Raw genomic sequence first — 125,131 nt, 5'->3', positions numbered from 1 at the left:
GGCTTTGATTTAACCCCAGCACTTAGAGGGGGAAATCTGGCACCCAGGGGTCTGGGGGGTCCCTGTTCTTCCACTAACCCATAAACATAATGAGATAACATTGGTCTCAACTGCTTCCTTTAGAGCTGCACCAGCTTAAAATGCAGCTAGATTGTTTATTTCCCACATTTTAGATTGGAGGTGGCTTGGATAAAGCACATCAAAATGCAGTACTTCATAAGAAACAACAGTCTTGTGCACACTGCTTCCTAAATCAGTGGCGGGAGAGCACTGGATACAGATTGAATGGGAATGTGGGAAGGGGGAATAAATGTGTAATTCATTCCCCCTTCCCACATCTTCTTGAATCTGTTAGAAAAAACTGCTCCTTTTCCCCTTATGAGGTATCCAAGATCCCATATAGAGTCCTTATGTAGGTTCTCTATCGGTAGGAGAAAAATAACAGAGGCCAACCAGAGAATATTGAGAAGCAAAACAGCTAGTAAGCCTGATCTTTATTAAACTGTTGCAACAGGATGCTCACCGCCCCCCCATGCAGGAGGGAGGAGGAACCCAGAACACTGGTGTTCAAGTCCTTATATAAACTTTTGAATCCCCCCCCCCCATAGCTCAAGGCCACCCTCAATACATCTTACATACATCACTCAAGGGACAGTCTGCCAGGATACCTAATAACGGTCACTGATTGCATTTACCTGGGCATCCTGGCCATTCTTTTGTGATGGTAAATACTCAGTTCCTGAATCCTGGTCACAGGCTCACCCTATTCATACACAAATACACACTTAAGACAGGTAAGCAAAAGACAATGGGGAGGTTTTCCCATTTCCTTCCTCATTTGAGGTCAATTTGGGAGAGTCAAAATGGTTTCAGGACTGTTTTCCTATACTGTTTCAGACATGTGATGTATGTATGTATGTGTTTGCCTGGTACATTTATGAACATTTACAGTAATACCTCGGGACAAATGTGCTTCAAGTTAAGTATTTTTGAGTTGTGCTCCGCGGCGACCTGGAAGTAACAGAGCGTGTTACTTCCAGGTTTCGCTGTGTGCGCATGTGCGCGCATGCACAGTCAAAATGACGTCACGCGCATGTGCGGAAGCAGCGAAACGTGACCCGCACATGCGCGGATGTGGGTTGTGTTCGCTTCAGGATGCAAACGGGGCTCCGGAACAGATCCACTGTATTTTATATCTTAGACCTTATAACAATGTGGTTGTGTACACATTACCATTCACTCTCGCTTCAGTGGGCTACCACCACTGGTGTTGGAAGCTGTGTGCACATGACCTTAGCCATAATACATATCTGTCTTGTATTTTCTTGAGAAATACTCCTGTTTGGTTCATTTATTCTCAAACTAGCTTCCATCTGATTTGAAAACGTAAGCTACATTCACTTTGCAGTTAAGCTGAGGTGTGTACATTGAAAAAAACATTGTGCATGCACAAATGATAGCTTCATGAACAGGAGCTGGGGAGATTGCAGGTGTTGGGAAGCCAAACAGGCAATGTGCATCAGGTGAAGACATGCCTGCCCCCTTTCTGGTGTGTACAGCAATGTTCAAATGCAATTTGAAAATGACCTCACTTTGTTTTAACAGCCTGTGTTTCTTCTTATATGTCAGGAGTGCTCTGATGGTGTTTCCTGCTTGGCAGGGGCTTGGACTCATAGAATCATAGAATCATAGAGTTGGAAGAGACCACAAGGGCCATCGTGTCCAACCCCCTGCCAAGCAGGAAACACCATCAGAGCACTCCTGACATACGGTTGTCAAGCCTCTGCTTAAAGACCTCCAAAGAAGGAGACTCCACCACACTCCTTGGCAGCAAATTCCACTGTCGAACAGCTCTTACTGTCAGGAAGTTCTTCCTAATGTTTAGGTGGAATCTTCTTTCTTGTAGTTTGGAACCATTGCTCCGTGTCTGCTTCTCTGGAGCAGCAGAAAACAACCTTCCTCCCTCCTCTATGTGACATCCTTTTATATATTTGAACATGGCTATCATATCACCCCTTAACCTCCTCTTCTCCAGGCTAAACATGCCCAGCTCCCTTAGCCGTTCCTCATAAGGCTTCGTTTCCAGGCCTTTGACCATTTTGGTTGCCCTCCTCTGGACACGTTCCAGTTTGTCAGTGTCCTTCTTGAACTGTGGTGCCCAGAACTGGACACAGTACTCCAGGTGAGGTCTGACCAGAGCAGAATACCGTGGCACTATTACTTCCCTTGATCTAGATGCTATACTCCTATTGATGCAGCCCAGAATTGCATTGGCTTTTTTAGCTGCCGCGTCACACTGTTGGCTCATGTCAAGTTTGTGGTCAACCAAGACTCCTAGATCCTTTTCACATGTAGTGCTCTCAAGCCAGGTGTCACCCATCTTGTATTTGTGCCTCTCATTTTTTTTGCCCAAGTGCAATACTTTACATTTCTTCCTGTTAAAATTCATCTTGTTTGTTTTGGCCCAGTTCTCTAATCTGTCAAGGTCGTTTTGAAGTGTGATCCTGTCCTCTGGGGTTTTAGCCACCCCTCCCAGTTTGGTGTCATCTGCAAATTTGATCAGGATGCCCTTGAGTCCATCATCCAAGTCGTTGATAAAGATGTTGAATAAGACCGGGCCCAAGACAGAACCCTGTGGCACCCCACTAGTCACTCTTCTCCAGGATGAAGAGGAACCATTGATGAGCACCCTTTGGGTTCGGTCAGTCAGCCAGTTACAAATCCACTGAGTGGTAGCATAGTCAAGACCGCATTTTACCAGCTTCTTTACAAGAATATCATGGGGCACCTTGTCAAATGCCTTGCTGAAATCAAGGTAGGCTACATCCACTGCATTCCCTTCATCTACCAGGCTTGTAATTCTGTCAAAAAACAAGATCAGGTTAGTCTGACATGACTTATTTTTCAGAAATCCATGCTGACTATTGGTGATCACAGCATTCCTTTCTAGGTGCTCATAGACTGTTTGCTTAATGATCTGCTCCAGAATCTTCCCTGGTATTGATGTCAGACTGACTGGGCGGTAATTATTTGGGTCCTCTCTTTTCCCCTTTTTGAAAATAGGGACAACATTTGCCCTCCTCCAGTCTGCTGGGACTTCGCCTGTTCTCCAGGAATTCTCAAAGATGACTGCCAGTGGTTCTGAGATCACATCTGCCAGTTCTTTTAATACTCTTGGATGCAGTTGATCTGGCCCTGGAGACTTGAATACATCTAGACTAGCCAAGTATTCTTGTACTATCTCCTTAGTTATTCTGGGCTGTGTTTCCTCTGCTGAATCATTTGCTCCAAATTCTTCAGGTCGGGCATTGTTTTCTTTATCGGAGAAGACTGAGGCAAAGAAGGCATTGAGGAGTTCAGCCCTTTCTGTGTCCCCTGTTTGCATTTCACCATCTTCTCCTCTGAGTGACCCCACTGTTTCTTTGTTCTTCCTTTTGCTACGAACATACCCATAAAAGCCTTTTTTGTTGCTTTTAACCTCTCTAGCAAGCCTGAGTTCATTCTGTGCTTTAGCTTTTCTGACTTTGTGTCTACACGTGCTGGCTATTTGTTTGAATTCCTCTTTGGTGGTTTCCCCCCTTTTCCATTTTTTGTACACATCCTTTTTTAATCTTAACTCAGTTAAAAGTTCTTTAGATAGCCACCCTGGCTTCTTTAGGAACCTTCCATGTTTCCGTCTCATTGGTATTGCCTGAAGTTGTGCTTTTACTATCTCCCTCTTAACAAACTCCCAGCCATCATGAACTCCCTTTCCTTTTAGTATTACTGTCCATGGGATCTCACCCAGCACTTCCCTAAGTTTTATGAAGTTGGCTTTCTTAAAGTCAAGAAATTGAGTCCTAGTATGCTTGGCTGCTCCTTTCCGCTGTATAGTAAACTTCAGAAAAGCATGATCACTCATGCCTAATGATCCTTCCACTTCTACCCCACTAACCAGATCATCAACATTAGTTAGGACCAGATCTAAAATGGCTGTTCCTCTTGTTGCTTCTCCCACTTTCTGGGCAATGAAGTTGTCTGCAAGGCTAGTGAGGAATCTGTTTGACCTTATGCTCTTGGCTGAGTTTGACATCCAACAAATATCCGGGTAATTGAAGTCCCCCATTACTACTATCTCCCTTCCTTTTGCATGCTTGGCCATCTGTTCCAGGAAGGCATCATCTATGTCCTCCGTTTGGCTTGGGGAGCTATAGTAAACTCCCACAGTGAGGTCACTGTTATTCTTCTCTCCCTTAATTTTGACCCAAATGCTCTCACTTTGGCTTTGAGGTTATAAATCTTGGATCTCTTCACAGGTATACACATCCCTGACATATAACGCCACTCCTCCTCCTTTCTTGTCTGGTCTGTTTCTCTGAAATAGATTGTATCCCTCCATTATTACATTCCAATCGTGGGACTTATCCCACCAGGTTTCAGTGATTCCTATTATGTCATATTTAGTTTGCTGTACCAAGAGCTCAAGCTCATCTTGTTTATTTCCCATGCTTTGCGCATTAGTGTACAGACATTGAAGTCCATTAATCATTCCCCCGTGTCTCTTGATGGCCCTTGTGGTCTCTTCCAACTCGATGATTCTATGATTCTATGATTCTCCATTCTTTCACAAAACCAAGATTCTAACTGCCCTGAGCGAAAGGAACCACCCAAGCTATATTGCTCTGATCTCTCATTGGATGTTTGTTGCCAACACATCAACAGACTCAAAGACTTACAGTATTTGGTTTAAAGAGACTGAAACCTAGTTCTCAGTGCTGATGAGCACCCACAAAATAAATTTCTTGCATAAAGGAAGCTTGCATGTCAGGTAGAGGGGCTCTATCTAGCATGGCATTCTCTCTGGCATGCTAATTTTCTAAGAGGAGGGATTTATTTATATATCTACACTCCATCATCTGAGCCACTTGGAATTGGAAGTGGTATTTCCAGATACAGGTTTACTACCTCAGTGTGAACTTGTGTTTATATCAGTGCCTAAGAATCCAGACCATAAAGTACGTATATTGTATTAGGCTGTTCAGTGGAATATTGTTTTTGTCTGAGATGTGGCTCTTTTGAACTCTCGGTCCCCATAATGTGATCATCAGAGTCCACTAAAAAGTCAAGAATATACAGTATGTACCTTCTGGCTTCTGGCTCTCCAACAGGAAGGACCACTCACACTTTTTGGACTCCACATCCCACACAGCTAGAGGACTCTGCTGCAGAGATGGGGAACCTGTGGCCCTCCAGATGCTCTGGGATTCCAACTCCCAGCAATCCCAGCCAGCAGGGCCAGTGGTCAGAGATGATCGGAGCTGTGGCCCAGCAACACCAGGAGGGTCGAAAGCTCCTGCATCCCTGATCTATTATATAGTTTGATGGGAAATAGAATATTTCCATGGTATCATTGTGATTTATCGCCCAGAACTTGTTTTTGTTTTTGTGATACAGGAAGAACTAGATTTCTGGATTTTTGAATGGAAGATGCTGTCTCTGGCTTCCATATTTAACACCCACCACAGGTAACCCTTACTATGACTCAAGATGTGGTAACTGCTTCAGGATGTGAACTCTGAGCAGCGGATTAAGAAACATTATTTTCAGCGACTGGGCACCATCTCCATTGAAAGCCCCATTTAAATTAACAGGAACTATAAAAGAGCTTTTCTATTCATTTCAGTGAGAACTGCATCTGGTGTGTGCGCCATTTTGATGCTCCATACAGGCATCCAAATGCCTCGCTCTGTCCTGATCCCCATTTTAACCATGTGACCCCGCTGGCTCCCCTTCTCTACTTGCCAGTTGGCTCACACCTGCCCTAATTCTCCTCCCCCTTAAACTGCAGTGAGCTTTGCTCAGTCCAAGCTGCTCAGCTGATGGGAGGTGACACCCACCCCCTTGGCCCCAACTAATCCAGGGGATTTTTGGGTCACTCCGGGGGAGTCCGATTAAGGGAAACTGGAAACTTTAATCTCCCGGCCACGGAAAAGGGGGCAGAGCCCTAGGAAGCTGAGGTGGAAAGAGCCACGCAGCAAAGGTCCAGGAGGCAGCGCCAGGGGCACACCGCGGGGACCGGATCCTGACAGGTACCTTGGGTTGTTGGTATGGATGTCAGAGTCAGTCACATTTAAGGAGAGGACCATTGAAGCTTCCGCTTTGGGGTAATGCTTTTGGGTGGAAGGGGGTTTCAGTTATATTTGCAGGATGTACATTTGTGTGCAGTACAGTGCATGGAGTATATTTAAATGACTTGCACAACTGTGCACACTGGAGTGGAAGGACCTTGGTTACTTTCTAATATGCAACATGGTGGATGCAATGAAAATGCTTTGCTTGTGTGTGCAATTGCACTTTACTTCAATGATGACATTTCATGTATATATTTTAGTGTGGAGGGGAAGATTCAAAAATGTCTGTCCTTGGATATATTTGTGATTAAATTATGAAAAAACAAAGCATTTACTGTGGCTATCTGTTGTGCCTTTAGCTATAGGTTCTCCTGATGATTAATCACATGTGCTTTGAAAGAGAGAGGGAGGGGCTCACCCAGGGCTATTTTTCTAGAAAAAGAGGTGCCGGAACTCACCATGAACACCTCCCTTGTTCTCTTATAATGGCAATGGTGCCCACCTGAGAGGTGTCAAAACTGAGTTCCAGTGAGTTCCAGCTGAAAAAAGCACTGGGCTCACCCCTCCCTGCATGACACATGCAGTTGGTTCTAGGGAGAGCACACACCCAACACCTTTGATCAAGCAGCTCAAGATATAATTGTGCTGCTTATGGGATGTTGTACTCTCTTTTTTTTGTGAGCCACCAAGGGATAGAGACCACAAGTGCCTGGCAGACTCTGCTGGTATGCATGTATATGTGTAATCAATCAATCAATCAATCAATCAATCTTATTGTTTGTAGCCAATGGCCATTACAATACAATATGCACACAAATCATACAGCTGCAAAACAGAAAAAATACATTGCATGCTCAGGTTTCTCTTCGGATCGTATATGTGCAACACCCTCCAGCTTTTGCATATTGTGGAGGTCTCTGCAGCTCATCACATAATGTTACTGCACATCCAGACCTCTTGATTATCTTGTTTTCCCAGCCAAAGGTTTTGACTGCTCCATATACCTTCTCTGGCTTTGTCAGTTTCTGACATCTAATGGTGGGGTATAACTACGGGCATGTACCTCTGTCAGCTGTGGAAACCTGGCAGAACCTACAGTTTGAAAGCTAAGTATACTTTCTATAGTTTGGGGCCCATGTCCTTCTGAGCTAGATAAAGTGTGGGGGACTGCAAGTTCGCAAATATGGAGACACATGATACTATTTCTGTGGTTTCGGTTATCAGAAGTATCTGTGGATCCAGCATGGTGGATTTTAAGTGGAATCTGAATGGGGAGGTAGAGTATCTGTTTGAGGACTGTTAGGTGGTGGATTACTTTAACAGTCCTTCAGTAAGAGATCTGGGATCCTGACTTGTAGAACGAGTTGCCAAGAGTATTGCTGTGATGAATCTCGTCTTTTAGTTGGGTCTTGCCCCCAGCTTTCTGGGCTCTCGTCAGGAATTCCGCTAGTTCTGAACTATTTACAGTTAGAAAAAGTTCACTACTAGCAGAACTCGGCCGCGCGCCTGACACTCTTCAGGGGGCAAGGCACCAGGGCAAGGCTTGAGCAGAAGGGGCTGGGCAAGGGAGACTCCTTTCCCAGATTCACGTTAGCAACTTGTCCATGTACAGGCTCCTTGTGTTTTGAATTCAAGGCCCTTCCTGGACGGGTTGCTGTTTTTTCCACACAGCCCAGCCCCCATCACTCAGAGAAGGGAAGAAATAGGGACTTTATCATCACATACTTTTACCAGAAAATAGGGGGTGCCTTTTGATGGCCCAACTCCCCGATTTCATTACCAGTCAGAGATGAATGAGCTGAGGCAGAAAATCCAGTGAAAGCAAAGCTGATCTTTTATTATCTGTTGCAACAGAGACCCAGCCTGCCCCCCCCCTTGTCAGGTGAAGGACCCAGAAGAGAGCAAAAGCATCTCTTCTTAAAGGTTTGCATCTCCTTTCCGAATAGTCAGAAATAAATCACAATAAGGTGGGGTTACAGTGACTCAGGCAGGCCAAGGTGTGACATTCCTGAGGATTAGACAGTTTTACATGGTTCCAGACACAGTTTACACAAAGCATTTGCGTTTGATAAGACAATCTGGATGCTGCGCAGGCATCCTCTGTGCAGAGCATCTGGGCAAACACTGGCAGATTCAGGAACTTCCCCTGATGGCTATCTGCCTATGTGATCTCAGGCAAGGGGATTATGGAGGATTTGCCAAAATGCAAGAGGCAAGAGTTATAAACAATTTTATAGATTGTTCCATAGGGAAATTCAGATTTTCCTTCCTTGCTTTAACAGGCTAGAGTGAAAGTATCTGTCATAAGGATGCACTTATTTCATGTGCATCCTGGGGACGTGGCAGGGCACAGGGTGGCACACAACAGATGCATAGAGAAAGGAAAAGGTGGGGCATGCAATGGGCATTTCTCTAGCAACAATATGCGATTGCAAATAACCAGCCATCACTGTGGATTCCAAAGCTGCATCTCCATTGTATTTATTCATGTAACTGGGAGAGACTGGGGAGAGGTATTCCATTTACTAGGGGATAATCATGAAGATAGAAGGGAATTACAGAGATGTGGGTGGATTTTGAGGGGTTATTGGATATTTACAAAATACACCCACCATTGCCCTGCAATGACTGTCTGCTTCTTGGGTATGCTAAAAGGGGGCTGCACAGCAGAGGCAAAGTTTGAAGCTTATCAGCCTGGTTTATCTAGTGCAGAAGGTTGTTGCTCAATGCTCAAATGATAGGGAAGGCAGGTAGCCCTTGACCCCTTTACCTTTCATGACAGCCCTCTTCAGCTACTGCTATCAGCAGGCTATGGGGGGCATGCCTGGCCCCTCAAGCTCTATAGACTGCCTTCACTTTTATTCCCTAATGAGTCCTGTTTCTCTTTCTCTCTCTCTCTCTCTCTTTTCTACCCTGGCAATGGCATGAGGGGATGACAGGTAAAGAGCAGAGGGGAAAGTAACTTAGCCATCCCCAGAAACTCAAAGTATTGGAGGTCACATGAAGTCATGAGGCATTCTAAAAGAGTAAGTTATGAGGGGGTTTTTTACCTTGTTTTATTCCTGGCCCTTCCTATTTGTTTAGAACATACACTATATGTCAGGATGTTCCCAGTTTTCAAATCTTGATTTAGCTATGAACTTACCAGGTATCCTTAGGCAAAACCATGTTGATCAGCTCTCCTTCAGTAATATAGCTCATAATGCCAGGCTGCCTTATGGGGCTGGTGTTACGATTATTGAGACAACGTATGTAACGTGCTTTGAATATGTTAACACGTTCAAAGCACTTTTGGCTCTTACTTTTGTGGCCTAAGGTGCAGTCAATTGCTTTTCTGAGAACTATTAGGAATAGCTATATCTGATAATGACATGACAGCCCTGTGAAATAACTCCTCAGTATTCACATATCCTGCTATGAGGGGATGTTAAATCCCCATCCTTTTTAATGGAAGGTTTTAAAATATATTTTAGACAGGAACTTCTCAAGAGGTACTGGTTAACTGGTTTTGTGTCTTCTGACATGCTGATTCTGAAGACCCCAATGAGTCATTGTGTTAATGGAAGGAATTCAGGAGGAATGGTCCACAGAGCCCAGTAACCTATCTCTGGCATTTGCTCCAATGGAAGTCATCAGGCAATTTTAGTGATCCATGCCTTGCAGCTGCCATGCAAAAGTGTTTGCATTCAGAGGTTTAGGGTTACCTGGAACACAAAGCTCATCCGTGGTGTTGTGTTCTGCTTTGAGGGTTATCAGACCTACTATCTGTAAGCATTGACATATATTTTTGCTGCCTCCTGCTGGAGGTAATGAAATATGGAGGAGGAAGAGAAAGGGAAGGTTGACTTGCAATTTTACTATCTAAGAGGATAAAATTTTCCCTCCTCCAAATCAGGCACCTGTGGCCAGATATGCCAGATCTGATGCTGGTGAGAAGGGACTGTTCTCTCATGGAGGTGGAAGTAAATGAGTACATGCACTGCAGTTTGTCAAGCTAACCGTTCATAGCACACCCAATTCCTAATGCACATAAACCAGAGCTCAGAAAGACATTCACATATAACCCAGACGCTCTTCTTTTTACAGATTTGCCTGCAGTGGCAGAGACAGGAAGGCTGGACCAGCCAGATGTCACTTCCACAAGGCGAGGGTCTTGACTGTTCTGCAGCAGCTGGTAGTGACTCTCCTGATTGCCATCCATAGCTTTTCAGTGTGTCCGATAACCTTGCTCACCTCAGTGGGACAGGAAGAGCAGTCCATGAGCACAACAACTGTTTGTAGTGCAACATTAATTGTACAGACGGGTGGAGCAATGCCGGCTGGGGTATGTAATGTGAGAGCCCTGTACAGAAACCAAATGCCAGATGCAACGAATGGAACTGCAATGGGACCCTTGCAGGAGTAATGCACACATTGGGCGCATCCTGCTGTGCAGGGCAAAGGGTGTTGCTGCATACAGTAGAAGTGTTCCCTGGAGGTAGAGTGGGTGGTGTGGGCATTGCTCATGGTTACGCTGGTGACACCTGGCTGGAAGACACCGACGAGACCTGGGTGGCTTGGGAGGAACCCGAAACATCCTCCTCCTCACCAAAGGGGCTTTTGCCACAGAAGACAAGTTTCAGCATGCAGGAACGAAACTGAAAGGGAGAGAGGGTTAATTAGCAGGGATGTCACAGCCCTAGGGAAGAAGGACACAACAGTTTTCTGAGCCCTAGTCCCTCCGAGAGAGGTGCAGTGCTGAATGCCAGGGTTCCAGCTCTGATTTTCAAACTTAAGGGAAGCCTGTTCACATCTGTTCATCTGCCAAGGAACCCCTGCACATTGCAGAAGATTGTGACACATTTGCCAGACCTGTTCCATCACAACAGTGCCCCTCTCAGAGCGCAACCCTGAACATGCCTAACATTATTCTGTGGCTACACATTGCAGGCGAAGACAGACAGTGGTGCAGAAGCCGTCTTTCAGAGAAACTTCTCAACAATTACTGACCTTCTCATTGTCCACTGTTACTGACACTTTAGGGACAACCTAGCAGGGAACCATAGGGTTCCAAGTTCAGTGTGAAAATCACAAAGCTCTCTTCAAAACGGAAATGTCTCCAAATACATGTACTGCTATGCATACTCTGTAGGGCAGGTAATTTGACAGAGGGGCACTGAGTGCATATCCTGAGACGATACTAGAGTCCTTGATAAGCTCAGGGAGAAATGTTGACATGTAAGCCAAGTGAGGGATTTTATATTCTTTGCGTGAAGTTCTGGTCATAGGGGGCACAAGTGAACATTCAGGGCAGTGAGAAGAGATTGCCAGAGCCCTAAATGATTCCAGGGAAATCCAACAGAGCATACAAGAGGTATGGGATAATAATAATAATAATAATAATAATAATAATAATAATAATAATAATAACAATAATAATAATAATATACCCTGCCCATCTGGCTAGGTTTCCCCAGCCACTCTGGGTGGCTCCCAACAGAATATTAAAAAAAAACACGCTAAAATATCAAACATTAAAAACTTCCCTAAAGAGGGCTGCCTTCAGATGTCTTCTAACATTCAGATAGTTGTTCATTTCCTTGACATCTGATGGGAGGGCGTTCCACAGGGTGGGCGCTATTGCTGAGAAGGCCCTCTGCCTGGTTCCCTGTAAGCTAACTTCTCTCAGGGGGGGAACCGCCAGAAGGCCCTTGGAGGTGGACCTCAGTGTCCGGGCTGAACGATGGGGGTAGAGACGCTCCTTCATGTATACTGGGCCAAGACCCTTTATGGTTTTAAAGGTCAGCACCAACACTTTGAATTGTGCCCGGAAATGTACTGGGAGCCAATGTAGGTCCCTCAGGACCGATGTTATGTGGTCTTGGCGGCCACTCCCAGTCCCCAGCCTAGCTGCTGCATTCTGGATTAGTTGCAGTTTCCGGGTCACCTTCAAAGGTAGCCTCACGTAGAGCAAATTGCAGTAGTCCAAGCGGGAGATAACCAGAGGTTGCACTACTCTGGCAAGATAGTCTGTGGGCAGGTAGGGTCTCATCCTGCGTCCCAGATGGAGCTGGTAGACAGCTGCCCTGGACACAGAATTGACCTGTGCCTTCATGGACAGTTGTGAGTCCAAAATGACTCCCAGGCTGCGCACCTGGTTCTTCAGGGGCACAGTTACCCCATTCAGGACCAGGGATAAATGTGCCACTCTCTCTTTCTACCCAAACCAGCCTGGTTATAGATGTTTCCCGTGCTAACCTGCTTGTTCATGAAGACGTAGATGACAGGGTTATAAACAGAGGAGGCCTTGGAGAAGACAGAGGGGATGGAGGCCAGACGAACGTCAAAAGGTTCTCCACGGTGGGTCACTACCCACAATGCAAAGGAAGCGTATGGCAACCAGCACACCAGGAAGCCCATCACCATCACCACTACCATCTTGGTCACCTCTCTCTCAGCCTTCTGTGTGGTGGCTGACTGTTCCTGCTGCTTGGCAACCTGATGAGGTGGGGAGATGATTAACCATGAGTGAGAATAACTGAAGTCCAGGCGGCAGACTGCGCACAGTACAGGGTTGCCATATCGATGGAGAAAGAAAATGGAAAACTGCAGCCCTGGTGTATTGATTAGGTCTGGAGTGAGCAAAGGCACTACCTGAGTGGGTGAAGGGGGTTGAATCTGCTGTAATAAAACACTGGCTATGCTTCTCACCACAACCTCTGTCTCTCATGGTGGAGCCTAGTACCCATGGAGTAGATTTCTGAATGCAAGGTCCTAGCTAAGAATCACTACATTGGGAGGGACCTTGTGGTTTATCTGATTGAAACCTGGTTTTTCCTCCATAGAGCATTGCCAAGTGACGTCATTCTACCTTTTATTTAAACCTTTCATGATCAGAGGTTCCACAACTATCACTGCTTGTGCTCTTACGAGTTCGCTAACATTCGGCCTAAAAATCTTCCCTTCAGTGCAAGTCCATTATTTTCTTACCCCACCTCCTAGTTGATATGGAACATAATCCACTGAGCAGCTTTCCTCTACAAACCCCACTGAAATGAATGGGGCTCCTCCCATATTTTTATTCCCAAAACAAATATTAATTCCTCTTCCTACGCCTTCCAGTTCCTTCCTATTTTCTTCATTGCACTTTCTGCATTAGCTGATACAGGAGGAAGCAATTCCTTAAAGCAGTGTTTCCCAAAGCACGATACATGTACCCCTAGAAGTACGCAAACAGAAATTTTAATGTTACTTTAACATTGATTTTTAGCTGCAGCAGACAATTCAAAGATTAAATATTATTATTAAAACTAACCCCAAATTATCTTCACCCGAAAGGCAGCTGCTGGTAAGTCTAAGCTCCCATAAGGGGTATGCGATCATTGTAAGTTTGGGAAGTGCTGGTTTAGAAGATTGATGGCAGGAACTGTGCATCTGTACACAGATTTGTACACACTGGTGTGCCTTCATATGTGTGTAGTGCATGAAAGTATGCAGATGTAACTCAACACACATATACAGCTGTCATTGCAACCAAATCTGTTGATGCCTTGCTTGAAAAGTATTGATCAGGCCCCTCAGTGTGCACAGCACTTGGCACAACAGTTGGCAGGAGCCGGGGCCTCTTCCCCTGGCAACCACAGGAAGGGGAGGAGAAGCTGACCTTTGGGACGCTCGGTGCTCGCCACTTGAAACACTTGACGAGCGCAGGCATGTGACATCACACACGCAATCTGTGTGCATGACACCAGTCCCCTCAATCGGCTTTGTAAGTTGGTGTGTATGAGCAGAAGTAGTTGCACCACCCTCAGAAGTTCAGGGCATTCACTGTGGTGGCCCCTAAGGTGTCGGATTTCCAGCCCACAAAGGGGCATCCGGCACCTTCCTTGTGTAGGTTCTGTTGCATACTGAAGATGCATATTGCTGTGGCCTTTGACACTGGGGATATATATATTTTAGGCCCCATACCATTCTTGTGACTGTAATTTGTTTAAAACTACTGTTAATAATATATATTTAAATTGCTGAGACCTGCCCTGGGATATGTTTTTAATAGTGTATATCTAAATTGCTGTAGCCCACTCTGGTGAAGCATGGGTAACAAATCCAAACAATCCATCCATCAATCAATAAAAACAGAGTTTGCATATAACCACACCAATATAATCCTGTGTGCTATGCATCATGAATGCACAATGAAAAGAATGTCTCCCCCCACAACAGTCCCGATGACTTCTTTTCTCCACCCGAGGGGGAGTATCAGCTAGGGACATTTTAATTAGGATTGCAGAAGCAGGGTAGATAGTTTACGTTGCCTATTTGTATGATGTAGTACCAATCCTTATTTGGCTCCCTGGTGACAGTTATTTAGAGATATTCAGTTGCATCCAACATAGCACAAAGTAAGTGTACTGCCAGTTCAAGTATTTGTGTTTGTGCAACGGAGTTTTCTCCCCCTCCCCTCCTCTCATGTGCATCTTAAATCTGTTCTAGGGGTTCCCCCAATCCTCTGGAGCAGATTTTGGGAAGCTGCGGACTGCATGCGGGAAGGAGAGGGGGAGAAAGTTCCACTGTGCAAGCATAAACCCTTACACTAATGGGATGTATTTGTTGGATACTGCCCATTAACTAGACACCTTACATGCATTCACACATTTAATATCACATCTCATTTGACCCTTAGGCATGTGGTACCTACAGAATTTTACATTAACCCATGTCTGTGTAGTATGGAAGTCAAGAACATGTCACTTCAGGAAACAACAGACATAAGTTCAAATCCCCGTCCAGGCAGCGGCTGTAGTCCACCAGAGCCTCCCTGTGGGGAAGCAGGCCAAAGAGGGGCCACACTTGCTTTTAATATACAACAGGGGTCAGCAAAATTTTTCAGCAGGGGGCCAGTCCACTGTCCCTCAGACCTTGTGAGGGGCCGGACTATATTTTGAAGAAGGGGGGGGAGAACGAATTCCTATGCCCCACAAATAACCCAGAGATGCATTTTAAATAAAAGGACACATTCTACTCATGTAAAAACACACTGCAATAATAATAATAATAATAATAATAATAATAATAATAATAATAATTTATTTATTTATTTATTTATTTATTTATACCCCACCCATCTGGCTACGCTGATTCCTGGACCGTCCGTGGGCCAGATTTAGAAGGCAATTGGGCTGGATCCGGCCCCTGGGTCTTAGTTTGCCTACGCATGATATAGAAATTCCCATGTTGGATCTTTAGCTTCTCGCACAAAAAGGATACTTGGCAACAAGACTAGAAAGAGCTAATGCTGGTTGGTGGACTGAGGCATTCCACAGCTGCTTCACCTGTTCTTACCCATCCCTGTCTAGACACTCCTCTTTAGTTTGGACAGTTACACACCTGAGCAGATTTTCACACTGGTGGTGGTGCTGTCTGCTACCTTTCCTTACTGCTGTGTCTCATCAGAGGGGAGCAGAAGGGAGGGAAGAGGTAGTACTCACTGCCCGCAGGGTTAGAAGAAGACGACCGTAAGAAAAGATGATAACCGACAGGGGCACTCCAAAGCAGAAGGAGAAGAGGAATAGGACATAAGATTCATTGTTCCACTTGTTGTTCGTTGTATACCAATCAGGACCACACGAGCACTGCAGCCCCTCAGGAATATACCTAAGGAAGTTAAACACTTTTCAGCAATAGGTTTCCACTAATAGCAGAGGGTGGCATTAATTGTACCGTAAATACATTAAGCATGGCAAAGAACTGGTAAAGTACTTCAGGCAGAAGTGGGGGGAACTGTACATAACTCAATTCCATGTAAGGTATAAATTTCCGCCTTAGTGCCTTAACCCAGACGGCCTCTCCTCCCATAATCTCAGCTCAGCCTTCCCCTCCCTGACGTAACCTTCTTTCCAGCACATACCTGCTCCAGCCAAACAGGGGTGGTACTGAAGCCACCAAGCCAAAGACCCATGTTATGATGCAACCAACAATGGCATGGGTGCCTCTGAAGGTGAAGTTTCCCAGAGGCTTGCAAATGACCAAGTATCGTTCGAAGGCCACAACTGCCAGGGACCATAGGCTCACCATGCCTGGTTGGGAGTAAAGAAACAGAGGACAGGATTGTCTATGCATATGGAAATGCAGGTGTAGAAAACAGCCACATACCAATTCCTTGCTTTCCCCTGAGTCTCTGCTGTCTTATTCACAATGTGCAATTGCCCTTATTCCAGCTGTCTCTGGCTTGCTAACTGACAATGTCACTTCACAGTACCCTGAAATCCTCACATAGCCCCACATACTCATGTCTTACAATCCTTCAGCTTTCCCAGTCTTGTGTCTTCTTGCTCTCTCGTCCACCCACTCATCCTCCTCATTCTTCCCAATGCTACTAAGTTTCAAAAATTTTACTTACCCCCCAATGTGGCAGCAAAGCCCTCTATCTTGCAAGCAAGAGGGCCCATGATGAAGTACATGTGGGAGAAGCTGTAGAAGGCAGTGGTAGATCCAATGCAGACCACCACCAGGTTTGACACAGCAAGGTTGACCAAGATGTAGTTGAGGTGGGAGCGGAGCTTCTTGTACTTGAAAGTGCAGAAGATGGTGAGGATGTTGATGGGTACCCCAAGTACAACCAATAGGAACATGAAGGCAGCCATGCTCATAAAGAGGCCTGGACTACCAAGGTGAGTCTGAGGTACCAGAAAAGGGCTGAGAGTTGTGATGTTGGCAACATCCAAGGGCACTGGGATGAAGAAATTTTCCGGGAGGTCATCCTGGGAGTCAGAGCGGGCTTTGTGCATGGTGGGGATTGCAGTGGGGACAATGAGATGGAAATGATGGGGCTGGGGAGTTGAGAGGGTAGTGGAGTGTGTGCAAAGTAAGATGGATTGAGCGGAGAAAACTGAAAGAGAGGGCCTGCTTGGGAATGGGTGGGAAAGGCAGGTTGAGAGGCAGCTATTGAGATGGGGCAGAGTCTGGCTTCAGTTCACATCCCTTTGCGAGGACGGAGTCACAAGCAGCCGGACGGCCCGGGGTACCATGGCGAGCGGGTAATGAGTCACTGTGTGGTTGTACAGGTTGCCTTTATACCTGAGGGGTCCCGAGGTCTCTTCTTCTATGGCTACAAATTATCTGTGCCCCCCCCTGGCATTCCTGTCTTCCTTAATCGTCCTTAAGGCTGGAAAGCCTCAGCTAAGCCAAGCTTATCCTCAAGGACTGCAGAGCAGTTGTAGCCAAAGGGGCAAGGAAAGACAGGTTTAGCTGCCTGACAAGCCGCTTTGGAGGTACTTAATCGGACGGTGGAGCCCGATTAAGGACTCAAAGGGGGAGGAAGGCAGGTCAGATAACAAGACCAGCTAAGAAGCTGAGATGCAGAGTTTGAGGAGAAAATTATTTCCTCATTGGGCACCTCCAGCAGAGGCTCTGCTGGCACTTCCCAAGCCCAGGCTGCAGTCCCTTGCCATCCTAGATCCAAACTTCCTTCCGTTTGGACTGAGGCACTTCAGTGAGGCCAAACCTCCCCTTTGCTACCCCAGCCTGACACTTGGGATGTGTGATCCATTTCTAACTCACCTTATGAGCTTTTCCCAGAACTGAGACTAGCACTCCATCTGCTCTCAACAGCCCTGCTAAAGTCACACCTATGTGTCTAATTTCTGGAATGCAATGTGAATGACTTCTCCGTTGACACCACTATTTACCTTTGTGCTACTACTCACCAGCCCTGATTCAGCAGAAGGGAAAAACTGAATTAATTCCTATCCTAATTCCATTCCTCTGGTCCTATACAAATCAATGGAGTGGTGAAAGTATCTGATTTTGGCAATTAAATGAACCTATCCCTAGCACATGTACCTCCAATTTGGAACTTCTTCCACTGTCCATTCTTTTCCTGGTCATTGTTTGCCACAATCCTGCCTTGAGAGCCACAGCAAAATGTACATACATTTATTGCAGCAGTGCTAATTGTGCTTCAGGGAGATAACTTGTTTTCACCAAGTATTGTTTGAAATACTACATATATGTATAAAACCAATAAGGTGCTCTACCAGGTGGACAGTCTACAGTATATATGACAGGTGTGGTTTTTTTTAAATAAAAATGTTCAGTATAAACCAATGTCCTCTAGTCCTTCAGTTTTTATATAAATGTCAATCTGTCTTATTCCTTGCTATTTGTTGCTTTCTCTTTTCCCACCTGCTTGTTTTCCTTCAATCCTAATAAAAATGTAATAAATGCAATAAGTAAATAAAATGTAATAAATCAATTAATGGTGGTTATTGATACAACACTCATTAGGTCAGTTGAAAATCATCAGCAATTATTTCCATATTGGTCCCACTTTTATTAAAAAGAGGTACAAAAGAGGTGATCTTCTGGAGGCTTCTTTCCTAGTGCAAATAACAAGGGGAGCATCTTTGTCAGAATCAGGGGGGTGGGGGTTAAAATCCATGTGCTCTTTTTCCTTTTATACCATCCATGTTAATTACATCCATACAAGCTTGGTCCTTAGTATGCTTATATATCCACCCCCAGAACTTGTTCCAGTGACATTGTTGTTGTTTAGTCGTTCAGTCGTGTCCGACTCTTCGTGACCCCCTGGACCAGAGCACACCAGGCACTCCTGTCTTCCACTGCCTCCCGCAGTTTGGTCAAACTCATGCTGGTAGCCTCGAGAACACTATCCAACTATCTCGTCCTCTGTCGTCCCCTTCTCCTTGTGCCGTCCATCTTTCCCAACATCAGGGTCTTTTCCAGGGAGTCTTCTCTTCTCATGAGGTGGCCAAAGTATTGGAGCGTCAGCTTCACAATCTGTCCTTAGTCTCCACTAAATTATAATTAAAAGTAATTCAGACCTTGTACCTATTTCCTTACGTAAAACAGCAGTTGGTTAAAAACAAAACCATCCACTACTCCCGCCAGCTGTGCATTTGTTTATTTTAAATAGTGATCTGATTGGGTCTCTCCCCCCCCCCCCCGGATATTGGAAACCTGCAAAATATCTCTAAATAAAGGAATGGTTAGGAAAAGTTGAGTATGTGTTAATTATGACAAAATGAACTACACACAGGCCTGGTTTGCAGATCACAAACAGTAGACAAAATAAACTATAGTTTAATTTGAATGAGCAGGATGTTGGTGCAGGCTGTGGCCAATAACATATTATACCAGTTCTGATGGAACCACCCTAGCTGCTGATTTGCTGTTTGTTCTGACATACAAAGCTGTAACACAGCTTAGGATTTAGATACCCGATGGGTTGCTTGTCCCCATATACACCTCCCTGTTGGTTACAGAATCATAGATCTGTAGAGTTGGACGGGACCCTGAGGGTCATATGGTCCAACCCTCTGCAACGCAGGAATCTCAGCTAAAGCATCCATAACAGATGGCCACCCAACGTCAGCTTCAAAACCTCCAATAATACGTCTGGAAACACCCTCTTATCTATGCCATGTTTACCAAGTATTTTCTGTGGGGCATGAGAGGGACTTCTCAGGAGTGGGTCCCCAATGATGGAGTACCCTGGCATGTCAGGTTTGACTGGCACCAGTTAAAAGCAAATTTATTTGTCCTGGCTTCTGTTGATGTGGTTAATTTGTTTATGGTGGATATGGGCATGCTTGCCCTGCTGGATCAGTATGACTTGGGTTGAAGGTTCTATGTTTTATTTGATTATATACTTTTGATTTTTCATATTGCACCAAGTTCTGGGATTATTTTAATGATGAGCAGGCTATAAATTTTTGATAGTAATTATTATTATACACTTATATCCTGCCATTCTCTAAAATGCTTAAAATGGATAGTACCCTCAATATTGTGCATATTAGTTTTTTATTTGAAAAATTTACAGCTGTTTCAGACTGAAGTCACTGAAGGAGTGTACCACTACAAATGTATTAGAACAGGGTGGTCAAATTTCAGGTTTTCAAGATGAGCTTTGTTTTCTCATTTCAACCTGTAGATCCACCAGTTGGAGCCAGGTATTTAAAAAGTACTCAGTGGAGAGGAAATTTAGGAAAAGAGTGCCTCTGATTGCTTGCGGCTCAGGAATTTATTTTCCGTACCAGAACTGAGCTCATATTCCTTTCACACAAAAGTCTGCTCTTCTTTTCTCCCTCAAGCTTTCTTAATTTTAGTGGCCTAATTTGGCAGGGTGGGGTGGCTGTCATTGGAAACCCATGCTGATTAATTGTAAATCACCCAGAGACAACAATCTTCCTTTGCTGCACCCCCTGGATTAGAGCCCAGCCGAGGTTTGTTCTATTTAGAAAAGCTGCTTTGGGATTGCGCGTGTGTGTGTGTGTTGAAAAGGAGGGGGAGGCAATTTGTAGTGCAGAAACTGAAAGGCAAAGGAAGTGTTGAGCTACTTCGCTACTACTTGGCTCTAAATTCCTCACTCCAAAACTGTAATTAATTTTAAAAGAAAATAAAAGTACTCGATTTGCATGTTACATGTAGCTAGCCCCTGCAAATTCTCTATTATTATTTCAATTAATTAGTTATTTGACACTTTTTTAAAAAACTGCATAGTGCATGGCATAAGAGTATTGCAGTACAATAAAAACCATACAATAACCCATAAAACAAACCAGGTAAAACAGCAGCAAAAAAAATTACAATCAATATTAAAATAATCCTAATCTGTCAAGCGCATGGGATAAATTTTTACCTGGCACTCAGAGGATGTTAATGGTGGCACCAGGCAGACCTCACTGGGAAGAGAATTCTACAAGTAGGGGGCCACAATGGAAAAGGCCCTCTTCCTTCCTGTAACCCTCTGAACCAACCTTGGAGGAAGTACCCAGAGGAGGCCTCAGAGACTTGAAGGAACCAGGTTGGTTCCAGCTGTTGGGACCTGCTCTGTATCCCTTGTGTTTGTTAAGTAAGGTCTCTGAGGCACAGTAGAATGGAGACTTTTCAATGGTGGTGCCTACACTGTTATTTGTTTATTTAACGTAATTAGCATAATTTGTATACTGCTTAATTCTTAATGAAACATCTTAAGTGGTTACAGAATGGGGAAGCCCACTAAACTACTTCATTATCTGCCTCCACTCCACTCCCCAGTTTTAAATTGCCATTTTAATTATTTTATGTAAGTTACATGTTTTTATTTATTTGTTCATTTATTCTACACTGTTTAATTGTATCTGCTCTTTTTATCACATCATACGTTGAGAAATTTCTCACTGGAACAGAATTTCATAAATGCTGCAAATAAATAAGTCTAAGCAGTGATCCAGGGACAATGTGCAAGGTTAAACTTAAAATTAAGAATAAACTTTAAATAGAGTGTAGAATAGGATAGGGAACTTTGGTAGAATGGCATTGGCTGGTGCAGAGATGCTCTTGGCAGGTCTAATAACTGGTTTTCTCCCATTTTCTCTCTACTGTACTGGGATAGCATAGTGATTAGGCTATAATTAGACCTGGTTTTGTTGTTAGCGTAAGTTATGTTAAGGTGCACTGACAGGATGTGTGCGCATTTTTTGTAAGACACTGATAAAACCTCTCCCCTTGTGTCAGGTGTTTCATTAGCTACAGACTACATACTCTGTACTCGAGAGCTTATCTCATGTTCAATGTTTTTTCTGGAATGTCCAATGTTTGTTTCCCTGCTCCCCCTTACAACACTGCTTGCTTTGTGAAATATTAATCAATCTTTTAAAATGTAAGTTGCTAAAATGAGACCCTCCCTATCCAGTTCCAGTAAAATATATCCCCAATTTGGGGGTGGTTTTGCAATTGTTTTTGTGGATGCCTCCAAACACAAAACAGTTAGATAAAATGGATCAATTGCTTCATTTATTTAAAACTAATGCTGCAAGCACAAGAACAACCAGATTCAGTTTACCAAGTATGCCATTGTACAGATCTCCCTTATCTACTTGCCAGAAATAATTTTATGATATTACTCAATAAAATGCCTCTCATTATTATGAGTAGTCTGCATGTATGCTGGAGAGCTTATATATTTCAAGGATTGTGTGCGATACCAAGGTGTTTGCACACAGAAATACACTGTAATCTCTCCTATGACTTGGAGTGGGAGGCTTAACCTGCCCTTTCTATTGAGAATCAAACCTGCTTGTATTTGTATCTTCACAGCTCCCTCACTTCATCTGGATACTGCTGCCCATTTCCTCACTTCGTTAAAAGGGTATTGGAACTTGGGAAAGTAGCATGAAGGCATTTCATCACAGGAGGGGCAGCAAAGTTCTATCTTCCTGCATTTCTTACAGGGCTGCTTATACTACCTTTGCCCCAGCTGGGCCATCCCAGAGACGGGATGAGCTCATGAGCCCAAAAATATAAGACATTAGCTGCTATATTGGAATATTTCCAGCCTTGGATTATAGAGGTCAAAGTTTGTGGCTAGAAGCAGTAGCAGCAGCAGAATGCAGGATTTCTCTTGCCGCAGAAAAGGGGAAACAACCACCAAATCCACACCACACACTCTTCATTACAAAAGAGCCTTCACACTCAACCCGTTTCCATAGGGTGTATAGTACAAGCTTGCTGTACATAGTGCAAACATATTCCTTTTTTAAAAAATAATTTTATTGTTCATTTAACATAATTGTTACAAAATATAAGCAAAATATTACATACATATATATTTCTAATAATAATAATAAATAAGCACATATATATGAAAAAAGGAACAAAGGGGGAAAAAGAAGAAAAGAAAAAAAAGAAAAAATAAAGAGAAAAAAAGAAGAAGAAAAGTTGGAAGAATTTTTCAAATTTATTCTACAAATATCTCAATATGAAAATAATAATAAAATTTCATTGATTGACTTCCATTGCTTACACGGCACTTCCTATATACATTTTAAGCAAGATTGTATTTGTTATTCCGTATTTTTTCCATACAATCTCACACAAATATTCTAATCAATAAGTTTTCTAAATCTCTCATAAATCTATTCTAAACATAACCAATACCTTACATTTAATCCTTGTCTACATAGATAATCATTTAAGCATTTCCATTGTTTCTGGATTATATTTTTTGGCTTTTGTCTTATCAAATCAGCTAATTCCAAGTCTTCGCATAATTTATTCAACCATTCTTCTTTGGTTGGAATATAATTTCACAGTACTGACAGGCCGGTGGTTGAGTACAACAGTGAAGACAGTCTAGTTCCATGCTGGAACTGAGGTCAGACCACTGCAGTGGAGGAAGACACTTCTATCCTTCTTTATCAACACCAATTTATGTGAGCATCTCTCATCTCAACCTGCCCTTCTCTACTACCCTTCCTGTACCCGCCCTCCATTATTCCATGGCCTACTTGACTGTCCCATTGGCTCTGAGCCAGAGGGATCAGGTATTAGGCTTAGCCTCTTTCCTGAGACCCACAGCATGATCCAGTCCACACCCCCCTTTCCAGACTAGGTGAGGAACAGGAAGGGCGCCAACCACAAAATGTAGAGCAAGAGGATCTCAGGATTGAGGTCATGGAATTGCCCCCTCTCACTCATGCACACACCCCAAGAAAGAAAAGGATGTAGGGATTTAAAATGTGCAAGGGATAGAGAGGCATTATAGAAAAAGCTATAATAAGAGAGATCTGGTCCGGGGCTGTGTGGCAGGTTGGTAGACTAGGGCTGGAAACACTGATCATGAGGTAAATGGCAGTGCACTGCAAGCCAAAAAATGATGTTAAAATTTGTTTTTATTTTTTCAAAAATTGTTTTATTTTTTTTATTTTTTTAAAGATATTTATTGAGTTTTTCCACCTTTATACATTAAAAAATCAAAAAGAAAAAACAAAAAAGTTAAAAACACATAAAGTTTACAATTCTTATTTTCAATAACATATTTCCCTGACTTCCCCACACCTCCCCTTCTTATATTCCAATTCAAATTGTTTTTTTTATTAAATATTTATTAGCATTTTCAAATAACACACAACAAACATAAACAAAAAATAAACAAAACAAAAAACACAAAAATACATAACATTCAAAACTAAACAAAAAAAAAAATAGAAAAAACACATAAAATTTCTAATACTTATTATTCTTAACCTTATTTCTCAGACTTCCTCACACCTCCCCTTCTTGTATTCCAATTTAAATTGTCAGTTCAGCAAGTCCTTAACTTATTTCTTTACCTTAGCTTAAACATTTGTTCTAACATACTATTGCTTTACTTTACTTCTTTTTTCCATTTCTTCAATTTATTTTTAACAGCCTTATTTTCAATTAATTTAAAAAGAAAAGAAACCAATTTTACCTTATTGAAATTACACATCAATACTTATACCTCATTAATTATTCTTAAACCTTTTTCCTAAAGTCGACCAAAATTTCCCTTCCACGATTTACCCAATTTCCTTACCACTAACAAAAAATATAAAAAGCAAATTATCCTTATGTACCCTTTGGATTCCCAACCTCCACCCACCCTTTTCCCGGTTCCAGTCCCCAACCAATATCCATCAGTCTTTATATTATTTATTTAGCCTGGAGATCTCACATCCGAGGCCCTTATATATCTCTCAGTTCCTTTCTGCCGGTCTCTTTGATAGTCCTTGATGTTAAACCCCAAGTCTCGGAGGGGCTCCGGCCCAACAGAGTCCATGTCGCTTCCAGCCAGTCCTCCATACTTAAAGGCAAAGCCTATGGGGTGCTCCAACTCTTGTTTCAAGTTTCTTTCAAATCCAGATGTCCCCAAAGCTCCAGCTTTCACCAACAAATTTGTAATCCTCAGGTCTTCAGATCTCCTCCAAAAGGGATCTCTCCATTTTCCAGACTCCCATTCAGACCAGGCTTTCCACATCCAATTTTTATTATCCTTTTTTATCATCATGTCAGGCCTCATATTGTAACTCTCCTTTGACTCCTGCAAATCTCCTGCTCCTCCTTCATTTTCTTCAAAAACAACATATTGCTCCATCGTATCTACACTTTCAGTTTCATTTATTTGTTCAGTTAAATGGGCTTCCTGTTTCAAGTCCTTATCAGGCTCAAAACTGTTGTTTACTGTCCAGTGTAGTAGCGATACCTTTGTAGACAAAGCATTGTACTCATCTTGCAAGTTTCCCAAGAGAACGAGTGCTCTGTCCAATTCTGCTTGGATTTTACATACTCCAGCCATTTTTGTGATGTAATGTCCCTATTACCCCTCTAGGGGGATTTTAGTTCCTTGATGTTCCTTTCAGCTCAAAACCAAAAGTCCAGTTATTTTGTATCAGCCCTCCTTATTTTCAACAAGTTATACCAAGTAAACCAGCAAAAACAGCAGAAACAATGTTCTCTTTTTCCAGCTGACAACTAGCTGACTAGCAGCTCACTTGACAGCTGTCAAAATCTTCAATGCAACAGGCTTTCTCATAGGACGTTCCCGGGTCTCGGGGGGGGGGGTGAAATTTCAGCTCCCAAAATTCTTTTTATCCTCCAGTAAGTCTTCTTATAGTGTCAAAACCGTGAAGTCAGGATCTTTCATTAAAAAACAAAAGACAGATTCTCTCGACCTTAGCTGCCCAGTCCTTTGCTTTAGATTGTTTACAAAGAGGGGGGGGTGAACTTCCTTTTTAGCCCCTTCCCGCTCGTTCCAAATCCAAAATTAAAAATTTTTAAAGTTCCAATCTCCGTATTACTCACGGGTTTATATTTTAGAGTCCAATCGGTCTTGGAAGAAGTTGGCGCTCTCTGTCAATGGCTTGCGGCTTCACTCCGTAGGCGAGGGAGTACTCTCAGCACCACGCCTCACCCTGCCTCCGTTCCGAAGTCTTTAAAAAGGCTCCGTCGCGGATTGGGGGGGCGCAAATGGTGCCCGCCGAGTCTCTGTGTTCACAGGCATCCGCGCCTGTGATTTTAAGGGTCCCCGCTTCGCCGCAGCGGCCAGACCCAGACGCTACGGAGCCGATTCCCTCCGGAGCTCGGAGGGAATCCGCCATTAGACAATGGCGCCAACCCGGAAGTCCTCCAATTCAAATTGTTAATTCAACAAGTTCTTGTCCCCAATTTTTGACCTTTTTAGTCTACTGTCAGCCTGGAGACCTCACGTCCGAGGTTCTTAATTCTCTCTCAATTCCTCTCTGCCGGTTTTTTTGGTAGTCCTTAATATTAAACACCAGATCTCGGAGAAGCTCTGTCCCGATAGGGTCCATATTTCTTCCAGCCAGACCTCCATACTTAAAAGTGGAGCCTGAATCTTGTTTCTTACTCCTTTTAAGTCCAAATGTCCCAAAAGCTCCAACTTTCACCTTAATCAAATTTGTAATCCATAGGTCTTCAGATCTCCACATAAGGAGATCTCTCCATTCTTCAATCTTCAATTCAAAACAGATTTTCATCATCCAGTACTTATTTTCCTTTGAAGCCATCATGTCAGGCCTCTGGCTCTCCTTTGTCATCTGCAACATTACATCTCCTCCTTCCTTTTCCTCAGAAACAACATATATCTCTTTCTCCACACTCTCAAATCTTTCAAGTTTCTCTTCTTGTCCAGCTGCATGGACTTCATGAGTCAAGTCCTTATCAAATTCAATGGATTTGTTTACTGTTAAGTCCAGAGTTGCAACATTTGTAGCCAAAACATCAATTTGGCCTTGTAACTTTCCCAAGAGAAGAAACACTCTGTCCAATTTAGCTTGAATTTTTCCTCCTTCAGCCATTCTTGTAATGTCCCAAAATCCCCTCTAGAGGGATTTTGGTTACTTTATCTTCCTTCCAGTTCAAATCCAAAAATCAAGTTAGTTTGTATCAGTTCTTCCTTGTTTTCAACAAAATATAACCAAATTGTAGCAAATATATCCAGCAGAGATAGTAGAAACAAAGTTCTCTTTTTCCTTCTTGACAGCTAATTTGACAGTTGTCAAACTCTTCTATATCTCCTCAACAGGCTCTCTCGCGGATCACTCCCAGGTCCGGGGGGGTGGCACTTCAGCTCTCAAAATTAGCTCTTATCCTCCAGTGAAATTACTTATACTGCCAAATCATGAAATTAATGTCTTTTACCCAATAAAGAAGAAGAAATTCTCTCGACCTTAGTTAGCTAGTCTTTGCTTTAGATTATTTATAAGACGGGGAGACGGACTTCCTGTTTGCGCCTTCCCCGATTGTGCCTAATTCAAAAAAATTTTTCCTTTACAAATCCAATTTCCGTATTACTCACGGGTTGTTGCTTTTAGAGTCCAATTGTTCACAAGAAGAAGTCAGCGCTCTCCGACCATGGCATGCGGCTTCACTCCGCAGGAGAAGCAGTCGACTCTCAGCACCGCGCCGCTCACCCCGTCCCCCGTTCCGAAGCCTTTAAAAAGGCTCCTTCGCGGGTCGGGGGGGCGCAAATGGTGCCCGCCGAGTCACCAAGTTCACAGGCTTCAACGCCTGTGATTTCTGAGGGTACCCGCGTCGCCGCAGCGGGAAGACCCGGATCCTGCGGAGCCGATTCCCTCCGGAGCTCGGAGGGAATCCGCCATTAGCCGATGGCGCTAACCCGGAAGTCCTCAAAAATTGTTTTAACTCAGGCAGAACACAGAGACAATTGTCCTACAGTGCATTGACATCCTTTGTTTGCCCACTTTTTGTGGGGAATGCACAAGATGCCATTGTCAAATCATTGCGTTCCAGCCTTTAATGTTTTCCCTGACTTGATTTGTGTATATTTTTTGTTGTTACTAAAAGTGCAATTTCCTTCAAATTTAAAAGTTTCTGTTTACAGTTTCTGTCTGTTTTTATTTCTTTCTTGTTCACTGCGCCTGGGAAATCAGTTATTATTTCCTCCTTAGTTTGCTTTTGCTCTCCAGAAGGATGCATGCATTAAATCACTGGGTTATGTCATTATAGAAAAGTTGTGCTATTTTGCTATAATGGGGGAAAGTGAAGGGGGGATAGGAGGAAAGAGACCAGCATTTTAACTAAGACACACCTCTGAGTTCAATAAACAAAAACTAAACAAGTGGTAATTAAAGGATAATGTTCAAGTTGCACTGTACACTAAAGTAATAAAATGAGCTGCTCCTGCAGTGAGGAAGCTTTAAATCACGGGTGTCAAACACAAGGCCTGCGGGCCGAATCCGGCCCGCCAGACCTCGTCATGTGGCCCGTGTAGCCGCCGCCGGCCGCCAGCCTTAACCTTTTATTCTCGCTTTTTTTTTTTGACACAAGAAAGCCGCCTCTTCAGCGCATGTGCGGCAGCCTACAAGCCAGAGAACGTCTGCCCTCTAGCGGCGCCGGCCGTTCTACACAGGAAACCTCCACTTTACATGCATTCAGGAAACCTCCACTTGTTTTTATATTGAGCGCATGCCATCCTGTGATGTGACAGATTCAACGGCTGCCTGAACCCTTCTCTCTGGTACTGTAAGTACATATGATGTATGTGGGGGGGGGAGCTAGTTATTACTTACATTATTACAAAAAAACAGTAATAATTGAATGCAGTGACAATAATTTATGATAATAAAGAGTGGACACATAGTCCTACAGATACAACCGGCCCTTTGAGGGTGACCAAACTGCTGATGCGGCCCCCGATGAATTTGAGTTTGACACCCCTGCTTTAAATTAACATTAAGAAGGGCCATTGTTAAAATGAAACTTATTTGTGAATAGATATTATAGAAGGATATCGACTAGGGGAAAGCTATTGCTGTATAATATGCTATATTTAAAATGCTTGTGTGGAATCTTAATTCTTTTTCCAGCTGATTGTGGTAAGGCAGTCCCTCACCATCACTAAATGTCTCTTATATGGACCATGGTCAGCCTGGGTTTCTTTGGTTCTATATACCTATCTAGTAACAAATCTGCAGGAGCTAAAAAGTTTGCACAGCTTGTAAACGATTAGCCACATAAAAGGCACTTCACCTATTTCCAAAGGTAGGTGCATGTCCTATACTGGATGTTTTCCTTGAACCAGTGCTTCCCCACCCTGGATGCTCAAGTGGGAGCAGGAGCCAATACTGTTTGGACAACTCTATCTGGTAAGCCAGCTGTGCCCTTACTGGTCTAGGGCTGCCATATGTCTGGATGTACCTGGGCATTACAAGGGATTTCAATGGTGGAACTGATGTCCGGGGGGGCGGGGATTTCTGAAAGGCGGCACTTTGTCCTGGATCTTAGACAAGTCAATTGAAAAATCAAGTTTTTTGACGTTATTGTAAAAAAAAGAAAAAAGAAAAAGAAAAAGCTCAAGAACTTTCATGGTGTCCTGGTTTTTACTTTTTGAAATGGCAGCCCTACCTAGTCACCTCCAGGTTGGACAACTTTATTGCAAACTATATGAAGCTACCCATGAAGATAATTCATACATTTCAGTTGGTTCAGAATGTGCCCTCCCCTAAATTCTTGCAGGAACCGGGATGTCAGATAACATTACTGTTATCCTTTAACAACTTCACTAGTTACCAGCCTGTTTCTTTGTCAATTTACAGTGCTGTTATTGTCTCTAAGTAGCCTGAGGCCACATTTTGACATAGGAACTTGTTCATTAACTCCATTTCTTTACAGAGATCCTAATCGTTGTTTTCCTGCCACCAGAGGTATGACAAGTGGACAGGGGGAGGGAGGTGTTATAGCACCTGGACAGTGAAACAGCTTACCTGGCTCCTTCACTTCCTGCATTAAAGCAAGCAACAAAGACTGATTTATTCCAGGGTACTTTTTATAAATCCTGACCCATCTTTCAAAATGGTTTTAATTACTTTTTTTTAGTACTTTATTGGTTGTGTGTGATTGTGTGTTTTTATTGCCTTTACTATGTTGAGAGCTGCCTTCAGTTTACTTCTTGTAAAATAGCAGAGTATTATTATTCACAACAGAAAAATACAGAATGAGAATTCTTTTTTTTTTTGAAACAAATCAATATTAGTCTCATGTCTTGTGAACTGCCCTGTGATCTTCAGATGAAGGATGGTATACATATCCTCCTCCTCCTCATCATCTATACATCTTAGGAGTGAAGGACAGTAGAAATTTAGAGGGTGGGGTGCAAAGTCCACGGAGTAATGGCTGTTCTTGAAGGAGCAGGTTGGAATTAAAAGCAGGGCGACCAGATTTTCGTCCTAGGAGTGATGCTGCACTTTTAACAAATGAACAATAGGCAGATATTCAACAGTTGGAAAAAAATAACATCAGTGTATCTCCATGATAGGAACAATTTCAGCTGTTGGATTCCTTTCTGTTACGCAACTATTCAAAGCACTAGAACTCTGTTAGGAAGTCAAGGGTCTTTATGAACAGGTTTGGACTCCAACAAAGCCCTGCAATAGCTAATAGACTCTAACCTTATTGACTCTGAGGAGAGTGTAGAAGAGGTTGTGGCCAAAGGAGGAGTGGATTATCCTTTTGAATCCTCAGAGAGTGGCAGAGAACATGGGAAGAAATTAAACTTGGGGGATTAGCACACAACAGCTGTCCCGGTCCAATTAAAGCCTAGCTCATCCCTGCTTCACACTTCCAGGAAGGGCAAGGGGAAAACTTAACACAACACAGAGCAGGGCCATTTGCAAAATATAAAGGGCATTCCGTTGCCAAAGGCATTCTGCCAACATTATTGCTGGAAGACAAACGTTATCAGGATACATAGAAATAAAATCCAGTTTTTGCAATTTAAATAAAACACTTTTCAATATACTTGCTTAATTTGCATTGTCTTGTTTGTAATAACAATGTTTATAAAATAAAGTTTACTTTCCTAACTGGAGGGAGGAAAAAACTCTGATAGATGAACTATCTTTGGGTGCCAGAGGATTATGGCTGATTATGGACTTTTAAATGTGTTGGTAGGATGGGAGTTATTGATTTGTCTTTGTTTGTGTTCTCAGTTTGTATTTTTGTGTTGTGAATGACACTGTGATCTTTGAATGAAGGGTGGTATAAAAGTTTAATTAATTAATTATGTAGCTACTGGGACCAGACAAGAGAGGCCCAATCACCTGCTCCTTACTAGAAGGTCTACTTTGTCTTTGCCTGATATGTACTCTTGGGATTTTACTTTTAATTATATATGTGTGTGTATTAAATTTACATTTATCCCACTTCCTGAATTTGTAAAATCTTCAAACTGATTGTTGACATTTATTTTCACTGGGTACACATTTTAAAGCAAAGCTATAAGACCTATAAACTTGCTTGAGTGTTGAAAGAGGAATGTAAGAATTTGTAGTGTGAGTTAATTGTCCAGGGAAGTTCACAACCAGGGCAAGATCCACATAATACACATTCTGTGCTGCTGGTCTGAAATAATCAGAGATAATTTTAAAAACTGGCTTCATTTTTAGCCATCATGGCTCACAATCACGGATAGATCTTAACCCCCCTGACAGCACAATTCTATACAACTCTAATCAAAAGTAAACCCCATTGAGTTCAGTGATGTTTATTCTCAGGCAAATGTGTACAGAATTGCACTGTAAGTGAATCTAATTCTTTCCTAACCCTTCTATGGTACTGGTGTTGCCGGAAATATCCGAGGGCTCCCTTGGACAAAAAGTAAAGACACCAACCAGGATAACTTGGAGCAAAACAGCAGCCTGTAGGCTTGGCCTTTATTGAACTGTTGCAACAGGGTGTTCCCCTCACTTGCAAGAGAGAGGAAAGACCCAGAAAAATAGTGTGCAAGGTCTTATAAAAACTTTTTGAAATTCCCCTCCTCTAGGTCAAGCCCACCCCCAGAAACATCATGCATACATTACAGAAAGGAGGGGTTGAGGGAGGAGTTGGTGGTAACCTGAGTGTCTTGTCACCTGGCTAGTTCCTCCTTTCCCCCCTCCCCATGAGTCACTTCCAGGAGACAAAGGGGAGTTTGCAGTTTCCTGCCCCCAGAGGGAAGATCTGATCATTGTCCTTTGTTTCAGTCCATGCTGAATCCACTCCCATATGCAACTTCTTTGTGATCTTGATTGTCTTCTGTCTGGGATCATCAGGGTTGGCATAGCAACTGGGCAGGGCTCCTGTGGATGTGCTGAGACGGTGAAGGGATTATGGCTGACCAGGACCAAGGCACCCCCCCTTTGATAGTTCTTGTCATATGGAGTAAAATAAAATGGAACAGTGCAAATCCGATGTATGGTTGATTTTCTATGAATTTATAACAGAAATGTGGCGTATGTAGTGTGTGAGTGTGTGTGTGTGTGAAGTTTGTACAAACAGAATGATTGGGGTGGGGGGGTTCCTGCTACAGTTCCCCCCTTCGGAGATAAGATTGCAAAGGTGGCTACTTTGCAATCCTTTTCTCCGCACAATTTAAGGTGGTAAATATTAACCTGCTATTCTCCGTCCCAGATGCGTGTCTCCATGTGAACCTGAAAGGGACTCGGATGTCATGCTTCTTAAGGATATTTGCATAGAAATATAATGGTGTAACAGTGCACATAGTTAGACTTAGGATATCACGTAAAATTAATATTTTGTTGCTCAGTTACTTGTGGCATTCTAGTACCTTGGAAGAAATATTTTCTCAATAGTGGCGTATGCTTTACATTTAGCAGGAAGGTCCACTAATGACTGAAAAATGCAGTTTGCTTTGTCCCCCGCCATTTTTGTGTTCTCAGGTGTCAAGGTAGCTCTTCTGTGGTCTCACACCGGCCTGGTGTCACAGTAGTGGCAATCCCTGGTGAATCCACTTAGGGCTTTCATATTAACCATGTTGCCTGGCACTCACCACAGCTGGCACAGGCCAAGGCACGTCATGAGAGAAATGTCTTTGCCTTGGCCATTCTATGGGATTTTATTTTTTATAGGCTCTGGTCTTGCAGTCATGGGAAGTTGCTCACTTGCACTTTAAGGACCAAAAAGCTAATTGCAGCCTGGATACACTTGCCCAATTCAAAATGAGTCCAATTTGAATTTATCTTGCCCCATGGTTCCCAACTTCTCAAACCAATCTGTTAAAACAAAACCATTCTTAGAGGGCATTTGTCCAAATAAGTCAATTTAACTCTATAAGGGATTATTCCTGCTAAACCAAAGCATATGCACTTTCATGTATCTTATCAGCTTCTCTTGGGTTAAGCGAGTTTTTAGCACATTTTAAAATGGGTAGGGAAGTTGGCAGAGTGCCAGGTGAAACAACTAAATGTGGTTATAAATTTATCTAGTTCTAAACATTGGACTACATAATAGCCTGGTCTGTTAAAAAGCATAAAATGTATGAGAATCCTCCACTGGGTTGTAAGGAATAAGACATTAAACATAAAAACAATTACACACAAAAATAGCCACAAAAATAGCCTCCCCATTTGTGGAAATAACACACTGTCAGACACATTTCAACATTCCTACATAATAACACATAATACAAAACAAACTAATTAAGTATCAGTTGCATATCTTGAGACAATTGTGATATTTTATGTATGTATCTTTTGAATCCTGGAGCACAGTCTTGAGGTTCAAAAGTGAGAAGATGTCCTTACAATTCTACTCCACCCCCCTTTGTCAGCCCCACTTCCCCTTTGAAAGGAATTGCTGTGGCCACTTTGAAAACTTTGGTGTCTGTTGTTGTTGCTGCAGGTAATAGTCTTGTGGTGGCGAAGCTTTTCATTGGATCTGTAGTAACACATCTGTAGAAGTGATATCCTGTAAGGGGCAGAGTTTGGGGGACTTAAAGACAGAGTTAGAAGGGGCAAAAGGCAAAAAAGGATGTCCTTCAATTTACGTGGGAAGCTGCAAATAATAAAAATCTTAGCGGATTAAGCATTTCATTCATTCCAATATTATTATCACATTTCCATATAATTACTGTTATTATCTGCCAAGTTTGTTTGCTTTCCTTCACTTAGTTTGGCTGTGGAAGAAACGAAGGGACAAAACCTTTGTTAATTTGAACACAATTGGCAAGTTATTAAACTTTTTGCTTATGTGGGTCCGAGTTCACGTATCCTGTTTTAAAGGGGGAAACAAAATTTTTTCTTTCTTTCTTTGAAAATCTCTGTCAGGAATGCTGTTCCTATAATGCACACAAAGCCTGTTGTAAAAGTTAAATCCCGTGGGGGGGGGGGACTAGTCAAGAGTGGAACTCACAGTGGGAGCGTTTTGATGTTTACCTGTGAAAAGAATTTGGCATGTTAAGATTTGGAACCTGGAAAGCTCTTGACTTTTGATGGGCTAGTTTTTTTTTAACCCTTTTGTCTTCCGTAGCCCCTGGAGCAAAAGACACATTAAGGGTGATTTCCCTCAATGGTTCCAAGTTTTACATAAGGAAATTTGGATAAGTTTCTCCCTGCAGCCCAGGCTCTCGAAACCTCCTCTCCCCCCTTACTGTTCCCCCCTTCTTCCTCTCTCTCTCTCTCTCTCTCTCTCTCTCTTGTGTTTTTTTTTAAGCTGATCTAGCCTCTGTGCATATACAGAGTTCATGTCTCAGTAAACCTTTTATACTATTGAAAATGTTGAATCTTTTGGCTAAATTACCATTTGAATAAGGGAAGGTGAGGGTAAGGAGTAGATTTTAAAATAGGGTTAGATTTGTTACGGAAAGGGGGGGGCATGTCTTCTTCACCTTCTTCTTCGCTACAATATATCAATTTATTTCCAATTGTCAAGGTCAAAAGGGACTAAAATTTATAAAATTCATAGAAAATCAATGCGCCAATTTGCTCAATTTCTCTAGGACTCCATCACACCTCCCCTGCCCTCCATAATCCCTCAAGCAAGGTGTCAAGACCCTAATCCTGTCAAATCACTCTGCCAAGCCTTTCCTCCGGGCAATGCCAGGTGGCAGACTATGCATACATGGACCATTGTCTTCCCATCACCGGCACTCAGGAAGCGCTTATCTGCGCATATCTCCAGCTCTGCATATTCCCCCCTCCCTCCTCCATATGTTAATCCGGTGTAACCCAACCTCTCCTTAATGTATTCATGATGTAATCTGTGTAACCCAACCTTTCCTTAATGTATTCATGATGTAACTGGGGTGTGTTTTGCACTGTATTCTGGGACATGGGGGGAGTTTCAAAAGTTCATGTCACCCCTTTCTCGCTGTTCAATCTTGCCTTGAACCTGTTGCGCAATAAACCTTGGATCTCCGCATCTTGCTCCTGTCCGGCTGAGCTCATCTTTTCCGCAGGGACCCACGGACTTAGTCCGATGAGCTGGGTGGCAGAGTAGCCCCGCACCCAGATTTTAGCCGTAACAGATTTTAAAACAAAAAAGAGAAACTCAGCAATTCAAGTATTCACCAAAGCTAGCAATTGTAGCCCAAGCAAAGGGACTGCTTCCTTTATGTACAGGAAAGGGCTAATATCCCTCTGGCCATTCGCGGAACAATGCCACGCCCTTATATATGGGGGGAAATGGCCAGAGAGTCAAAATTAATAGGATTTTTTTTTTTTAATATTCTCAGTCATTTCAGCCTTACCATTTGCAGACAATATATATATATATATATATATATATATATATATATATATATATATATATATATATATATTCCTGCCCTTTATTTACAGGATTGGTCATGGCGCATATGTATTTTTATGTGCTTAAACTTTGAATTGACTTTGAAGTCTGATTTTTAAATAGTAGACAAAATGATAAACACTGTAATCACTCAAATGCTTGATATTACCAGTTGTGCTTCAAAAACATCAAGGCTTCACCTCTCACCTTTTAAAACTAAAGAGCAAAGCTAGGCTGAATTTCAACTACATCACCACACCAGAATTTAAGAATTACCCTCCAATGCTTGCAGACACATGTCCCTTCCACACAGCCACAAATTGGGAGAGTTGAAAGAGACCCTGGGGTCATCTAGTCCAACCCTCCAAAATATAGGGTTTACAGCAAGATTTCACAGCAAGATTTGTACTATCAAAGAGACATACCCATTTAAGTACAGATTTACAACTGAGAAAGGAAACATCTATGCTCCTATCATGTACTAAGGAAGAGGAAAATAAAAGTACCCAACTTTACACAGAACCCTTTTAGCAGATCTTGAGATAGTTTGAGGGAGTTTGCTTCCTTTAGACTAAAGAATGTAAGTTCCTAGTGAAATGATATTTAAAGGAAGATTGAAGTGAACAGTTGTTGTTTTTTTTTAAGATAGGGAGAGGATCTTTTATTAAGCATAGTTAAAACAGCCATAGATTTGATTTAAAGGGAATACAAAAGTGAACAATTTTTTTTTCTGAACTTGGAGAGGAATAGTAAGCCTAATTTAGATTTATTATTTTTTTTTAATAACTACACATAGGAAAGTGAGATGCAGGGTACCTTAGGAAAGATTGCTCCCCCCCTCTTTGCAGTTTCCTTTAAAGGAAGCTTACTCGGGAGTAAATTTACCTGGCACAGAAGTAAGAAGGGAGAAAAAAACTGAAAGAGACAGAATGAAACGGGGGGGGGCATTTTCTGAGAAAAGAGGCCAGGAAGTCCTATAGAGACTGATATCAGGAGCCTTACAATAACTCTTCTGTCCAACCAAATCAAAGTTAAAACTGGACTCACATATTTTTCTTAGAAGGAACACCATACTTTCATAGGCATATGCTTGATGAAATACATACACTGCATTTTAGCTTGAGAGAGCAATTGTGCTCAACTAGGCTTTTGCAGCAGAAACATTAGGTTAACTTCACATTCCAAAATAGACTGGAACACAGGTGTACTCACAAACTCAAAAGTTACAACAAAACATCATTTACCATTAGACTTAAAATCACCCTCCTCACTTAAACTAGAGGAAGGAGGTGGGGTAATCCTCCTTTCAGAACACAAGTAGCACGTATACAGGATTTTACCACTTGGGAGGAAAACTCTCTTTTAGAGCCTCTCTCAAATAACAAACATTTGCACACTTCATTCTCCATTTTGTCTTGTTTCAGATTGACAAGGCCCAACATGGCTTCCTTAGAGTTAAAATTTTGAAGCAAGCTTGCAATCTTAAAAAACTATGTGCATTTAAGAACAGTCTGTGGATGCCGAAGCCAATGTAAACACAAACCCTTTAAATATTTCTAAATCTTTGAGTACATCTCTTATTCATTTATTTTATTATTATTATTATTATTTTTAAGAAACTAAGTTCTCTAATGTGTGGGCTCTCAGGCTGGGCTGTTATTATATCTACTGCCTTCTGAGCACCATTAAGTTTACGGTTTCATGTTCTAGCTTTAGGTTCTAGTTTAACAACACAAATTTGATGTGCTCAGCTCTCCCTAAGGGTTCACACCCTGATTGTGTTGGAGGAGCCCTGAGGTGGCCGCTGTGCCCTGGGTTCCAGGTGGTGAGCCTAAACCACCCACTAAAAGTTACAACGGTCTCGTACTTTGTACTTGAAAGACCATTTTGCCCCTTTATTTTATTTTATTTTCCAACTGGAGATGACAAGCTGGAGGGGCGTATTAGAATCCTCTCTGGGGCAAAAAGGCTTCATGGAAGCTTTGTTGCCAGGAGGAGTCCAGCTAGGGTGTTTAGTGAGCTCCCATTTCCCTCTAGTATAAAGGACAGAAAAGGACAGAAAGAATGGACACACAAGGGGGAAGACAAAGAGGGGGGAAAGGGTAGAAAGAAGAAAATAATATTCTTTCAGTATTTAAGGTACCTTTGATTATCTCTTTAACTCAATTCCTGCCTATCAACGAACCGCAAATAACTTATCATCTATAAAACCTCAAACATCAGCCTTAAAACCACGGGTCTCTCTCTCTACCCGATACACAACCACGGATCCTGAAATTCTGCCTCAGTACTGCTTACACAACTAGTCCTAGTGTGGGGCCCCAATTCCCCCTCTACCACCCACGACAGCCTCCTGCCTAGCCTTTGAGACTAAGTTTGGACCCCTACTGAACGCCTGTGCAATGCCGTGCCAGATCGGGGTCCGAGAAAACACCCAAGGTTTGAAAGGAAGCAAATGACCTTGCGTTAAAATACTTTTGAAAAGACGCCTCCGGACGACTCCGAGGGAGGGACGTCAGAGAAAACAGTAAAGAGCCACGCTTTCCCGGACTCAATTCCAAGACGGAAAACGGGGGAGAAAAGGGGAGAGAATAAGACGCCCCTGGACGACTCCGAGAGGTAACGTCGGAAAACAGTAAAAGTACCACAATTTCCCGGCCACGTTCCGAAAAAGAAATTGGGGGAGAAAAGGGAAAGTTTTAGACGCACCCGGACGACTCCGAGGGGTAATCGTCTGACAGTAAAGTTCCGCGATCTCCCTGGCCACACTCCGAGGGGGAAAATCGGGGGAGAAAAGGGGAGAGTTTAAGACGTCCCGGCCGACTCCGAGGGGCAACGTCAGAAATGAAAGAAGGAAAGTCTGGCTGTCGTGGGGACGCTGCTTCTTCCACCCCCCTCCCAATGTATTTACTTCAAACCATACTCACGTTCGAAGATGTCCCCCGCGGATCCCGGGATCCTTTCCCTTTAGCCGGCTTGACCTTGCCTTTGCTCCCCCTGGCTGGGCTTTTGGTGACGATTGATTACCGCCCACAAAGAGGAGGCAGGGAGAGGAAGAAGGATCCCTGGGCTAAGGTTGCCCAGTGGCGCCCGATCCCCTCTATCTCCCTCCTCACCTTCGCAGGAGAACCAAGTGTCCCTGAGCATGGTCGCCAAACTGTTGCCGGAAATATCCGAGGGCTCCCTTGGACAAAAAGTAAAGACACCAACCAGGATAACTTGGAGCAAAACAGCAGCCTGTAGGCTTGGCCTTTATTGAACTGTTGCAACAAGGTGTTCCCCTCACTTGCAAGAGAGAGGAAAGACCCAGAAAAATAGTGTGCAAGGTCTTATAAAAACTTTTTGAAATTCCCCTCCTCTAGGTCAAGCCCACCCCCAGAAACATCATGCATACATTACAGAAAGGAGGGGTTGAGGGAGGAGTTGGTGGTAACCTGAGTGTCTTGTCACCTGGCTGGTTCCCCCTTTCCCCCCTCCCCATGAGTCACTTCCAGGAGACAAAGGGGAGTTTGCAGTTTCCTGCCCCCAGAGGGAAGATCTGATCATAGTCCATGCTGAATCCACTCCCATATGCAACTTCTTTGTGATCTTGATTGTCTTCTGTCTGGGATCATCAGGGTCGGCATAGCAACTGGGCAGGGCTCCTGTGGATGTGCTGAGACGGTGAAGGGATTAAAATGGAACAGTGCAAATCCGATGTATGCTTGATTTTCTATGAATTTATAACAGAAATGTGGCGAATGTAGTGTGTGAGTGTGTGTGTGTGTGAAGTTTGTACAAACAGAATGATTGGGGTGGGGGGGGTTCCTGCTACACTGGACACAGGAAATCTTGTGGCAATTAATTGCTTTGGTCAACTCACCTTTTATTAATTGTCTTAATGGTGTTTAAAATGTGTTTTTAAGCAGCAATCCTGTAAAACTCCTGTGTGCAACACCATCTGAGTGCACAGGTTTTATGGTTTTAACGGTATGAATCTTTTTCTAAATAGAACAGTTGGAGTTTCCAATGTATATTAGTAGGGCTCATGGTGTGTTTACTATTGTTTAGGTTGCTTTGGAATTTTTATATAGTTATGTGAGAATGATTAATTAACTTTTAGAATTAATGCATTTTGTACTTCCTATTACCAGTCAATTTCAACTGCAGTGCAAAATTGCTTTTCTATTGTCACATCCCACTGCTCTGATAATTTATTTTTACCTGTTCTTGAATATGTACAAGCTTATTCTCCCCCTACCCAACAGACGAAACCAAGTTGGACCCCATTTCCACAAGTACAGACCTGTAACTTTAAAAAAACCAACTGCTTCTGCATTTTGCTCCTACTTTTTGAAGAGTTAATTTATCATCCTTTAAAACTTCCTTCACCATGCAACCCACATTTCCTCACTTGCTCTAAGCAATGAGATCTGTGCACATAAGCATTCATTGAAATGCATAATCAGGAATTATTATCAGAATCTAAATGTACATTGAAGTCACATACAGTTTACCCACACTATTGTTTGATATGAAATATGCATCCAATTTATCCTGTGATAATCCAATTTATTCTGTGGTATCCAATTTATCTTTGAAACTGTGAGGAAACACCCCTTGCTCCAAATGTAAACTACAGTGGTACCTCGGGTTACAGATGCTTCAGGTTACAAACGCTTCAGGTTACAGACTCCGCTAACCCAGAAATAGTGTTTCAGGTTAAGAACTTTGCTTCAGGATAAGAACAGAAATCGGGCTCCGGCGGCGCAGCGGCAGTGGGAGGCCCCATTAGCTAAAGTGGCACTTCAGGTTAAGAACAGTTTCAGGTTAAGAATGGACCTCTGGAATGAATTAAGTATGTAAGCAGAGGTACCACTGTATCTGATATGAATTTTAAGAAAGTGAACCTTTCCTAATTTTATCTCTTGGAGGAGCAAGCTAACTCCTTTATGACTTTGCTTAAAATGTGAATTATATAGTCACCCACTTTATTTTATTTATTTATTTTTCCAGAATATGATATAGTTCTAATTGCAATTTGAATATTCAGAGTGGATACTCAGTTCTATTTGCACAGCTGAATTTCTCTAAGGCCTCTGCATCTCTGTATAGCTCTATCAAAGTCAGCAGCTATAATGGAATAACAGTGCCCTCTGCTGCAGTGTTAGCTTTTCAGAAGGCAAACTATACATTTGCACATAAAGAACTTGTAATGAAGCAGTGATGATGGTGATGGTGTTCACAAATTAAAATCTGCCTTGGGAGGCTACAGCTTTGAATAGGGAAGGAAAATGGTAGAAAGCAGGGCCCGCTTAATTCTTTCTCTGCTGGCTGTTTTTCCTTCTCAGTATCTGTTTCCAGTTATATGATAACCCTAAGTATGCATTAGGACTCCTGTAAGGGGAAACAGAGTGTGGTGTGGGTTAATTTTGAATGGAAAGAGAGTTGGCAGGGAATGGGTTAAGCACCTTCTTCCTCTAATCCTTCTACAGCCTCCCAAGTTTCATTAAAAACCAACACGGTACAGTTAATGTGAATCTTAACAATGCAGTTGACCTGGGCTCAGATTTGGACCCTTATAATAGACAACGGAGAAAACTGGGGACAGGAGCCACTGCTAGAGAGAGCCCTGGAAATACTGGCCCTGCTGGAGACTCCTGCAGGAGGAGTATCCCCTTGAGCCAGCACCTGCTTCTCTCAAAACAGCCCTGCCATTGTTTTCTCCTTCTCCTCAGAACTATGCACAGTGCAGGAGGGTATCTTGCCACCACTATTCCACACAAGGAATGGAGGAGAAATTCAGTTCAGTCCACATTTAAATGCAAACTTGCCTAATTTGCACATTCTGGCACAATATTTGTATATTAGGCAAAATTGCATTAAAATGTGTATATTAGGATAAATTCACCTTAAAATGTGGATTCATTTTTATGAGGATTAAAGAAATAATAAAGCATGCAAAGTGATGTGTAAAGGTGAACCAAAATTGAGAAAAGTGAGAAAGTGAAACCAAAATTGACAGATGCCCATTCACAGCTGGGGACAGCAGGAGACTCCCAAACCCTACAGCAGTAAATGTTTAAGAAATAGAATGTGGTCTCTTTAAGTTACAACTGTTTCCCTCTAGAATGGAAAGCTGGAGACAACCCTTTGTCTTCAAACCTAAACAGCTGGGAGAGAAACCTTCCTGGCTTGATTCCCTGAGTGTCCCTCCAGCATTCAGTCCCTTATTTTTATTTATATTATTTAATAAAATCTATATCTGTGGGTATAGGGTGGTATATTATTATTATTATTATTATTATTATTATTATTATTATTATTATATTGTTTAAAAACCTCAAAGTGGTTTACAAAAGATAAAACAGCAAAATCAAGAAAAAATTACTTATTCTCGGAGCTGGGCCATTTTGCAACCTGAGGCAAAACTCCCAGTGCCTCTGCACTCTGCCCTGCCATCATCTCCTGCTACTTGTCTGCTGGGCACTCATGGCTCACCTCAGCCAGGTGCCCAGCACCTGCAAGTGCCAGGTGCTCAAGCCTCCTCTTACTCCTCTGCTCTATGGTCACCCCACCCCCTGTCCACCATGGCCCTAGAATATGTTCTGTGCTATGGCTGTTTCAGAGTTGTGGGTGGAGTTGTTGTTTAATTGTATTTTTATTTGCTATAACCCACCCTGAAAACTTCTGGTGAAGGCTAGGTAAAATACATAATAAAAACAAGCTTGAATCTGTGTAAAGAAACCAAATAATGTGACTCTCTCTCCCCAAATTCATCTTTTCTTCCTGAATTACTGTATACAAATAGTCTAAACTGATGAGTTCAATGCATTCAAGAAAATTTAGTGGCCTCAGCTTTAAAATCTGCCACTATAAATTGGTGATTGAATACTGTTGTATAACCACTTCCTAGTTTTTGATTTACTACAATCAAGTTTATTGTTGTTACTATTTATAAAAATATATATGTACACTGTCAACATCCTTTATTTCCTGTTGTAAAATATTTTTAGGTTGAGATGTACTGCTTGGTTGTGTTTCTTTCCACTATAGACTGGTACATACAAACTGATTCAAAACATAACAGAACGTAACCCCCGCGTAAGTGGGGGGGCACCTTATAAGAAGCTGCTGCAGGAGCAACATCATGGGAGGGGGAATTCTAGGACTAAGGTATAACTGTGAAGCTCCTTTGTTATTTTTGCTATTAAATGCCACATGTTGTTTAAGTGATGCTGTTATATTTATAGTATTGAACTGTGCATGTTTGTATATTATATATTTATTTTGCTAAGTTATTATGAAATTGTTGTGTTATTGTTTTGCTATGTTATGATATTGTTCCTATGTTATTGCTTTGCTATGCTATTATGAAACTGTTTTTGTAGTGTTTGAAATGTATCCCTGTTTCTTTGTTGTAAGCCACTTTGAGCATTTTGTGTGTGGAAAAGTGGCATACAAATAAAATGAATGGATGGTTTATCTGATTCTTCCCCCCCCCCCGCGCTGCCCCAATGTGAGTTCAGTTTTTCACATTTCCACATCAGTTTGCATTTTTTAAAAAATGTTCTCCTGAAAATTCATCAGGGCTGTGATTGCAAATTTCCATGCAATTTTGCCTAACATACACATTTTTGCTTAGCAATTTCCTTCAGAATAGTATGTTATTTTAAACAATATATGCACTTTTACAGACATTTTACATCATTGTATGCATTTTTGTAAACCCTCCTTGGCTGAATAACTGCACTGCCAAATTTGAAGAAGTCTGAATTTTGAGAGATAGCCGGAGTTCGGTTTTCATATTGTTTCAGAGTGTGTGGATTAGATAAGTTTGCCTTTAAATGTCAATTGAATCAAATTTCATCCCTATATAATTTAGAATGGGGGTGTCAGAGAGAACCAAACATATACAGTGCAAGTTAAGATAGATAGATGGTTTCGCTTATTTTTAAACTCAAAATATATCAAAATTGTAGGAAGCCCCATGTATCTGTAGACAAAAATGATATTTAAAACAAATAAATGGAAAATAAACAAAAAACTTTTTAAAAAGTAATTTTAATACGTCACAACAAAAATAAAATATAATATGGAAAGTTTCATGTGTGACGATAGTTATTATTCTCTCTGCTGCTGGAGTGATGACTAATAGAACAATCCTAACCGTATCTGCTTCTATTAAGTAGGATTAGGACTATAGCCTAAATAACTCAAGAGAGTGGATAAGATTATATCTTATAATAAGATTTTAGGCTGCAATTAAAAAAAAAATAATTGCCCAAATGTAAAATGCCAATGTATTTAAGACATGTTACTGATCAGGAAAATTAATACTTACGGTGATCACATATAGATAGTTAAATGAATGAATGAATGAATGAATGCAAACTTATGATCAAATAAATTTATCTCAGACAAAATATCCAGTGTATGGTAAGAAAATGCTTTTTAAATAAATAAATAAAGTTTTATTAATTTCCATTATACAGTATAACAATAGTTATAAAAAAGAAAAAGAAAATCCCAATTTACCCCCTTTCTCGCTCTAGGACAGATCAGTCTATTTCTGTCCAGTCTGTGATTTCAGTGGTTGCCATTCTTCAGGGTTATCAATAAAGTATTTTATATTAGGGTGTCATATTTCAACAAAATTGTCTTCAACATTTGTGTTATTCAATGCACAAAATCTCTTTGTTATTTTTTCTGATATAGCAATTGACCATACATTCTGTGTATAGTGAGAAAATACTGAAACCATAATTATGTTAACATGATTGAAAACCAACCTTTGAGATTTGTTTAACTTTCTATGCTTAAAATGGTATGCCTATGTTGAATGGGGCCTGTTTATTAAAAATAATCCTATTGATTTTAATAGAATTAACAATATGCTCTCAATTATTTTCAGCGCCATCTCCCTTAACAAGAAAAATATCACACATATAACAGCACTATCCCACCCCTCCCCGAAAGCTTGTGCCCAAATTCCCTAGCTGCTTTTTGAATTGTGGGAGTTAAAGAACAATGTTGGGCTTCTACTTGGGCATCTTCCGAGAAAAGAAACTAAAAAAATGAGTGTGTACAGTTACTAAAATTTTATTTTTTAAAAAAAATAGGGACAATCAGTGGTACTGTATCAAATGACTGTATTCTTTTAATACTGGGAAAGCAAAGGCTACTGTATCAATTTGCCAGTTATATTACAGTGGCTGTTAAATTCCTTTACACAGAAGTTTGTTAGTTTATTCTTTTATTTTTTTAAACATATTTTAATATTTCATACACACACACACACACACACACACACACACATTGAATATGCAAAAAAAAGGGGGGGAACCACATACATAAAAAAGGAAAAAGACAAGTACCTCTGAAACAAACATTTTCAATTACACTTCTATGTAAGGAGCACAAGCTGTCTCTTTACACAGAAGTTTGGAAGACATCAACTATACTAAGAATAACACAATTATTACAAAATTGTGAGATTATACCATAATGGATAAATTGTCTGATTATAAGAACACAAGAAAAACTCCAAAACCAAAACATTATGCTGGTCAATATTGGTTTACTCTAATCAGACTGTGGAAACCTATGCATGTCTACTCTGAAGCAAGAACCACTGAGTTTAATGAGACGTACTCCCAGGTGAGTATAGGATTGCTGCCTAATACTGTAAAACCCAGTCTACATTTTCCCTTTGAAATGCTATCAGCTCCTTTTTCCTAATCTTCCATGTATAAATCTTGTGATTATGTCTGAATATTGCTTACATAGGTTTTATAGGCTGCTCACTTCTTACTTGTAATTAGTACTGGAGTTTAGTATTTTATTGAGTTGATTTTAAAAATAATAGTATTATGTCTTCTTCTGCTAGTGCTTATTTTAGTGTAATACTTTTTTGTTCTGATGTTTTTGTTAAATATGTTAAGTATATTTTTTCAAAGGTGTCTACAGTGGGTTTCAGCCATTAAAGGCACCCCATAAATACTTAAAAGATATTATCATTGGAAATTTTAATATTTACTATTTTATTTTTATGGAATAAACATAAAATTATAGCTCTTTATGGTTTGTTCACCCTCCTCTCTCACACATTCAATATAAGGAACACAAAAATATTAATAGTTAATCTTAAGGATAACATTCATTATTATTTTATTTCTACATAATAAAATTTTATATTCCTCATGGATGTAGTTTTGTTAGCATAGGAAGTTGCCTTACACAGTCTCAGACTATTGTTCCATTTAACTCGGCATTGTTTATCCTGGCTGGCAGTGGCAGTCCTGTGTTTTGTAAACGTCAGTTCAACTTCCTAGTTGACCCTTCATTTATGTGGTCCTCACTGCTGATATCAATTTAACCTCTTTATAGATATGTTGCTTACTTTTTTTTAGTATTTTACTAATTAAATAGCAAGAGTCAAAAGGTTGTTGCAATAATACTTTTAGGGGAGAAATAATTTATAACAGCTTTACTAGTTATCTATCAGAGCAATTAGGATGAGAAAATAACAAAAGCATATTCTAAACCTTATCTAGATTGTAGTATTTCAGATCATTCTAATCTGTTGATACTGCAGCTCAACTTCTTGTGGGCTCAGTAACTTTATAACACTCGCCATCTTGACTTGTCCAGATTCCAGCCTGTTGATGTTTCCTTTTTGCCAGTCTCACTTATATTCCAGCTACGACACCCAACTTCTTAGCTGATCAAAAGAGCATTAGAACTTGGCTTAGTTTCTGGTTCCCCTCTGTTAAGTTTCAGTCTCCTTCAGAGCAGATTCAGATCTTTGAACCACCTAGCAGGAATAGCTTTTAACTGAAAGGCAATCAGTTTATAAATAAAACCAAACACAGAATAAGTGAAAAGTTTCATTCATTTTTCTTTTCAGCTACTGTTGATTGTAATTAGCTTCTTATTATTTTAAATACCTGTTTTAACTGTTTTGAATAGATATTTTTAATGTTTTATTTTATATTTTTGTAAACGGTTTAGAGGTTTTCTTACAATCAAGTGGTATATATATATATTTGTTAAATAAATAAAGTAAAAATGCATCTCACCCGTGAGCTGGCATTCTGTGGCCACTAAGCATGCTCAGTCTTACTGAACTCTTTAGGCTTCTCCCCAAACTTGCCCCCCCCCAATTTTTTGTTTACACTTTTGCAAACTTTGATGTTCTCCCAAGCCTGCTGATACCTCACTCTTATGTGTGCATGATGCTATTTTGATTACCTAAGGATCAATGATTTGAGAATTGAGTTTCCCATTTGCATACAGCATATGACCACCAAAGAGTACATACATGTATGGAGCCACTAGACTGAAGTGACTGCACTGTACAAATACATTATTTGTTTTATACACAATCTATGTTATGAAAGACTATAGATTGGAAGACATTTGATAGGAAATTATTTTTCTTTTAAAATTTCTATGTATGAGAAGGATGAGTTTTAGAAAAATAAAAGAGAGAACATTTAAATGTTGTAAGTTGGGCCTAGTCTATGAAATAGGGTATTATATAAATAATAAAATTTAAAATATGAAAGGCAATTCCTTTGATTTGTGTAGAGACAAGGCAGCATTGCTGCACTTGTGCATGCTCATATTACAGACAATCATTGTGTGATCGAGTTGACATATTGTGTCCACTGACTGACCCAGGAGCGTTTATACAGCAAAAGTGGATGAGAGAATGTGTCTCCAATCTTAGTGAGGTCACGCTGAGAAAAACAGAGGCACTGGCATGTTTGTGGTCACACATGACTCTGCAGTAAACTTTTTGAGAATTGGTCAACTTTGGTATCGTAATGAAAATGGGTTGTAATTGCTTTTCTGGAAAGCTTGTTGTATGTTTTAACAACTGCATAAGAGTCTAGAATTCAACAGGGGAGGCTTTTTCTGGAAAGTATGTACATTGAGGGGAGAAACTCACCTGCTGGATTTTTGTTTTGTCTCTTGTTTTGTTAAGGGTTCAAAAGCCCTGTAAAAAAGAAATGTTGGTAACACTAAGTTGCAAGGCCATTAGGTAAGGAGTGGGCAGGCTTGGTGTCAAACTGTTGAAGTACTGAGTTGAAAACACTAGGAACAGAAGTAACAAATCTGGTGCTTGTTATTCATCTGTTTAAAAAATAATAATATACACCCCTCTGATAACTAGAAGTGGCAACCCTACTGTGAACCACTATGTGACTTTAAGTGACTGCTACAACTAGATTCTGAAGTCTTACTGCGGAACATGTGAAAAGCTTTACCCTTTAGTCTCACTGAAGGGGACAGAAAAGAGACCGAGTGTGTAGAATTGCTTTTATATATAGACTTAAAGGTCAGCACAGTCTTGATTCACCTGGGACATTCCCATTTTTTTGTGTGAATCCCTGGCAAATTGTCTCATGAAAGTACTGGGATTTATGGCTGTATAGAAGCTGGTGCCACATTCTAACTACTTGGCAGAAGCTGCAAAGGGAGCAATTAAAACTTATTTTATTGTTTTTATTCCACTTCTGCCTGAAAGGCACTAGGGGCAGATGCAACTATAGTTAATACACATGGCAGGTCACGGGGATGGGAGCTTACTCGTTTTCCATACTTCCCCCCCCCCCCTTCAAGTCCTGGTCATGACTGCATGCTTCGCTGAAGTGAGGCTCAGGCAAGGAGCTGTCCACCATGGGATGCTACTATCAACCTGGCCAGATTGCCTACTGCTGGCAGCATTATGCAAGCCCTTCACCATCCCTGCCACTGAGTTTTCTTTCCCCTCCTTTTCCTGCAAAAGGAACAAAAAAATTGTGGTATGTAAAATATTGTAATATCAAATGTATTATGGCATAAGGATAAATGCATTTCTTGCTTGTTTGTGCTGACTAACCCTTTGTAAGATAGTGAATACATTTTTGGATCAAACAACAATATGTATAAGGTTTTGATTTTGAAGGATTCCTTCCTTCACACATTCTCACTTTTGCATGCACATTCTTCCTTTACCCTTCTTCCTGTGTGGGATGAACTTATGTGGGGCTGTTTTGATATTTCTTTGTTTTGAATCATAGAATTATAGTTAGAAGGTTGTCAATTAAAATTAAGTAGATAAGGTTTGTCTCACATGACATTCTTGGAAAACCCATGTGGCTTCTTGTAAACAATCCTCATAGAGCGATTGCTTAATAATCTGTTGTATAATTTTGGTTGGTGTCAGCATCTGGCTGACTGTTGTGTATTTTCCTGGATCTGCCTTTCCCTCATTTTTTAAGATAGCCCGACAACTTAGTTCAGTGTAAATTGTGTTGTTGGTCTCAAAATACTTGGTTGGAGTTTAGCTATAGCAGTTATGTATGAAGTCTAAGTTACACTGCTACCGCAACTCTGCCAATAATTCAAAGAGCTTGAAGCTGCAACCCTATACATGTCTATTGAAAAGTAAGTCTGATTGGGTTCAATGAGAATTACGGTACTTCCAATTATGTGAGTTTAGGATTGCAGTCTAAATTAAACTTTACAAGTGCATTTCATTGTAATGATTGTAATACGTTTAATGTATGTCCTATAACTACTAATTCACCACAGCAGTCAGAAGTTTGAGGCCACATAATAAACAGATCAATTTTTTAAGACAAATACATTTATTTCAAACCATAATTTTATAAATATATTTGTTCATCACTACAAAGGATTAAATAAGTAAATTTTACTGTACGAGTAGTTTCAATACTTTTACCAGTGAATATATACTAGTATATAAGGAAGCAACAAGCACAGTCTCTGCATCTTGATGGGTTTTATAAATACAGATGCACCCCTATTTTCATCTTTGGCAACAGCTTCCAGAGGGAAACCTGTATTTCATCTGTTTACCAAAGGAAAACTTAAGCTACCACATGGTTGTTATTTTCAACTTTGAAATGTTAGAGGGCATGCATAGATTTTCTCTGTATTCTCCATCTATAATCGTAACATGGTTACTTCCCCCTTGAGATCTGTGAGCAAAGTCATCCTACATCTGCAGCACAGCACAGAGCAAGGTCCATATACTTATCTGTGTTGAATCTGTTCCTGGCAATCATGATATTGCAGATGCTGTGCTCAAGGTACTTGGGCCTGAGCGGCTGTTTTGACTGTTTTGGTTGTTAACAAAAATTGCTTACATGATATAATTTTCTTTCAGATGCTTGGAACATATCAGGCATGGCAGTTGGCTTGCATTCATGTTGTAAGGAGTAGAAAATACGTTGAGACTGTGTTGCTATTTTACTAGAAGACAAGAGGGGAGATTTAATGTGTTGGTGCTGCTGTTTCAACATGATAGCTGGGCACTTATCTGTGACTACCTGTACATTTCAGGAACCATCGAAAGGCTTTAAATGAGTGACCGAATTAGTGGGGAGGGATGAAGGAAGGTGGCCTTGGCGTGGCAACATAGTGAGTAACTGAGGGAGAGCATCAGTACAACCGTGCCAGAAGACCTTGGTCTACACACATGGCCAGATTGATACATTTTTGCACCCGAGGTGAACCACAAAGCTCTCCTTCGGGATCCGCTGCTCCTGTGGATTCTGCTGTCCGAGGCAACTGCCTCACCTGGCCTCATGGGTGGGCCAGCCTGGCTGCGCCCACTTTCCAGCTGGCATGGTGGTCCTCATGGGGTGAGTAATGGCTGCAGAAACATGACCTTGGTATATCTCGATGGGCACATTCAAGACCAAGTAACAGGCATGGTCTTGGCATCAATTATCAGTGTTTGGAAGGTGCTTTGCCTTGAGAAGGCCAGTATCCTCCGAACCCACACAGAAAGGGGAGGGACCGCTGAGGCACTTCGAGAAAAGGGAAAGGAAAAAACCGTTAGATCCTTTACATTTCAAAAAGCCTTTTACCCGCAACTCTGCACCGCCCTCTTCGTCAGTGAATGATGAACCAACGGGCCTATCATTAGGCAGACAACATTCACGAACCAATCAGAGGCAGCGCGGGCACCTGTCCCCCACCCACTTTTTATCGTTGTTACTGACAGCACTTCCCGCCAATTCTAACGGCCGCCGGGAACAGGGCAGCCTCGCCCGTGTAGAAGAGCACCGGCCAATAGCTCCGTGAAGGTACCCTGAGTGATGGGAATCGGCATCCAATTGCAGCGAAGAGGGCGGGGTCTGGCTCTCCGGGTTTCCTCTCCGGCTCGGTTTCCCCCCTCCCCCCCCGCGGGTTTTTCGCTGCGAAGAAAATGGCGGCGGCGCCGAGCGGAGATGAGGAGAGACTGTGAGTGACCCGGGGAGAGGGGGTGGGGAAGAGCCGGGCTGGACCATCGCACCACTTGCGCAGGGGGCTCGGGCGGGACCATGGCCAGCGCCGGGGAGGGCGGCGGGGCGGCGCGGCGGGGCTGCGGCCGCTGGCTCCTCTCGGCTGGCAGTCGCTCCTCCTCCCCTTTCCCTCTGCGCGCCCAGGGCCTCGAGTGCGTCACAGCCATCCCCTCTGCCCAGTAATGGGAGGGGCGAGGAGGAGGGTGCGGGGCGCGCCCCCGGAGGGGGGCAGGGGAGGGGAGGGGCTGGCGTGGGGCGCGCGCTTGAGGTCAGAGGTGACCTGTGCCCGCTCCCTGGTGGCATCTGCCAGCCGTGGCCCCTCATCCCGCATCCCTGCCGTGGCCCTCTTGCTGTGGCAGGTGCCTTGCCCGCCCCAGTCCCTCTGGAGAGCGCCTCATGCCAAGTTGCCCAGCCCGCCCTGGGACTTCAGGTGATGGGGACACCTGGCAGCCTGCTTCTCAGGCCCTCTTTATCTCCATCTCTCACTCCGCTTGCTTCTACCCCATCGTTGCCCACAGAGAGTGGGCAGCGCAGTGGGCAGAGTGTGCGTGTCCCTGTAGGCTGTGTGTGGTTTGGTGGTTTGGGCCTCCTTCAGCGTAAGCTGGTGCCTCTGCCCATTTTCTTCACTTTCTTTTTCTGGGTTGAACAGCAAGGACTATTGGGCTCCATCCCAAGTGCCATGGTGCCCAGTGTGTGTGTTGCTTGACTCACCTGTGCATTTCCACTGGGCAAAGCGGTGGTGAGGATTGGGGTTAGCAAGTTCAAACCTCCTCACTGCATCACGCCGAAAGTGAGGCAGGGCAAGGAAACAACAGGGTTGGTGGCTGATGGCTTGCTATGGGTTGGCTTACTGGGCCCTGTCCTTTGTGCCACACCACTCAAAGAGAAAGAGTAAGCACCTTGGTAGGGCCTTGTAGATGGCTGACAACTAACTGGAAGCAGACATGAACTTTGCTTACAGCCATGACTTGCCCAATCTTCCTGGTCTCCTTTCCCAGAGCTGGTGGATGAGTAAGGGCAGTGGCTGCTCCCCTGCACCCTTACTCAGGGTGATACAGAAGTGGCTGCTGTCTGTCTTCACTGCCCTCAGAGAGAGAATATGCAAGCAAGAGGAGGTGGTAGCTGTTCTTGCAAGAGTAGTGATTGCCTTCAGACTATCACCATCATTGCTTTTGCTCTGGGAGGCTCAACCTCAGGGTAAGAAGCTTCTTTGGTCCGTCAGTGTTATTGTATTCGGCATGACATAGTCAATATGGCCAGTGATCAGGGACGGTAGGAATTGTAGTCCAGCAACACGGGGAGCACAGGTTCCCGATCCCTGATCCACCCACTTATTTCCTCTCTCCTTAGGGTAGGTGTGGAGAATTGGGCCCAATGCATCTTCCCAGAATGAATGAGCAACCAGAAACGATTGTGTTTTTTACAAGCACAACTGCCAACTCTGCTTACTTGCTTGCTCTCCCTCTTTTTTGGGTTGCACAGTTGGGCTACCTGGGCAGATTTCTTGCAGCTACACCACCAGTAGAAAGATAACTGATGCAGAACTTGCCCTATCTATGATGTCCTTTTGAGTGCTGGATCCAGTCTTATCCATCCTATGTCCTGTACCACTGACAGCGTGAGCATGTTCATGTTTGGTCAGCAGCAGCAGCTCACGCTGCCTGACTTGGCAGTATCCAGCCTTCCCACCATACTGCTTAAACAGAGAGTGTGAGCAAGCAGAATGATTGGGAGGTGGTTGCTTCTGCCTTCTGTAGTTGTGCACACACTTTTGGCAGCCCTGTTGGCTCCAGTTCTCCCTGCTGTGTAGTCCAGAAAGAAAGGGCAAGTGGACATCTTCTTGTTCACATAAACTTTTTCGTTGGGCTGCCCAGCAGATTTGGCCCTTACTGTTGCACCTTCCAGAGTGAGAGAGGAGGAAGTAATTGGAGGCAGAGGCAGCGGTTCATTGGTTGAGGGTCGAACCAACTGTGCATGTGCTTATTAAACACAAACTTTCCAGTCCGTTTTGAAAATTGGGTGAGGGAGTTAACTTTTAATACTAAAAGCATTTGGGTGATGAGAATTAACTCTCTTCCCCTGCTTTACCTCTCCTTGCCACTTATCTTAAAGATTTTTTCTTTCCTAGCCCATTCCCAATATAGCAACTTTGCTGATTGGGAGAAAAAGTCAAAGCAATGAAGCCCAGCGAGGTAGGGACAGCGCGTGGTTTGAATTTTGTTCCCATTCCACTTGCACATTTTTTGATATTAAAAATAAATTCCTCCACGCTTGCTTTATAGCCAGACTGGCAAACACATATTTCAAAAACACGTGGGCATCTGTTTTGGCCCTTGTTAGCTCATGTTTGTGGCCTGGCCTGTGCCACTTGTCCTCTGCCTCTGAGCGGGAGGGGGAAAGTAGGTGTCACTCTATTTATGGTAACTGTCATTTTCTTTGTACTTTGATGTTGTCAATCCTCAGATGTCATGATTACCAATTCTTTACCAATTCTTTGATGTCCTCTCATGTTAGCTGTCTTGTGTGATCACAACATTTCAGTCACAAAACAACTATATGCAGTCTGTAGGTATATGGAGAGGGATAAAAACTGGTCTTCATCCTTTTTCCCTTTTTTTTTTTGCCTTCACCGCTTGTGCTTTGGGAGTAGGGGGAAAATATCACTAATGATTTTATCCTGAATAACTTTTGAAATAAATTGTGTTGTTCACATAAGTTATTTAACACTTACTATCTGCTTCTGTTATGTATTGGCTTTGCAGGTATTATCCTATCCTTGCTTAAATTGGCCACAATTTTTTTAAAAAATCCTAGTTCTCAAACTATTTATTTGCAACTTTTCCAGCCCAGTCCATAAAATATCACTGCTTGCTCTTTGTAAACCAGGTTCCCAGTGCTATTGCAGTTTTGGTTGATAGTTGCTTCTCCAATTACATCCTCTCCTAGCTCAAGACAACTGAGTGTGCTTATGTCAGACATTGGAGTGGTACAATCATGTTTGTCACTTTCACCTTATGGTTTTAGATGGCATTTCCATCCTTCTACTCATAAAACCTTATAAGCACTGCAGTGCATCTGCTTCATGTTGTGCATATATTCCAAACATAAGTTGGCTATGAATGTTTGCTGCTTCCTTGTGTTAAAAGATCTGCCCCACCTTATCTTGCATAAATCTGTGTACAGTGCTACAAATGTATGTCCTGGAGCCTTTGTTTACTGCATGGTGAAGATTTTGGTGTGAAACAAAAGGTGTGGCTTCTAGTAGGGTGTTCATATAATTCATTTGATTTATCAGAAGTTTTGTGTTTCTAGCCAAGTTTTGCAGAGAGAAACTTGAAAAGGTAAAAACTTCAGGCACTTTTCACAGGTGAGGCAGAGGTCATAAGTTTGGGGGAGGTATTTTGAGAGTAGGCTTTTTGTGAAATGTTAATTTAAATTTTGTGTGAGACCTTGTCTATCCAGGTATTGAATCTTAATACCATGTTTCATATCTAACTTGTCTAAAGAACTCAGTTTTACACAAGTATGCTAGTGTTGATGTGGGAAAATCTCTGCTCTCCCATAGGGTTGTAGCTACTCCCAAAGTAAAATACCAGTGCCCTGGGGGGACATGATAGATTAAGATCATGAAATTGCTGTGTTGTGAACACTAATAATATGAACGCTTGCAGTGTCATAGGAAGGTGCATAAAATGCAAAATATTTGTGACTCATTTTCTGCTGAGCATGCCTCTGGTAGAAATTAGAGGTGGGTGGGGCACTGGGGGTACTCTTCTTTCTCGCCCCCCCCAAATTCAGTTTCAGTTCTTCTACCTTTAACAGCTGCTTAGCAGGTCCCTTGTTTCCTTTTCTGTTTGTTTGCAGTTATGTTATTGTGCCACCCATTCTCAATTAAGTGATGTCTCAAACTGTTGCTACTTTGGTTCATGTTTGTATTTGTTTATTAAAAAGCACTTATAATATTGGTGCTCTTTATCTGGTTGGAAATTTATTGTTTATTTGAGGATTTCTAGCCTACTCTTCATTAGAATAATTCTAGAGTGGTAGCAGAATATAAAATATAATTACACGATAAAACCAAATTTAGATAAAAACAATACAACCTTAAAACAACAGCAACAAACAGGTTCTGCAAGGGCACGTGTACCCATGTCCACCAAAGACTTGAGCAAATAAATGTGTTTTAACTGGTGCTGCAAATGCATCAGGATCAACACCAGTTAAACTGGAGAGAGTTTTGTATAATTGGGATACTATTATTGAAAACATTATCTGACATGTTGCTGTGAAGCAAATGTTTGGCCTATGTGCCACTATTAAGAGGGTGCCCCCCTTTGGATTTTTTTGGGGGAAACACCCTTTGGCTCTGTTTGGTGATACTCTGCTTCCTAGTGAACATTGTACTGACAAATTGTTGGAGCGGGTGCTCCTTCACTTGCATCTGATTTGTCAGTGTTAGCAGAATTTGATGGATGGATTTCTCTGCCTGTAAACTTTCCACAGAAGTTGCCTGTACTACATAACCATCATCTATAGGAATAACTCCTTGCAGGACCCTCCTGGTAATACCAGGGTGTCTGTTAGTAGAGGCAGTGTGTTTCCCCCATCCCTAAATACGCTGAATCTACTCAGAGGTCATATGTACACAAAAGGTGTAAGGAGAAGGATGAAGGATGATCTTCAACCATTTTGCCCCTTTACTTGAATTAGGGAAAAATAGCAAGAAGATTGTTTAATTAATTAATTAATTAATTAATTACATTTTTACACCACCCTACATCTGAGGATCATAGGGCAGAATATAAAAATACAAAATACATAACCAAGTAATAAACAAAAACAATATCCCCTGCACACATATAGGATTAGTCCTAAGTGATGTCCTGTTGTCATCCTGTCATCTTGGGTGTCTTATACCAGTCTTTTATTTTTGAGGTTGAGCTTTCCAGACCCTACATTCGCTGTCATGTGTGTGCTCCCTGGGTTGACTGATAGCCTGCTGTAGATTGAGGAGACTTCTATAGCAGAGAACTTTCAAATACTACTCTTTAATTCCATAGTATCAAATCTGGGATTGGAAAAATCCTGATTGCCCAGAGACCTAAGTAATCTAACGATAAGTTACAGTTCTGTTCAGATTCTTGGAATGAATGTTATGAATATGCCAAATTTATGTCAGTTCCTTTTGTCTCAGCCCTACGACATGGAAATATGACTAATATATCTGTCTGCCTATCTATCTATCTATCTATCTATCTATCTATTTATCTATCTTTATATTAAATACTGTGTCATGAAATAAATTAGCAAAGAATCAATTTTTGTGGAAAACTGGGATATTGGTTTAATCATGGAGTTGTTAATGATTTGTGTAAAATCTAGTTGTGTTGTCATAATGATGGCAGTATATGGCTTCAGTCATGGACCCACAATTACAATTCCTCAGTCACATCCAGAAATGCCTCATACTTGGTGTGATCCAGATATCAAAGTAGAGCTGGCTGTGATTGCAGATGACCAAGAATCTTACATTGCTCATTTAGAAGCTGCAGTTGTGGGAAACTGTGTATGTGCCTTTTACATGAAGAGCTGCTTATATAATTTACAACAACAGTGTATCTGTAATTGTGTCTTCCTATATCTAAGTGTGAATTAGGTGACCAGTTTATTTTTCTCATCCCACTTCCTTATGACTTGCCCCATCCCCACCCTTTGTTTCTAAGTCAAATATATTGGTCCAGTCTCTTGTAGCTAATATAACCATTTCTCTTATTGAAGTATGAAGACTGTAGTATGAGGGTTGTACCTTTCCACTGGAGCATCATTTAAGACGCAAAGTAATTTTTCAGTTGCTGGGCTAAAATATGTGACAAAGACAAGTACAGACAAGTGGATTTAAAACATATTGAGCACTGTTTTCACATGTGTATTAAATTAAATATGTTGAGTAACACAGAAGGTAACACAGCAATGTTAAATATTTGAAGGAGAATATAAACTATTTCAGCAAATAAAGGGTATAATGTAAGGTACTTGGTCTTACAATAAAACCAGTTGTCATATACTATTGCATGTAATGCTTAACCATGGTCAAGCACAAATCGTAGTGAGCCCCTACTGTTGTGTCCTCTGGCATAGCTATGAAGGGATTTTGGAAGCTTCCATTTCTCTTTTAGATTAAGCCCAGTTCAGCATTATGCCTGAACCCTAAATTGTTATTAATCTTAACTATAAATGAAAGCAAGATAGCTGTGTAAACAATGGTTTGAGGTTAACTTATTTCTTCTAACCCAGGGCGGTCCAACTTTTGATACCAAGTGGACCGCAAGAGTACTTTGACACGCACACTGCCTTGTCATGTGAGGGGGAGCGGGGCCAAAATTTGACACCCACACACCCAGCCCATGCACTGCCCTCCCAAAGCTGTCTAAGCGAGGAAGCCGGCTTTGGGAAGGAGTAGTGAGGCACTGGCAGCATCCTAGAGCCCTCCCAACTCCTTCCCAAAGCTGGCAAAGTGCTAATTAGGCTTTGGGAAGGAGGTTGAAGGACCCTAGGACCTTGCCAGAGCCCTCAAACCTCCTTCCCCAATCCCAGCACCTTGCTTAATGGCTTTGGGAAGACAGCACAAGGGCTGGGGGGGGGGTTGACATATGTTGCTGAGGGCCACACAAAAATACATTGAGGGCCACATGTTAGACCACCCTGCTCTAACCACAGTTAAAACTGCATTTTTATTGGATTTGATGTCATAGCAAGCTGCGGGTAATCTAAAACAGAAGCTAAAGCTTCTTCAGTCTTCATGGTTGTACGTGAGGATGGGGTGGAATGTGCACAAGCCTGAGATTCACTGTGACCTGCTCTTATAACACTAAACTTTGGCGACTGAGGCTACATTCCATTGCACAGTTCCCTCGCACAATTGGATGTACCGAGACTATGATCTATCTGCCATAGCATATATGGTAACACTTGACAAATCAAACCAAATCTTTCGGAATTTAGATTTTGACAAATGTTTAATAAATGAAAGAGTGAGTGCAGGCAATATATAGATATTCACTTACAGTAACTCTTTAATAATGGAGTCAAAGTTGTGGTCTTATCCCTTAAGCATGCCCACAGGGGGTTGAAACGGTTCAGGCCAAACTTGAGTGCTTGATTTAGACCTGAAGGCATTGAATGTAAACGTTTTCCTGTAAACACTAATGATCAGATTCATAGCTTTGTCCGTAGGCCATGAGATTGTAGATTTCATCCTTAGTGGGTGTAACCCCAAACAATACTCATATCCCCCCCCAGCATTGTTCCCCTCTGCTCCATGACAAAGTTGGCATGAATAATAATAATAATAATAATAATAATAATAATAATAATAAAATTTTTTTATTTATACCCTGCCCTCCCCGGCCAGAGCCGGGCTCAGGGCGGCTAACACCAGTAAAATGACAATAAAAACATAATAGGGGAGGGGGGAATTAAAATACAGGTTACAATACAATTTAAAATGCAGCCTCATTTTAATAATAGCCCATAGATCAAAACCAAAAGGGGAAGGAAACATAAGCGTCAGACTGAGTCCAAACCAAAGGCCAGGGAGAACAGCTCTGTCTTGCAGGCCCTGCGGAAAGATGTCAAGTCCCGCAGGGCCCTGGTCTCTTGTGACAGAGTGTTCCACCAAGTCAGGGCTAGTACTGAAAAGGCCCTGGCCCTAGTTGAGACCAATCTAACCACCTTGCGACTTGGGACCTCCAAAATGTTGTCATTCGTGGACCTTAAGGTCCTCCGCGGGGCATACCAGGAGAGGCGGTCCCATAGGTACGTGGGTCCTAGGCCGCATAGGACTTTAAAGGTCAAAACCAGCACCTTAAACTTACAATTAACTATTGTGAGGCATGATGTTCTTCTCTGTAAACACACACACACACACCTTTAATTGTTTCCTGTACACATCACTAGGTGAATAGAGCCTGAAATACAAAATATGCAAGCAGAATGTTTCTTCTAGGATAGCAGTTTGCCTTTTTACTAGATGACTGCCAATTACAGACCAGCATGAATTTTTTTTATTTTAGTTGCTAATGTTAGTGTTGTCAAAAACACCTCTGGCAGCTGAGTCAGCATTTCAGCATGACCTACTGACAATCCTTGTTTCTGGATAGTGTATAAAGCATCCAACATTGCTTTGTGAGCCTTAGGCATGAACTTGCTAGGTAGCCTTAAGCAAATCACTATACTCTCCATCCCAGCTCCATGTTGGAATAATACCAGCCTACCATATAGGGACGCGGGTGGCACTCTGGGTTAAACCACAGAGCCTAGGACTTGCCGATCAGAAGGTCGGCGGTTCGAATCCCCGTAATGGGGTGAGCTCCCGTCGCTAGGTCCCTGCTCCTGCCAACCTAGCAGTTCAAAAGCACGTCAAAGTGCAAGTAGATAAATAGGTACCGCTCCGGCAGGAAGGTAAACGGAGTTTCCGTGTGCTGCTCTGGTTCGCCAGAAGTGGCTTAGTTATGCTGGCCACATGACCCGGCTCCCTTGGCCAATAAAGCGAGATGAGCACTGCAACCCCAGAGTCGGCCACAACTGGACCTAATGGTCAGGGGTCCCTTTACCTTTACCATATAGGATTGTTGAATGTGTTACTAAGGTAATGGGTATGAAAACCTTTGAACACTCAAAAAGGAGCACTACATCAACACTTATTGGCAAGTTATGATGAGAGAATACCGGGCATCTTTTTGCATCATGTCTTTCAAAAGTTAATTGTTCAGGCAAGATATTGCACTTTTGTAGATCTATAAAAATGTTGGCTCAAGGCAGACATGCTTCATTATTGTTAGAACTAACCACAGTTGGCTACCTTAAAAGTAGGATCAACATGCCTATCTTGCAGAGAGTGGAAACTAGGGAATTTCTTTTGAATTCTTTGCCAATATGAATCTCTCACAGTTCTGCAGAAATGAGTAGCCTTTAATTGGTCACGCCTCCCAAAAGCACCACTTTTTTGCTAACAGCCCTGCGATGATAATAATGGGTGAACTGTATCCCCTGCCCTTTTATCTTGTAGAGTTACCGTAAATGTATGTTTGGATACATTTGTCTTTAACAGGTAGTTCAAGAAACTCAGTTTGCAAACAGTGCAGTATTAACTGCCTCTGTTCATCTGAAGAGTTACTCCTCCCTGAGTTAAAACAATAATAAATATCTACAAGTAAGCACAATTGTGTTATCAGTGACCGAGAAAAACGTTGTATCTGCTGACAAAAATGCAGCTGATAAGAAATCTGGTTGATCTCTCTTGAGCAGGGAGTTCCAAAGAGCACAACGGAAGTTACCAAACTCCATGCTCCCGGTATTGTATTTTGGTGAAAGCAGGGCCTACCCACTTACTTGAGAGGCTGGGGAAAATATACAAGCAAAGGTATTCCCTAAGGTACACAGAGCCTAGGCCACCTACGACTTTAAAGATAATAACTGGCATTCATAAGCAGGGGTGGAGGAAGGGAGTGCAGTGGGGGCACGCTGCCCCAGATGTCACCAATGAGGTGGGTGACAAAATGCCGGGTGCCCACCGCGGGGCCTGCAACACCCCTGAGCCGTGCGTCTCTCCTGGGAGTGACATAGTGGCTTGGGCGCCCGTAGGCTCCGCGCTGCCCTAAACGGTCCACCCACCGCCTCCCGCAGAGCATTCTGCCCTGGCTTTCGCCGCCCCGCTGGCAGCTCACCCCACCCTGGGCGCAGGGCACGTGCGCTGCCCCAGCTTACTCCGCTGCTGTTCAGAAGCTTTAAAAAAAAAGCTGCAAATGAGCATGAAGAGATCCAATTGTGTTTTCCTCAGTAAAGATGAGAGGGGAAACAAGTATTTTTTAAAAGCAAGACTGACTATGAGTGAAGGGACCATGTAGCAAGACAAAAAGTACAAGACAAGCAGTGTAGAAAGGTGGGACATCACCAGCTACCCCACAGAACTTGCTTCCTAGCAGGTACAGCAATACCTCCAGTCTACACAGGAGCTGCAGTTCCAGTCAAAGACAAAAAATATTGCCACAAAGCAGGTATAGTTGTTTTTTTTTAAAGGAAGGGAGAGAGGGCAGTGTAGAAAACGCAATAATGCAATGGTTTGGAAGCCATGCCACCTTATTATATATCAATTAGTCATCAAATACAAAAATGCCTCTAGGCAACTTACATACACAATTTAAAATTATTTTATTTAATCATAGTTAAGTCTTATCATACGGTAACTTACCTAAGAACTGCAATGATTCAATTTCCTTTATTGATTATGATGGTGAAACTTTTATTTATTGTTGTTAACATTTCTTTTCTAAATATAATAAAAGTAGTTATTATATTATTATTATTATTATTATTATTATTATTATTATTATTATTATTACCATGACGTTCCGTGATGACCTAATGAATTAATGGCATCAATTTCAGAGGGAAATAGTTGCATGGAAGCAAACTCTATTGTGTCAAAAAGAAAGAAAAATGAAAAAAACAACAATAAAATGGTGAAATCACACTGACTAAAGGAAATGTGTAATTAAAGGGCATTGAATGACAGACAACAGCAAAAGACTAACTAACTGAAGGACATATTTCAAACAGGTCGCGTTTACTGATTTAGAAATTTATGGAGCTTAATTATGAGTAAAAACGCTTATGATTTTAAACAAATGAGCAAGCATTGAAGTATTTCAATGGTACTGCATGAACATTGCCTCAGTGGTGTTAAGGGAACCTAGTGTGAAAGGGACCATGCTGTCTATGGCTTGCTTTCATTAAAAGATGGGGTACAAAATTCCATACAAGCTGAAGTCTTTGAACTGCCTTAAAGGGCAGGCCCATGTAGAGTGTGTTGTGATAGTCCATTGGGAGGCTAATAATGCATGTAATGACAGACACTGACTAAAAGCATGGGAATAACTAGGGGCTGGATGTCGCTGGCATTCTGCCCAAGGCACAGGCATGCCTTGTTCTGCTGGGATTCTACGTTATTGAGTTTTCAGGGATCTGTTCTAAACATGCTCATTATGTTTGTTTGCCTACTGCTTCATCTGCTTGTTTAGGCTACTATGTTCTTAATGCCTTCTGGAGAAGGAAAAGCTCCAAAGCTTAGCAGCATCAATAAAAAATTCTCAGTAGAGGGGATGGCAAGGTATGTGTTTTCTTTGGGCAACAAGGTGGCATTTTGTTGTTGCAACTTGGAGTGTCTCTGAGTCCAATAATTTGTTAACAGCATAACTTGTGGTAAGGGTGGTTTGATTGGCATACAAGTTATGTGGTTGTTTTTAATGGCAGCTTCAGCTGCAAAGCACCTGCCCATTTCCTTTTTATCTTCCTTTTCCTCCTCATGCCACACAATTTCCTGTTGCTTTTAGAGTTAGATTACTATTGCATGCTACCCCAATCTCCAAGTGGTATGAGATTCCAGGGGTTCCAGGCACTTAGCCAAGGTCTGTGCTTCCTTTTTAAAATGAGGCACAGTGGACTGTGGTGTCTTTATAAAGTTGGTTTATTTATACATATATACAACCTAGCCATGGATAGTTTAGTTGAGATTCCTTAGGGACGTGGGTGGCGCTGTGGTCTAAACTACTGAGCCTCTTGGGTTTGCTGATTGGAAGGTCGGCGGTTCAAATCCACAGAACGGTGGTGAACTCCCATTGCTCTGTCCCAGCTTCTGCCAACCTAGCAGTTTGAAAACACATCAGTGCAAGTAAATAAATAGGTACCGCTGTGGTGGGAAGGTAAACAGTGTTTCCGTGCGCTCTGGTACTTGTCGCGGTGTCCTGCTGCACCAGAAGTAGTTTAGTTATGCTGGCCACATGACACAGAAAGCTGTCTGTGGACAAATACCTGCTCCCTCCTTCTTTAAAACTTGGACTTGAATAGGTTGCAGCTGAGAGGCTGGCTCCGACTTTAGACTTGGATCCAAAGGCTGCATTAACCCAGAGGTTATTTTTTAAAATACAGTGGTCCTGGTCTACAGTGGTACCTTGGGTTACATACGCTTCAGGTTACATACGCTTCAGGTTAAGAACAGTTTCAGGTTAAGAACAGACCTCCGGAATGAATTAAGTACTTAACCCGAGGTACCACTGTACATTGTAGCTTAAAGATGCCTGTTTTTCTGCATATATAGACATTGGCATTTGTTGCTGGCAAAAAAGATGTTTGATAGTTTCCTAGATATCCAGTGTGGGTGGGGGGAAGTATACGTAACTGGGCCTAAATTGCAGTTCATTTTTAAAGGGCATCATTTCTCAGAAGTGGATGATGCCATAGGCTTCCAGTGTCGTTTTTCACGTTTGTAGGTGAAAACCCTTTAGTGCCACTCTTTGGGCATTATTGGTCAGGTCAGAAGCTTGTTAATGCTGTAGCAGCGACCATTCGTTTATATTTTTGGAAAAGTATGCTTTGGGCCACTAGAATTGGAAGTGATGTTCTCTTGTTGATGAGGAAGAAGACGGTACTGTGAGGCCTGGGAAGCAGGCGAAGAGCTGCTTAAAAGCAAGTTGTAAAGCTGGCTGTGCAAGGGTGCTTGATAAACCAGGCTTTCTGTTGGCTTTGGCAACGTTGTGTGGATTGTATTTTTGCAAGCTGACTAGATCCTTAACAATTTCTCCTCTGTACTATGTACCAAGCTTCCAGCTTTGGTGTCTGTTTATTTGAAAAGATCATACTGTGCTGTAGTGCAGTTTGCAGCTTCTATTGCTGTGCCATCTGAGAATCAATATTCAAAAGAAACTAAGGGGTGCCGCAATATCTCTGTTTGCTGTGGAATTGAGGGCCACACACAACATGATGGAGTTAGCCATGTTTATTCATCCATCGGTTGGCATCAAAACAGGCATGGAGGGAGATGAACTCGTATCCTGCTCAAACTCTTGTCATTTCAAGTCATTTGTCTCCTTAGCTATTCAGTGTGAGTGATGTGGTAAGGTTTGCAAAAGTTGCTTTCTCCTGTCCCTGCACCTTTCTTGATGTTGAAAGCAGTCAAACAACAGTGGATGCTCCTGTTGTGCTTGGTTAGATGGGTCTCCTTGACAAACAGTTTGGGAGCTAATAGCATAATGTCTTCAGGGCTGCTTTTTATGCTAGTTCAAAAATACATGGTGGTGCCCTCAAGTGTTCCCCATTCGTTGTTGAGAAAAGGTATGAATATTTCAAAGAGAGGAAATTAAAGCTGATGAACCACTTGAGTGGCTTGTCCGACAACTGTCCATCTTCTAAAACAGATTTATATTACCATTTGAGCTTTACAGGTACAGGTGTGCCTATATGGAAATAATGTATCAATTGGTCCTATGTGGTAGTTAGTTATGGTTGAAGCTGTTCTGCAAGTGATTTAATGCTTTAATCTTCTTTCTGTGAGGATGTGAATTGGCATTTTGTAATTGCAACAAGCTGTGTCATGGGTTAAAACTGAAATCAAAGAAGTGAAAATTCAGAGCAATCTTCTTCTTCAAGCCTCTTTTTTAAAAAAATCTGGTGCTGTATAATCTGGTGCGCCTTCCCTGGCATAAAAAGTGTTTCTGTTTTTAAAATGCGTCTTAGTCAAACAATATACCGGTATTTATATCTATATATCTGTATCTATATAAATCTACCTATATATGTGGGAGGGGAAGAAAATGATATGATGCAAACATAAGTTTTAAATGTTTCTTCTTACAATTGAACCTGCCACAAAAAAATTGTGATGTTACCAATACTGTCCCGTGGCCCTACAGCCCTGATGCTGAGGCTTTTATGGAGGTAGATGCAGATCAAAAGGGGCTTGCCAACAGAAGGTGAACACTGAAAATCTTGAAAAGAAGTGGTTTGCAAAAAGGGAATGAGCTGGTGTTGTGCAGATGCAGAAGAAATTGGAAATGAAACTCTGCAAGCTTATATATATATATATATATATATACACACTTCCTGGCCCTTCTACAGCTGAAGCACTGTGTGCATTACTGAAAGGATGTTCAAACACCCACAACCAAAATATGAAAAGTAGCTGTTGTGGGTTCCAGGATGCTGTGTCAGAACCTGTAGCCTAAGGTTGTGTCCATACTCCTGTTTACTGTGCACTCAGTTCTTTTCCAGTGCTGGGTTTTAAATGCATAAGTATCCTGTACTTTTTAATAAAATACTACTGTTTGATGCATTATTTCTCAAAGCAGCTTCACATGGATTGGAGTCCTGAAGCCATTCACACCTTGGCTAGAGACAAATTAGGATCACCTTTGCATGGAACATCCTCCCCCCTTGACATGTACAAAAACAAAGGAATGAAGCTGTGTTGATGTGAACATCTGGGGGGAAGTGCTGTGAAAGGCCTGGGGGCAGGCACAACTTACTGGCTCTAAGGCAGAAATGTGAACACATCCTCAGTTCCAGCTTTTGTGAAAACTGTTGATTGATCTCTGGCTTCAGTTAACAAGTTGCTGTTGAAGCCCTTTTCATGTCAGTGAAAGTATCGTATTTTGAGTTTAGTCAATTAAATAGTGTTGTGCTGACCTGTGGTTCCTGTCATAAATCTGCCTTTTTCATGAGTAGCCACGTTATAGTTTGAATTATTGAAGTGATTTGCAGAAAGACTCCCACACCTTCTGTAGAACCAAATAGGATATAAAAAAGCTTCCCTCAGTGGGGGGGGGGGAACCACATCACACTAAACTCAAATTGACACTAGAAACAGAATTTGTAAAGCACAATCATCTCCCATGATAAGTGTTTGGGGGTTTAATAATATAGATTTTTGTGGGGGTGGGGTAAGGGTAGGGTTTTTATATTCAGCTTCTGCAGATGTAGATATGTAGATGCTTATTGAGGCTTTGCAACTTTTGACTGGAAGTTGCTTTTTTAAAAAAAGTAGTTTAGGCTACTTTTAAAAAGTAGTAGTAATTCAGGGCACAATCCTACACTCAAGTTTTGCTGGCTTAGCAACTACAGTGGTACCTCTGGTTGCGCACGGGATCCATTCCGGAGCTCCGGTTGGATCCCGAGGTGTGCGTATCCAGAAGTGCCGCTTCTGCGCATGCACGTGGCAAAACCCAGACAAATACTTCTGGGCTTGCTGCGCATGTATCCCAAAGGATACATAACTGGAGGTGAACGTACAAGTAGAGGTACCACTGTATGGGATTTGTCAGAAACTCTGCTGTGAAATGCAGAGATTGCCATCCTAAAAGGAATGGGTGGGATGTAGGCATCACAGAGGAAAGGCATACTCACAGCTGCTTATTGACTTCAGTTGATGTGCAGGGGGCAGGGAAATAACAGCCCCTATTTGCTAACTCAGCACTGGATATAGCATGGGTAGGCAAACTAAGACACAGGGGCCGGATCCAGCCCAATCACCTTCTAAATCCGGCCTGCGGATGGTCAGGGAATCAGCGTGTTTTTACATGAGTAGAATGTATCCCTTTATTTAAAATGTATCTCTGGGCTGGGTTATTTGTGGGGCCTGCCTGGTGTTTTTACATGAGTAGAATGTGTGCTTTTATTTAAAATGCATCTCTGGGTTATTTGTGGGACATAGGAATTTGTTCATCCCCCCCAAAAAAAATATAGTCTCCCCCCCCACAAGGTCTGAGGGACAGCCCCCTGCTGAAAAAGATTGCTGACTCCTGGGATATGGTGTAACCCAACACTTCGTCCCGGTGCACCACCACCAGTACACAAACCTACATGCAGTTATATATGACCCCATGTCATGCACTCTTAGAGCTCACAAGAGGGAACTTTGGTGACTGGAAACAATGAAAGGGCACCTCTTACATAAATAACTTCTGTGAGGCCTGGCAATGAGCCATTCTGGGATCCTACTGGGATCTTTTACTGCTGTGGCCTCCAAAGGGAGTTCTGGGTTCTAATAGATCAGGGTCAGCAAAGTTTACCTCGCCTCGGCCGGTTCACTGCAGCGGAGATCCCTCTGTGGCCCGCGATTTCTGGCGTCTGTGATGACACGATTTCCAGTTCTGCGCAGATGCAATTTCTGGCACCGCAGCGGCGGGGACTCGCCAAGCAGGCGGCTCAGTTGGGGGGCGGCTCGTGGGCCAGTTAAACTACCCCTGTGGGCTGCTTGTGGCTCATGGGCCTTAGGTTACCTACCCCTGTAATAGATCTTTATATTTCCCCCATACCTTACATAGTGGCTTCCTTATAACATGATTTAGGAAGCCTCTATGAATTTTTACTTTTTCATATCCCAGGTATGCATGTCACCCGAAACGGTTATTGAAACCTTTCAGATCAAGTTAGTCTGGGTTCTGTAGTGTCATCCAGTCCTTTAACCAACTTAAGCGAGCCGATTCATAATAAAAGTTTCAGGTCTGGAGTGCAAGTCCTCCTCTGTTTTTGCTGTCTATTAATAATTTATGTTTAATTCTAGGTTTTTTGTATTGCCAAAGAAACTTCGAAAGGTCTTTCTGCCATGACTTGAAACATCCTGAACCCCCAGTCACTGGGATCATCTGAAACAAAAACATCATCTTAGGAAGCACATTCATTTTTACTGTGGATACTCTCCCCCAGAGAGATAGGTTCAGCCTATTCCATATTTCTAAGTCCTATTTGATTTATTTCCATATCTTTAAATAATTATCTTTAAATAGGTTACTGTTTTTATTTGTTAACCAAATTCCCAAATATTTAGCCTTGTTAACTATTGTTAATCCCGAATTTATTTGCAGCTCTTTTTTCTCTTATGCAGACATATTTTTTGCTAGCATTTTGTTTTTGTTTATTTTTAATCCTGCCACCTTTCCAAATTCAGAAATTCTATCTAATATTTTTAATATGCTTTCTGCCAGAATTTTGGTAGATATTACCAAATCATCTGCAAAGGCCTTTATTTTATATGATTTACTTCCTACTACTATTCCTTTTATTTCTGGGTCTTTCCTTATTGCAATCGCTAATGATTCTAATACCATAATAAATGATAGAGGTGACAAAAGGCAGCCTTGCCTAGTCCCTTTCTTTATGTTGAAATTTTCTGTTATTTCATTATTTATAATCAGCTTTGCTCTCTGATTTTGATATAATACCTCAATGCCTCTGCTGAAAGTTTCCCCAAAGCCTGTAGTTTCTATAGTTTTTTTCCTATAACTCCAAGATATATGCAATTCTTGGTCACCTCTGGCTAACAAGTCAGTTATTAAATACAAGGTGGGTTTTGTAGGTCTTGTGTGTGTTGATGCTGAAGCCCGGGGTAGGAGTCTTGTTAGAATAAATTATAAACTCAAGTAAAAAAGCAGCCAGTGCTTGGCAGGGCCTAATGGCCAGCTTTGCCTTCAGAGGCCCAGTGCAGGTATACTCGGCTGCCTCCCCCCCCGACAAGCCTTCATTGGCTCCCGTCAGGCATGGGTGGTATGTGGGCATTGTTGCTGGCACAGTCCCTGACTGGTGGACATTGGCTGTGTTTTCAGGGATGCTTAGACCATGGCTACCCGTTTTGTACAGTATTGTCTGGTGGAGTGTTTCCCCCCACAAAAAATCCTCAGGTAACCCTGTACAGTGGTACCTCGGGTTACATACGCTTCAGGTTACAGACTCCGCTAACCCAGAAATAGTACCTTGGGTTAAGAACTTTGCTTCAGGATGAGAACAGAAATCACATGGCAGTGGCGCGGCAGCAGCGGGAGGCCCCATTAGCTAAAGTGGTGCTTCAGGTTAAGAACAGTTTCAGGTTAAGAACAGACCTCCGGAACGAATTAAGTACATAACCAGAGGTACCACTGTATAGTTGTTCCAGTTCTGCTGGCATTGTGGTTGTGTACCCCCCCCCAAAAAAACCCCCCAGTGCTCCACATTGGTGTATAGAATTGCTTTGTCAGACTTCCACATCCTGTAGATTTGTTAAAGTTTTTTTTTTTTTTTTTAAATTCCTTACTGTCTAACTTTGGGTGGTACTTAACCCGAGGTACCACTGTAGAATGAAAGTTGTTGGAAAAACACATATTTGAGATGTGCGTCTAATCTTGCCTGCCTCTTCACTACTTAAAAACCCATTTTGACTTTGACATAGAAGGAAGCATTGAACAATGTTGCACTTTTTCCTATAAGACAATCTTTTTGAAGAATGTGTAAGGAATATAGGCTCCACAGTGGCTTTAGGGTAAAAAAAAAAGATAAAACGATGTGGTTCTAGGAGATTTTCTCTCTACAGCAGTGGTGGAGGGGCCCTCTAGTTATAAAGCAATTTTTATTTCCTGTTTCACCTGCATCAGTAGCAGAGATCTGCTAGTCACTGAAGTTTGCTTTGCAGCACTATTGATATGATGACACAGCTTCTAAATCTGGGCTGTACTCTTGATGGGCGTAAACATTTGTCCAGGCTGCATTGTTTTTACGTGCAGCAGTTTTACAGCATGTTTGTGTGAGGGGTCGGTGCGCACCGATGCCTCTCGCTCTCCAGGCTTCAGCGAAAGCCTGCATTCGCCCCATAGGACGCACACACATTTCCCCTTCATTTTTGGAGGGGGAAAAGTGCGTCCTATAGGGTGAAAAATGCGATATATAGCCTCAAAGGCTACACTAAAGTCAGCTAATTTCCATGTCACTTCATCTTCTCTGATCTTCTGCACTTGAGCTACTTATAGAACTGCTTACCATGATCTGAATTTAACAATAAAAAATAATGAAGGCTTTCTGTATGTTCCTCTTCATGGCAGACATGGTAATGCTGAGCTGTTAACATTTGCATTGATATCTAAAGGAGAGGAATTAATCTTTCCCCATTATGGTTTTAGTTATGATAAGGATTTGCAGGAGTTTGCCTTCTGCTTAAAACTGTAATTTGGAAAAGTGGCCCCACTTCCAGCCCTTCTCTGTCTGAGAGAAGAAGCTAGCTTTAATGGACATTCACAGATGGAGCTCCCCAACAAGTGACACTGTGCTCTGTTGTCCATATATTTAAAGCCTTTCCCCCCTGTTTATGCCATACAAGGATAGAACAGCCTTCTCCAGCCTGGAACCCCTCCAGTTGCAGTTGGACTCCTACTCCCATCTGCCCCAGCCTACGTGGCCAGTGATCAGGAATGGTGGAAGCTGAAGTCCAAAAAAATCTGAGGGTACCAGGTTTGGAATGGCTGATATAGAATGTATCTACAGTGGACTCTCGGGTTGCGAACGTGATCCGTGTGGGAGGCACGTTTGCAACCTGCAGCGTCTGCAACCCGCAGCGCTGTGTCTGTCCACACGTGGGTTGCGATTCAGTGCTTCTGCGCATGCACAAAGCACAATTTAGTGGTTTTGCGCGTGCGCGAGCGCCGAAACCCGTAAGTAACCCATTCTGGTACTTCCGTGTTTCAGCGCGTCCATAACCCAAAAACGCGCAACCTGAAGCATCTGTAACCCGAGGTATGATTGTATTGGTGTTACACAGCTGTGCCTTAAGAGCCAGCAGCTATTTTTTAAAAACGAGTCATGTTTTTGAACTGCTCAGAGGGCTAGCAGCATTGATTCTGCTTAATGATTATCCTATGACCCTAAAGCAAAGGGCTCTCTAAACCATGGGTTGGCAAACTAAGTCCCGGGGGCCGGATCTGGCCCAATCGCCTTCTAAATCCGGCCTGCGGACAGTCCAGGAATCAGTGTGTTTTTACATGAGTAGAATGTGTACTTTTATTTAAAATGCATCTCTGGGTTATTTGTGGGGCATAGGAATTCGTTTTCCAAAATATAGTCTGCCCCCCCCAAGGTCTGAGGGACAGTGGACCGGCCCCCTGCTGAAAACGTTTGCTGGCCCCTGCTCTAAACTCTTTCCTCTTCACACAGGCAATAGCAGAGGCTTTGGAAGATCCCTCTTCACTAGCTCTGGGTGCAGGCAAACACTTCCGAAGTCATCATTTCCTCACCCCCACCCCATTCCTCCTCCTTGTTATATTTGTCAGACTTCTTTCTTTATGTGCCTTGTCAATAAATGTCACCCCTTATACACCCAAATGTTCTGCTGGAGAGGGCTACCAGCAGGATGCCATCTCAGTAGAAGCTATGTACAATGTAGGAAACAGACCTTTAATGTGGCACCACCTCCCCTTTGGAACTTACACACACACACACACACACACAGACCCCTGACAGGCATTGTCCTCATTATCTTTTCAGTGCCTGTTGGAGATGTTCATCTTCCAAAAAGCCTTTTAAATAGAGATGTTCATGCCAGTCTTTATTGGACTAGAAACTGAATTTACATTTTTTTAAAATTGTTAATTGCTTTGGGGTGTTTCATGGGAAGCAATTCATAAATAAAATGAAAGAAATATAATTATTGTGACTTGCTTTGACAGCAGAAGAAAGCTTTATGCATGAACTGAGTGGAATGTTGGAGACATCATCTAGTCAGTATTAATGGTGAAGTATGTCTGAAAGGTAAACGGACCCCTGACCATTAGGTCCAGTCATGGCCAACTCTAGGGTTGCGGTGCTCATTTCGCTTTATTGGCCGAGGGAGCCGGCGCACAGCTTCCGGGTCATGTGGCCAGCATGGCTAAGCCGCTTCTGGCGAACCAGAGCAGTGCAAGGAAATGCCGTTTACCTTCCCGCCGGAGCGGTACCTATTTATCTACTTGCACTTTGACGTGCTTTTGAACTGCTAGGTTGGCAGGAGCAGGGACCGAGCGACGGGAGCTCACCCCATTGTGGGGATTCGAACCGCCGACCTTCTGATCGGCAAGTCCTAGGCTCTGTGGTTTAACCCACAGCGCTACCCGCATCCGTTGAAGTATGTCTTAGATATGTTATAAAATCTTTCTTCTCTTTCTTTGTCTTGTGTACCTCAGTTAAGTTAAGTACCTCCACTTAAGCCAGGACACAAGCAAACGGGAATGGGAAGCTGCGGTGCATGAGGGAAAGAATTCTGACGCTGTGCACACAAATCCCAGCTTCCTGCAGATTTGAAGGCAGTATTTCAGAGCTGTTATTGCCTATGATGTGCACATTCCTTTTTGGTGCCTTGCCATGGTCTCTGACTAAACCAGCTCTGAGTTTTCATAGTGTTCAGATTTGTACTCTGAAAAATCCAAAGCCAGCCCCTGAAAGCAAATGCGTATTGTAGCAACATAGCTCCGTATGTTTTGGTCTGATTGTCATGAGCCCCTTTATAAATGCACATGTTGGTGTTGGTGCTCTAGTTTTCATTGTTTATAAGTGGAAGTGTTGGCATATTGCGGACATACATGGTCATGGGACTTTTAAAAAAGAAGAAAAATTCAATACCACCTTTTTTCCAGGAATACCATCATTCAAAAACATTTTTAAAAGGTTATTTTTTGAATAAAATCGAGTATAAAAGAGACTGCTTACAATCATGTCTAATCAGTATTGTCACTCCAATGAGTTGGCTGTAGTTGGAAATTGAGGTGGGGAACTCATCTCCCCCCCCCTAAAAAAATGCAGCCTTTCCTTGCCGACACTGTTTTGTACTGTTATCAAACTAAACAATTCTGAGAGGTTTTTTCTTGTTTTTGTTTTTGAGTTTTGTAAACTTCAGTCAGTGAATACATTAAAATAAATGTTTATGGTGAAAATTGAAAAGATGCTGGAGAGCTTTGATTGGATCGCTTGTCTCTTTTAATATTATTAATTAAACAACCAAATGAGGGATCTGATTGGAGCAAAGGAGGGATTTTAATGCTTTCTACACAGTTTTACTAGTTAAATATTTTATTTTATTATTTATATACCACCCTTTATCAAAAGATCCCAGGACGTTGTACAACATTAATAACACACTTTACAGAACACAATAATAAAAACATAATAATAAAATAACCATAAAATAATCATAATAACAGTCTCCCCCCCCCCATTTTACAGACCATAGATTATTGAATGGCCAAAGGCATGGGTAAAGAGGAATGTTTTTGACTAGCACCTAAGACATACAATGATGGTGCTAGGCAAGTCTTTTTGGGAAGAGCATTTCACAGATGGGGAGCCACCACAGAAAAGACCCGTTCTTGTGTTGCCACCCTCCAAACCTCCCGGGGACATAGAAAAGTGCCTCAGATGACAAGAACAGAGTCTGGGTCAGTTTGTATGGGGGGAGAGATAGTCCTTAAGGTATTGAGGTCCTGAGCTGTGTAAGGCTTTATAGGTCAACACTAGCACTTTGCATTGGGCCCAGAAACATACGGCAGCCAGTGCAACTGGGCCCGTAAATAGCAAGCCCCCTGTAGCTGTTTTCAGCGGGGGGGGGATTTAGATTTGTTAAATGACACATAGAAGGAGGATCAAGCCGAGCAATTCCAATTCAATTTGCCTCTCACCCCAATGATTTTGTTTTTTAAAAAAGGAGATCAAATCATGGATCTTCAATTTCTTTTGCCTTAAACAAAGTAGCTAATTGGTGGGACTGAAAATTAAGGGTGTATTTGTTTTGATTTGTTCGTTTTAGTTCTGTAGGTTTCCTCCAAATAACGGAATGAGAAAATAATATTGTTTGAACTTTTCTTGTCTCAGTAGTGTTTCTTTCTAGTAATACCTTCAGTGTCTTAGAAGAGGCACGGCACTGAGGTTATGGTAATATGCAAATTATTTTCCTTGTTTTGTTTATAATTATATGTTTGCAGATTTTTAGAGTGTAATCTACTTTGAGCCTCCCATCTGGATGCAGAGCGCAAACAGGATAAACAATGTACATCTCAGTGTAATGAATTGATCTGTGAAAGGGCAAGACAGTAAATTTAAACACTTAAACTGCTTGACAGCCCTAATTATTATTTCTGTTTATTTATTTATCTATTGCTACTGGTGTATTTGGTGCTTTACATATGATCTCTTGTTTTAGGTGAGTGCAAGGAGTGCAAGGACACGTGCCGTGATACCATGGGAGTCATCTTGCAGAAATAACTGTAATCTGCTTGACAGACCCTCAGTTGCTATTTGTAATATGGAATCAGAATTACAGAGCCCTTTGCTTGTGCTGTAGAGCCAGTAGCTGAGGTTCATGATACATGAAAGGTTATGTCAAATCTTCTGAAGAGAAGGAGGGTGCTATAGACAGTTGTGTGCTTCTGACTCAGATGCTTTCTCTAGCATGAGCCAAGATGCATGAAAAGTGAAAAGAAGAGGTACCTTTGGGTGTGTGGATGTGCTAGTGGCCAGATAAGAATATTGGGGGGGGGGTGTTGAACCTTGAACTCAAGTTGCCTATCCATTCTCCATTGTAACTGCGCTCCACCCCAAACAACTAGATTCTCTCCTCCTGTTGTGAAGCCACCACTTTTCTCCTGTTTCTGTGACTTAAGAAATCAGGTAACCCAAACTACATGTACATTTGATAAGGAGTTTTGAACTGTTCTGACATGTGTCACTGTATAATATACCTATTTGTTAATTTGCTGAAGACTTTTGTCTATAAAGGGACTAACAAATGAAATTAATATATAATAATAATAATAATAATAATAATAATAATAATAGTAATAATAATAATAATTTATTGAGTGCATGTATTACACATTCTTGTGTAATTTGTATACTTTATGATCAAGTAGCCCCTATGTGCACATACATGGAATAGATACAAGTGATGCTATTAGCAGTCTACACAGTTGAATTTACTTACCTAGGTGACAAGCATTCCCGAAGCGGGGGCATATTCTAACCTATTTTGAATGGGTCTGCTCTTCACTATTGATACTTGTTGTCAGTCATTTTCTCTTAGCCTTACCTAGTAACCTTAGCCTAGTCACTGACGGGCTGCCCTTCTCCCTCCTTGGGGGAAAAGCCCCCAAGAGCCGCACACACGCTCCACGCAGCTCATGAAAGGGAGTGTGGCTCTTGGGGGCTTTACCGGGAGGTGGGGGAAGGGACTGAGGGGCTGCCCTCTGCGGACCGTCCAGGAATCAGTGTGTTTTTACATGAGTAGAATGTGTGCTTTTATTTAAAATGCATCTCTGGGTTATTTGTGAGGCATAGGAATTCGTTCCTCCCCCCCCCAATATAGTCTGCACCCCCCCACAAGGTCTGGGGGACGTTGGACTGGCCCCCTGCTGAAAAGGTTTGCTGACCCCTGAGATGGACCCTTGATCTGGCATTCATATGTTTATGTATTTTGTTTATACGCTTGGCAAAAATGTGTCTCTCCTTCCCTGTTCTTCACTCAGGCATGTGGAATACGCAAATAGCAGTCAACCAGTTCCTTAACTGGTGTAGGTTGGCTTAGTTGTACAGAATGAAAAATGTCTGTCATACCAGCTGGAGTTCAGCTGAGGATATTCAGTCAGCTCTGTGTTTTACATCTTTGTTTTGTTAAAATAAATGTGATTTCACGCAGGCCATAACTTAGGTTGGAGATCTCCTAATTACCAAAGTATGTGCCTGCTCTGGTTTTGCAATTCTCCACCTCTCACAGCAGTGAAATGTAACTTGTGCTTTCTTTGCTTCCGCAGTCTCGAATTTTGAAAGAAAGGACACAGAAAGCACAGGGTGTTTTTCCCTTTTTGTTTTGTTTTTGTTTTTGCTGTGTGAGGGGAATTGAATAGGCTCCCCCCAAAAGTGTGTGTGCATTACACTTCAGCTGAGTGGCTAACTGGGTAGAAGAATATGTGGGCTCCCACTCTCTCTGTGCCCAAATTGTTATCAAAGCTTTCACCACTTCGAAAAAACTAGCAGGGCTTGTTCATCAAAAGGCCTCTGTTGCATTGATCACCCCAGGCATTCAGCAATAATGAATTAAGCTATATAAAGCATGAGTTAAACAGTACATTCTGTCATCTTGTTGGGTTTCTGAGTTTTGATCATGCAGTTTCCATGCATCTGTTTTATTCCTGCAACCATGAGAACTAGAAACCTTTTTTTAAAAAAGTAAATCATTTCAAGTCATTTTAAAATACAGCGGTACCTCGGGTTAAGTACTTAATTTGTTCTGAAGGTCTGTTCTTAACCTGAAACTGTTCTTTACCCTGAAGCACCACTTTAGCTAATGGGGCCTCCTGCTGCTGCCGCACCGCCGGAGCACGATTTCTGTTCTCATCCTGAAGCAAAGTTTTTAACTCGAGGTATTATTTCTGGGTTAGCGAAGTCTGTAACCTGAAGCGTATGTAACCACTGTATAGGGGGCTCAATAGGCCAGGACAAAGGTTAACTTGCCCTCAACTCATGGTGTGACCTTTGTGACAGCAGCTGTTTTCTATCCATGTCTTCCATGTGTGCCATATTATGAAGATTTTAAAAAATGTTACTCAGCTTGCACTGAAATTGCTTGTCACAATGGAAACTTGGATGGGTTGGTAATTGGACTGGATTTGAGTAAAAAAATATCCTAGGTGTAAGAGAGTACCATTTCCTCTGAGTCACAATGCTGATTGTAGCTGCCCATTAATGTTGTTTGGAAGCAAGAGATAATTTATTGCATGCTACATTGCAGAGGTCTGCTGTGTGCAGAGGGGGGAACTGAGCTAAGCTACTACTATGACATTTTAAAATCTAGAATTTGTTTCGGATAGCAAATTCATGCAGCCTTAGGATATTCTTCAACTGCTTTCTCATTAGGCATCAGATGTGAGGTGGAGACTAGTCCATAGCATTTGCCCAGTTATTGTTTATGGTGTGTATCAACAACAAAGTGTTTGAACCCTTTAGGATTATTATTTGTCATGTGAAAAATAAATTAATTTTCTGTGCATGTTACTGAAGCATAGGCCTGGCTGATCTCAATTTATCTTTTTTAAAAAACTGACACATTAATTCAGATTTATATCCCACCCTATTCCAAGAGTTCAGGGTGCACAATTGCAGCTTAGGAGCTCCATGTCCCTTAGTCTCTTCTTTTAAAAAGTGGAAAATATGTTTGTCACATAAGCGCACCCAGGAGGAGAACAGGGAGGGATGGTTGTTGTTGATTTTTTATTATAAAAAAGTACTAATAATTTTGGTTAAACACACATACACATAAATAAGGAGAGCTAGGGAACCTGTGGTCAGGCCTATGCAGGTTGTGGGGCAGCTGGGTCCACTTGCCTTGGGCCTTGGGGGGCTGGGCTGGCCATGGGGTCCTGCCAGGGGCTTGCCAGACTTACGCTGTCATGCTGAGAACAAGATCCTTGCCCCAGGCCTCAGACAAGCTCTGCATGGGCCTGCCTGTGGCTCTCCAGATGTTAGTGGGCTCAAGTTCTCCTCAGCCCCAGCCAGCGTGGCCGATGCTCAGGGATGATGGGAGTCGTAGTCCAGGAGCATCAGAAGGAACCCAGGTGGGGTAGGCCTGGGCAATGTATCAATTCATCGCCCAGGACCGGTATGAGGGGCAGACAGCAATAGCAGCTTCACTCAGTGGTATATTACAGGTGAAACAGCCTCCTCCTCAGTTCCTTAGCCACCAGTGCCCAGCGCGCCAAGGGAGAAACAAGCTGCAGCCGGGCACTGGAGGCAGAGGGACTCAGGGGCAGCGGCAGTTTCACCAGCGATATCCTGCTGAGTGAAGCTGCCATCCCACTTTGCCCTCAAACCGGCGCAGAGGGAGAGACATGCTGCATTGGAGAGGGGCTAATACAGCTTGTTCCTCCCTTCACTTCTTTAAACTGCTTGGTTGAGAAGCATACATAGAATCATAGAATCATAGAATCATAGAGTTGGAATAGACCACAAGAGCCATTGAGTCCAACCCCCTGCCAATCTGCCATTACTACCTATACACCACTGGCTTGCACCAGCTGGTGGCAGGATGGGAACTCTGTGAAACTGCTCTGCTGAAGGGCGCTAGGTTACCGCCCACCTCAGCCAAGCAGTTAATGGAGCCCCCAGCCCACTGCTGGCTCGTGAAAGCCAGTGGCGTGTCGGTACTCCCACCCCACAGCCAAACAGTCCCAAAGCTTCTCCTGCTTGCTCGCTTGCAAGCAGGAGAAGGATGGGGTTCCTCAACTTGGGGAGCACAAAGCTGCTTTCTCCCTGGTGCAGTGAGGCACTGGGGGTGAAACCACCTCAGCAATTTCACCCTGACGCCTTGCAGTGCTGTGGTAGGAAGCAGGTTTTGGAACATGGTGATGTACTGCCAGATCACATTGTTTGCCTGGCGATATATTGTGATGTTGTAAACCTAACATCACCCAGCCCTCGTTGTGGGGAGAGTGTTTAGCAGGATGGGTATGTTTAATGGTGTCATTATTTGTCTCACTTCTTTCTCCAGGCTTTTTTCTACCTGGTGGCCCATCCTTAGGATCAATCCGCATGATCCAAGAGTAGATGCTTGACTGAGTCTTCATCTGCTTTCATCTTTGGCAGTTTGACATTGTGTCTCTTACTTTCTCCTTAAAAGCTGCCATAGGGGTTTCAACTTTGATCCTCGCAATGGTGTGGGTGGGTGGGTGGGTGGGTGTGTTTATATAAACTCTTTCATCTGGATACTATTTTCCAGGTCTGAATTTCCAGCCTTTAGTCATTTTTCATCGGGGATAGCAGGAATCAGTGTCCCATGTGATTCCTGTGGAAGTCTCTACTGTGAAAGATTTTGAGGAGAGGTTTCTAAAGGTGTGTGAACCTGGGACTAAACTTACCAAGAAATTCCCAGAGGCAGCAAGCAGCTAGTCAAAACCTGCTGGATGCTGGAGCTTTCAGAGCTTTCCAAATTGAGCGCCAGAATTTGATCGACCTCTTCTCTTCTCCATCCCTCCACCCATTCAGTGTGAAAACTGGTGGTGTTGAAAATTTTCCACTGCTGTACTTTTCCATTTAAAAATGAATTTCTAAAAATAAATAGTTTTGTTAACCTAATTGGTAATGTAATGAATGGAAACAGTCAAATTGAGCAGTTTCTGCTTGTAATAAACTTTTTCAGGTGTCTGTCTTTAGGAACCACACTTTCATGTATTATATATAGCCAAGCCGACTTTAATGTATTTTTAGGAACCATCAGTTGTACAATTTCAGAATGGTCCTCTGACCATTTAGTTTCTAAAAACGCACACACTAAAAGATACAAAGTTGCAGAGCAAAATGAAATGGAAGTGAACATCATAAGTGACACTTTTGGCACATTATAAAAGTGTATGCTAATGGGTTGTATATCTTAAAATATTTTCAAATTTTCAAAACACCTTTTTTAATTGTCTTAAAATATTATAATAAAATGATATCTTATTTGTTATATTTCTATTTCTGTTTATAGTTTTAATAATGCATTCCAATAAAAATGCATTCCAATAAAAATGCTTAACAGTGGTCTAAGAATATTTTTAAGTATTCTAAATAAAAATTAAAGCTTTGAATTTGTTTAGATGTGATATTAAAAAATATTAAGTATGTTTTCTTGAATCTCCAACTTACCTACTTCTGACCATGTGTGGTAGTGATAACAGCTCTGAGTTTGCCCCTGGGGTCAGAATGGGCAGGTCAGAGTACTGATCACCTCCACTTGTTACTGATGTCAGTGCTCTTCATACCAAGTTCTGCATTGGATATGGCAGATCTTGTAGGAAGACACAAGTCTGAGGAGCAATTTTAATTTCTGTTAATGTCCCATGATGGTGTCTCCTGCCTGAAAGGCAATTCCATGGTGCTCAATTCCTTCAGGGAGCAACAAAAGGGTAGGACATTTCCTCATCTCGCCCATCTTCTTCAGTCCAACTATTCTGGCTTCTAAAAGGGGCCACTTTTGCACCCGCTGCCATAGGCTCCTGGACGGGGTTCCTTCTCATTGTCCAAAGACCTGACGTGCAGCCACTCTTTTTTGCCAGTTGAAAGAGGCATGCAGTCCTGTTAATCTGAATGCATACTGCAGTTGTTAATCCCTGAATCAAAAAGGCATGTACTTACAAGGTTACTCTGGAGGAGGCCCAGGAGAGTGTATTGTCCCTCTGTCCCCCTGCTGGCCATGGGTCTCTCTCTGCCTTCAGAAAAGGAAGTGGAATTACCAGAGCAGTAAAAGGAAGCACTCCCCACATCACGGGGGGGGAGTTGTTTGCCTTAGATGAGTGGGGGAAACCCATGACATCTAAATTCAGCAGGGCTGTTTATATATAAAATATCGTACCTAAAGAGGTATTAAGAGTGGCCGAGGGTTCTGTTAATAGATGCTCCAGTAGCTGTCCTAGTCATAGGGGCACTGGTTCCCATGAGATCAAAGCATATATATATATGTTTTTTAAAAGATAAGAAATATGATGTCTTATTAACAAAATCACATGAGACTTTTGTCCTCTTCATCAGGGCAATAATGGCCATTTCCTTCTGGGCTAAAGGAATTGTCAGAAAGGTTCCAGCAACAGCAGAGGGTACAGATAATTTGCAGCCATTTCTGAGGCCAGCCATTGGATTTATGAGGAAACCAGCAAACATGAGTCTCAAATAGGCGGCAAACTGCAGAGTTTTGTGACTCAATGAACTCAGTTGACATCTGATCATTGGGTGCTCAGGATTGCCCAGAAGGGGTAGTTTGACACCATGCCTCATGATCTGTGTGTTTCCTGCTGCAGATGGGGGTGATAGAGCCTGTTCTATCTGTGCAAGTCTTCTACGGATGCAACTTTGAATTTGTCATAGTAAAGCAAAACAAAACAAAACAGGGAATGGAGAGCTATTTTATTTTATATTTATTAAAAACACATTTATTCAAAAGTTACACTTCACTACCATAATACCACAGTATTATGTGTGTGTTTAGATATTTTAGTTATTTTAGATCTAACACAAGTGAATTGCACGCAGTGGCACAAGTTCCTGCTGGAGACACTAAAAGACTATTTGGGAGAGTCTCTAGTGGGGTGACTATTTTGCTCAATCTTGCATATGTGTAACTGACTTGTTTTAAAGAGCATTTGATTTCTGACTGAGATACCATCTACTTCCACTCCTGCATTTAACTTCAGAGAAAGACACAGTGAAGGAACGTTGCATTTTAATGTACCACTTCTCCAGCTCCTGGCATCTCTGCTTTACTTTGTTCTTTTTCCACTGGTCCCATCTTCTTCTTTCCCCAAACTACTTTCAAACTAGGCTTTATTTCATCTTGGTCAAAGACCCAGTTTGGCACCTTCCCCACCTGCATTCAGTGGCACCCCTCTGGAGGCTTCACCTGGGGCAAAAAACCAGTCTAACTCCCCCTTATCTACGGCCCTGTCTTATGGTAAACACCAATAATCTCCACACATCTCTCCATCCCTTTAGTTTGTTTTAAGGCAAATCTCTTACTCAGGTGGGGAAAATGTCTTCTTAGCACACTGCATGCTGCTTCTGTTTCTTAAAAACTCCCAAGTCCTAAACTCCACCCCTTGCTTTAATAATAGCTGCAGCAACTCAGGAAGCAGCTGGATTGCTTCTGAGCCAAGCTAAGCAGGCCAAGGAGGCTCTGCATTGCACAGAAGGGGTCAGGAAGCTCTCAAGCAACGGGGTCCTTTGAATGTTTTGGATGCTGACAGAAAAGAGAAACATGAGGACCACCTAGAACAGGGCTTCCACAGCTTTGGCTCCCCATGATGTTGTTGCTATGCACAAAGTTGCACAGGGCAGTTAACTTTGGAAACAACAACCCTGAAGCTCAAAACCTGTCACTCTTGAGAACCTGTCACCACTTCAGTCTGCCGCCTGAGCCCTCTGTCTCACCTTATCTCATGGGCAAAAAGATTCCACCATTGGGTTGGACTAGATGACCCTTGTGGCCCCTTCCAACTCGACAATTCTATGATTCTGTGGTAGGGTGCCCTGCAGATACAGGAGCTGATCCAAAGACTCCGCACTCCCTACATGAAACTGCCTGAATTCTTAGATTATTTTATGAGATCCCTCTCTGTGTGCCCCCATCTTCTGAATTTGGGCCAGTTGTGACCAGAAGATAGGTCCTCTTTGGTGGTGGCACTCTACCTGTGGCACCATCTCCCCAGAGAGTCTTCTATCTTTTCGGCACCAAGCAGATACCTTTTTTATTCACCCACGTCCCTTGTTTATTTTATCTGCTTCTGTTGATAATTCCTACTACCTTTTCTTTCTTTCTTTCTTTCTTTCTTTCTTTCTTTCTTTCTTTCTTTCTTGTCTCCTGTTGCTTTAGTATGTTGTGATTTTGATATGTTGTGTGACTCTTTGAGAGTGTGTATTTGAGCTGAAAGGTGAAAGATTAAATTTTATATATCAATAAATAAAATACGTTGCAGCCGTCTTGTGGAACCTGAGCGAGTCTACATCTGGTCAGGTGTCTAGATGGGGAGGCCACATGGGAACCTCATGTATGTCACCTTGAGCTCCACTGAAAATATCGGAAATGTCATAAGTAGGATTGACTCCTTTTTTAAATATGCTTTTTATTGGAATGTCTAATTTTTTGTAAATTGACTTCAAATTAAATAGTTACATTGTTTCATGTACAGTGGTACCTTGGTTTACGAACTTAATCTGTTCCAGAAATCCGTTCTTAAACCAAGGCGTGCTTTCCCATAGTAGTGGGGGACTCAATTTACACTCAACAGGAAGCGGAACATGTTCCGCTTCCAAGGCAAAGTTCACAAACCAAAACACCTACTTCCGGGTTTGCAGCATTCTTAATCCAAGTTGTTCATAAACTAAACTGTTCTTAAGCAAAGGTACCACTATATTGAATTCCCACCCCTGCCTCCACTGTGTTTTTATCCAAACCCTTTTCTACTGTGTTATTTATCAAACTCTTATCTATTACACAAATCCACCTGATAAAATAACTTTATCATTTTTCTTCCTCTTCTCATATCTCCAATCCTGCCTGCAATTTCATTTGATTGTAGTACTTTTTCAAAGAGTCCTAAAAAGGCCTCTAGTCTTCTATAAAAAGTTCATCATTTTGATCTCTTAATATTATTGTCAGCTTTGCCATTTCCACATAGTTAATTACTTTTAAAAGCTATTCCTCCTTCATTGGAACCTTCTCTTCTTTCCATTCTGTGCATATAAAATTGTAGCTGCTGTTGTCACATACATAAGTAGTTTGGTCATTTTCTTTGGAAAGTCCATCCCTATTATCCCTATATGAAAAGCTTCAAGTCATTTGGGAATAGCCCATTTCAACACCTTCTTTATTTCATTATGTATCATTTCCCAAAACCCTTTAGCTTTTTTTACATGTCAGGATTGACACTGCTCTCTATTTCCATACAGCCCACTCCCAACCATCACTACTGCTGCTCCCCTACCCTCCAGCAGCAACAGCCTTGGTCTTGAATAGCAGCTGCTTCCCATCGTTTCCTGTCTTCTGGGCACCCAACTCCCAGTTGTCTATTCTCTCATTCTAGTACTTGTGTTGCCCCGACCCCATGAAAGAAGAGGCAGAACCCAAGAGAAGAGAGAGCATATTGGCCGGGAGGCAGCCATGTGAAACTTTGTGGGCATGAGCTATAACTGCTTCTTCTTCTTCTTTGTTTGCCCATGCTATACAGCCAGACCTGCCTATCACTGCCTAGTATGCATGTATGGCACGATGTTTGTTTATTCATTTCTTGCAAAACAAAAATTAAAAAACAGTTCTTCACCTTTCTGTCAACTGATGAGAAAACATATTGTTCCCGTCTGAACAGCTAATGCTTATGTCTGATAGAATGTGTAAAGCTTGTTATTTCCAGAAAACTTGGTTTCAAGTTATTTTTCCTTTCTCCCCTTTCCATACTTAATTGGCTCTGTCAGGGAGCCATCTGGTGGCTAGGATCCAAGTGCTTTTCTGGGTCAAGGAAATAGATTTATTTACTTCCAAATTTCTACCCTGCCAGCTACCCCATAAATGGGATTTTCATGATGGCTTGCAATTTATGATAGTACAATAAGTGCCGTACAATAGAATCAACTTCAACAAGGCAAATTAAGCACAACCTAAACAAAATGTATTGGTAAGGCCCTCCACAAAATAAAATGACTTGTGTGGGTGGTCAGACTGGCAAAAATGTGGTTAGAAGTAGTAGTAATGGGGTTGGAATTGTGATTAACAGTTGACCCTTTAGCAGGGACTATATTTTGACATGAGCAAAAGCTGAGTCTGGTAACACAGGCTTTGCCTGCTGATGCACTCCTGTTAGCAACTAAGATGCAGGCAAAAGGCTCTTCAGCTGCCTCCTCCCCAGTGTGAGAGGAGGAGCTCCAACAGAGCCTGGTAGGAGGTTAAAGAATCCCGGTCTGGGGAAAAGGTGGGATATAAATAATAGTAATAAGCTCTTGCCCTGTGTTTCTGCTTTCACTGAGAAGAGCCAGTGAGACTGAGTGTTAGAACAGAGCCAAATGAGATGTTCCCAAATGAGATGGGGATCAAGTTGAATCTCTGGCCTGCCAGTTTTCTGTCTCTAGATTAGAACATCTGGGTTGCTTTCCTGCTTATAACAAAAAGTTGGGTGTTGGGCTGCTTTAATGTTTTAAAACCATTTCTTCCAGCAGTGGTGAATGTTGCCATTTGAACACTCAGTGCTGAAGCCCCATGATGTAGAGTGGCTCATGGAGTTTGATTCAGCCCTGAATAAGGAGAACTCTGGTTAAATGATTCTGGCACTGTAGGTTAAATGCAGCTTTGGAGCTAGTGCTGAACAACCTGGTAGGAACCTTAAAGCTGTCTAAAATCTCCACATTGATAAGCTGTTTATGCATACGGAGGTACAAGCTAATAGACCTTTCCCCCCAACCTAAGCTGCATTTTCCATATTCTTGACTTTTTCATGGCAACTCCATGTTACAGATTTGCATGGAAAGACTGAAAGTCATGGGAGGAGGCCGCCTTATTCTCATGAACCTGCTCTCTGTCCCAAGTTGGTGGCTACAGCAAAGCTAGCTGCAAATACGTCTTGATCTCAGAATTCTCTTGAAGCAATTCAGTATTGTTGAAACTGGCCTTCAGGGCATATGGTCTCCTTGATAAAGAAAGGGAAAAGCTGGGATGTGGAGAGTTGTTTCAACAACTTTTAGTTTGTGGACAGCAAGCTACAGGACCTTCACAAGTTGAGATTCCCCAGGGTCCCTTCCAATTCTAAGATTCTATAGCAGTGTTTCTCAACCTTTTTCTGACCATGGCCCCTTCTGACCTTGTTTCCTTCCTGTGGCCCCCCTTCCTACTGATAGAAAGGTAGCTATTTAAATGGTTTGTTTGTAAAGAGAACATTTTTTAAATAATTTTTATAATTGATACAAAATACAATTACATAAAAAATTATACTTTAGGTATTTCTCAATCAATATGACCCTTGTTCTTGATGACTAGAAGCAAGCTTTTTATATATCCAATACTATTGCTTTGAGGGATGACCAAAGATCACCTCTGTCCATTACCGGTACTTTAAGGCAGTTCCACGTTAGGCTGAGTAAATAATTCACACGACTGAAACCTGATTCTACCAAATACAAAGTAGGAAATGCCATGAAAAACAATTTTGCTTTATTCCAAAGCTGTGGAAACTTTTTAGATACTGCACTCTTTATCCAAAAATGGTCTGTGGCAACATACCTCCTTTCTCAGTAATAGTTGCACGAAGAAACAGCACCCCACGCACCTTGCCCATGACAAACGAGATGTGGACAGCTTAGTGCGCACAGAGGTGGAGTGCAGAAGTGGGAGGGAGAAGGAAGCGGAAGCAAAGTTGCCACAGCGTATGCGTGGTGATCCATCCACTGGGAAGCACAGTCACCTCTCTGTTCACTCTACTTCTCTGTTTTCTATTTTCTTCACTTCTCTGGGGTTTTTTTCTTTTCTGTTTTCTCGATCACTTCTGTGTTTTCTTTACTTCTTTCCGCTGTGGTCCCTAGACTCACGCCGTGGCCCCCCATTTATGCAATTTTCACCTGTGCCCCCCTTGGAATATCCTGGGGGCCCCCGGTTGGGAAATACTGTTCTATAGGAATCAGTTCTTATTGTGAGGCCAACTATACTTGGCCCAGCTCACCAAGAAGGTAGAGAAAAAGGCCAAGACGTGGGGGTATCAGTCAGAGCCTGTATCAGTCAGAGGCCAAATAGCAGCTCAGGATGGTAATATGCATGACAGATTACTTGGTCAAGCTTCCTGAAGTTGATAACAATAGTGATTATCAGTTGGAATAACTGCCCTTGGGGCCCCAAACCTGTCTAAAATTTAGTTTGAGGGGCTGAACATGGTGCCAGGCTCTGAATTTGGAAGCATAACTTTGCTATGTAAGCTGTTCGACTACCTATCTGTGTTTTGGAGATTCCATTTTGAAGAGACTGTTGGGAAAAGATGGCCTTCCTGCTTCCATATTTCCTGCAGGAAAATACGTCCATTTGAACATGCATTTGTCATTCTACAGTTAACAGTGCTGTGTGTGGATTTTGCCATCCAAATTGGGTCCTTTTTGTACTAGAACTCAAAAAGTAAGGTGTGAATTGACCCTGTATTTTATGCATAGTGGGCACTACATTTTCTGGCTCTAGAAACTCTGTAGACTGTAGAAGAGATGGGCTTATCAGATGCAGCCAAGGGCTGAGCTGTTGCTTTGTGTTTCTGTCTTATTTATATCCCACTTTTGTTCTAAGGACCTATTTATCCTTGCCAGAAACCTGTGAAGTTGGTTATTCTGAAAGACAGTGAGCTTCATAAGCTTGAACCAGTGCTATGAAATGTTAATTGTTACTTGAAGGCTGCAGAAATCCTGTGTGAATGTTCAAATAGGTTGCCTGCTCTGATCCTGCTGGAGCTTCTAAACAGTCTGCAAGAAGACTTTCAGGGACAGAATGTTGTTATATTTGACCATCAAGACGATTAAGTGCATTCAGCATTCTTTTTACCCTAGAGTAAAACATATTGCTCTGAATTGCAGCAAGCTGCTGAAAGCAACAAAAATGCTTTTGTTTGCAAAGGATGTTCTGCACTTTGTTTATGGAAATAATACCATAGTGCCATGTGGTTCAATCTGGAGCTTTGATCTTTATTAGTGTGTGTGTGTGTGTGTGTGTGTGTGTGTGTGTGTGTATTCTAGGCTGGGTTTGGGCAAGGATGGCTAATATTATGCATTTAGGTTGTGTTCTGTATTTTGGAAGAAACAACTTTTCCCCTGTATGAAAAGACTTTTATCACACATGATTTAAACCCACATGGCCTTATGAGCAACACCTGCTTTAACTACTGCCATTCAGCAAATATTTTTGATGAAGAAGTTGTGTGATGTTTTGTAGCTTGTCTTCCATAGTAAACAGTTTAACTTCTATAGATTACAGAGTGCTTCTGCCATCTTCAAGGTTTTTCTTCTTCCTGTTGTCCAGTGGTTTCAGATTTATTATTAATGTAGCAATTAATGACATGGTGCTAAATTACACGCTGTGACTGCCTTTGTCTTTGGACAAAGCTTGACATGCCTCCTTGTCTCTTGTTTTTAGAAAGTCATCCTGAGTCACTTGTATACAAAATCACATGTTTGGTAGTCTTGCACACCGCTCAACTTGTTGGCAATAGAACTGTAATGGCTGTAAATGAGTGGGGTGGTGTGCATTTGTTTCTCACTTTCTAAAGTGGGAAGCCATTTGTGCCAAATTAGTTGACAGATGCCCCATAAACTACTTGCATCAAATGAGCTTGGCATTTTTGACTTCCAGTCAACTTCTTGTCCAGAGGTTAATCATGATGGAAGAAGCGAAGCAGTAACGACTGACCTGCATGCATCTGCCAACAAAACAAAGCAAGGCATTTGGAACTGCTCGTACCTGGGAGAATCTCTGTCTAAAATTGGCAGGATTGCAATGAAACCACACTCTTTGGCCTTGTGCTGTTGTTAAAGCCTGTTGACAGAATATGATGCTATTGTTGCCTTCCTATAATTTGTAACTGTGATTGCTCTTTGTCTTAAAACTAGCACAGATTCCTTTTGGACATGGATTCAAGAAGCAAGTTTGTATCCTGGCCCTAGAGCCCCTAGCAATTTGACTCTGAGCAGTCCCCAGTATCAAGGGTGTGGAAATAAAAGGTAAAACCTACAAACTAGGTCTCTTCAGACAACCTGATGGTCACGATACCAGATCCCATACACACAGCGATCACCCAAACGAGGGCTTTGTTTCTAGAAAACAAGGTGCTGGAACTTGTTGACCTTTTGCTAGGGGGAGCACTCCCCAAAAGTTGTTGAGCCAAAAGAAATTCACCAACATTGCAGAGATAAAATTCTGCCAAACAAAATTCAGATACCTAGGGATACAAATAACCACAAACCTCAACAAACTATACCTCCACAGTTACAAGCCCCTGTGGTGACAAATCAACTAAGACGTGAGGAAATGGAACAACACCAACTTCACCCTCTCAGACAAAATTAACCTACCTATTCCAAACCTTCCCAATTTGGATTCCCCAAACCCAACTCTGGGAATGGCAGAAAAACTACACTCGTTTATTTTCTCACACAAAAAGCCAAGAATAAGCCCCAAAGGAGGATAGGGAATCCCTAATATAGAATCATATTGCATTGCCAACCATGTGTGCCACATAATCCCATACATTCCAGAAGATGAGACAAAACAATGGGTCCACTTAGAGAGAGACACAATCAAAAACACCCCCCACAACAGCATACCCATTTCTCCAAAACAAACTAAAGAAAATCCCCACAACAGTAAACAGGTTCACACAATCGGGAAAAGTAGGCAAACTGTCCCCAGCCCTACTAACCCTCCTGGCTCAAAACCCACTACAGTGGTACCTTGGTTTGCAACGCTTTGGATTACAACCATTTTGGATTACAACCACATCAAACCTGGGAGTGTATGTCCCTTTTTTTTTGGATTACAACACATTTTTTTGGATTACAAGCAATTTTGGGGGGGGCGCCCCATTGGTGAAAGCACGCCTTGGGTTACAACCTGTTTTGGTTTACAACTGGACCTCCGGAATGGATTGTGGTTGTAAACCAAGGTACCAATGTATTCCAACACACAGCATAAAACTTCCAGATAAAAACCTGGCAGGCCAAAGGCCTATACTGTCTAAAATACTTCTACAAAAACAAACCCATACCAACACAAGAATTACAAAACAAACTAGGTGATACCCAAATACGCAGGCTAACACATCACCAACTACACAACCTCCTTAAACAATCCAGCAGTAAAATCATCAGCCACTAGGAGGCCCTTGACCACCTTCGAAAACCTCCTGACAGCAGAGGGACACGGCAAAGGGATGGTATCCACAATATGCAAAGTAGTGCTCCAAAATCCTACAAACCCTCTTGTCGCAATCAAAGAACAATGGGAGCAAGGCATAGGCTATGAAATTAACCCCACCCAATGGACTGGAATGTGGTCTAAACCTCCCTTTAAATCCATCTCAGACAAAAGAAGGGAACTCAGTCTGAAATTCACCTACGGATGGTACCTAACACCACAGAAACTGGCACTAATATGCCCAGGAACCTCACCAAAATGTTGAAGAGGCTGCACTTCCACAGGCACATATCTCCACATGTGGTGGGAATGCCCCAAAATCCAACCCTTCTGGACATCAGTCCTACAAGAGATATGCAAAATAACTAAACAGGTATTTGAATTCATCCCAGAACTGGCCGTACTGAGCATTTTCCAGTATAATGACCACTCACATTATAAAGAGCTTATAACCCACCTACTCTCAGCAGCCAGAAGCATCGTAGCCAGACACTGGAGAGACCTCTCAGGAGTAAACATGAACTAATAGTACCAAATGGCTCCCCTTTATCATATACACAGCACAACAAGACAACAGGAACCCACCGACAGCATACGAATCACTCTGCAAGCCCTCCCCCCACATCACAAATGCAAACAAACTCGTGGCAGACAACTATCCACACCCTGAGCTCCCCCAATCCCTCTCACTACCAAGAAATAAGTGAACAGAAGAACTTACCTAGTTGACACTGACACAAAACCCCACACGTATACTATATAAAAGAATAGAAGTTTCACCCCCTCCTCTCCTCCCTTCTTCTTCCCCAACCTTATACTGTACACAACACTAATGTTTAATCTCAAATGTAACTGATCTGTAGAAAAGACTTTACAACCTGAAAAAAGAGACATTGTACATACTTTTGTAAACCAGGAAAATCTTTAATAAAAACATTTTTTTAAAAGAAGTAAGCTTTGTTGTTGTTTATTACAGAGAAAACAAGACATGCAAACAGGAAGAGTTTGAGAAAAGTAAAATACTTTGAGCAGCGAGTCAGAAAACCCTAACTAGGGCAAATCCTTATTTGGAGTGTAATTAGACATGACAAAGGAAGCATTATATTGACAAATGCATGGTTCTAACAGGGTTGGGAAACTTGTTTTCCCTGAAATGTTGATGGGATAGTAGGGACACATGAAAGATGATTTCTTATACACTCTGCTGTCAATAAAGTTAAAACCATGTAGCATCTAGGTGAGGTAAGATTAAGGTAAAGGATCCTTGGATTGTTAAGTCCAGTCGAATTTGACTGTAGGGTGCAGTCATCTTTGCTTTCAGACCAAGGGAGCCAGTGTTTATCTGCAGACAGCTTTTCCGTGTCATGTGGCCAGCATGACTAAACCGTTTCAGACGCACAGAGGACTGTGACAAGTGCCAGAGAGCACGGAAATGCCATTTACCTTCCTTCTGCAGCGGTACCTGTTTATCTACTCGCGCTGGTATGCTTTTGAACTGCTAGGTTGGCAGGAGCTGGAAGAAAGCAACTGGAACCCACCCGTTACTTGGATTCAAACTTCCAACCTTACAGCTGGCAAGCATGAGAGACTCAGGTTTAGACCACAGCGCCACCCATGTCCTGATGTAACATCTAGGTTGTCCTTAGCCTGACAGTCTTGCTCTGCGAGGCACAAAGGAGTTAGGACAACCTTGTTTTAATTAGTTGAGAAGTTTTCATGTTGAGCAGACAAATTCTGAACCCTTGAAGAAAAAAGGTCTTTCCCTAGATTTTTACCCTTTATTGGAACATAAAATTTATTATGTGTATACACGTCCGCCTACAGTGTCTTGCATGGATTTTGACAGTGGAATGTACTCCCTCAGAAGGTGGTGGACTCTCCTTTATTGAAGGTTTTTAAGCAGAGGTTGGATGGCCATCTGCCATAAATGCTGTAGCCAAAGATTCCTTCATATAGGGGTTTGGACTAGATTATCCTTGGGGTACCTTCCATCTCTACAATTCTATTATTCTATGTGCAATTTAGCACTTAAAACCACATTGTTTGATTAATAAATGTACCCTAACCCACTGGATTTTATTCAATCAGTAATTACAGATGCAAACAGGAGTTAATACTTACCCAGGTATACCTAAAGCAGATAACAGAAACCATCAAAATGGTAGTAAACTCACAAAGATTATGTTTGGATTTAGAAATGGTATCTAGACATTGGCATTTCCAAAATGGACTAGCAGCAAAGTTAGGATATTACCCTGACTTCAGAAACCGAAATTCTTATTTTTTTTAATGGAGCATCATCGTAATAAACGATACTAGAATTATATTTGCCTAATAATTTTCTTACTGTGTTCATTTTAAATATTAATTAACTTTATAGAAGCTACTTTAAAGGACTAGGACAAGGCTAGCCACTATGGTGCCCTCCAGATGTTGCTGAACTACAGCTTCCATAATCATTCATTCACCCCCGATAGGGACCCAAGGTGGCTTACAGATAAAATACATGGGTTGGGGGAACAATAATTAAAGAACAATTAAACATTAATGGAATACAACTATATAAAATACATCACACCCTCACACCCCTGTTAGAAACATCCAGATAATTACCATAAAACAGCATGGCATTAGCTCTTTCATTAAAAGCACTCAGATCCCCAAAGCCTGTTGGAATAATTTCACCTGAACCTTAGAATGGAAGAACATTTTTTTTAGGGTGCTAGGAGCTTTTTGTCTGGAAATGCTCTTTGTCATGAGGACTAAATGCTTCTCTAGTACTTTCAGCATTATTGAGATATTTTACTTACAAAACCGTGTGGTGTCCCTAGATTCAATGAAGGAAGGCCTTTCAGTGCCAGGGACATAATTTATATGTTTGCAAGTTTATGCTGAGCATTTGTGTGCTCTTTTCCTTGATAACTTTATAGCTCTGGCTGGTTCACCAACTGCAGCCTTTGCTGAACTAGGATAGTCTGGCCAAAGTTTTGTATGCTTTGATAGCCTCCTGAAATGACTGCTGCTGTCCATTCTATGTAGGGCTGCCCTTGAAGAAGGTCCAGAAACTGCAGCTTGTGCAGAGTGCTGCTGCTGTTGGTGCTCATGGGTGGGGACTTAGGTGCACAGTCATAGAACACTGGTTTTGCGGGGTCTGCTCCAGCTGCCTGTACATAACCAGGCCCAATTTAAGGTGGTTATGTTGATATAAACATCCCTGAACGATTTGGGACCCTATGTATCTGAGAGAATTCCTCTACCAGCACCAATCTGTCTAGGTCAGTGTTTCCCAAAGTGGACAATACAGCCCCCTGAGGGGTGCTGGAATGATCCAAGGGGGCGGTAGTAGCCTTGGGTGGAATTGAGGGGGCATTGAATAAAAATAAGGGGGCAGTGGAAGCAGAAAGAAAGAAGAAAATAAAAGAAAATTTTGAAAATTGGTTCGTACATGTTTAATCTGTTGGTTAATGATGCTTTCCGCAAGGTCGGGTGCCGTTGCGGGACAGTGCCAGCACCTCCCCTGGATCTGCCAGTTGTGCTGGAGGTGAGGGGTTTTCCTGGGTTTCAACTAGGCTCAACTAGGCTCAGGAAATGGATCGCAGCTTGCTGACAAAATAGAGCCGGACATTAATTGATAGCACACTAGGTTCATTCTTTTCATTAGGATTATTGTTAATGTTATTCGTAATTTTAATTTTATTATTATCCTTTGTTATCTGAATTTTCTGTGTGTAATACGAATGTTACTGTGGTTGGTTTTAATTTTATAATGTTGAGCTTCAAGGTATCTTATTTACAACAACATATTTCTTTACTATGTTATAGGATATAGGTAGAAATATAGATAAATAAAAGAATGCAAATTGTCACTGCATCTTTCTGTTTGTTCACTTAAAGAAGGTAGATTTCGGGGGGGAGGTGCTGAGTATCCCCCCCCCCGAAAAGTGGGCAGTAGGCCAAATAGGATTGGGAATCTCAGGCCTAGGTCTTTATATTAGGAGAGGAGCCCTACTTACTGTATCCCATGACAAATGTTGCTCACTGTGTGGGGATGTGAAAGGATGAGATAATAATTATAATTATAGTTATAATACTTTTAATTTATATGCCGCCCATCTAACTGGGTTCCTCCAGCCACTCTAGGCAGCTTCCAACTAATTAAAACACAATACTACATCAAATTTTAAAAACTTCATTGAACTTCCGAAACGTTTGACTTCCAAAGCGCGGCTTCTGATTGCCTGCAGGAAGCTCCTGCAGCCAATCAGAAGCTGTGGAAGCCCCATCGGACGTTCGGCTTCTGAAAGAATGTTCAAAAACTCACTTCGGGAGCCGAGGTACGACTGTACAAACATGTGAATCAATTAAACAACGTCTGGGTCAGGGCCACATGCAATTCTGACTTCTGACTGTAGCTCCGGATGAATGTGGGGCAAACCTCTTTTACATTACTCTTTTACACTAAAGCAGTGGTTCTCCAAGGGTGTGGTACACCACACAGATGTGCCAGGAGAGAATGACAAGTGTGGTAGGAAAACTCAAGGACAATCAAAGAAACATTTAAGTATTTTAGTGAAGCCCCGTATAGTATAGTATCTGTCCATGTTTACATTTTCCCTGCTCCAGATTCTCTGTTCCACAGTTTATGGAATGGTGGACAGCAGGGGTGCCTACTTGTCCCCCACATTGAGGGGGCCCAGCATCACATGTTGTGTTCTCTGGCGGTGCAGGAGTTTAGGGAGCATGGAGGGGGATCTCCCTCCCTGCGTGTTCTGCCCAGCACGCGAGTGCTCACCTGACAGCAGCGGGGAATGGCAGCCCCCTCAATATTGGGGGGGGCTTGGCCCCCTGCCCACAAATATTGAGGGGGCTGAAGCCCCTTCCACCCCCTATAGTTGGCACCCCTGGTGGACAGGGAAAAGATCAACTGCCCTTTCTTGCTGCTGTTTCTCTGCTCCTTATCACACCATTGGATGAAGTTAATTATGTTTTTGCATATAACTTGTAGTGGTAAGTGCCAATAAACAGGGCTCTCTGCAGGGCTTTTATCATGGCCCGGAGAGATTGATTTTTTGCTTGTTATCTGCATTCCAACTTTACCCATCAAAGTAATGAACTTGCAAGTAGATCAGAGTGCTTTGGTTGTTGCTTTAATGTACAGGTGGCATTTCTGAGCTGTTTTCGTTTTCAGAATTCCTAAGGTTTTTGGTCTTAAGAGTTTAGATTTTCATTGAAAAGATCCTATATAAGAGCACAACACTCTTTATAGCTGCAGAAACCACCCCACTGAGGGTCAGACTTGATGCAACTTGAGGAGAAGGTGTTTTAACCCTGTCTCTGATTTATATCCACATCTTTTACCCACTACCATGCTGCTATTAGGTGCAACAGGAGGTGGATTTTAATGTGCACCTTATTCCGGAGTGCTATTTTGAGGCTGCTAATAAATTTAAATAAAGGATGGGGGGGGGAGATGTCCCTAATCCCAGATTTCCTGTGAAGCTTTTGTTTGACCCTTAGTTCCTCACTGGCAGTGTTGCATTGCAAGTCCTTGGACATCTGGAAAAGTCCTTGTCTTTCCCATACCCCAGTGCCATCTTGTGCTATAAATGTGAATTGCAGCCATTTAGAAATCTCTCTTTTACAGAACTAGATTCAGTCTGTCTAATGAGAAGGCTGGCTGGAATTTTTATTGATTTGCTATGGTTAACCTTCCTTGTAGTATATTTTGGGATATGTGTTCGTGACTGCATGCATGTAATTGTCCTCCTTTTTTAAAAAAATTAATCTGATATGGAACCATCCAAATGAACGGACATACATTGTTCAACTGCACCTGTAACCCAACCCCCAGAAGAGAGAAGCATGGCATGTTGTGGTCCAAGAAGGTAGTCCAAAAAAAGTGTCTTTATAAAGTCCTCTTACCCAGTTCCTTCAGAAAATTCTTGGCAGTGAATTATAATTGTGGTGGAATCCAAGTTGACAGCTTGATTTAAAGCTTTCCATATTACCCAGGTTAATAACTACTGTTTTTTACTTGTAAAATGGGAATGAAATGGATAGTAGGTTTCCAACTGTTGTCGCTATGATTTCAAAACTTATGGCTTGTATGTTAACCCTTACTTTCATGTAAATGGTTTCTAGGACTGTGCCTCTGTACCATAAATGTGCACAAAGACAACCAGTGGGCTGTATTCATCAGTTATTTGCTTGTTTGTTTGACAAATACCGCCCTTCATCATAAGATCTCAGGGTGGATCACAAGATAAATATGCAAGGTAAAAGCAGAAATAAATAGGTCAAACTAAAACAACAAAGCAATAACCCACCCACTCACAAACACGTTTAAAAGGCTGTGGAATATTAAACAGCCAAAGGCCTGGTTGAAGAGGAACGTTTTTGCCTGACACCTAAAGATATATAATGAAGGCGCCAGGTGAACCTCCCTGGGGAGAGCATTCCACAAATGGAGCCACTGCAGAAAAGGCTTGTTCTCGTGTTGCCATCCTTTGGACCTCACATGGAGGAGGAACACGAAGAAGGGTGTCAGATGATGAACGCAGACTCCGGGATGATTTATATAGGGAGAAGCAGTCCTTGAGGTATTACGATCCTGTACCATTTAAAGCTTTATAGGTCAAAAACAGCACTTTGAATTGGGACCAGAAACTAATTGGCAACCAATGCAGTCGGGCCAGGATATGTGTAATATGCTCAATTTGTCTTGTTCTGGTGAGGAACCTGGCCACCAAATTCTGCACCAGCTGAAGCTTCCAAACGATCTTTAGAGGCAGCCCTACATACAACACATTGCATTAATCCAGTCTAGACGTTACCAGAGCATAGACAACAGAAGTTAGACTATCCCTGTCCAGATAGGGGCGCAGTTGTGCCACCAGCTGAAGCTGATGGAAGGCACTCTGTGCCCCCTGAGGCCCTCAGAGCTTCAAGGAACAACAAAGGGTCCAGGAGTACCCCCAGGCTACATGCCTGCTCCTTCAGAGAGAGTGTAACCCCATCAAGAGCAGGCAATCTCCCGCCCATCTGATCCACTAACAGTGCCTCAGTCTTAGCTGGATTGAGCTTCAGTTTGTTGGCTCTCATCCAGTCCATTACTGAGGCAATTCAGTGATCCAGCACACTCACTGCCTCACCTGCAGATGTAAAGGAGAAGTAGAGCATAATGTCACCAGCATATTGCTGACAATGTACTCCAAACCTCTGGATGACTCCACTTAGCGTTTTCATGTAGATGTTAAATAGCATAGGGGATAAAATTGAGCCCTCAGCAACTCCACATTGAAGCACTCCTCAAGAATCAGCCTCTGGGAGTGACCATCCAAGTAGGAGCTGAACCACGGCAAAGCACTGCTACCTACCACTAACTCAGACAGCTTATCCAGAAGGATACCATGGGACCAAAAACTGCTGAGAGGTCAAGGAAAAATAACAAGGACATATTTCTCCTGTCTCTCTCCTGAATATGGTCATTGTGCAGAGTGACCAAAGGAGTATCTGTGCCAAAAGCAGGCCTTCCTGCTAGTTTTTATCAGCCAAGATGGGCGAGGGTCCAGGGTGCAAGTAATTGCCCTGACCGATCCAAGCCTCTTGTCTGCATCCTTGAGCCTCCAACTGAAATTCATCCAACACAATGGGACTACACTGTGCTCTGGACACCCCTTGAGATTCATCTGCTATCACAGCAGAGTCAAGTTCCTGGTGGATGCAAGCAATTTTATTCTCAAAATGCTTTGTAAACAAGTCACAGTGAGCTGCTGTCGTTTCTGCCACCTCCTTTGGGCCAAACTGTAACAGACCCTGCACTATCCAGATCAGCTCTGCTGAGCTGCATAATGAGGTTGCAATAGAGGCAGCAGAGTAAGGCTTCTTTTCAGCCTTTACTCACTGCCACTAGGTAGGCTTGATTATGCACCCTCACCAGTGTTCGATTGCATTCAACCAGACTTTTCCTCCATTTGCATTAGAGCGATATCCAAACTTGTTTCCTCGCCCTAAGCTCTGGAGTATACCAGGGAGCGTAACTGGGATTTGTGATGTTGCCTCTCCCCATGATTCTAACAGGAAGAAGAATGCACACAACAGCTCTGGCGTTTGGGGTCCATGCCTGCCCCAGTCCCCCCCCCTTTTTTTGCCTTTGCTGACATCAGAGGTTTCTATGGTGGGGAGGAGCCTTAAGCGGTCTGATCTACCTCTCTGAAGGGAGAGCTCTCTTTCTTTTATTATTTTTTTTATTCAAAGTTATAACAAAACATATTTTCCAAAAACATATCCTTATTCCCCCCATTTTTCCTCCCCCCACCCCCCACAGAACCCATCCCCCCACCCCACCCCCGACTTCCCTCAGTTCCAGTCTTTGGTTTCTCCAATAATGCTATTTTCTGCATGTTACAGAGTTCATAGAATCATAGAGTTGGAAGAGACTACAAGGGCCATAGATCCTCCAACTGTTTAGCTAATTATTATCAGTAAAAAATTGTGGATGTTTATTCAAAACCTGCCAAGGAGTCCAGTTCACTTTGTTGCGTCTTCAAATACTTTGTGAAAGGTTCCCATTCATCCTTAAAGTCACAGTTATCCTTGTCCCATAGCTTATGTGTCAATTTTGCCAGTTCTGCATAATCCATCAATTTTTCTTGCCATGATTCTTTAGTTGGGATTTCTTCAGTCTTCCATCCTTTCCAAAACTTGTAGGTCCTTTTAGTCCGTTCTTATTTTTAATCCCATGACCATAGTCTTGTTTTCCAAGTCATAAATCCAAAGGCAATTAAAGTTCCAATTTGCAAGCAGCTGAGGCTTTGATTTACCACTCTTATTTGGAGAGCTCTCCAATTTCTTTTTGGGGTACTTTAGGATACCTGGGAAGCTGTTCCAGGCTCTTTCCCACTTTTACTTTGGAGGTTGCCTCCAAATGTGCAAGAGTTCCCTGCAGGCTTCCTGTCTTCCCCCTTTCTTTAGCTCCTCCAAATTTTTATAAAATTTGCTTAAACCTCCAGCTGTGTAGATTTCCACTTATATCTCATTGGGTAACTGGATACAGTTAAAGTTGCAAGCCATTAGAATGTGACAATTCAGTCAGATTTAGCTGTAGCAATTCTCCATAGCAGTAAACAAAGTCGAGTCCCATTCACAAAAAGAATCCCTTGCAGAGCCTGTCCGCAAAGATTGGAGACTGACTTCCTCTTTTATCTCCGTCTCGCCAACTTGAAGTTTTATGGTCTAATTACGCCTTTAAATTGTTTTATTGGCATTTACCTCTGATTAGGAAGGTCTGCTGCTTCTTGGGTGTCAGAATGTAGCTTTGGCAGGGGCCGCGATGGTGCCTTGAAGCATCCTCAAGCCTCTCCCCCTTTCCTCCCGTGTGCTAAACAGGCACTGGGGGGGGCGGGGGGGGCGAGAAATTTCACTCTGCAGGAACCCTTGGGTTCCCACACTCCTGTGGGAGTTTTTTGGGGGTGCGCTGAGCTCTGGCGCTGCCCTCAAAAGCCTTTCTGCCAGCTCCGTGTCGCAGCCGACACTTAGCACACCGACATTCCTTTCCGCAGCAGCCGGAAGTCCGGGAGAGCGCTCTTTCCACCTTGTGAGAGAGATCCAAAACACCCTTTGGCCCTAGGGACTCTTTAAGATTTTTGCTGAAGAGAGTTTCTAGCTCAGTGGATTAATAGGGAAGAGACAAGTTGCAAGATATTCTCTCTCTCTCTCTCTCTCTCTCTCTCTCTCTCTCTCTCTGAAAGTTCAAAAACTTGAGCAAATTTAATTTATCATTTAAGGACAGTTAAGAACAGTTTTCCTTAGCTGGTTTTGCTTGTTTGCTTAAAAATGTAAGCCTTATAAAGCATTACTCACATGTAGGGAATCAGTGGCATAGCATGGGGGGTGCAGGGGGGCGGGCGCACCGGGCGCAACATCTGGGGGTTAGGGTTAGGGGGCGCAAATCCACGGGTTAGGGGGCGCAAATTACTTGCCTTGCCCTGGGTGCTGACAACCCACGCTACGCCACTGTAGGGAATGTCCCATGTTGTTGATGGAGTGGGGCTGTGCTTTTAGCCCCACAGGAAGGTTGTCGTCTTGGAAGTACTGTGTGTTACATGTAAATTGGCGAGAAATTGGTGACCCAGCATATGAAAAGCAAACCTGGCACTGAGGATGGTAAAGGCATATACATAATATTACGAATTGCATGTAGCAAAGGTAAACCCTACCCACCAACAGCATCCGACTCCTTAAAGATTATCCACAAGGGAATGCAGCCCATGGTAGAAAAAAGGTTCCTCACTCCTGATATAGAGGCTAGAATAAGAATGTGTTTTAAGAAATTAGTGTTTTCTATAATCCCCTGCCCCCCTGCCAAAGTGACTATGGCACAAACCATCTGCTTCAGGGTTCCTGTCACTATTGTATGTCCATCTAGATACAGTGTTTTTTTTGGGGGGGGGGTAATCATAAAAAATGTTTCATTGTATTTCTGTTGCTAGCTTCATGTGTGCCAGTTATTCTGGGCCAGTGAGGGTAGTCACTTAAGATGTAAAGTGGGCAACCTATGGCCCATAGACTGAAGAATTTGTCGATAACAGCTTTTATTTAGAACAATACTGTAGCAGCAAAAAGCACCCTGTTTGCAACCTTTTTAGTTCCAGAGAGTAGTTTAGAAGTTAAACAATACAATTTTAAAGAAGCCAACATTTAAGTTCTGACTGTTGAGGGTTTACATCTTTCCTTTAAAAAATGATTCAAACATTTCAGCTAGCACAGAAACATTACTAAACCTGGGGATTCCCGTTTATTGAAAAAATACACTAGGTTTCACTGTGCCATGCAGTGGCTGCTTCTTTAGCGGGGGAAGTTGGTTGTTGGATAGTTCCCCCACCCACAGTGGTTCTTGGTTTTTTGTAGCACTAGTTTGTCTTTCCTGGTGCTTGCACCTGCCTGCATTTTTCAGTGCTTCCAAATTCAAATATGACACTTTCAATTTTTAAGTTGACCAGCGCTGTGGCAGTATGCAATTGTAGCTCCAGTGAGACTGTTTGTATTTTTCCTTGTGCAGAATGATTGTCCAACTATTGAATAACCTTCAGAGGTGACATTTTCCCCAGTAAATTAAAAAATAAAAACCAGGAATCCTTGGTGAAAGTAGTCTTTCCCAAATTTACCGAGTAGTATTTGGATCAGACCCATCTAATCTAATACTCTGTCCTCACAGTCGCTAACCCAATGCCTCTGCTCCCCAGCAACTAGAATTCAGGGGCATCCTGCCTGCAGCGCTGGAGGTAGTCTGCAGCCACATCAGATGCCATAATTTATCACCACAGCAGGGTCTTTTTCTGCAGGCTGGTAAGGCAGCTTATCAGTATTACCCTACATACTACTGAAGTAAGCTGAGGCTGAGCGAGTGGTTTACCTAACTCACTCAGTGAGTTTATGGCTGGGATGAGTGTTGACTTCCTGGCTCATGCACAACTGTTTACCTATCTATCCTTCTCCCATTAAAACCCACATTCAGCTGAAATGTGTATCACCCTGTTTGTTTCTAATCCCTTGAGCCCTGACCACAAAAAGTTTACTCCTTTCCTGATGTTGATCCTAAAGGCTGTTCCTCAAACAGCATTCAGTGCTCTCTACAACAGAGACTGGGCTGACACACCTTTCAGCTCAGCTGGTAGCATGAATGGGGAGTTCCCAGAGACTGAAGACAGCAGCTATTTTGGAGGGGAGGGAAACCCCTCTTACATCAGAAGGCAAGAATCTCTATAAATAGCAAGAAGGAGGCAGATTGAGGTGCTGGGAATGTGGATCTGAGACTTTCAAAGAGCAAAACATTTAACCCTTGTATTGGCTTGCTACTTAGAGCATTTCATTCTACTGTGCTCTAGTGCTGCGTCTTATACAACTGGCTCTGGAATCCCTGCCTGGCACAGATTACAAGTGACCTAGCTAATGCCAGCTGGACCAGCGTCTCCCTTTCTGAACATCCCTTCCTGCCCCAGCTGCTGCCAGAGTGACCCTAAAAAATCTGTGAGGCCAAGGCTTCCAGCATCACCAATAATAATAATATAATAATAATTTTTTATTTATACCCCGCCCTTCCCAGTTTAAAAACCACGCTCAGGGTGGCTAATAGCAAATATAAAACACTGATTAAAATGCGACTTAAAAACAGCATAAAATGCAGCATCAATATCAATAAAATTCTAAAATTCAGGGGTCATTGGGGGGGGGACCCCAGTCAGTAGACTGGGCTTAGCCCAGGGCTAAGTGGCCAAGTTGGTCCTACTGGGGCCAGCAAGGAGACCAGGGAAGAATTTCAATGTGGGGTCCCAAAAGGGTTTCTTCATAGAAGAGGAAAGGGGAAAGGGAATAGAGGATCAGGCTAATTCAAATTGAAGGCCAGGTGGAATTATTTATCTTTCCATTGGAATGAAATAAAAATAAATAAATAGGGATGGAGGTCAGATTGCATTTTAATGTGAACCTTCCACATTTGAACTTCCTGAACCAGTACAGGAACTGAAAGACAGCTCTTCTTAAAAATACATACTTCTCCCAATTTTGCGATGCAGATCTGCAGCTGAAGAATATGTACAAAAATACATATACAGGCAACAATCAATTTAGTTGTGTCCAAATGATGCGTGATTGCACACACACACTGCTCCAAACCCAGAAGTAGCCCCCAAACGTCATAAAGACGCCATGAAAAGGGGTGTAGTGGGCTTACACACACTCTGGTCCAGCACTGAACCCCCCGCACAAAATGAGGATTGCCTTTAGTAGTGAAGATAATGTACAAAAAGCATTCTTTTAGGGAGAGTTGCCTGCAAAAATACGTATACCAGGCAAAATTGTGTTTCAAAATGCATATTGTTACAAAAGTTGGGTGCACCTCCCCATGCTGTGCCAAGTGGTAGCAAGATGGTTTATTCACCTATTTAAACCTTCAATCTGCATGGAGGAGTCCAGATCATACAGCATGGTCATTTCAAGAGGGGCCTGTCCCCCACAGCAGTGCAGTCCTGGAGTCAAAGGCATCTTTCTCAGCCAGCCTTCAGCCAGCCTATCCAAGATGGATCCCAGTCTTTCTTCTCCCCTTCTTCCCAGCACACCTTGTTATAAACACTCTTTTCCTGTCACTTCCCACCTAGTTAACCTGGCATCCTTCTGTCCAAGGTTTTTTCTAGGCCAGCCAGGCTGGTTTGCATAAGCCAGCCCAAGGATTCCTTATCTGGCACAATTCTGTTGCTTGTACTTTAATCTATATCCCAATTAATCAAAATCCTACCATTTATTAATTTATAGAATTTAGGGAGGTCCCTCCCAAATCTATAACAATATATTACGAGAAATGTGCATGAATTGCATGCAACTTTTCATGTGAACTTCCTCCCTCCCTCCCTTTCTTTGCAAACTTATGAAGAAATGGGGCAAACCGAACTTAAAATTGGGAAAAGAGGAAACAGTGAGAAATGGAAGTGATAGATTTTCCTATCCCAACAGTGAGTTGTGTTATAACTGTTACGCTTGCTTGCATCAGAGGTAGTTTCAGAGAGCGTCAGAGCTTGCTTCAAAGAGAGAAATTATGGGGAAATCATGGAAAGTTGACTTAGTCGCTACATCCACATAAAGTTCAATAGTTCAGAGTCTCTCTCACACACATACAGGTTTAATTCACTCAATCACAAATGTTCCATAGTTATTTTACTTCTTTGGGGGGAAACAGTTTGGAAAACATTACTGAGGAAAACTCCCTCAGTGCTCGCTGATGTAGAGTGACCGTATACCCTGCTAGAATTACAGCTGTTCTGTAATTATTTATAAAGTTATTGCCACTTTATAAATTATATACCATGCTCCTTTTTATTTTTGTCTTAATAAGTTTGTATTAATTCTGTACAGGAGTTTGAGCTATTACAATATCTCAGCTGTTGCGTATTCTTTGTTATCAATCAATATTTTATGTTGTATTTATTAAACTGGTATTAAAAATGACCCGGGTATCCTAGATATTGCCAGAGGTTATAATACATATTACCAGAGTGTAACGGAGAGGCTCCGTCACATGGGTGCAGCTACTCAGGACTTCCTGTGGTGTGAGCAAAATGTTATAAAGCCCTCCAGAGTCCTCCAGATGTTGCTGGATTCGAACTCCATTCATGGCCCCTGGACATGCTAGCTGGGCTGATAGGCACTGGAATTCAACAACATCTGAAAGACATCATATTGGCCACACCTGATCTAGAGTATGGGCTGATACGCTCCTGGTAAAAGCAATCATTTGACCAGGACACTTGAGGAGAGGATACATTTTATAGAAAAATATGTATCTGTGTGTGTCTGTGTATTTTTGATACTATTCTTCAATACTATTCTCAAATGATAATATCACACTCTGGCAATACCATGCAGATCTCTGCAGGGAAAGAAGCAATACAACTCAGGGGAGGAATAAACTTCTTGTGTAATTTTTTTTCCCCTGAGGATGTTGGTGGGCATTATTGTCCATCTGGTGACACTCTGGAATGCAATCCTACATTAGAACAAACATACGGTAGTTTAAGCATGAAGTATTTGTTTCCAGTGAAAAATATGTTAACTCCCATCTTCTCCCTAGTACAGACAGTGACTGGTTTAGGAATGTTGGCGATAATATTAATATTGGCTTTAATTTCATATTCATGACCTTCTGTTAATGTCTTGGGGTGACTTTTACAATAACAAAATCTTTCTATGTATATTAGGGTTTCTTCATGCAACCATCTTGTCTGCTTTGTGTAGGGTGCCATATTTCAAAAAGTGAAAATCTGGACACAAAAGTTGTTGAGCTTGTTTTGTTTTGGCAGAAAAAAGTAAGTTTTTGAGCTATTTTGGGGGGAATTCACCCAAAAAAACCAACACTTCCAAGATGGGCTGCCATATGCCCGGATTTTGCCAGACATTCTAACTGATTTCTGAAAATTCTGCCTGGATGCTCTTTTTGGCAGACACATCCCAGGTAGATCCAGGAAGTTCTGGACGTATGGCAGCTCTAGCTTTGTGGGATGCATGTAAAGCATGACCTTACATTCCTTTTTTTAAAAAAAATTTAATTGATTTTCCAATAAAAACAGCCAATCAACATAGCAGCATCATAATCTAATTAAAAACAATAAACTAAAATTTTAAAAATGACCAAAGACCTTACATTCTTTATACTCCAGTGGCCATGTGTCCACAACCCACAGTCTATTATAGGTCCTATTAAAACATCTGCCAAAAGCATTAACATATTAATTAAATGTTTATAAATGAAGTTAACGGAGTTAAAGTGTTGACAGTAGTGAACACTGGAGTCTCTAATGAACACAACTGATACTTAAAATTAAGTGTCCCTCACCCTTGACTGATTCTCAAGTCTGTAGGCAGTGTTGTGCAATTTGTGTGTAGGCAAAACTGAGAAGCTTTGTGTATGTGTGTCAGAGAGAGACCAAGAGTGGCACAGAGAAATGGACCAAAGAAACGCATGCTGTGCATTCTCATGACAGCTTCAAGGAGCTGAGTAGCATCTCAGAGTCTGGGCTCAAAGAGTCTCATAGTACTTGAGGTTTTGATGCTGAGTCTCTTAAGACTGCTCTAGTATTATTTCTCCTGCCTCATCAAAGTCAGCCCTCTGACCGATGAGCACTTGCCATTCTGCCCCACTAAGGAAGTGAAAGCTTTATTGCTCTGGTAGGTGCTGGAACTGAACTCGGGCAGGAAATACAACTGGGTTAAAGGTTAATGTCAAACCTTTCTGCTTTGCCATACGTCTAAACTAGTTTCAAGCCACCTTACATGTTTGCTGAAATGGTGTGGAGGAGGGGCATGGTTTAAACCAGGGGTAGTCAACCTTTTTATACCTACCGCTCACTAATGCATCTTTCTTGATGGTAAAATTTCCTTACCGCCCACCAGTGCTCGATGGAAGGAGGATTCAGCTTGTGCCGTAGAACCCCCTACTGCCCACCTAGAATCCTGAAACGCCCACTAGTGGGCGGTAGGGACCAGGTTGACAACCCCTGGTTTAAACAGAACAGGTTAGGCTTGATAGTGCTGAGATACCACCATGAGTTTCTCTTAGTGTAGCCATTTTTTAGCACAGGACGTCTTAGAAATTTTGGTGAATCAGTTAGGATGACTCTGCTCTTCTCCACATTGAGGTTTGGAGCTCTCAACCACATTGACAAGCGCCTCTTCCATAAGCAGAACTTTAGAAACAAGTAAAATGAAAGTTTTTGGTGTACTTTCCCCAAGTCCAGAGTATACAACCATCAACATTAGCTTGTGAATTTATTTTTAGAACACAAAGATTAATACCATCTTGGGTATTAATTTAGCAAGATTTAGCAAGAAATTCCACAGAATTTTTAAACTAATGAAGCCAACTGTCAATGTATTTTTATTTAGGAAAGTTTTATTTAGGAAAATGGGGCAGGGGATAAAGGAAACAAATCACATAGACTTCTAAATAAAACAAGGAAGTCAGTTAAGATTAGCTAGTTGCATCTTACCTACTTAGGCTTCAGAGCTTAATTCCTTTCAGAAAAAAATGGTCTGAGAGAGGGTTAGTCCCTTTGGTTAACCCAAGCATTTAACTGATCTGCGTAGTTCCCAAGGAGATAAAAGGCTTTGGGGTGATTCACACCAGTAAAAGCCAAGCTACTTCCTTAGAATGTGGTGTGGACCAATGATAGAAGGAACTTTATTGTTGATATCAGGGAACAAAGGAGCCCATGAGAAAGTTACTTGGAGATTGTTCCACCATTCTAACAGATTTGCATTTCGAACATAAAAGAGCTAGCCAGGGGTCAGCAAACTTTTTCAGCAGGGGGGCCCTTGTGGGGGGCTGGGCTATATTTTGAAAAAAATAAATGAACAAATTCCTATACTCCACAAATAACCCAGAGATGCATTTTAAATAAAAGGACCCATTCTACTCATGTAAAAACATACTGATTCCTGGACCGTCTGTGGGCCGGATTTAGAAGGCGATCGGGCCGGATTCAGTTCCCGGGCCTTAGTTTGCCTACCCATGAGCTAGCCAGACCACTCCAACTATTGGAAAAAAGGATTAAACTGGAAAAGTTGATGGAAAATAAAACTGAAGAATTCCTTCCATGCTGGGGTCAGTAGGGGTCTAGATTCCCAGATGAGTAGGCTCTGGTCTAAATCAGAATATCAGAGGGCTTGGTACAGGGCATTCATACATCAGTACAGAAAGATACTGACTGTGGATCGGGGCCCCTGCATCCCCTGCCTTGCAATCTGTGGACAAGAGCTGCTGCTTTTATGCATCTATTAACTTAGCCTAGCCCACCTCACAGGGCTGTGCAAATATAAAGGGTGGTGGGAACACATGTAATCTTGAGCTCCTGGGTGGAAAAAGAAGATACGAATACAGTGGTGCCTCGCAAGACGAAATTAATTCGTTCCGCAAGTTTTTTCTTCTAGCGAGTTTTTCGTCTTGCGAAGCACGGTTTCCCATAGGAATGCATTGAAAATCAATCAATGCGTTCCTATGGAAACCGCCTTCAGACCAGGTCCGGGGACAGTCTGTCCCCCGACCTCTTCTGAAGGCTGGGGGGGGGGACAAGGGCTTTTCTTCCCACCGCCAGCCTTCAGAAGGCTGTTCTGAAGGCTGGCGGTGGGAAGAAAAGCCCTTCTCCCCACCTCCCGCCCCGCAAGCTCCAGGGACAGGAGGGCTTTGCTGCTGACCCCCAGCATTTTAAAAGCCCCCGGACAGCAGAGATTCTCTGCTGTCCTGGGGCGATTTTAAAATGCTGGCGGGCGGCAGCGAAGCTTTCGCTGCCGACCGCCAGCATTTTAAAAGCCCCCGGGACAGCGGAGGTCTTCTGAAGGCAGGCGGTGGGCGAAAGTCTTTGCTCCCCCCCCGCCTGCCTTCAAAAGCCATCCAGGATAGCGGAGAAACGCGCTGTGCTTCTCCGCTATCCCGGGAAGGCAGGCGGGGGGGGGAGCAAAGACTTTTGCCCCCCGCCGGCCTTCAGAAGAGGTCCAGGACCTCTTCTGAAGGCCGGCGGTGGGCAAAAGTCTTTGCTCCCGACGGCCAGCATTTTAAAAGCGGTCCGGGATAGCGGGAAAGCGCAGCGCATTTAAAAGAGGTCCCTGGAGATTTCCCTATGCGCTTTCTTCTTGCGAAGCAAGCCCATAGGGAAATTCGTCTTGCGGAACGACTCAAAAACGGAAAACTCTTTCGTCTTGCGAGTTTTTCGTTTTGCGAGGCGTTCGTCTTGCGAGGCACCACTGTATATGCCACACAGCCCATAGTGAAACTATGGAATTTGCTCCCCCGGGAGGCAGTGATCGCCACCAATGTGGATGGCTTTAAAAGACGATTAGCCAAATTCATGGCTACTAGCCATTGCTATGCTGTGCCTCCATGATCAGAGGCAGTATTTTTCTGAATACCAGTTGCTGGAACTAAGGGGGTAGTGCTATTGTGCTTCTGCCTTGCTTGCAGGCTTCTCACAAACATCTGGTTGGCCACTGCAAGACAGTGAAGCTGGACTAGATGGGCCATTGGCCTGATCCAGCAGGCTCAATGTCATTCACAAATCATATAAACAAAGCCAGAAAAAACAGCCTCATTGTGCTAACTGCAGTGTTTCATATTCCTGATACTTACAGTAAAAAACTCAAACCAACCAAAGGTTTGCCAGTCCAGAAAATAATAACAAACAAAAACCACTCCTAATTATGTGCAGTTTCACAATGTGTGAATATAAAAAGGGAGAGGAGAAGACAATGTACACAGCCTTGAGGAATTTAGGAGGAAAATTAAGATACAAGTATGCAGCAATAGGGAGCAACAAATATGTACAGTTTCACAGCTCTCAGCCCCCCCCCCTCAAAAATAGACATTTTGCCAACCTTGTTAAGCAAAAATCCTTAAAGTACACTCTCTGTGGGGTAGAGAGGCTGCAATATCACAATGTTTTTCCAGTAGGAAGGAAATCTCCTTTATTTCAAGGGAGTTACTTCTGAGTAAAACATACCAAAGCTAACCAGTTGTGTTTTATTCTGTAAAGGCAGTAGACTTGAGGAACAAACGACATAATGTGGATATGAGCAAAGTGCTTAAACAAATACCGGTATACCCCAGTATCCTGCTCCATCCAGCTTCTCCTGTTGCTCCAGGAGGGTCCCCTTCTTGAGTCCTAAGTGGGGGTGGGCAGCATTCCTTCCTCAGGTTGCTTAGCAACAGTGATTAAGTGATTGGGCATCCTTAGCAATAGATGTGCTAAAGCATTAGAGTAGTCTTCACACTCAGTTTTATGATTTTCTTTGGAAATTCTTGTTTGGTTTTTTTAAATAAAAAAAATGAAAGCTAATAGACTGGACCCTCTATTGGCATGGAGCCTTCTTTATTTGTACTCCCTGTACCCTCCTGTCAGCAGCCCTGCAGGGAAGTTAAAAGAGATCAGGCCATTTAATGTGAATCATAGCCATGCTAGTTCTTTCTTCAGAAGGAAAGCACTGCTGTTCGATGCAGTAATGCTTCTGAATGCCACTCACTGCAAGAGTGGAGAGTTCTGCTTGCAGGCATCCCATAGACATCTGGCTGGGACTGTTTAACACAAATTGTATACTACTTAATCATCAAAACTTGAGTCCTAAGTGGGAGTGGTCAGCATTCCTTCCTCAGGTTGCTTAGCAACAGTGATTAAGTGATTGGGCATCCTTAGCAATATGCAAAGTTTGTTGCTATCGTATAATAGAAAATGCTATTACTATTATTTTTAAAAAATAGCAATAAAATCAGATGTTTAAAGCATTTGGAACTAAAAAATTCAAAATATAAAAACTTCAGTTTTTAAAATATACATAATAAAAATACTTGTCCAATTCAGTCATCTTGTCTCACACAAGGGTTGGCTTGAAGCGGCTCCTGTGCCGCTGCCAGGAATATTGTATAACCAACAGACTGGAACTGAACTTTGCAAAATCTAAAGTGCTTGTTTTCTCAAGATCTTGGGAGCCTCATAGGTGGGAGATCAGTGGAAAGCCATTGGAATGGGTTAAAAACTTTAAATACCTAGGCATCCACTTCCAATATAACACTTTCTGGAAATACAATTGTAAGCTTGTACTTAATGGAGCAGATACTCTAATGTAAGCACTGATAACTAGGAAACACTGACCTGTGAGCACTCCAACTGGAGAACAGCCTTTACCAAAGATGTCATGGGCTTTGAAGACTCTCAGACTCAGGGCAAAAGGGAGAAATGAGCTAAGAGAAGGCACATTTGGCAAACCCTGACCGTGATCAACTCCCACTCAGAAACCTATGTCCCCACTGTGGAAGGATGTGTGGATCTAGAATTGGCCTCACAAGTCACTTACAGACTCGCTGTTCATGGAATCTTACTCAGCTACGAGTGATCATCAAAGAAGAAAGAAGAAGAGGAATGCATCCAATCCAAATTTCTGTGCAAAATCTTGGGGCTGCCAAATTTTGTGCCATATGCAGCCATGTTTCTGGAAACTGGACAAGGGCTGCTGGGAACCAAAGCGTGGCTCACCACTATAAAATTCTGGCTCCGCCTACATTTCATGTCCGACCTGTCGCCTTTAATTTTCAACATGCTGACAGAATCCCACCACTCCAAATGGTTAGCTTGCATTGAGAGCAAAATCAAAACCTGTGACCTATCACTCAAGTCACTACTTTTGCTCCCACAGTTGGAAGCATTCCAAACAATCAAGCGCAGAATCCTAGAGATTGAATTCCCAACCCTCAGCAGCACAGGCAATAAAATCTGTTCCCCATTGGGGTTGGGAATTCCACCCTCGTTTGGCCAGGACACTCTCTGTTTACATCACCTTTACAATTCCCACCTACGCAGAACTCTTTCCCTCACAAGATGTAACATCTTACCAGCTGCAATTTTGCAAGGTAGATTTTCAAAAATCCCATATTCTGAAAGATACTGCCCTTGTGTCACAAAACAGGTCGAATCCATCACACACGTTTTATTTTATTGCCCATTTTATATAAAAATATATGATAATTATTTGGCCCCCTTATTGAAGGAGGGGATTTATTGCACTGACTCTTCCAAGGTGTCTTATCTGCTGAATAATTGAAGGAATGACATTGTGGAGAATGTGGCAAGATTTTTGAGTGACGTCATGAAATTACATTACCATGGGTCCTAAGAGTCATTTTCGTACCTCATGATGTCTAGACAGTTTTATCCTAAAATATCTCCAGCTATATTTCGTTTATTGTGTTGTGTTCTGATCTATGTATACGATGCACTTTCTCTGTGCCAGTAAAGGAGATTGATTAACATGTCCAATGTACGTGTATGGGTAGGCTTGCCTAAATAAAAAACTGCTTTAGCAGGTGCATAATAATAGGGTAACACTTGGCGTTGCTGAATGCTGACTTGCATTCCTGGCTTGTTCAGAATTGTAAACATGAAACTTAACTAATTTACATGATACATCATCTGATACGTTATTTTACTTTTCTGTTGAAAAAAAATATGATAATAAATAGTACCTGTGCCCCAGCTAAAAGGCAGGATGTTGTTGTGTGCCAGGGGCTTGTGGTCTCATACAGGCTCTCTGAGGAAGTGTCTGGGTTTCTGCTCATAAGTGGAGTCTAACTGGTTGGGTGACTGCCAGATATCAGCAAGGACTCCCCCGGCCTCCACCATACCACATGAAATTAAAATAGCAGTTTCCAATCCGCTTTGGCAGTTGCAGGAGTTCCCAGAGTTATTTAATTTAGTACACAGACTGCAAGTGTATCTTTCCATATGCTTTAGTGAATGAATCTTCAATGAAGATTTTGCCAGAATGCATGAAGAGGAGGATAGCTGTGTTGATGTGCTAACCACTCAGTGCTGTTTTGCTAACACTGAAAGGAAAAACAGATTATCATAGCTTACAAAGATGAAATCATTGCCGAACTATACCACCACCTCTGATATTATTGGAAATTCAGCTGTATTCATCTGGTATAGCCAGAGATGGATAGCACTCTTTCATGTACCACCATTACCGTTTTGAGAATTGTGTAAGCTCTGTCTTCCTAAAGCACAGCAGGCTGTCTTCCATTTGTGAACAAGCAACATCCCCTCTCTGTAGTCTTGCGTGATTTCTGCACTGCTCTGGGAGAAAGAAAGCAACGTGATCTTCCAAATGCTGCTTCTCCAGCTTTATTTACAAACAGCTTGAATTTCTGCTGCAGTAATTATAGCCTGAAGATCTAGGCACTTCCTTTGGAAGACCTCCCATATTTTTGTTTATCATTGCTGCCAGATTCCCCTCCCTGTGAAGAAAAGGGAGAGGCGGGGGGGGGGGGTTGGATGGAGGAGGCCTTTATATTAGATCTACCTGTGTGAATTTTGTGGTCTGCAGTGTCCTGTATCTTTCCATATTCTAGGAATAGATTTCCTGTATGAATATTGTACTGATCTACTTAGCAAATTTGGACAAAAATTAGTGCCTCAGGATTTTCTTCATCCCTTCAGGACTGAAGAGAGAGCTGCAGGTAGCTAAGTACTTGGGTGTCTGAGCAAATTTGCAGCCCTATTTCAGTCTCTGGAATTACCGTATATTTTGCCCCATAGGGCGCACCTAGTTTTTTGGGGGGGAAATAAAGAAAAAAAAAATTATTTCCCCCCTAGGCGCGGGGCTGGGACGGGGGAAGCCTGAGCTTCCCCCGACCCCAGCCCCCAGAACAGGCTGCTATCCGCAAGCCTAGGGAGCCCGGCGGGAAGTCGCGCCGGTCTCCCCAGGCTTGCGGAGAGCTGCCCGAAGCCTGGGGAGCGCTGAACAGTGCGCCCCAGGCTTCGGGATGCAGGGTCCAAGCCACACATTTTCCCTTCATTTTTGGAGGGGAAAAAGTGCGTCCTATAGGGCAAAAAATACGGTATTTTCTTTGAGCTGCTGCAGCCTGTTACTTCATCTTCTTTGCCAGAGCAGAAAAGTTTTAACAGTGGGTGAACCAAGCTCTTGAAGAACCAAGCCTTGTAGTTCCTCATCATTATGTCCTCCCTCTGAACAGGCAAATGGAGGGTGGGGAGCAAAAAAGACCCCAACCCTGGTTTTTTAGCAGGGGAGAATGGAGCATCAGCTATATAAAAAAGCAGTAAAACATTTTCTGTACTAATTTTCTGTATGGGGCTGTACTCTTATATTATTATTTTTTCACTTTCAAAGATGAATAGAAAGGCAGTGATTTAGGGCTGGTGTTTATTTACACTGTTTTTGCTGGAAAAAAATGTGTTCAGTTCTTCCAATACAGGAGTATGTTGTCCTAAAGAAGGCCTTCCTGGTGCCCAGTACAATGGCTTCATATTAACAGTTCAGGAGATGTCTGCAATAAATCTTAGGAATTTTTGAGGCTCAACCCATTAATAGCCCATAATCATTTTGTGCTACACCAGAGTGCTCAAATTTCTTGTTTCTATCTACTGAATCCCCAGTAGACTGAGACTGTGCTCCCAAAAGATGTGATGGGTGGGTGTGCTTTATAAGTGTTGTTTTGGCTCTGTGCTGACTGTAGCTGTAGTTGGATGAATCGTTCCAGTGCTTTTTTCTTTAAAAATGTTTAGGGGTACTCTCATTTTCCTACTCATATTGAAATACTGCCTCTCAATGAGGCCAAACTTAGATTAACAAAATGTTTAGCGATATGTGTACCCCTGCGTCCCCCACCCAGAAAAAGAGCACTGACTTCACCCATACATCCTTTATCTATTTTGCTCTGAGGCATACTTAGAACTAATGTGAGCTTTTCTTTCCCTTGCAGGGAAGAAAGATCTGAGGACCAAGACTTACAGAGTCCCAAGGATAAGTCGCCAAAAGCCAAAAAATTCAAAAAGGAGCGGAAAGAGGAAAAGCAGCATGAGCTTGCACAGCCTTCTGCAGAACCAGCTGAAGCAGGCAAGGCAGAGATGTCGGAAGGAGCTGGGACTGCTCCCGCTGTACCCGAAGCCTCTGCATCTCCAAAACAGCGCCGTTCTGTCATCCGGGACCGTGGGCCGATGTATGATGACCCCACCTTGCCGGAAGGCTGGACCCGCAAGCTTAAGCAGAGGAAGTCTGGTCGCTCAGCGGGGAAGTATGACGTCTACCTTATCAAGTGAGTGACAGTGGAGGACGTGTATTGCTCACAACATGTACTGCTTTTCAAGGCTTAAATTGAAATCAGTGCTTAGGTCTAGTTCCAGAATTTGATTTGTGCCATGCTCCAGCCCTGGAACATGTGGCAAGAAGTGCCTCTGAGCATGTGCAATGCCTTCTTCTCACCAGTAAGTAACCATAACTAGTCCCCACACTCTCTGGCCTTCAGGTCTGGGAGCATAACTTGCAGACCATAGCTCTTGCTGAACATTTGCTTGTTGTGAGCTCAACTAGTTGGTACTTTAATTCTATTGAATCCCACAGTGTGAGTGTATGTGCATTTTAACTCCCCTGTACCATTTCAGATTGCAGGTGGAGTTAATGTCATTTTCCCCTTAACATTTACCTTCCTTACATTAATAATTTCCTAAAAATGGAAAATTAGTACAGCTGCCAAAGTCTCTAAAAACCTACTGACAGCCTAAGCATACTTTCTGCTTTGTGTTACTTTTGAAAAACTAATTTTGAATCCATGCACTGAATGAAGGGGAAGTTTCAGCCATAGTCATTTGATTAAAAAAGGTAACATTTTTCTTTTTCCGCATGTTTGCCTGAAAGCATTAGAAAGACCACCTGCATCCATTTTCTCATAAAATCTCTGCTCATTCCCCATCATAGGGCTCAAGCACAACTCTATTTGCTCTGCTGCTTCCCTTGAACTGAATCAGACCAAATGGCAATCAGGTTTTCTGTGGAATGTCATTTGTTCTGATTCAGTGGTAAAGAGCGTGTCTTCCAGGGGAAAGCTGCAGAGCAAATGTAAAACTGCTTGGACCTGTGCCTAGAAAGCACAGGATAAGTGGGAAACCGCTCAGACCCATCCTTTTCAGGCATGGGACAAGCGAAAGTGTGGATGAGCCCCTAGTTGCAAGACTAGGATTCTAAGTCCACCATCCGGCTCAGCATACATAGGAAGCTCAAGCCATAATAATTGGTCTCTGTAGCCCAGTATTGTCTGTGCAGACTGGCAGCAATTCTCCAAGGTGCTTCCCAGCTGAAGATGATGTGATAGCACCCAGGGCAGTGGCTAGACAGATTTCTCAGTGAGATTCATGAGCAGGGTTATCCCTATTATCTAGCAGTGGAGACTGGATATTGTTAAATCCAGCAGCTAGCCTTCCTGTGACATTGCACACCACACACACACACACACACACACACACACACACACACACACACACCATTTTAGAAGAAGCTAAATTTACCCAGCAGCGATTGGCTGTCCACTGTGACAGTCAGGAAACCACTTCCCTCTCCCACTGAATTTAAAGTGGGAGGAAAGAAGGGGTAGGCCTGAAATAATAAAGCATCAGATAATATACCAGGTGTTTGTAGGGAAGAAACCCCAAAACAAAATTAACAAACTAGCTGTCACTCTCCTTCCACCAACACCACCCCGCCCCTCCAAATGCCAGGTACAGAAGCAAAAGTGAGGAGAAAGAGAGCCTAGCCTACAGAAAAGCAATCAAACGACCTCACACCCTACTTCTTTCTTAAGTATGTTTGTTACCAATCTGATGGATTTATTGGACACCTCCATAAATGTTGGATTTATTCAGTTAGTACAGAGCATGTACAGGGTTGTCCACTACAGGGTTTTGTGCACCTTCCTCAAAAGCAGAGACTTTTTCAAGTCAGGAAGTAAACTTGAAGTATGCATTTGTAGTGTAATTCCATTAATTTTCCTTCTGTTCTTCCTCCCCTCTCCCTTTTTCTTTTTGTCCTTTTTCATATCTCCGGCTCTTGCAAATGCAGCCCCCAGGGCAAGGCCTTCCGCTCCAAAGTTGAGCTCATTGCCTATTTTGGAAAGGTGGGGGACACCTCTCTGGATCCTAATGATTTCGATTTCACGGTGACTGGACGTGGGAGTCCGTCACGGCGAGAACAGAAGCCTCCGAAGAAACCCAAAATCACTAAAACAGCTGGCACAGGTCGTGGGCGGGGCCGACCAAAGGGCAGCGGCTCTGCCAAGCCCAGAGGAGCTGCCTCGGAAGGTGTGCAAGTGAAGCGGGTGATTGAGAAGAGTTCTGGAAAACTGCTGGTCAAGATGCCTTTGCAGTCCTCTCCAGCAGGAGCCAAGGCAGAAGGCACTGGTGGGGCCACCACCTCCACACAGGTCATGGTGATCAAGCGTCCTGGGCGCAAGCGGAAATCTGAATCAGACCCCCAGGCTGTGCCTAAGAAACGGGGGCGTAAGCCAGGCAGTGGAGCAGCAGTGGTAGTTGCCGAAGCCAAAAAGAAAGCAGTCAAGGAGCCGGTTGTCCAGGCGGTCCGGGAGACAGTGCTGCCCATCAAGAAGCGCAAGACACGTGAGGCTGTTAGCATAGAGATAGCCAAGCCAAGCCCACCTCCTCCAAGCAACACTGGGGAGCGGAGCCCCAAGGGACAGCGAACGGCTGCCAAGAGCCCAGGGCGCCGCAGCAAGGAAAGCAGTCCTAAAGGGCGGGGTGGCAATGCCGTACCAACCTCTGCCCCTTCCTCCTCCCCTGGCAAGAAGGATCAGCACCATCCTCCCCATCAGCCGCCTTCGGAGGCCCAGGGCAGCTCCCCTTCTCAGTCCCCTGAAAGCCCCAAGGACAGCAGGAGCCTTCCAGCTGAGCCCCAGGACTTGAGCAGCAAGAGCTGCAAAGAGGAGAGGGCTCCGGAAAGTGATGGCTGCCCAAAGGAGCCACCTAAGACTCAGCCCAGCGGCACAGCAGTGCCCTACAAACATGAGCGCAAAGACACTGTGTCGTCCTCCGCGGCCTTGCCCCGGCCCACAAACAGGGACGAGGCCGTGGACACCAGGACACCTGTGTCAGAGCGGGTCAGCTGACTTTGAGGGGGGTGAGTGAGCAAGTGAGCGCCAGAGGAAACAAAGAGAGAGACAGGCACTCCCAGCCCCCCACACCCAGATGAGACTCCAGGCAGCTGCTGGGCAGGACTCCCCTTTCCCCAGAGTGCCCTGGCTTTCAACCATTCAGCTACTCCAAAACTATTCTTCCTCTGTTCCAATCCTTCCCCCATTTTCAATACAGACAAGCACAGTGTGGGGTGCAGAGACATGCCTCCCAGAGCTGGAAGCCACTTTGCACTTTTTCTACAGAATGGGGGCACCCTTTTCTCTCCCCCCACACCCCCACCAGCCCCTTCTGCCATGCTTTGCTGCATATACTACTGACAAGGCAAGCTGTTTGGCAGGGGAGGGGCAGCTCCAAACTCTGGCCTGTCGCCCTGATCCTGCTTGCCCTCCATATTACAGAGGCCTGGTGGACAGATTGTGGGGAGGGTGGGCATGTGTGTATTCCACTCCACCTCCCTAGTGCCATGTAATGTAGTTGTCCAGTCTTAGTTGGATTTCTGTAGTTTTCAGTAGGATGTGTGTGTACACACAAGAGAGAAAGAGATGGGACTGTGGCGTACTGGGGAACCAATATCCCCCTTTTGCCAATTAGACCAGCAGATAGGAAAGTTTTTCTCTCCCCCAAGGACAGTTGTGCTGCTAAGAGACCACTGGGATACTGGGGGCAACTTTGTAAGAATGTCCTCCTTTCCTACGTCTATCCCAAAAGGAGAGGCCTTTTGATTTTGTTGAAGCAATCTGAGTGTGCTGAAGCGTGTACGTGTGTGCGTGTGCTTGTCATATGCTAAGAGTTAAAATGAGATGTTCTTCCAGTTCTTGTCAATGATGTTAGTTTAGGGAACTGTTTGCACTAATGGAGGCCTTTGCCCACCTTCTGTGAGGCAACGGCATGAAAGAGTGTGCCTGTGTGTATTGGAGCGGGACATTTTGATGGAATTCTGGCTGACCTCTCCACCTTAGTTCTGGGGCAGGAAGGTAGCTGAATGTTTCTAAAACTACCTGATCTTCTGTGCTGGGATTGATATGTGGCAGTGGCTTCACTGAGAAGCCTAGTATTTGTCATTTACAAGGACTTCCTTATGGCTGGCAACCAAGCTCTTCCATGACAGTTGAGCACACCCCTCACTCCCCAGGGACAGAGAGCTCAGCAGAAGAGTAGTGTACCTTGGGGAGGGGACTTGGTTTCAAATGGATGTCTCCTTTGTTTTGTTTTTCTGTCTGCAGAAGATAGAAGAGGAGGGGTAGGGAAGCATCGACCACTTCAGTGTGCTTATTTTTGTTTTTAACTGCATATGTAGTGCAGACAGGATCTGTGCCCCCCTCCATTCTAGGCAGTAGCAAAGTACCCCAAGAACAAGATGGGGGAGTATGGGTCCAAGTCAGCAGTCTGGGCAGGAACTAGAAAGAGTTATCTCTGAAAGTGTTGTCACTTTGTGGTGGTGCAAAAGGATTAGAACAAGCCCCATCTTGTTCTGCAGCTCTTTGAGGGCCAAAATAGATATGATTCTGGACCTTCATGATCAGATTTTTATTTATTTATTTTTTAAAAAACAACTTAAAGCCGCAGGAGGCTCTGCTTTTGATCACAGCAGCAGTGCTGAGGAAGAGGGTATTTAACTCTCTCCTTCTCATCCAACCCCTGTGCTGGTTGTCTTTGGTGCATACACACCATACAGTGGTACCTCTGGATGCAAACGGGATCCGTTCCAAGCCCTGTTCGCATCCTGAGCAGAACGCAACCCGTGTCTGCGCATGCGCGGGTTGTGATTCGTCGTTTCTGCGCATGCATGTGACGTCATTTTGAGAGTCTGCACATGTGTGAGCGGCGAAACCCGAAAGTAACCCATTCCGTTACTTCTGAGTCGCTGCGGAATGCAACCTGAAAATGCTCAACCTGAAGCATATTTAACCCGAGGTACGACTGTACATATAAAGCACATGACTTCCCCAAAGACGTCTGCCCCTAAAAAGAGCCACAATTCCCATCACACTTAACAGGTTAAAGTTCCCAGGATTCTTTTTTTGGGGGGTGCACTTTAAATGTTCAATGTGTACACAGCTTAATTCCCATCCCATCCAAGCTGCTATTTTCCCTGCTTGTGAGGGGATTCAGGTACCTGCACAGTACTGTCCCCCCCCTCCCCGCATAAGAGGGGCAGAATTTAGATCAAGAAAATGGCCATGTGGCCAGTATAGCCACCCTCTCCCTCAGCACCTCTTTTCCAATAAAAATTGGAGCCTCCTGCAGATTCTTGGAATTAAAAATGTTGAAGGATCTCGCGTTAGGCTCTCTGGAGACATGCCTATTTTGGGCCCTTAGAGAGAGACTTCAGTGTGGAGACAACTTATTTTTATGTTTCCCCTTCTTGCCTATTCACCAGATAAGTAGAGTAAAATTCCTTCCATGTGTGGCAATTGTCAAAAGACACTTATTAAGTATAGATAAAGGGTAATGCACTAGTCATAACTGAGAGACTCCAGGTTCATAGTGGGAGGACCAGTTAGGATTGGGACAACCTTCACTGCAACAATTTACTGAATTGCTCATTTTTGCTTGGCTTCCTGCGCTGGCACCACAGTCAAAGCCAAATTTTGGTTTTTCTTTTCTTCCCATGTATATAACTCAGCAATTGGCAGAAAGGTTGGGGATGGCTTCTAATTTTTGTTCTTCTGGGAGAAATCCTGTGCTAGTGATTGGACCGAAGTCTGCTGCTAATCACAGACTCTGGAATATACCCACCCGCACCCGCTCTAAGGGTAAGGTAACTAGTCTGAAGGCCAGTTCATCCTTCACTTGGATGGCAGTGGCTGCCTGAGGATACTGCTGTGGAAACATGGCAGAAAGTACAAAGAAGTGGGGGAGAAAATGGCTTTGTGGTAACTAAAAAAACAAACCCCAACAACTTCTCAAAGGGCTTTTCTTTGATTATTTTTTTTAAAGGCACAAATATAATGGGGTGGGTGGGAAATGAACAAGTATTCACCAGGCTATGGGAAACCTGGGGTGGAGAAAATATAGCTCCCTTTGGTCTCAAGTTCTTTGGGGAGGTTTTTTCACCTGAGGCTGCATCTGACAGGTCCAGGATGAATTACTGTCCAGACTCCAACCTCCAGGTCCGCATGAGAAACCCTCCCTCATTTACTAATTCTTTTGAGTTATGAAGGGTTTTTCGTAAATAGAAAAAAGAACTTTGCACTTCACTCCACTCCGGGACTGCCACTGGTTTGACATGTTTTGAATCTGCAGTGCACTGCCCCTGGAAATGAATAATTGCAGCTAAGGTTTCCACAGAAGTATCATATGGATCATATGGGATGGGAGAACAGTGCCTGTGGAGAGGCGGCAAGGGGTTGGTAAGCAGGCCAAGGGTGCGTTCAGGTTCCTCCACCTGCTTCATGTGTGCTGTTTTTGCTCTGAAAATTAGACCCACACCTCCTTGTTCTATGCATGGCTGGGGACAGATGTGTTTAAACAAGAAGGTCTGCCACTACCATGTCAGTTTAACCCTGAGAGTGCCCTTGGTTTAAACTTCCTTCAGGTGCAGGCCATTGTTGCATTCCACTACCTTTCTGGGATTCATAACAGCCTCTCTTATGCTGCAAAGTGGAGATCTAGCTTTGCAGGAAACACACCCAGCATTTGGAACTATCGGGCGGTATGTTTTGCTGCCATACCTATGTCTTCAGTAGACTGCCACAGGGAATCAATGTTGCCAACATTAGGCTTTGAAGAGGTCTCCTCGGGCTTTCCTCACTATTTGGCAGAGACCATTTAGAAAACGTGGCTCTTTCTGTCACAGATAGATGTGACTTCACCTCTGTGTTCCAAAATTATCCCAGCTTCAAAAACATGTACAGGTGGCAGACCTCCCAGCTGCTTCTTACTGTCCAAAAGCAAATTGATTTGTTGAGGCAGGCAACTGCCCTCATGGGAGAAATATTTTATTTCTTTTTACTTGTTTTTTCATGGAGAGATTGATGCACTTTAAAGTCAAGAGAGAAAAATAGTCTGTCTTCAATGAGCCACAAGCCCATTGCAAACCACATGGTACTGGCAGTGAGGGTAGAAGGGGTTATGAGCCATATGTAGCCAACTGGGGAGACAAAAGCTACAAATAGAGATCCATATATTTTTAAAAAGAAAGCCTCCATGTACAACTTAATTGAAGTTAGATGTTTTTGGATAGAAAATGTGTCTAGGGGCAAGTGTACATGCTGGAAGATACCAAGCTAGAACAGCAATACCCAGTTCCACACTAGAACCACCCCAATGCCTAACCACATACCACTATCTAGGTTTAAAGAGCTTGCAAAAGCATGGAGTATCCTGATCCCATGTGTCTACATTCCAGACAAGTGAAAGGATGGCATCTTCATGCCATTATCCTCCTTCTTGGTGTGATGTAGTACTGGAAAAAGAAGAGGGGTAGATTTTTGTCAGTGATGTAAGGCCAAACTTGATGTTGGTGGCAGACCTGGGTTTCTTCCAGACAACTACAAAGTGGCCAGAGCAGGGAGTTTCTTTGCACTGGAGAAACAACAACCCGGAAGAAGGTTATAATCCTGCGTGCCTTTTTCCCTTCTCTCTTTTCTCTCCCTCCCCCCAACTGCTGCAGTTGGCATCCTTTCTGCTGCTCCACTTTGCAGTTGTTTTCACATCTGGGTCTTCCACCAAAAATTTAGTTCAGCCCAAAGAAAAAAGATCTTCAAAGTGCAATGAAAAGTTAATAGTGGGGTGTGAAGTAAGTCCTGGCCTCTCCCCATCCCCCACTAACCTAATGATGCTATTGCTGCTGGCTGCTTCTCTCAGAGTGAGTTACACCAGTTGTAGTCTGGCAATCTAGGTCTTCTTATTTACAGGGATAGAGAGTTGTGAGCTCCACCTCTGCTTCCAGCTCTGCCCACTTCCACCCAGCTCAGCCTCAAAGACGAATGTGGATAGTGCCTGGCGTTTGAGAGACTGCGCAAAAGGTTTCTACCTTGTTAGCATTGTGAACCACCCAATGTTTCTGTGTCAAGTGAAAATAAACTTTTCGTCGGTTTCAATTATTATCCAATAATGTGTAGAGTTTAACATTAGGCCTAACTCTTTTGTTTGGGGATTTACTTTCTGTTTGTTTGTTTGTGTGTATGTGTGTTGTTTTTTTTAAGGCACCCAAGTAGACACAGAAAAAATGTCTAATTTTATATATCTGTATATTGCATTATAAATGAGGGGTTGCTTTTTCCGCTTATTGCACCACTATCAAACAAAAGGACAACAGACCAACAAGCAAGGAATGATATGGTCTGTTGAGAATTTATTATATGTTGCTTCTTGACCATTTTTCCTGGTATTTGATATCATAGGACAAGGGGAAATAAAACTGACCCATCAAACCTGCCTGCCAGTAATTTTTCTCCATTACAGAGCTGAACTGCCTTTTAACCCTGGCTGTTTTCCATTTCTGAAAGGGGGTTTCCTCTCTTGTCTCAAGAGAGGAAAACCAACAAGGTGGTTGAGTAGAGCCAACATTTTAATTTTTTTGCACTCCGTCAACTTGTAGGGCAGGGCACTCATTTGGGAAAGGAGGGAGGACATAAGGAGGGACTCCAATTGACCATACAAACCTATATCCAGTTGGACTTGAATCTTAACAAGCACCATTAGCATGATTTGTCTGTGTCAGTTAATGGCCACTTCAGTAGCAACATAATTTTGCATGATAGCATTGCTGTTTGGTTCTCAGCTGAACCCCCAAGTACTGTTCCTCTAGTCTAGAGCATATCTCTTCCTCCTTACAGAAAACAAATTTCTTGTTAAATTCCACACACAGAGAGGGAGAGCACTCCTCTGGCATCAGGCATGAATTGGCAACACTCCACATACCTCTCCCCTCCCACCAACTGAAAGCATGTCGCACACTCCTTTCCCCCCTCAGTTTAGCAGAAGTCCAGATCTCATTTCCAAAGGCCTTTGGCCGGCACAAGTGCTATGTAATTCTCATCTTGCTTACATGCAGAGGCGGCTCCAGAAAAGGGAGCAAAGAAGGAGTGTCTGGAGGTTGAGCTTTCTTTCTCATACTGCAGTCTTTCCAAACAGAAACCAGTCATTTCACAATCTGTATTTTTAAATTCAGACAGCGTGGACAGGGAATTATTCGAGTAGGATTTTGCGTTTCCCGTCTCCTGGCGCTGCCCATGCTTGCATGACTGATAATCTGGGGGCATTAGATTTGCTTTCTAATAAATAATTGTATATAAAGTCTAAAATGTCCAAGTGCTGGTAGCACCAATGATAACGGGACCCTACTGGCATTCATCAGGTCAAAGGCTGAGTCATTTGAAAGCTTGCTAGCACTTCCCTACCCAGATCTCGCCACATCCCACAAGGGACCCTTAGGAAGAGGGCTGGGTAGGACAGTTTGCTCTCTGCCAACTTCCACCCGCAAGTTGCCAAAATCAGCAATATTCTGAGGTAGTAGCTTAAATCTGCTGTTCTTCCAAAATAAATATATCTAGACAAGTGCAGATGACACTTCTGGTGGGTGGGGAATGAAGACTATTCTTCCGAACTGAAGTAGGGAGGGGGGATTTCTCACCCCGTAGATCAACTTGCATAAGGCTTTCTTCCAATCAAGGGCCCAGAGTTCCTTGTCCAAGCTCTGCAGGTTGGCCCTGTTTGCTGCAGTTGTGTGTAGCTGCACGAGGAGTAGGTGAACAACTTGGAAATACGTCTCATTTGGGAGGGGGGGGGTTCGTTGTGAGTGCAAAAAAACAAACCTGGCAAACTCCCTCCTCAATCGTACTGGGGCAGGGGGAAGGATGGGGCCATTCTCTTCTCCTGCTTCCGTCAATTGACATGCCGCTAACAACAAACCAACTTCCTTCTGCTTCACAACTCAGTAGTGATCACCATATGACCAAATAGTACAAGGACTGTTATTAAATGTATGCTGAGTGCTTGCTATCCTGTACAGCTCTTAATCCTCACGTAGCCGACTCTCTCTCTCTCTCTCTCTAGCCAGTGGTGTTTCTTTCTCTTTTGGACTCCTTAATTATTATTTTTAAATTCCGGAGACACAATTTTTTGTTGTGGGGGAGGGAGGTTGTATTTCCCTCCCCCCCATAACCTTTTTTTTTTTTTTGCGGGGGGAGGTTGCAAAAAAAACTGTGGTGTTTGGGACTCTAATTGTGTGTAGGGTTTTATCTCCCCACCCTCACTCCCCCCAACCCTGCAGGGGGGGTGTCAAAAAAGGAATGTCGGTGAAAATCTCTGTGTGTGTTTTTTTCTTTATGGTCCACGAGTGTGTATCGTGAACATTTCTGTAAAGTAATTGTTCCAGGCACAAACGCTTTTGAGTGTTTCAGACGTATGTATATATATTTTTAAGGGAGGAAGAGCGTATACTTTACTTTTGTCTTGTCTGTTGGCAGTAAAAAAAAGGGGAGGTTAACTGGGGATGTGACAAGCAGAGCGTTTTTAAACAGGCATTCCCAGGGTATTTTGTACAGCTTCTTCTAACAGTCCACCACCATGTGGGCCATGTAGCAAGAGGTGGCTTGATTCCTTCACATGAATATTCATTTGGCTGGGGGTAAATAAACCAGAAGGACCTGGCACCTCAAGGGCAATAAAGAGGAATGCTATGAACCTTTCTGCTAGATTCAGAGGTGCATTTCACATCTTGTCAGAGGGGCTGTATCTAAAGGAGGCCCATTGATTTGTTTTTAACGCCAAATGTTACTAATTCTTATTTCTAGGACAGCAAATATCTAGCCTTAGGGGAATAAAAATGTACCAAGAATCCTCCAGATAGAACTGGGTAGGTGTGGGGATTGACAATTTTAGAAATCAAGTTAAAAATGTTTCATTGTTCACTCCTGTGCTCCCACACCCATACTTCTGGATCGCACCTTGCATTTGGTTGATGTGTTTTTGGGACAATTACTTTTAAGAACTATTGAGTAGATTGTTTAATAAATCTTTAAAACGGATTGCTCTTTTTGTAGGTTTTGTGTACAGCCAAAAAAAAAAAAAAAGACTGAAAGCACTGACTATATTTAAAAAAGGAAAAAAAGAAATTTATTAAATGAAAATTTGTATTATTTCAGTAAGAAAATAACAAAATCCGTCTGAATGTACATGTATATGTTTAAAGAAATCCACCAACTCCCTCCCTACCCTTGTATCCTATTTATTATATAAAACGTTTGCCTTACAAGAAAGCAGTCCTTTCTTTATGGGTGTTTCTATCTTATTTTGGTTGTTAAAACAAGCAACTTGATTTATCCTCCCCCCTTCCAATAAAGATACAGTGACAACTGCATTTTTATATATGTAAGGTCATTTAAAAGAAACAAATTCTATTTTTTATGTTAAAAAGAAAGGTTCAGGCCCAGTCTTAGCACTCAGCATGCATTCTACACAGTAATCTAGTTGCATCTCATGTTGGTAAGTACTGTATTCTGTGCTAGAATTGGATTATAAACCTATGTAAATGTTACAGATTTGTTTGAGCCTTTCATTACCAAGGTAGAACTGTTCTGCCCTGCCATTAAAATATAATATTTTTTTCTCTGTTGTGGATGAGGATGTCTTTTAGTTGGTTGCAAAGCGGCCTCTTGTTTGTGCCAGTTTATACTGATGCAGGAGTACATTGTTTCAGGGATTTATATTCTGCTTTTCAAAACATTGTTCCCAAGTTTGAGTTACATAGAACTTTGGACTGAGCAGAAAGGCAGTCTTGACTAGAGAACACACCAGAATACTTATAAACACAGAATTTGTCACTTTCAGGAAGACCTCTTTCAAATGGCACAAAATGATGACTATTTCCACACTCAAAACAATACACTGACACAAAGAGGGCTTGTACTGTTAATTATATTATATTATATTCCTTTGCAAAGGCATAGCAAACAGTGTCTATTTCTTGTTATAGGAAGTCTCTCTTATAGGGAAATGGTTCTCAGGTTAGTCTCTAAGCTGTGATAGCAGATGGAGTCATAAAACAATTGTGTTGTTGTAGCCAAGTGTGTCAGTGGAGTCCTTGCTGCACTATCAAATGTTCATGGGTGGCTATTTGAGAAATCATGCCCCATGGTTTGTTAGTTCAGTTAGACTGCTTCACAGGACCAGCCCAATGCATTTTGCTGCCCTAGGCAAAGGATGTCCCCCCTCCCCAAATCCCGCCCCCCAAGCCAACTGAACCGAAATTTGAATCTTACTTCAACAGCCTTAGCATCTGAGAACAGCAGACCATTTCCTGGAAAATTGCAAAATCCACCACCACCCATTTTGCTACTCACAAAGAGGGTGGCAGAATAAATTTAATTCTGTTCAGCTCTAGCATTGTCCTTCAGG

General features: G+C 42.7%; 2 protein-coding genes and 1 long non-coding RNA gene across 5 annotated transcripts; 1 reads left to right on the top strand and 2 right to left on the bottom strand.

Moving 5' to 3' along the window:
• Positions 1 to 7,956: 7,956 nt before the first annotated feature.
• On the bottom strand, positions 7,957 to 17,042 carry LOC128404930 (blue-sensitive opsin-like). The gene is made up of 5 exons (XM_053371032.1): positions 16,489 to 17,042; positions 15,997 to 16,165; positions 15,578 to 15,743; positions 12,348 to 12,587; positions 7,957 to 10,747 (listed from the first exon to the last, which is right to left on the bottom strand). Exons 1-5 carry the CDS (start codon positions 16,874 to 16,876, stop codon positions 10,619 to 10,621), a joined length of 1,092 nt encoding a protein of 363 aa, XP_053227007.1. The 5' UTR covers positions 16,877 to 17,042; the 3' UTR covers positions 7,957 to 10,618.
• Positions 17,043 to 48,044: 31,002 nt separating this feature from the next.
• LOC128404932 (uncharacterized) lies at positions 48,045 to 49,994 on the bottom strand. Its single transcript, XR_008328194.1, has 2 exons — positions 49,931 to 49,994; positions 48,045 to 49,688 (listed from the first exon to the last, which is right to left on the bottom strand). It is a non-coding gene; the product is annotated as an uncharacterized LOC128404932 (long non-coding RNA).
• A 431-nt stretch (positions 49,995 to 50,425) lies between these two features.
• On the top strand, positions 50,426 to 118,680 carry MECP2 (methyl-CpG binding protein 2). 3 transcript variants are annotated; one of them, XM_053371000.1, is made up of 3 exons: positions 50,426 to 50,527; positions 112,570 to 112,902; positions 114,699 to 118,680. In XM_053371000.1, exons 2-3 carry the CDS (start codon positions 112,715 to 112,717, stop codon positions 115,756 to 115,758), a joined length of 1,248 nt encoding a protein of 415 aa, XP_053226975.1. In that variant the 5' UTR covers positions 50,426 to 50,527; positions 112,570 to 112,714; the 3' UTR covers positions 115,759 to 118,680. The 3 variants fall into 3 exon arrangements, with proteins under 3 accessions (XP_053226975.1, XP_053226974.1, XP_053226976.1); XM_053370999.1 differs by lacking the exon at positions 50,426 to 50,527 and adding an exon at positions 50,605 to 50,684; XM_053371001.1 differs by lacking the exon at positions 50,426 to 50,527 and adding an exon at positions 103,302 to 103,615.
• Positions 118,681 to 125,131: the final 6,451 nt, after the last annotated feature.

This window comes from Podarcis raffonei, chromosome 17, assembly GCF_027172205.1.
Source record: "Podarcis raffonei isolate rPodRaf1 chromosome 17, rPodRaf1.pri, whole genome shotgun sequence".
In the NCBI taxonomy this organism is placed as follows: Eukaryota; Metazoa; Chordata; class Lepidosauria; order Squamata; family Lacertidae; genus Podarcis; species Podarcis raffonei.
This window is presented reverse-complemented; position numbering and strand designations above follow the sequence as displayed.

Coding starts and splice junctions, on each gene's coding strand:
- LOC128404930 (XM_053371032.1), bottom strand. CDS start 16,876: ATGCACAAAGCCCGCTCTGACTCCCAGGATGACCTCCCGGAAAATTTC. Junction 16,166..16,488: donor CTTTGCTGCCACATTGGGGG/GTAAGTAAAATT, acceptor ACTCCCAACCAG/GCATGGTGAGCCTATGGTCC. Junction 10,748..12,347: donor ACGTCTTCATGAACAAGCAG/GTTAGCACGGGA, acceptor TCTCCCTTTCAG/TTTCGTTCCTGCATGCTGAA.
- MECP2 (XM_053370999.1), top strand. CDS start 50,650: ATGGCGGCGGCGCCGAGCGGAGATGAGGAGAGACT. Junction 50,685..112,569: donor AGCGGAGATGAGGAGAGACT/GTGAGTGACCCG, acceptor TTTCCCTTGCAG/GGAAGAAAGATCTGAGGACC. Junction 112,903..114,698: donor TATGACGTCTACCTTATCAA/GTGAGTGACAGT, acceptor TTGCAAATGCAG/CCCCCAGGGCAAGGCCTTCC.